The following is a 139,090-nucleotide window of genomic DNA, read 5'->3' on the forward strand; positions in this document are numbered from 1 at the left end:
TAAAAATATAAGTAAAAACTAACTTCAAACAAGGAAACTCACCCTGGAAAACCTGAAACTAAGCTGAATTGAAGTCAAATCCTCAGGTTACCGACTGGAAACTTAGAGTTGTTACTGAGTCACTTCAAAATCTGAGCTCCCCAAAATTTACCCCAAATTTTGATTTATAGGGGCCGTTTTTTCTTTCTTTTTCCAACTTCTGAGAAAATAAGATATATTTTTGCGTTATTAAGTCAAGTTTTTTTTTCAGATATTAACCGAAATTTTTCACTTATGGATGGCAAAATATATATATTTTTGTTAGTGGCTGAAACAAGCTTCCACAAATATTTAACTAACTTGCCAACGTGCACATCTCATTTTATTTTGAAAGTCGACGACCCGGAAGATTGCTTTCTTCTTCTGGTGACCTCCTGGGAAGTCCTCATCATGGCGCAGGCAGTTAAGAAAGTTGTGAATAAAGTTCCCGCATTAGTCGGCGGTAAGTCTTCTCACGCTTCTTTTTATACTAGAACAAAAAGTGAGGTACTTACCATGAATCGTGTAGCAGGGGCAATGTCGCGTTGCTTACAGTTTGTAGCAGTTGCACTGTGACCTCTGGCGTCAAAACATCAAACCCTGCAGCAAATCTTTATAAGTTTGTGAATTTGTATTTGTACTTTATAAAGTGTTTCATGAGAGGCGAAATAACCGTGTTGCGTTTGGCTTTGCTGGCTTTACTGCTCCTTGGCTGACGTGGTCTGTGTGTGACTTTCAGCCGCTCTTACATACTCCAAACCCCGGCTAGCGACCTTCTGGCACTACGCCCGAGTGGAGCTGGTCCCACCGAGCCCAGCTGAGATCCCCAAAGCCATAGAAGCTGTAAAAGGTCTGATCAGGAGCTATCAGACGGGACGCCTGGGACAAACTACAGTGAAAGTAAGTTTGAACTGAGTCGATTAACCTCTGTTGACCTTTTAGATTAACTTGGCTGCACAGAAAGTAGACCTTGAAGGAATGGCCAGCCTGTAATTTGTAATGAACAAATAGTTTGACAGATGTGTGCTTCCATGTTGCTGTGGGAGTTCAGGGCCCTGAGTGATTCGATTTTATATTGGGCACGAGAAAGTACCTATTTTGAATATTTACCAGTAGGTTGTGAATTTTGCTTGAGGGTCATTCCAGATGAGTTCATCAAACACCTCGCACCTATTTTAGGGACTTTAAGCATCCTTCTATGCTAACTTTAGCTACACTTGTGAGAGTCCATATTCATATAGCCATGGCACGAGATATTGCTGTAACATTTGAGGGCAATTTAAGTAGTTTATGTAATTGGGAAAAACAATATATTAGGTTTTTAAAAACCCTACCTTCATCTATTATTCTTTTAAAATAAAATGTAATATCTCACTGTAGGGACCTGAAATCCCCATTAACTTTGCCCTTTTCATGCAAATCTGTGATGGTGAGGTGGGACTTTTTTTTTTTTTTTTAAATTTCATGGCCCAACATTGACCCTTGATACATTGGTCACTCAGTGGATATTGTGCTTTTGAGTTGGAAAACTTAAAACACTAACTGACTAACATCTTTATTAAAGCACATGTGATAGTTATTACTATCCTTTACAAAGTCTGTTTCACTGTCTCAACGTAAACATTGTGGGTCTCTCACAAACACAAACCTTTACAGAACGTGTTAAAGTAAAAATGGGTAAACACACCATCACAAGTGCAGTAACACCAGCTGAATAAAATGTCAACAATTACTTACAAAACCCTCTTTGTGTTACATTATCAGGCCTCGTGCAGGGACTGTTACTGAGTGTGTTATTCTAGAAACATTTAAGGAGTTTTCTTGAGTGACAACTTGTTGTTTCCTTGCAGGATGCCATAAGGAATGGACTGGTGACCACTGAGGTGCTGATGTGGTTCTACATCGGAGAGTGCATTGGCAAAGGAGGCATTGTTGGATATGATGTCTGAAAAATGAACTTTTCTTCCTCCTCTTGCTTTTCCAGTCATTACATTCTCAACAGCCTGCACCAAATTCTTCCAAATAAACAGATGTTTGTATACAGGAGTAGATTTTGTGTCTCGAGTATTAATTTCAAGAGAGAACTGGGTCATATTTTATTCATAAAAGATTTACAAAATGCAAGAAACCAACGCTGAATATGTTCTACACCTATTGTAGAGAATATTAAAGTTTGCATACATGTATAATTTAGAGTGAAAATGTGGTAGTACTGCAGATGGCAACAAAACACATCTTAATTCAGGCCGCATATTTTATAGATGCTACTGCTACGTAATGATGGACATCTCCTCTCGCTCTCGACTCTCCGACATCGCGTTCACGACGTTTCCCAGGTATCTGCAGAAAGCTTGCCTTACATCCTCTGGCTCTTCTTCTAGGTTGGAGTGAATGAGCAGCAGTCTGCTTAGATGTGACGCTGCACAAGAAAATGTGACTGCATTAGCCCAGAGATAATGATTCTCATGACTCTCAGAGGACTGCAGCACAAGTTACCTAAAGGCAGCCGTCTGTCTTCCACTCCACTGCCAGGCTTGTGGTGAGCTATGAGCAGACACTGGCTGTCCTGCAGATCTTGAGAGGAGATGAACATCGAATGCCACGTCTCTATTTCTTTGAGGTGACTTGGAACATCAGGGTTAAAAATGATCACCACACCGCTGGAGTCCTTCATGATTGCAGGCCAGCATGACTCAAATCTGTATGAAAATACATTTTACTACCATCATATTACATCGTAAGTAACAACACTTCTCTTAATTGTCACATAAAGGTAAGGATAACATCTATGCCTCCACTTACTTGAAATCCCCTGAACAGTCCCAAAGTTCAACCTCACACGACTTGTCACTGCTGCCCTCAGGCTGTGATTCAAATTCCAGTATCCTTGAAACAACAGAAAGTAGCTGCACTTTGTATTTTTACACACAAAGACTGATATCTGTCAAGGAAGGCTATGATATTGGTTCAATCTTGTCATTGCGATGACTGATTTTTACACTAAAGTGACACTCGGAGTGGCTTAATGTTGAAAGCAGTAAAGCTCACATAGGATTTGTACCTGACTCCTTGAGTAGGTCTGTATTCACCGCCCACATTTTCTGTTGTGTCTGAGAGAAAATTTGCAAGAACGGTTTTCCCACTCTGAAAAACAGAAAAGCAGATGGCTTTAAGTACGATGGCAAAATAGTAGCACATTACCCAGCCTGACAGACGGGAATTGTTACCTCCGGCAAGGAAGTCGTGTTTTTGGTAGCATTTGCATGCATGACATTCTTTCTGTCTGTAAGCACGATAGTTTGAAAAGTTTTGAATGAATTCTGGTAAAACTTTGTAGGGGTGTAGAGTGGGGCCATGTTTACAAGCTATTAAAATTTGACTTGTATCCAACAGGTCTTTGGGGTCAACTTAATGATTTACTGGTTGAAAATTGACAAAAAAGTGTTAGAACTTAGAAACAGTGATTCTTGTAAGTATTCTGTGCATTTTCAACATATAGAATGTACCATACAAAGATCTGAAATGTCACGTTTGACCTCTGACCACAATATCACACTTTGGATGCACACTAGTTTGCATCCAAATATCATGTCACATTTCATATCTGCCTTTCTTTCACCTTGACCCAAAAATGCATTATATCTTTAAAATAAGTACAGTCAAGAGAAAGAGAATGAGCTGCAAGCTCAAGTTATTCATGAGTGAACTGCCTTGTGGAGGTTTGCACTCTCATGTTTTTAAGTAAATATTAACTTTAAAGTTAACTACCAGTATTACATAAAAAAGTAAAAAGTGGAATATGTCCCTTCTTCTCCTTTCACCTGCTCCCTTTAGGGGTTGCCGCATCAGCCACCTCAGCCCTTTTTGTGTCCTCCTTCACCACATCCATGAACCTCTTCAGTGGTCTTCCTTATTTTCTCATGCCTTGTAGCTTCATTATTAGCATCCTCTGTGCATGTCCAAAACATATCATCCTTGCCTCACCAACTTAGTCTCTAAACTCAACCTGTCCTCATGCATGTCTTCCATCACCCTCACCCTACTCCTGACTTCCTCATCCAGTACCAACCTCCATCATTTCCTTGGTGGCACAAAATAAGCATTCTTGTATGTATGAGCACATTAAAACCAATACACACCCCTCAATTAATATAAACAAGTACAGTAAGTTTTGATATTTATTTATTTTTTAATATTGTGCAAAAGTCTTGAGCTACTTTTTGTCGTTCTTCCAAGGAGCCAGAATTTTTTAAAACTGGTCTCGAGCAATAGTTCTCCAGGCTTTCTGAAGCTCTTTCAAAGTTTTGTCTGCCTTTTCACCTTTTAACTCAAGGGATAAACCAGTGTTGTGTCTACACAGAACAGACAACTCAGCAACAAACCTGTCTTAAATTGTATCTCTAGGCACTTTGTTATTAGTAGCCTGTTACAAACATATAATTTTGGTCCCATGGTTCTGGTTGAACCCCTGTTACAGACTGGCAGGGTGTACCCGGCCCTGTAGCAGTTGGGATAGGTTCCAGACCCCTCCGTGACCTTGATAAGGGTAAGTGGAAGAGAATGGATGGATGGATGGATGCACTGTGGTCACGCCAGCATCGAATCCATCCAAGTTACATGGTTTATTAAAATAATCAAATTACAGCACTTATATTTATGTTAGACTACTTTTAATTAACTGCTTTAGCCCACTTACAAGGAAATTTAAAAAAAAATCTTGTTCATGACCTGTGTAGTATGTTAACACTATTGGAAGTCCCAAACATATTGCCCATGCAGCAAATGCACACACAAATAGTACAACTGAAAAGCACGCATTTTGAACACAACCAGCCATTTATTGGGCTCCCCAGAGCCCAGTTCTCAACAGAACAGAAAAAAGTCGGCCACCATCTAAAGGATGGTTTTGAATGTCCTTCAAAAACCGTAGAGAAATATTCCTGAGGGTACTTAAAGAAATTACACGAAAGCGTGTCTCAAAGAGTTCCGACTTTCGTTGAAAGTTGATCGTACCAAATATCGACTTCCAAACTTGTTATAATGTTACAAACTCAGTTTTTAATTTAATATACTGTGTTTCAATCTATGTTTGCACATTTTTCAATAAATCTCTGCACCCATTTACCTATCAAAATATAAACAAAAACATGAGGGGTGGCTCGAGACTTTTGCATAGTACTTATCACTCCTTTTCCCTTCGTTACGACTGAATTTATACATTACTTTGTTGAGCAGTGACAAATAAACTCGGAGCGTAAATGTAACGGTGAAGGGTATGAATACTTAAGTCCAGTGCTTTCTCTGGTAATATTAGCCAAGGCAAATTTCACTGTTGACGCTTTTCGCTACCTGCTGGAATCTGAAAGGTAAAATAGCAACCGGTGTACAGTCAAATGAGAATTTACTCACCTCATTGGGACCAACAAAGAGTATTTTAGCTTTGAACATTTCCACTCAACTGACGCTGGTTAGCATTAGCTTTTCAGCTAACTTATCTTTACAAAATTCCGGGATAGCGAAGCAGTATCGCAACAGCAAGGTAAATGTAAATCAGCCAAACTTAGCTGCGTACATATCTAAACCACGTCATACTATATTTTTACCTTTACTTAATAATATATATCTCTTTAAATGATCTTCGATGCTTCCCGAGGATGGCGTACTAGCAATCGCGACAGTAAACTTCTTTTCCGTTTCTATGGTTTCAACCAGGCTCTCTGCTTTCTCTTGTTCATTGGCTGTTTACGGGTCTAATCAAATTTGGCCCCGCCCATTCAACCCTTAGGGAACGAATCAACAAAAAGATAGTCAGTTGACGTCGTTACGCTGCCTCACATCTAACCAATCGAGTGAGACTTTCCAAGAGGCGACTCCCCAGAGTGGAGGAGCGTTATTTACAAGAGGTACAAGGCGAAGGAGTAAGTGTTGTTTAAATTTTCAGGCATGCTTTTGTAAGTGGTTACTTGGTTTGGGCGTTATTAAACACGCTAGACTTGAATGGCGATTTACTTGGTATAATTACTAAAGTGCTTGCTACGCTTAGAGTTCCTTAAAGCTTAACAGCCACTTAACCTTGTCTGTTGCTAAGAAGTAGCTTCCTTGGCGATTGGCTTTCTCATGTCCAAGCAGGACTTTTAACCTTCCTCTTGTGTTAGCTGTCTGTAACTATCTCTTATGTTGAAGGGTCGCCTTTGACCAGTGTTCTAAATAACCCAGAAAATACCCTCAAAACAGCGGTTTATCATCCAGTTTGTTTGTAACCAATGGGTTACATTGTTAGGCTTTTTTATGAATTAAAATGATCAATTACAGCACAGGTGTCAAACTCTGGCCCGCGGGCCAAATTTGGCCCGCAGCCTAATTACATTTGGCCCGCGAAGCCATACCAAATTACTATTAGAGCTGGCCTACTGGTATTATACAGCTAATATATATATTGTTTAGTATTAAGCTTTGCTTGTTCCATATTCAGTTTTCCAGCAAAAATTATTTGAGTCCATAAGAAGAGATTCATTCTTAAATCTGGAGGAAGATTTTTTTTTTTTTCAATAAATATTAATGTTAGCCCGCGACTTTGTTCCAGTTTTGAATTTTGGCCCACTGTGTATTTGAGTTTGACACCCCTGAATTACAGCATATCGCTTCTTTTCATTCTAAAAAAAACCCAGATAAACTGAACCTTACGAGAATTTTATGAAGAAATAAAAGGTTGTGGTTCTATTACCTAACTATTACTGAGAAGTATTACAACAAAATGTCTAAAATACATTTCTTCTGATTATTATTATTTTAATATTATTAACTATAGTAACGTTATAGTAAAGTAAAGTTGTATTATTTTATTTTATTTTGTCCACCATGGTAAATTTCCTCCTGAGAAGGTATTGCCCCAGATCATAGATGCTAAAGAAATTGTCACACATGATATTGTGACTCCACAGTCCAGTAGTCATATGAAGGACTACGCGCTTTCCTCGGTTTCACCCAGGGATGCCACTTGGAGGTTTGCCTGTGTAACTCTGTATTTCCCATGCATAGCCGGTTTTTGCGCATAGTATATTTGCACATATCATTTGAGCATATTATATGCACATCTGTTGACAGTAAGAGGCATGTCTCCAGAGGATGACCTTCGAAGTCCCCCCCTTGGTTTCAGCGGTACCAGGGAGGATTTCACAATGAGTCGTGGCGACCTAGACAGCAGTCATGAGCCTGTTGGTAGAACCAGGGCACGCAGCAGTCTCCATACAGGAACCCCAGAGTGTGAGATCAGCTGGTGAGGTCCTACAAGGATGATGCATTTGAATATGCACTTGCCAGCTACCACAACTTTACTGATTCAAAGTGTTTTCTTGCTTTCCTTTTTATTTTAGTCTCAGAGATTTTGGCAATAAAAATAATCCTTTCCTGAAAATGCTAATGGATGCAGAAGCAGCTGCCAATTCTGCAGCAATCCAGCTAGTGTCGTTTAAAGACGCCATCGACGATGAGTATGCTGTAGGTCTGCAGCAATTTTGGATAAAGCTAGCTTTGTGTAAAGCCAAAGGGTTTCCTACATTAAACATATGTTTTTGCAACTGCTGTCCTGCATTTTCTCTAATTTTCTTTTTTTTTAATGTCAATTAAGGATTCAAGACAGTCTGCCAAAGATAAACGCCAAATTGCAAGACAGCGTGGGCTTCTGCTGGAAAAGCTAGAGGACTTTAGACGAATTAATAAGTCAGTGCGACAGAAACTGAAACAGCTCCAAGAGGCAGAGGTTTGTTAAACTGCTACTACACCGTATAAGTCAACTGTATTTAGTCTGAAAATGTGTTTATTTATGTCCTTGCTTTAAATAATTCCGCAAAGGCAAATCGAATTGATGCAGACCAGCAGATTGACACGCTGCTGAAGAAGATCATGCAGGCTGAGAGTGAAAATGAGGTGAGTGTTTTATTACACCTATGCATTGGCACAAAAGAAGGAAGTTTAAGGGAACTAAGCTTTGTGATTAGCTTGTGAAGATTTAGTCAGTGAAACAAAGTGATAAAGGATAAGTTATAGCGGTTAGATAGATGGATTATTAATAATATTTCATTTATTCAAATTCCATTGTCTCGGCTTGTGATCAAATTCTTTATAGATTCCCTCACTGATTAAATTTTTCTGGGGAACAGAAGTAGAAATATAGTTTTCAGTATCAGCTCAACTGTTTTATTACCTTTGAGTGTGACTCAGCTCTAGGAAGTGACTGAAAGAAAGAGATCACAGATAAAAATAGCCGAAATGGGCTTTCTCCAAGCATGGTTGGGCTCTCCTTTATAAATAGGGTGAAGAGCTTGGGCATTTGGGAGGTGTTCAGAGTAGAGCCACTACTCCTTAATATCAAAAGGAGCCAGTTGAAGTGGTTTGGGCATCTGGATGCCTCCTCAGTGAGGTGTTTCAGGCATGTCCTACCAGGAGAAGGCCCTAGGGTGGACCCTTGACACGCTGGAGATTATATCTCTCAGCCTGAGAATGCCTTGGTGTTCCCCCAGATGAGCTGGAGGAAGGGGCTGGGGCAAAGGGGCAGCCTTTGGTGATTAAACTAGTGAGAGCACAGCCACATTGGTTCTGATGTCACAGGACATACTCTAAAGGTGTTAACTTTACAAAAGCGATTTTAATGCACCTAAAGTGAAGATATGGTGATGTGATAATATGCATTGGTTTCCATGTTTTTTCTCGCAGAATTTAAAGAAAGATTTGAGTGAGAGTGAACAGAAGGTCAGGGAGCTGATAGATCTGTGGAGAAAAGAGCAGGTAAGTACAGCAGAGATCATTTGCGGATGAATTAAGTCATTGCCCATGAAATTATATGTTTACGCTGGCTTCAACAGGAGAACGTAAAGAGTGCAGTTCACATGACCAAGTCAGCAGAGGCAACACGTGCTCACCTACAGGGACAGCTACGCAACAAGGAAGCTGAAAACAATCGCCTTACTGTACAATTACGGGTACAGACACCTTTATCAGCTGGCTGCGCTGTAGACTAAACTGCTTTATTAATGTATAAATTAAAACTGCACACTTGTGGGTTCATGGTCTTTGCAGGCTCTGGAGAGACTCATAACCGAGCAGAAGCTGGAGATTGATGATCTGAAGGGGTCTATCACCTCTCTGTCTGCGAAGGCAGCACAGGACAAAGAATCTCTGAAGAAAGCCACCCGAGCTCAGAAACTGAGAGCGGAGAGATTTGAAGCTGCTATTGAGAAATGCTACGCACAGCTGAGGGAAAAGGTACGAGGTCAAATTGGTTCATTATTTTGGCTTCAGAAGCAGTTGAGGATCCCGTTTGATCTTTGTTTGTCTTGTTTGGCAAACAGGATGCTCAGCTGGCCAAAGCCCATTCAGAGAGAGACTCAAGGAGAGGACAGAAGGAGCAGACGACAGATGAGAAAGACAAACTCGTTGCTCATATAGACTTATTGAAAAGGTTGGTTGGTTCTCCTTCCCAGCCATTTGTCATTTCTGAGTACATCAATATTCAGATGATGCATTAACTGTAAGTGTCTGTTTCCATTAAAGCCAAATTGCAGACTTGACAATGAGAGTGCAGAAGGAGAAGGACGAGCTAACTGCAGCAAATGAAACTCTGATGCAAAGGCTCGAAAAACTCAGCTCAGACAACGGAGAACTCGGCATAAATAATGCAACACTCAAGGTACAAGTTACTGAACAGCTTGTATGTGAGAGTCATTACTGTGAAAGGCAAAAAGCACAGACATGTTGCAAGAAGTCCGGTTTCCATATTTAGGAGTTAGGAGGACCTTATTTTACTAAAACTGTTTGGATTTCTCTGCTATCCCAGGAATCTGTAGCTCAGCTGGAGCAGCAGCTCGCTGAGTGCGAGTCTGCCCTCATAGAGGAGAAGATCGTCTCACAGGAGAAGAAGCACCAAGCTGAACAGTGCCATTATCAGGTTTGTGTTTTGATTTAAAACCTTTTACTTTCTCGTGTGCTGCAGCCCTGAAATATTCCAGACATCACCCAGTGACAGTGGGTCAGCTCCGCAGCGCTGTGCCTGTGAGATGTCCGATGCACGCAAGATTAGTACAGGTGACTGTCCAGTGAATTCACAGCAAGGAATTGAGGATCTGGTTTGCTGCCCTCTTCCTTTTTTTGTGCAGGCAGAGCCTCAAAAATCAAACGTATCAAAGTATTTTTTTTTCCAGCAGTGACAAACCAGACCTAGACCATCCCTTGTTCTCTGCAGGGAAACTTTTAATCATGTTTGTAAATGACTGTTATTTTTATAGACCCACTACTTTACTCTGGAGTCAACAAACATCAAAAAATGTGCAATGTTGAAAAAAAAGGCACTCTTTCATCATATTTGATCCTCTTAAAGATCATTTCTGAATAAACACTGACACACAACAAAGAGTGTTTTATGTTCTTAAATCTTTCAAACCTTTTACTTCTCATCTATTAATTTCAAATATTAACCTTTCAGTTCTTGTTTTTTTATTAGTATTTTTCTATCTTTCTATCATGTTTGAAGGTCATTTTTTTCCTGACACAGTTAGGATAAAGTAGTTTCCAAACAGGATTACAAGAAACCTATTATTTACAGATACAGAATGTGGTCTGTAGAAGCCACTGAATGAATGACACTAGTTTTTAATGACAGGGAAGGCCACAGCAGGTTTCATGTTAATGTTCTGTATTTTTTTCACCTCCAGGTTGCACAACTTCAAGCTGAGCTCCATGATTCAAAGATAAAATATACAAGTCTTTTAAGAGAAACAGAGAAGACACGAGATGGAAAAGAGGCAGAAGTTGAGAAGGTACCACCGCCCTTCTCTTTAATTTGCCTTATTTTATTTACGTTACATGCACAGTTTCTGTTAAACTAAAAACTCATTCTAACAGCCCATTACAAGTCTGTCCAGCTCTGTTTCACCTGCTGTTTAATGGACAGTCATTGTGCACTTAGTTTTCTTTTTTCAACTGCATAACCACAGCTGAATGAATCATGTACATCCGTGAGCATCTCTTGGAGAGGTGTGCTGAGTTTTAAAGCATATTACTATGTTTCATTTCCCGAAACCCAACCCTTTTTTTTTGTGCCGTTCCTCCTCTGGAGCCCAGGTGAGGCAGGAGCTGCACGGGCGCGTGGAGGAACTGAACGCTTACCCCGAGTTACTGAATGCAGCTGAGCAGAGTCTCTTTGAGTGCCAGGAAAACCTGCAGCGCTTGGAGAGGAAGTGCTCAGAAAAGTCAGAGTCCATTAGGCAACTGCAGGTTAAGGTGTGCAAAGCCAGCTGCTGTGGTCAATGTAAAATGCAGTCATTTTCCTATTTTTTGACCACTGGGTGGCAGTATAGCCTCAGGTGACCGCTGGTGCATTGTGGTTTCTAATATTGCTGTGAGTTTCGATGTTTGTGATTGCTGTGCAATGTTTAGGTTGAGCCCACTAGCGAGTCTTTTGTGCTCCCCAGTGTGATCTCTGGTAGAACCAGACGACCACGTGTTTCCGTCAGAAATACTGAGTTTTTATCTCGAATCTGCTCGATTTGAGGCTGATAAATGTTCAGCAGATCGTGGAGGTAGTTGTTGTTTTAAAGTAGCATTTGTGCACGTGGTGTGATTAAATGTTTTCTGCACGATTTACTTGTAGCCCGTGGAGGCAACTCTGAATTTTATGTTTTGCACACGCAGATGGAGAGTCAAAGCAAACTGCTGAGATCATCTGCAGAGATGAGGGAGTCCATTCATGAGGCCAACTTACAATTACAAGAAAAACTGATTTCTATCCAAAAGTAAGACCTCAAATATCAAAAACCTGCTCATATTATCGGTATAGAAATTGATGCTTACTCTATGTGTGTGTGTGTGTGTGTGTGTGCGCGCGTGTGTGTGTGCGTGTGTGTGTGTGTGTGTGTAGAGAGACAGACAAACTGCAGCAAGAGAACCTGGAGCTGGTACGGAGGCTCGCAGCTCAGGAGGAAGCTCTCAGCTACAGCAACCGGCAGCTGGATCAGCGCTCATCAGAGTGTCAGGCCATCAGCCGACAGCTGGAGGCAGCTTTAGCAGACGTCAGACAACAGGTACAGGTTAGCTGTTGGAGTGCTGACCAACAGTTCAGCACCTGTTCTTCACTCAGATCATCAAGTAAGACATTACAACCTAACAGTTCAGTCGAGATTTGTTTGAAGCCATGCCGTAAGTAATCCAGCTGGAGCTACATAGTAAACAGGCAAAGCTAGATATGCATGTATCTGTATAAAACAACTTGTGTTACTCCAGTTTGGTGTCAAAGAGAGATTTATCGTGCAGAAAATGGCGCATCACATAATGATATTTCACATTTTCACCCCGTGTAGGTCACTAAGGTGAAAGAAGAGGCTGTTTCCAGGGAAGAGGCTCTTCAAACCAAAATCCTGGAGCTGGGAGCCGAGAAGAGCAGAAGGGAAAGCGAGCTGAGGCTTCTTCGCCAGAGCAAGCTCAACGTAAGGGCCATAGAGAAGACGCACTCACGTTAGATGGAACATTTCTTGGAAGGCAGCGCTGAGCTGTATTATCTGTCTGTGTGTCTCTCAATCTGCAGGCAGAGAAGCAGTATGAGGTACGTCTGAAGGACCTGCAGCTTAGCCTGGACCAATCAGAGAGCCACAAGCGAAGCATTCAGAATTATGTCGATTTCCTCAAAAACTCTTATAAGGCCATGTTTGATGAAGGACTGCAAACATCAACATCTTATTTTCTGAAATGATGGAGGTTTGCATTTTAAATCCTGATTTGTTTTGCACTCTGATATTTATTGGGTCTGTTTAAAAGGGCAACATGGGGGTAACTAAACCCTGATTTTTAATTGGTTTGATCAGTTTCTACTTTTACATTCAGATTTTTGAACTGCATTTCCAGGAATCAAGTAATCTGCTGCTGTTTTTTTAAAATACAGTAATGTTTTCAGATGTTTGTACATCTTGAACTATGATATTTTGGTGCTATTCTGTCCGTATGACAAGGAGCTTGTTGCATAACTGTTACATAAGATTGGCCAAACTCTGAGTTGAGTAACACCTAATAGTACTGTTGCATAAATATTACACATTTGAAGTGTGAATGTAAGATAGCAAAGACTACACTGGACTGCAGGAAACCTCTTTTCAATTTCTCTTATTTTATAAATTTTAATAGATTCATTTATAAAAAACAAAACAAAAGGACTTTCCAGCAGGGTAACACGAAATTGCTAGAAGGACTAGCAATCAGGTTATTTTAGGCACAATGCAGTATGTACTTGATCTGTCTTATGCAAGTGGCTACAGCTGAACAACTTTTTTCCACAGCCTGCAACTGAACACCAACGAAATTATGACAGCAGTTGTTGGCCAATGCAAGTGGTGCTTGAAAACGAAACATTTTATTGGTGCTTACATCCTTTTCAGTAACCTTTGTGTCTTTATAATGCATTCAAACAGTGCACGTGTGCGATGATAAATTACATGTGCAAGTAAAGCAGCAGGCACTCCACTCAAATAATGTTTGATTGTAAGTCAGATACATGTGTGATTAAAATGTGAATTTATGAATTGAATGAATTCAGAGTGAACTGAAAACATGCAAATGTGGTGCACAGCACAGTGCATCACTGGTGGAAGGGTTTCCCAGCTGCCAGTAATGGCTATCTACACTCTGCCATATTAAAGACGTAGCACACTGTGTGTAGTACCTGAAATAAATGCCACCCTCGTGTAACACTATGCCCTCTTCACTTAAACTTGCACATTCAGTGTGTGAATGTGTGTGTGAATGGGTGGATGACTGGATATGTAAAGCGCTTTGGGGTCCTTAGGGACTAGTAAAGCGCTATATAAATACAGGCCATTTACCATTTACATTCTGACAGGGTTGCGATATCTGATAATTGGCAAAATTATAAATTAGCCCCTAAAGGCTGCCAGAATAATATAAATCCCAATTCAAATATAACATTCTTGCTATCAATACGCAATAAGCAGTTTATACATTTAGAAACAGATTTCTGCTCCATCTTCTCCACGGGCTTGATCTTATAACGCTGATAACTGTGGAAGCTTCCACGCCGTCATTCCCACCGTCAGTTCAGCAGAAAGCAAAACTTTTGGATTCACAAAAAAAAAAAAAATCTAATTTTAATTGCAAATGACTTTTTGTTTGGTCACATTTTGTCCCAGCTGTGTTTACCTGCGATAGAATGAATCCATATTTCCAGCTGTGACTTTGCCCATCACCCATAATAAATCTTCTGCTCTGACTAGTGAAGCTGATTCAAAATTCAGCGTCTTTACTTTTAATTTCCCTGTCATCCTCCCGGTGCTGGAAACAGGCGTTTGTTTGTTTGTTGGTAGTGGACATAGCAAAGGTGTGGTGTGCACTGGTTGTGTTTTATATTAGGATTCTCAGCTGGACTGAGAATAATTATGTGTGGCCATTAGCTGTGAAGTCCATGCCTTTAGGTTGCAAATGTAACTGCCCACTTCTATCTCTGTTGTTGGTTTGTCTAATAAAAATCTTATATTAATCTGGCCTGGAGGCAAACACAGTTGCAGCGTGACTTACTGAGATTTACTGAAAAACTGAGCCATAAATGTACTGTGTTTATTTCTTTTGTTCTCTCACTGTTGCTTGTGCTTCCCTGCTGTATCTATGGTAATAAACTACTGTGAGTCCAGACCTCTGAAAGACTGATGTGTTCCTGCATCGGACGTATTCCCTCGAGTGAGCAGGCCTCCTCTCAAGTTCTCAGAGACAAAGCTCTATTGTGCTCTCCTTCGGAGGATGGAATGATTTCATGGCTGCGTGCGTCAGTACTTATGTTTTTTTCCTTTGCTCTTGTGGTCTTGCCTGTTTACGTAATTCTGTCGATCACTTTGGGAATTTGCTTTTTTCTGCTGCTTTCTGCTTACATCTGACTTTCGGCATTTCAGCGCTGAGATGGGCACACCCTGTGCTTATGTGCTTGTTAGGCTCAACAACTTTGATAGCCCTGACGCATAAACCCTTGCAGCTCTGCGTAAACCTGTTGGTTGGGTTAGTAGTTATGTCCCAGCTCAGCTCAGGGGTGGTGGAAAGTGCCATTCAACCAGACAGCCAAACGCAAGATTTATGAATTACAAAAGAGGCAAACTGCATGGATAAATAGGGGTTGGCAAATCAAAGAAAATTTAAAAAAACAGACGGGAGATTTATAGAGTTCAAGAGATTATTAAAGTTCAAAAGAAAATAACTCCCTGCCCAAAACAAAGAGCAGAGCAGCAACACCCTTTTCCCTAATGTAGCTTAACAAAAGAAACGGCTGATGTGTGCACAACCCCAGGCATACACAAGCACCTCAAAAACATCATCACTGCTCCTTATTATCTGCTCATAGCCCTAAAACCGAATCAGCAGAACACATCTTAGTGTGTGCATCACAAACAGCAGTCTTCAATGAGACCTTAACCAGGTGCATCTAGTGAATGCTGGACAGGACCAGCATCTCTCTAATCAGCAGCAGAGACAGAGTGATTGATTGCGACAGAGCCAAGTGATGGCACAGCAGAGCCCACCTTTGACAGAAATACTGAAGAGGACACAAGAGCAATAACAGCCACGGCCGTGCAATTCACAGTCTTATTTCAGTCACATTTGCCTTCTATTCTGCGTATCGTAAATCGCAGTGGAGGGTTTAGATTATCGGTGTAAGCCTATACCACTGCCAGAAAGCAAAAATCTGCAACTTGTGCCCAGCATCTGTGCAGCACCAGGCAAACTGCTGAGAAGTTTACATTACAGACATTCCCAAAACTATTCAGTGACATGTAGGTCAGCCAGATGCTAAAGAGACTGAAAATCGTTGCAGCAAAGACCCCCTGAGAATTTCCAGTTTTTCTCAAGACAAACTCTTAAGTAAGATAGTGGGGAACTGAATTGGTTTTCCTTGAATTTATTGGAGATTATAATCTGCTAACCATGAAATTAACAGTCTGTGTGTCCAGGCTTCAATCATATTTCTGTTTTGCATTGACAACCAATTACAGAGACCAGGACAGTAAACCAAAAGTACAGTTTTCCATGCTTAACATTAACTTTGCATTAAAATGAAAAAAAAGTATGAAACATAACCCTTTAAATAACACGAGTGCAGTGAATCAAAAGAAACAGCCACCGCGTGACGACACATTTAGCAGCTGCCATAACTTTCCACACTGCGATTTAACATGTTTTGTCATTAGAGGCTTAAATATTATTAAGTATGTACAAAGAATAAGCAGGAAAAACATTTTTTAAAATGCAGCATTCACCATTTAAAAGCAGCTTCACAAAGAAGCAAACCACAAGGCTCCAATAATATGAAGCAGAAGTCTTCTTGCGCTTAAATCAAGTCTTTCGGTTAAATTTTCAGTTTGTGGATGTCATCGAGAGGGCTGTAGAGCTCAGGTGTCTTTTTAGCGTTGTTGGAGCAGTTGAGATTACACTTGCACGATTCGATCGTCATCACCATCCTCCTGAAGGTCTCTCCGTTTTTGCACCGAAAATGGAGAGGCATTGTCCGGGTCCTGTGTGGCCTGCAGCATTGTCCGTCTGAGCAGGATCCACAGTACCTGCGCTGCAACTTTTTCAGGCTACGACAACCTGCGTATGACAGGTGAACTGGATGGCTTGCTTTTCCTCTGTGACTGCATTTTTGACCTTTCTGCAAGAGAGAATGTATCTAGGCTTTAGTCTTAACATGGATGGGTTCTCAGCCTCTAATGAAATAATCACTGTATATGTTCATCAGCATATGGTGTACCTTCGAGGTCAACTGTTTGCAGGGACGGATTTCACAGATCCGAGTTTCTTTCACCAGTTTGCACTGTTTGTTGCGGTTGGTCAGCCTCGTGGACACACCAGAGCCGCAGGATTTGGAGCAGGGTGACCAGGCTGTGGTTTGAGGCATGCACTGGACTCCTCTGGCAAACATGTGGTCCACTGAATAACTCCTGAAAGCTGTGCAGATGTTTTTAAGCAGATATTTTTTAAGTTAAAGGTGGGTTAAAATAATGAAAGCAAGCAAGACTTAAATGCAATAAATATCAAGACTGCTCACCAGGCAGAGACTTTGATTCTCCCCACACAGAGGTGAACTCGTTCTTTTTGGAGAGGTCGTCTTCAGTGGTTTTGACTTTGCTGAACTTTCTTCTGTGCTTTTTTATCATAGCGCTCTGTGCCTCTGTTTCCTCAGGGCAGACTAGTTGTTCGCAGCACCCTCCCGGTACCTTGACCCGTCTTAGTTTGGCACAGCCCAACAAGGGCAGCGAGAATTCACGTGGGCAGAGGGAGACACATCCGAGTGCACCGTCGATGCAAGTGCACTGGTGTTTGCAGTTAGGATGGAAGGTTTCCCCACTTTGATAAATCTTGCTGTTGTACTCACATGTTCTCCCGTTTAATTTGGCTGTTAAACAGAAGCAGGGAAAGGCTGATGTGATGAAAAGGGAAAAGGTGACAGTTGAAAAACAAAAAAGATCAGAAAAGGGAAATGAAGTCAGCGTACCTCGACAGACTCCCTTATCCGACCCTCCGAAGTTGCACTCCAGTCCCTTCGCAGCATCGCATGGCTGTGTCTTGCTGCAGTCTTCAAAGAGCTGCCGGGCACAAACCTTACAGCATCCACAGCTGTCCAGCACGAGGCTGACGCTGTCTGCACATGTTGGGACTTCAAGGGGACACTGGCAGTCCTTCGGGCACGAGGCTGACACCTGAGGTTAGACCAAACATCCCACCTTTGTAATCAACATTTCTTTCACCCACAGAATATAACAGCAGGCATAAGACACCTTTTCCTCACCAGCGTAAAGCAGAAGATCTCGACGACAAAGACCTTCCACATCTTCTCCAGCTGAAGCAATCTCTCCTGAGTGAAAAAGAAAAACCAGCCTCCTTAATATCACTCAGCAGACCTGGCAGCGGGATGATGGCTGTTTGTTCTCCCTCTTTGAGAGTCCCCATCCCCTTTTATCCACTTCAAGCAGATCTGACGTAGACTGAAGAGGTGTCCCAAAACTATGAGAGGAATGCTTCTCCACACGTCCTCCCATAAGCCAAGCAGAAGTTTCTCCCTCCCTCCTCTCACACTCGCTGTGCCAAGAACCACCCTGTGCAGCTTCCACTCTGCCAGGGCTTTCTCTCCGGTTTTACTGTGTAATGCTTTCTCATTTCCAAAGAAAGCAGATATTTTTGACCATTAAGATTCTCCAGAAATAAAAGCTTACATAACATGCAAAACAATGGCATGGATAATTCTTTGATTGCAGTGCTGGGAACTGATTTTATTCTGTTTTGTGACACAATGATTGCACTATTCAGTCTATATCACTGTTATGAAGGAGCTCTTTTGCGCCTAACCAAGACTTTACCAGCTGGTGCTGGACCATATATGTATGTATACCTGGCAGCTGAAATGCATGTGAACATGGCTCCTTAAGGGATTTGACACCGGGCCACTGCAAGTTCTGACATAAATATTGAAGGAAGGCCACATATTTCTATGACTGACTGAATTTCTCCCTGAGCTGAAGCTCTGTTTAGACTGTTGCACGTTGTCTGCGAATAATGTTTGTATTTTCCAGCCTTGCTAGTGTTACAGGTTAAATTTCCCTTCAGTCACCCTGTAAGGGCGTGTGGATGGAATTGAGTTTAACTTCAAGATTTCACAATGAGAGATGAGAGCCTCCTGGAAATGTTTGAAACTTGATAATCCTCTGTTTAGTCTAAATCAGAGCAGTCAGAATTAGATGCTAGACAAAAAAAAAAAAAACAAGAATAAAAAGAAAACCCAAGCAATGCCTGAAGCAAAATTCCTCTCAGGATGAGCATTGCAGGTTTCTTTGAAATAGATGCCAGGGTAAAAAGCATCTTCTTCCATCCACATCAAAGAACAAAGGCATTTATAAGGGAGAGAATACCTTTCCTTTCATTATAACCTGTGAGAATAAGAGGCTGAGCAGAGCAGATTGGCACAGCCGCCGTCTTATCTAACTAAGGTTACAAAGGCCGGTCTGAGTCAGCGCCAGCTCCGGCAGATGAAGAGCGAACAAGCGGGAGCTTGGTGTGTTTACCGATGCCTGGAAATCGCTGACTGTTGTGGCTTGGTGTGGAAATTTCCTTCCAAAATTATAATATCAAGAATCTGCACAAACATGTTAGGTAAGAAGAACAGAGGCGGATGTGGAGGGCAAATTGCATGTCCTCTTCCCACAGTTCAGAAAATGAATGTGAAATAAAACAAGTGAGAAATTGAATCTTTCCTCTTTCTTAACATCCTAAAACACTGTTACCCCAACAGTTTGAAAGCCAGGGTGTCAAACACTAGGCCCAGGGGCCAAAATCGGCCTCACGGAGACTCCAGTCCAGCCCACTGGACAGCTTTAGATAAAAATGAAGGAAGGCATGAATCTTGGACTTTTAACTGTGTTTTCATAAGCTTCATTTTTGCATGTAAAGACTTCAGCCATGGTCATTCACGCTACACCAAAGTAACTGGTCTTTTCTAATGGGAAACTAAGCTTCTTTACACTAAGACCGGCCCATGTAAGATCAAAGATCTGCTCCTCGATGAGTTCAAATGAGTTTGACATCCCTGGCTTAAAGGAGTAGTCATCACTTTTTCGAGCAGATATCAGTGATGCTGAATATCTAATATGGCAGCAACTCAGTGCATATAGTAAGCAGAACGATAGTTTAGATATGACTGTTTCTGGAAGCCACTGAAAGTTTATATTTCAAAAAGAAATAATAAATAAAAAAGTGCCACGCTGTATTACAAGCTGAACTGATCACTGTAAGTGAAACCTCCGCCCTGCCTCAAATTTTCACATCGTGCAAAAACAACAATCGATAAAATAAGACACTGACCCACGGGCATAAAATCAGTAGACTAAAAGTAGACAAATTATAAATAAGAAAATCGTATTAGAAAGTTCAATGAAAGATGATCAAATTCAAGGAACATCCTGGGCTTCTTACTACATTTTACAAGATCCAGAGAAGCTTATTCATGTCTTTATGTCTCGCAGGGCTGCCTAATGCGAGGCTCTTTTTATTGTCCTTACTAAAAAGACTGTTAGACGGCTCTGATTCTCAGCTCCCTGCCTTGACTTCCAGTAAGGTACAGATTTCAAACAAACAGCCCTAAATATATATCTGAGATGCTTAATGAATATGAACCCAGTGGGTCTCAAACCTGGTTACAAGAGCAGACAGATGTGAAACTAAAGAGGGCTTTATATACGCGTCTTGCAAAGACGCGTATATAAAGCGTGCATTTTCTCATATCTTGCAATTCACTTAATGAGAGCGACATGTAATTACTTCAAAGTTATTGTGTTAGAGAGACCTTTTATCCTCCCACAGATACTTGATACAAGCCATGGGTGGACGTGCATTGCACAGTACTCTGCAGCGCCCTGTTAAAATTACATATCCCTGATACTTAATGGGATACACTCGAATGAGTAAGGTGGGTGGGCAGGTTATAATAGGCTGTGTGAAAAAAAGCTATAAAAGAAGTAATTTTGCATGGTTCTTCGACTGAAAAGCACAAATACCTCCTCACTTACGCATATTGTAAAACCACAGTGGATGCAAGGTCACGGTGGTGTCTTGGCTGTTACGTGAGAGTGGGTTTTGTGCTGATATGAATGAAAGTCCCGTCGGTGACATCATTTCTATAAATGCCTTCTTTTCTTTTGTGTCTGGCTCTGCACGAAGGGCACTCTGGAGTCAGCACACTGGGTTCATTTGAAACGCACAGCTGGTCATTTCCAGGCTGCTGAGCTCTGCTGTCCAGCATGAATGAAGGGAATTGTGGAGAGGACAAGTGGGCACGCATTGTCTGTTTCTGTTAACGCTCATTCCACGTTTTTGTTTAACATCTGACATTCTCCTGCTGCGATGAAACAGCAGCCAGACAGCTGTGAGGGGCTTTAAATCATTATCGCTGCATGAGTCCTGCGATCTGATTTACAGTTCATATACATTTCTGCTTGCTGATGGTGGTTTCACACAGCACATACAGTACTACACTGCAGAGCATGACAAAACAAGCCTGATAACAATCTCCTCAGGGAGCGCCCGTCCTCTCTTTGTGCTATACTGCGATTAGGGGGAAGTGAAAATCTGCATGCGTTCAGCCATTCTGTGATAGACTTCATGTTTACCAGAGTGTCACATCACTTCTACTGCGCAGCAATTCCCTTTGTATATGTGAACTTTGACCCGGTGTTCTCTCTGAACTGCTGATGATTTTAATGCTATGACCCTTCAGCTTTATTTGTATATAAACTGTTCTGTGACCTAATCGATGATACAGGCTCTGTCTGCTGAAAATTTACATTGTGATCATCGCATTTCAAAGCTCAGTACTACACTTTAAAATGTGTCCAGCTGCATGACTGACAGTAACGGAAATATATTTACTCTAATTCTCCGAGTTACTGTGCAGATTTTCCAAACAAGACCAGCAAACCAACAGTTTACATAAAATCAGCTCCACCACAGCCAACTAACTTATTAAACCCTTAGTTGTTTGTGTAGTAGTAATAACCTTATTATTATAATTATTTTTGCAGATGCTGTTTCAGATAGTTTAGTTTGTGGTGCTGTTGAGCTTGTCTTTGTTGCATTCTGAGCTTTTTCCCAAGGCTCTGTTCATCCAGTTTCTACGGAGGAACTAACACTATTTAACTTCTACGCTGTTTTTCACAAGGAAAATTTATCTGATGGCGACAGCTACTTTGCAGTGACTCCACATACAAAACATGCAAACAGATCGTAAAGCATAGACGTTTTTTGTGAAGCAACTGAAAAGCCCTGCATCACATTAAAAAAGCCTACGTTTCACCTCAGATTTGCGTCATTACAATAAATCAGCAACAAAAATTCAGAAAAAATTATAAATTGAAATTGAAATTAACTGAGAGTTGCTCTGTACTTAAGTTACTTTGTAGATTAGAGAAATATCTTGTGCAGTATAGCCACGCAGTACAGCAGGGATGCCAAACTCAGCTTAGTTAATTGCCCACAAAGAGTAAACTAGTAAAGTAAAAAGCTCATATCCCTCCTGCTTCTTTAAAACCCTGCCAGATTACAAGTGGTAACATTTCACATTATTTTATTTTCTTATTTAATAAGCAACCTTGAGATCACATAAGAAAAATAACTGCAAAACTATGTCTCAGTTTTTCCACATTCATCAGTATTATGGGAGCCTTTAAGAGGGCCACTTCTGTGCCCTGGACCACATGTTTGACACCACTGGCCTATAGTTTACTGGGTGTATTTAGGCAAGTGTAGCACTTACTTTTCTTTGAATGAATGCTGTCAGACTAAACTGTGGGGTATAGCAAAACCTGCCAAACGTGGTGTTTGTATGCGAGAAGGTCCAACAGCGCCACCTAATGGAGTTATCGAGAAGCGCGCGTGGCCATGGTCGGAAGTGCAGAAGCGCAAGAAGTCGCACATCAGAACTCAAAGCGAAGACAGTTGCTCAGTTTGGAGTTGTTCTGGTAAAACAGGAGAAATCTTGAGGTGAACGTGGACTTTTTTATTCACAGTTACCGGTTTAAACCAGCGCTGAGTGTGAAACCGACGTCTCTGCCGTGTGTTGACGTAGTTAAGCCTCGACACAATCAGGAAGTCCGGGGATTTTTTTTCCGTTGTTGAAACAAAAAAAGTTGAATGGATAGTCGACAGACCACCTTTTATCGATTAATAATAAGGTGTCAGCTTATTTAACTTCTATAATTTATTCGCTGTTGTGTTTTAATCCACCACTACGAGATTATTAAAATAATCTTCAGTCGTTACCACCTGGATTTTCACTTTGCGGGGGAGAGGGATGGATGCTCCTCACCTCACTGAAGATGAAATGGCAGAGATAAAGAAAGACGTGAGTATTATACTTCAGGCACGCTCTGGCTTCCTAACAGATGCCAGATCAATCTGATAAGGGGAGCCATGTGGAAACAGATTCACTGCTAAATATATATTTATGCTTTGCTTAGCGCTATAGGCCTATTAAAAGGAGGAAATGCCCCCACCACACCCTCTTTGTGCCCTCACAATTTCCACTTTCTGTAGGATTTAACAGCAGGACAATAAGATGGACGTTTAGGGCACATCTGGACACCCAGCTTACTTTGTATGTGCCACAGAGAGAGCAGATCCAGGCCTGCTGTAGTCTTTGATTTGGGGGAAGGGGGGTGAACCCTGGACTGTGTGTTTCCTGTTCATTGACACCTCACTTTGCTCTCTTTTCATCTGCCCTCCGTGACTTCCTGTGGCTCTCCAGGTGCTGACCAGATTGCGGCACTACCTCTGCGATAAAATCAGAGCAGATCGCCACCTGGACTACCTGCGCTCTCGCAGGATCCTGACACGAGATGATGCAGAAGAGATCAGCTGCAGGACTACGCAGACCAAGAGGATGGCCGTGCTGCTGGACATACTGGCTGAGAACCCCCGCGGCCTGGATGCCTTGATCGACTCGATTCGGGAGATGCGCTCGCAAAATTTTATCATCACAAAAATCACAGACGAGGTGCAGAAGGCCAAAAATGAGAAGATCGAGTCCCTCAGAGGTTAATACGTCCATTTCTAAAATAGTTGTGTGTCTGTGTGTATGTGTGTAATGCAAAAAAGTGCTTAATGCGTTTGTTCTTTATGACTTACAACTGTTCCCCTTTTTTTCCCCCTCTTCTATTACTCAGCGGCAGGAGCTTCCAGTTCCTCATCTGACTCCACTTTCAGCACTCCAACCTCAACCAGCGACCTCCCATCAACATTTTCAAACAACTCCACCTTGCTCTTTCACCCGGACAGCGAGAAAAGCCCTTCCAACTCAGATGTGGGCACCTCACTCGATCTGCTGTCTTCGCAAAAAGCTGGAGACTCCTCCGTGGCTTGCGCCAGCATCGCCACGCCTTCCACGACATCATCCAGCCTCCCGAAGCCCGGAGACCCCGGGGCGCCTCCTCTGCCGGACGAGGTAATGGTCGAGTCCCCCTCCAGCATAGATGCTGGAGCGCCGGGGTGCACTAGCAGTGGAGGCGATCCAAACTTCCAGCCCCTCCGGTCGCGCTCCCTCACGCCAACTTCAACTAGGAGCATCTTTTAGGAGCATATCTCAATAAGACAGTTCTCAACCGGTTAAAAAGCCAACCACAACACTCACTCTCTCTTTTTCAGTGATATTCGTGCTTTCGATGAGGCAGTTGGTGAGAAATTGCTGCACATGGGCATATACTGTATACTACCACTATATTAGCTAACTTTTAGAATGAAAATGGGGGCATTTTCTCATCAGCTAGGCTAACTTTTAAAGATTGTTTTTTTGTTTTTCAAATGGTGCCAATTTGTTACCAAACCAAACCCTAGGGTATGGAGATTGCCTAGTTTAAAATGGAAAATATGACTAAAATGAGACAACGGTGCCATCAAAGAAGAAAGAGGAAATCTGCGCGTGCATCAGATGCATTTCTAACGCGGTTAGATTTCCAGCGTGATGTGTCAGGAGTGAAGAAAATGTGACTCACCCTCTCTAACCTCTCCTACTCCCCTTCTGTGACAGGAGGTGGGATTTTTCTGATGAGCTGTAAAGGCCGAATGCAGTTTCTATGTTGTATACACTTGAACGACTACTTGAGCATATATATATATATATATATATATATATATATATATATATATATATATATATATATATATATGTGTATATATATATATATATATATATATATATATATATATATATATATATATATATATGTATATATGTATATATATATATATATATATATATATATATATATATATATATATATATATATATATCCATGTGTGTGCGTATAAAGAGCCAGTCTTGGAGCAGAACTCCAGCTCATGTTTTTCTGTTGTTTGTTTTCATGTGTGTGCATTAAGTCATCAAGAATTTGCTTCATGTTTTTGTCACTACAATAGTCTTGAATTAGTAAACATAGTTTCAGTGACATCCTATTTCTTTCTTTATTCACTGGTCATGTAATAATAAAACTAAAGGTTGTTCATATATGGACTGCGCTTGTGTTTCTTTTTTCCTTTTTTCATTGTGTGGTTGATTTCCTGTAGTGATTATGAAAAATCTAAATGTTAGAGTGCCGATAATTGTTAAAATAGGGCATCAACTGTCGAGGTCAAAATGAAGTTATTGACAGGCCTCCAACGTCTAAATGTGTCGTCAGCTTCTGGGTGTGCAGACGTACTTTTTTTTACTTCTGGAAAAAACTGGAAAAGCTACAAGTGGCGCAGAGGAATGACAGTCATTGTGGTGACGGCTGCAGTGGTGACTGTATCACCTGGTTTTTCATACACCGCTGAGAAGCCCTGAGTGTTAGACTGGGTGAACTTTGGGTCGCTGGTGCTCGGCGAACGCTAACAGGTATTTAATTTATTATCATAATTATGTGTAGAGTGAAGTTTAACAAATGTAGTTAGCATCTGATTTAAAAATATATATAATTATATAACAACATCCAATATAAGCAGCTAACTTTTATTTATTAAGCAAAAATATGTGTAGTAATTGTTTTCACACACCTCTCAAATCTGTACATTTCTCTGCTCCCTGTTGCAGGAAGCCCTATGAGCTAAAATGGGCCAGTGTGTGGTAACCACACTGTGGCTCAGTGTTGCATAATTAGTATGTATTGAAGTATAACAATTAAACTATAAAGAAGAGAATAGCAGCAGTGTACACAGGCTGGAGAACCAGTTAGATAAACATCAGGCTGACTGGAATGGCCAGATGCTTTCTTTATCTATTAAACATTTCTGATGCAGGTGTCACAAAGCTGCCTTCAGCCTAATGGAGGACTCCAAGCAGCTTTTGGCTGCCAGGTCAGAGGAGAGTCAGCGAAACGGCTGCTGCGGCTTAGATACAAAGACGGTGGAGGATTTCAGACGGAGGCTCAAATACTTCTTCATGAATCCCTGCGAGAAGTACAGAGCCAGGGGTCGAAAACCATGGAAACTGACGATACAAATAATAAAAATTGCAATCACTACTATCCAGGTAATCCTTTAGTTACGTGTGAATGTGTACAGAGGTCGGGAGCTACTTGTTTTTTACCTGTGAGACTTTCTTTCTCCCCCTGTTTCCAAACAGTTGGTGTCTTTTGGACTGAGTAATGAAATGATGGTGACTTTCAAGGATGAAAATTTGATGACATTCAGGAATCTGTTTCTCAAAGGATACAAGGATCACCGGCACGGAAGCCTTTCCCTTTATACCAAAAGAGATGTGAATGAGCACATTCACTACATTATCAACAGGGTACTGAAACCTTTGTTTAATCACGTGGCATCTTCTATTTAATTCTAATTTTACACCATTAAAAGATGTTTTCTGTTTTCTCTTTGTCTGTTTTTTTTCAGTATACCAATCTCCAAAACCTGACTGTAGGTAATCTTGCATATGAGCTCATTAATGGCGACTACACTCCTCTGACTTTGTGTCAAGTGTTTTATAGAAACAGCACCATCGATCCTGAAAACGACACCTTTGATATTGATCCGCATATTGATAAAGGTACAAAAACATGAAGTAGCTGCAACACTGTTTAAGTCAATGCTTAATATTCTGTGCAAGATATATTTATTGAAGCTGATTCATGGCAAGAATGGAAAATAATCACACTGTGCACTTGTGACGTGAAAAGAGGAAGCTTGTTCTACTCTTCACAGGGATTCATGCTTCATCGTTCCTCTGCTAAATAATACAAACTGAAATAACTTCTGAACACATTTTCTCCACCACAGATTGTATTTCCATACACCCTATGCAATCATTGAGCAACGACACTCTGGCAACGCATCCCAACTTCTCTTTGGATTTCAGAAGGTGGCTAAACTAAAAATATTGGTTTCATGTCCAATGATAAGAGTGTTGGCTGCTAATATATGTTTGTGTGTCCAGGCTGCTATCTGTGAACATCTACCTAACTCTGAAAACCATCAATCTGCAGACTGTGCGGCACCACGAGCTACCAGACTGTTATGACTTCCACATAGTGGTTGGTGACACTATCTGAAAAGTGCCACAATCTCAAAGATATATTTTCTATAATATTTTAGGAGATTTTACAAGCTCAGTGACGAACCATCCTTTGTTTTTACACAGATCATTTTTGACAATCGTGCACACAGCGGAAAGATAAAGGTTGATATTGAAAATGATGTTAGAATTTATGAATGCAGTGACTGGAACGTGGAAGGCACATGTGAGTAGAAATAGTACTGAGAGACACCAGGAAGCAAAATATTTGTTAGTGTTAGTCAAACGCCAGCAGGGGGCACAGTAACACTTTTCTGCTTTTCATAATACAGCTGTGTTCAGACTCATAGGCATGAATGTCATGGTCATTTTGTGCTTTTAATGATTTCTTTGAGGTCTTCTTTTTCCAGGGTCGAATGAGAATTGGATACAAAAGGGTTTTTTTGGTCAAAAGTATAATAAGTGGTGCAGAAAGTTTTACATCAGCATGTACTGAGAGGGTGTTGACCAAGAAAGAAGCTACTGTTCCCAAATCAACACCTTTAAGAAAACCCAAATGCATTCTGGAGAAAAGTTTCAGATGTTCAGACCAGATAGACTGACCTATTTGGCCACAGTGGTGAGGGGTAAGTTTAGAGGAATAAAGGTGAGACTTTCAAACCCAAGAACAGTGTACCAACTGTTTTTCCTGCCACTGGTACTGGTACATTGTACAAAATGGGTAGAATAATTATAATGATGGAGAAGCACATCCAAATTCTTCAACGTCACCTCAAATTGACAGGTAGATGGTTGAAACTTGGGCACAGTTAGGTGTTTCAAAAGGACAAACACATCAAACTGGTTTTGGAATGGATAATATAGATCAGCGGTCCCCAACCCCCGAGCCTCGGACCGGTACCGGTCCGTGAGTTGTTTGGTACCGGGCCACGAGAGTTGAGGCTCAGGTGTGAAATGTGTGGTTTTCAGGGTTTTTATCAGTTTTCAGCGTTATTTTGTTATCGTTTTTATTGTTAACTCGATTTTCCTGGGTCTTTTCACGTGTGTTATGAATAAATCTTCTTTTTTTCGATACTGGTACTAGTTTTATTTTGTTATATTTATCCGGGACACCTTAAAGGCCGGTCCGTGAAAATATTGTCGGGCATAAACTGGTCCGTGGCACAAAAAAGGTTGGGGACCGCTGATATAGATGATAATTTCATTTCTCATTAGAAATTTTTGGACTATGCTTGAAAGCTGGGCTCATGTCATGAAACCAACCAATTCAAATGAACCCTACCAATTCTGCAAATATGCTCACATATCCAGCCAGAATTACACAAGAAGCTTGTTGATGGCTAACAGAAGCATTTATTTGAGGTGCAACTCACTGAAGGACATTTAAACAAATATTAGTGGGGGTGTGTGTACATGTTTGAGCTGCTATGTCTAACTTTGACCCTATGTGGATTTGAGAAAATCCAATGTAAATCCAATGTCGTACGCTGTACAATCGTTCCACCCTGGAAAACAAACAGTTCAATCAAATCACTAAAAACCCCAAATTACTATGACATCCATGCCCATATTGAGTGTTCGTAATCTTTTGATTGCAACTGTACCTGCATGATCCAAGAAATGACAAAGGTTATGTCTCAGTTTTATAGAGACAGAGCCCCAAAATATTAACACCTGACCTCAAATGTTCTAGCTGGGAAGAACGATTATCTCCTCTTGTCGTTTGATTCTGTGGTCTTCCTCGCCTGTTTCGCCTCTCTCATCCTCTGCATACGATCTGTCGTCCATGGCATCCAGCTCCAGTTTGTAAGTATCACCACAGAAATACTTTTAGCATCTGGCTCAGTTAAGACACTAAACAGCACCCGAGGCAGCCCATAATTATAGTTGATGAGGTCAATCAAGTAATGTTCTCTATACTTTTGGTGAGGGGCTTTACATACTGGTAACATGATGTCGTTTTTAAGAAGAGCACATATAATTTTGTGAAAAACTCTTGAGCCACCTTTCATTTCTTTATATTTTGCGGGGAAAATGGGACATAGGTGCAGAGATTTATGGAAACATACAAACATGTTGGCATGACCACCTTTATTCTTCTGTCTATCAAGATGATTTGACACTACCACTTATTTTCAGTCCAGTCCTTCTGTAATTTGGCGTAACTCTTGATAGCCATGCTTCCACCTAAGACTGTTTCTGATGAGGCTAGATGCACTTTCAGATATTGTTCTTCAGCTCTAGATAGTGTTAGGCCTGCCACTTCTTTTCTTTTCCCGTTTCCTCAGATTTTTAGGGATACACTGCACACCATAAAGAGATATCCCAAATTATGGCATAATAGCTCTTTAGAAATCACCTTGTTATTGCAAAAATATATTTTATGCCCGTCAAACTGTGTTATCTTTGTCATTTTTTGTAAATTCAACTTATGAAATGGGAACAATTGATGTGTGACATGTTTTAACAGACTGCCAATGTGTGAAGATACAATTTAAAATTTATTCAAAGATGTTTGATATGTGTAGACCCAAAACCATAGTCAGGTGACTCAAGATTTTTGCACAGTATTGCTTTATAGTATTAGCTAATAGACTAAGCATGTTAAAATGTGCCTGTTACTACTGCCTGTAGTAACATCTCATTAGCTGACTTGTTTGACAGTCTGTTTGTTTGATAAATTTCTCATATGTAGGAGTTCAGCATATTTTTCAGTGCCTACTACAATAAAACTGTGTCCTGGTCAGACCGCATGGAGTTTGTGAATGGCTGGTACATCCTCATTATTGTCAGTGACATAATGACCATCACTGGATCAGTGCTGAAAATTGGGATACAAACAAAGGTTTTCTCTTTTTTTCTTTTAGAAATCAGTGAATATTTTCTAAATGGTCTGAAATCAGTATGTAAAAACACTTATACTTGGCCAATAAACACGATTCTGATTCTGATGTAAAGGGTTGCAGAATTATCAAATTTATCAGTAGTATTTTTTTTCTTTTGCAGTTCTTAACAAACTATGACGTCTGCAGTATCTTGCTGGGAACAGCCACGATGCTTGTCTGGGTTGGTGTGATTCGTTACCTGAGTTTCTTCAAGAAGTACAATGTAAGACTTTCCTAACAGTGCCTAATAAAAAATACTTTATACAAATAAAGAGCAAATGCATTTCCAGAGGGACTGGCATTTTTTCTTCTTCTTTTTGTTTTAGATCTTAATCTTAACCTTGAGGGCGGCTTTGCCCAACGTGTTTCGATTCTGCGTCTGTGCAGCCATAATCTACCTCGGGTACTGTTTCTGTGGCTGGATCGTCCTTGGACCTTACCACGACAAAGTATAAACACTTTAATTCATATTACAGTACAAACATTAGGGTGATCTGTTCCGACATGATTTCCAGAAACACGATGTCAGAATGTTAATCGTTATTTAAACATTGTTTTACAGTTCAGAACACTGGCTAAAGTGACAGAGTGCCTCTTCTCTCTCCTCAATGGTGATGATATGTTTTCCACCTTTCTGAGGATGAGAGACAAAACCTACATGGTGTGGCTCTTCAGCAGACTCTACCTCTATTCCTTCATCTCTATCTTCATCTACATGGTGCTCAGTCTGTTCATTGCTCTTATCACTGACACGTACGAAACCATCAAGGTCAGTCCGAGCCACCCTGATATTTGATATCTTGCGGGGATGTAATTTACTGTTGAATTTGAGCATATTTTATTTATTTATGTATTTATGTATTTATTCTTATAATGGTTCTTTTTTTCAGCATCATCAGAAAGACAAGGAGCCAGTGTCCCAGCTTCAGGCCTTCATTGCAGAGTGCATAGATCAGCCTGAGTCTGGACGATACCAGAATACTGACGAGTCGACCTGCTGCATGTTTTCAAGTGGTTGCTTTGGATAACAGGGTGTAGTATCATCTTTTTGCCAATTGTGAGCAACGGGTTGCCCTCATGTGACTGCAAAATGCCCCACAGGGTCCTGAGAGTCTGTATAGAGCCTTTGTTAACACTATTGGGTGATAGTGATGGAATATCTTCCAACTTAAACAGATGTACTTTTACTTGAGTTCTGACTTTTTTAGAACTAGTAAATTAGCAAAGTTCCTATGTTAAGGACATGCTGATATTATATGGCCACATTATAAACCAATGTAACATCAATATCAAGCATTGCCGTATAAATATGTCAAATAATATTCTCTTCTTGCCAGTGTTGCATTCAAACATGGAGGGCAGATGTCTCAGACATTAGTGGAGAAAAACACTAAGAAGAACTTCCTCCTGGCTACACAACAACGATGTAACTTGGCGATCTTTTATATACAAGCACTTAAGGAGAAAATTTAAACATATTTCTATTTTCATAATCATTTATCCAACTTGGAGTCTTCCTACCCTAGCTGACATTGGTTGAACAGTGGGGTTCACCCTGGACAGGTCGCTAGTCCATCACAGGGTCAACACAGAGAGAAAAACAATCATTCACACTCACATTAGCACATATGGCCAATTTAGAATCACCATTAGCCGAACAAGCACATCTTTGGACTGGGAGTAAACTGGAGCACTTGGAGGAAATCCACACAGGGAGAACATGCAAAGTCCAACAGAGGGTACAAACCCAGAACCTTCTCGCTGTGAGGAAACCATGCTAAAAGATGCAACTCTCAAATAAACTTCACAACTTAAATGCAAAGTAAAGTGAAAGTGAATTTCCTGAAACGTAATTGCTTTTCATCTCTTTATTTTGTGCTGAGCACAGTTTTTTTTTGTCATCAATACAGAAGCATATCCTATGACCTGTATAAATTACTTTGTGTATTTTTGCTATACTTGTAGTTTTTCTTTTGCACAAAATGTCAAATTGAGCACCTTATTTAGATAATAAAGTTTGAATTTCAGTACTGAAAGCTTCTTAGGAGTAGTCATGTCCCTTCTGGATATATTTCAGCGCATCTTTAGCCATAACAGTGGCACCTATTTTAAATTTAATCTGACTTTTTTCTCACAAACATGGTCGGCAAAATATCTGAAAATAAAACATTTGTTTCAGCTGAATTAATTTTACCTCACAGCACTTATGACATGTGCCAATGATGTCTCTGAACCAATCATAGCACAGAAGCAGCTCTTATAAAGTCATCAGTGACCTTAAGATCAGCAGATCTTAGCTCTGTTTGATCTCACTGCTGCTTTCAACACTGATGATCAGGACATTTCAACTCAAAGACTTTATGATCCAGTTGATTTAACGGGTTCAGATTCTTAATTGGGTCTCATTGTATTGTACCTAAAGGCTCGGGGTTTTTTTGTTTCAATTATTTGATTTAGATCTGCATAAATGAACATTCAATCAGGAGTTCTACAAGGGTCTGTCCTTGGCCCATTACTCTTTAACCTTTACATGCTCCTGCTTGGTATTACTATAGAGAATAATAATATATCCTATCATTCTTATGCAAATGATACTGATGTGCCTACCTTGTTCCTCTGATGATTTAACCCCTGTACATAACCTAATAAGCTTCTCTGATGACATTAACTACTGGATGTCTACAAACCCTTTGAACAGAGCTGAACAGAGACAAGACAGAAATATTTGTTGTTGGTTCAGAAAGTCAGAGACAGAATTTTTTTTACACTAATCATCTCTTTTGCGAGTAAGTTGGGAATCCTTGCATTATTTTGGACAATGATCTTAGTTTTGATAATCATATTAATAAGGTTATCAGAAGTGCTTTCTGTCACATATCAAAAGTTAGAAAATTCTCAAACTGGCTCAGGGAAATTGGTCCTTATAGTCAAATCAAGAAGTTTAGACTAGTGAAACACACTATTTGCAGGATTATCCAATTTATCAGTTGTACAGTTTCAGCTCGCCCAGAATGCAACAGTTAGAGTCCTGACCTGAAGTGAATTACCTCTATCACTCGCATTTTACTTTTTTGTAAGGTTCTACTGTCTTGTTTTCATTGTCTTGAGGCATTATCTTCTATTTCAAGCACAATGAGTGTAATGACAATTAATTTGGCAGCCGTCAAAACAGGCTTTATGTGTAGTAATACTTCCTGCAGCCACAGGGGGCGCTGCAGTGACATTTATGACACCTGACTGTGGCACCTGACGGCATTTCTCATTTGCATAATGTACACCCAATGCACGGCCCTCATACTGGTTGCCTAACAACGGTGCCACCAATAACAATGCAGTTTGATTGGACGACAGCGGAGGAATAGACTTCAAAAAAAAAAAAAATACAAACGCCGCAGCAGCCAGAGTCTGCCCATTAACCTGTGGAGGTATTTTCTGGGCTGTGTCGGGAGTTTTGATACTTATTGCCGCTGTTGACAGGATGTTGACTGGAGTCTACACTGGAGTTGGAGGTGTTTTCAGGGAAGGAGTGTATTAACCGTGCCAGCAGCAGCACGGAGCTAAACTGTTGGATTTAGTTGACCCGTTTCACGCCCTTGAGTGAGTATCTTTGTAGTGTTGTCATGTTAGCATGGCTATTAATTATCCTGTTGGCTACCTAACATCACGGGGGAGACACGGCATGTGTGAACGTTATTTATGCTTAGCAGCGTTAAGCTTCTAAGGTATTTCTCTATAGCCATGTAGAGGTCTAGCAAACGACACAGCAAAGTAAGCAAGCATGTTTGCTGGACTACGTACGTTTAAGCAGCTCCTGACGTTAAGCATTGAGTGCGTCACGTCGTAGCACGTCTGACTTTATCGCCTCCTCAGTGTATGTATTTCTAGATAAAAGCTGTGTAAGCTCTCTGCTTCATTAGATAAACTGGGAAGAGTTGGCTTGTGAGGCAGCAGGCATTTCCCATGATTGGTGGTTGCGTCCAACCGTTTTTACACGCCCCAGCTTTTCAGTGCACCGTTTTTTCTTTTTATTCATCAACACAATGAAACTGTACCTGAATGCAAGTCACGGCATTAAGGCTGTGGGAGTGGCCCCTTTAGTTTAGTGTGTGGTTCAGCCTGTTTCACCGAGCATGTCAGTGATTAAAGTTAAAAAACAAACGCGTAGAACAAATGAGTCTGCCAGATTTACTCTCTGTAATGGATTCTCTTATTTTTATCTCTGTAATCCTTTGGTTTGAGGCTCAGATCATCTTACAGCCCAGCAGTTTGGATGCCAGTAACCAATAGGAGCACCCTCCTAAAACTCATTCGAATCCCCCTCCAAACCGGCACACATCTGACAGTTAATCCTGTGAGGATGAAGCTTCGGCTCAGATTATCTGTTGCTGGTCTGTCTCATGACTTGATGCTCTGTTGCAGCGCTCTGTTCCAGTGCTGTCCTCTGATTCACAACCCCCGGCTGCTTAATCCATCTCCCTGGTGACAACTTATGACCTCGTGTCCTGATGTGTTGGTGATATGGGAGAGTGGTGGACAACTGAGGCATCAATGGGTAACTTTTGTGTGTGTGTGTGTGTGTGTGTGTGCTAAAACGATGCATTTGATAGAGCACTTCAAGAATAGCAAGTCCCATTAGCTTTTTTTTTTTTTTTTTTTGGAGGGGGGCTCTTTAGAGGTGACCCACATTTTTGTTCTCATTTCTCATCTGCAACCTAATTCAAGCCTCTCTTTAGAGGAAGAGAGCAGTAGATGTAATGTTTCCACAGTTTCAATATTTTTCCCTTTCTTTGTTCTGTGTTTACAGAAAACTATGAGATATCCAGCATATCACATGTTACGATGTCACCCTCGAGACAGAACAACTTTGTGTCATCGTACTCGTTTCCCTTGGCAAAAAGCTTCTACAGTGTAATAAGTGCCTTTTGCACAGAGGATAACATTCTTCAGTGCATTTCATACATCAATCAGGTATGGAAGGCCCTAGGTTTATTATTATTATTATTATTATTATTATTATGATTATGATTATTATTATTATTATTATTATTATTATTATGATTGTTATTATTGATTGTTATTATTACTACTTGAAGTGTTTGGTTTATATGCAAACGTTTTATTGTCTCCAAAAAGATAACCCCTAGACAAGGACATACTTTTAATTTCCATCCCCCCACAGGAGCTCGCCTCACTGGGCCTCTCCTCTACGTATATTGAGGCCACCTCACCAGAGGGGACTGGCCTGAATGCAGTACTGGCTCTGAATGCCATGTATGAGCTGCTACAGATTCACAGGCGAACTATGAGCACTGTAGAAGGGCTTGAGAAAGAGCAGCTAAAGAAATCCAGCACCATGGAGCTTATGCAGACGAGCAATACCAGACTCAAGGCATGTATAACCGCTGATCTTTCTTTTAATGTACTTCCAAGAGAGAAAGTGTCTCTTTCGTTTCTCTGTGGAGCCAACATTTTATTTCTTCGGGCTATAATCTGCGTACAGATGTCTTGGAGTAAAGGTGGAGTAATGCAGTGTCACATTTTTCACCTCTTAGAGATATGAAAACATGGTAGTGTGTAAACACTGTGAATATCCCCACTGAACATTGTCAGTCAAGCAAAGACGGACCTTTTAGAGCTGTGTGCTGGGAGGTCTTGACGTGCTTTCTGTCACTTTGATGGTATCTGGTTGTGATGCATAGTCCCTCTGTTTTGTTTTTTTTGTTTGTTTTGTTTTGTTTTTTTCTAAACATGCTGCTAGAAAAAATAAAGGTCATTTGATTCACATAGAATTTCATTTGATTATTATTTATTTGTAGTGTATTTTTTTTAGTTTATTAGATTATTTAATTTGATTTATAGAAAATCTTCAGACGGCACATAACAGTTACGTCATGTATCATGTGTTTCCTTCCAGGATCAGTTGGAACTGTCAATAAGGGAGAAATCTGGTCTGCATGAAATGGAGAGGCAGCTGCAACTGAAAATTAAGACTTTGCAGAGCTGCTTAAAAACAGAAAAGGATGAGGTAAAGCTTCTTCTTACACTGTGGTTTTGTTACTAATACTAGTTATTTCAGGATGCAAAAACCTGACAGCTTGTAAATAATCAATTATTTCTGGACAGGTCCAGAAGCTCCAAAGTATCATTGCTAGCCGTGCCTCTCAGTACAGTCATGATGCCAAAAGAAAAGAGAGAGAAGCTGCAAAGCTCAGAGAGCGCCTCAGCCAGCTGCTGGTTGACAGAAAGGATAAGAAACTAGGTAAATGTGCTTAACTTAAACAAACAATGATTTGCATAATTTTGTGTCAGTTCTGTTGGATTTTCTGTTTTTCCTCAAATAGCTATCGATGTACTGAATTCCTTGGGACGGTCAGATGGGAAAAGGGGTCACTGGAAGACTGCAAAAGCGACAGCCAGGTATTTTGAAAGTGAAATTCATTTAACCATGTAAACTGAAAAATGTGTAGTATTATTTGCATAAACTGATATGTCATTGATTTCTGCAGCCACGAGGGTGAGATGTACAAGTCTTTGCTCAGTGACTACGAGGCAAGTCAGAAGTCTTTGATGCTGGAGAACGCTGAGCTTAAGAAAGTCCTCCAGCAGATGAAGAAGGAGATGATTCATATCCTGAGTCCACGCAGTTCTTCTGGCCGAGGAGCCACTGCTGATGACAGCCTGGAGCAGGTATTTGAGAGAGACACACACACACACACACACACACCCCTCTGGTAGATGGGTTTGAAAAGATTGATGGTTCTCTTATGGACAGGAAACCATCCAGATGGTGAATCATGAAGCTGTTCAGGGCTTTGTTGTAAATTACTTTAGATCATTAGAGGTGGGAATCAATATGATATTATCACAATATTATTGTGAATTTTTATTTTATTTTTTTAACGCTATACTGTATGTTGCTATCAGTCTGCAGTCGGATAGGGTCAAGTTGGTAATCACATGCAATAAGTTCCTGATGAGACAGAAACTAACTGTGATTGTCAAAAATATCACTTCTAATCCTGTCTATAGAAAGTCACATTTAACTATTACATTTCCATTGGCAGCTGGTTGAGTCAAATTCTCTCGAGTTGTGCTCACTGACAAAGCCTCATTCAAATTGATGGAAGCAAGGTAGCAGTTAGTCTGCATTTAGAAATTAGACGGCATTTATTTGAAGGTTTTCAAATAAATGCCGTCTCTCCTAGAGTGATTTCAGTCAATCAAGTCAGACTGCAACTGTTTGTAGAAAGGTTACCTCGTATAAGTTGAGATGAGCCCCCTTATTCATAGCATTTTCATTTATTTAAAATGTCGATATTTGGTGTCACTGTATCGATACAATATCGCCATAGAAAATATGTTCCTACATACGTACACACATGTGGTAGTGACGAGAATCCCTGAGAGTATCTGGGCAACAACAAGGAATGAGACGCCATCTTGTGGTGTTACTTGGTGTTGAAGTAGAATATTTAACAAAGCAGACCAATACGTTGTCTTACGCAACCTTGACAAATGGACTCAGCCAATACACCAATAGATCATACCTGTAAGCGAAAGTGGTACAATTCTTTAGTCTTGTTACCATATTAAATTGTTGCTTTTGTTTGTTTTTTGCATAGAGATACTTTCAAAATACAAAGAGCACTAAAACTGGTCCATAAATGTTTACCAGAGTATTAGAAATGACATGTCTGAAGTTCAGATCTCCTGATTTCCTCCTTTTAAGCCCACTATATTGTTTTGGCTGATTTGCAGCATCATGATTCAGATGGGGAGGAGAAAACGGGAGACACCAGCAGAGAAACTCTGGATCAGTCCTGTGAACATGCCAGGGAGCAGCTAACAAACAGCATCCGTCAGCAGTGGAGGAAGCTGAGGAACCATGTGGAGAAATTAGACAGCCAAGGTAGATTCGGCGTAGACACAATGGCACAACTTTAAACATTTTTCATCTGCAAAACCTTTCTTATGTAGCTGAATGTGTCATGCCTGGAAAGAAACCAAAATTATCAGCTTATCCATTTGGTTTTTGTTTGTCAAGTCTCTCAAGTGCAGAATCAGCTGGAGTCAAATAAAGAGATGATACCTCTGGAAACCCACGAGGATGAGATGGAGAGGATGAGGTGTGAAGTCCAGCAGTGCAAAGAGTTCATTCATGCACAACAGCAGCTACTTCAGGTCAGCATCTGATGAGAGGCAGTCAGTGTGTTTACAAAGGGGGGGGGGACATGTGTGTGCACGGGTTCTTACTATCTTGGTGGGGACCAAAATCCAGGTCCCCACAGGGTTGGAGGCATTTTTCACACTTAAAATATGGTTTTACTGTCAAGGTTACAATTGGGTTATGGTTAGGTTTAGGCTAAGGGTTAGGGTAAGCGGCTAGGGAAAGCATTATGTCAATGGGATGTCCCCACGAGGATGTTTCTGGCCTGTTAGTCAGTATCAAAAATGATTTAGGAACATTAAGAAATAATGTGCTATCAAAGGAATAACCACTCCTGCTTTTGCAGCAACAACTCAACACCTCGTTTGACGATGAGACTGCCGCTCTCCTTAATGACTGCTACACACTGGAGGAGAAGGAGCGTCTCAAAGAGGAATGGAGGCTCTTTGAAGAACAAAAGAGAAACTTCGAGAGGGAGAGAAAGAACTTCACCGAGGCTGCTATTCGTCTGGGCCGAGAGGTACTGAAGGCTTCTGATTTGGTCCCGTAGTTAAATTGAGCACACATTGTGATGGTGGTGCATTTATTTCTTTGGAATCGTTTTTTTATTTCGACAGAAAAAGGCCTTCGAAGAGGATCGCGCTTCATGGCTCAAGAATCAGTTTTTGAATTTGACTCCCTTTACAGACCGAAGGAGATGCTCCTCATCAGATGGTCACAGTGCCTTATCAGTTAGTAAGTTGGTGCAATTTAAATTAAGGTGCTTTCTGGAGTGGGTGGTTGAATGACGTAGCCTCTCAGTGGTTAAATGTTTTACTTACTAAAATTGGGCACAATTGCAACCCCATTTCTGAAAAAGTTGGGATGCTGTGTAAATGCAAAGAATTTATTTTATTTATTTATTTTTAATTCCAGATTTTTATTCAGGGTAGAAACAACGACACAGAACGCATCAAATGTTTTAAAATGGACAATTGTAAGAAAAATATTCACTCATTTTGAAATTCGATGCCATTAACAGTTTACCACTGAGCAGCATCCCCTCTTCTTTCTATCAATCGTCCATAAAATCTTACAAGAGAACAGTTTTCCGCTTTGCCACAGTCCATTTAAAAGCGTTTTAATCCATAGAAGATGTCAGCATTTCTCGATCGTGTGCAGATATGGTCTCTTCTTTACATGATGGAGCTTCCACCTGTATTTGTGGGAGGCACAGCAAACCATGAGAGATTTCTGGAAGTTTTCCTGAGCCCGTGTCGTTACTTCCATGACAGAATCGTATCTGATTTTCATGCAGTGCTGCCTGAGAACCCAAAGATCAGACATCCAGTGTTTTCAGCCTTGTCCCTAGCACACAGAGATTTCCCCAGATTCCTCCAATCCTTTCAATCTCATTTACTGTAGATGATAACATATTCATGGTCTTTGCAATGTTATTTTAAGGAACACTATTCTGAATTTTGTGAACCCATTTCCATCTTTCCTTTCTAGAAACTCAGCCTCTCTAAGATGCACTTTTTCTTTTCTTTTTTTTAAATGCACTCCATCATATTTCTGTTACTAACTAACCGATTTACTTGCGAAATGTTCCTCCTGCTGTTCTTTAGTACCACCTACTGTTCCAATCTGTTGTGGCCTCTGTCTGAGCTATGAAATGTGTCACTCCCATCAAATTTAAAATGAACCAATATTTCCCCCCCTCAGTTTAAACACTGGATCTGTTTCCTATGTTCTATTGTGAATACAATTTATGAGCTATCCAAATCATTGCACAGCTCCACAATATCACATCGCCAAGTCAGTCTTGTTTATTCAGTACCATCTGCTTGGGGACATCAGTGTGAAAGCTACAAAAACTTGGTGTAAGAGAAAGACTAACAAATAATCATTTTCTAATACTGCATATGAACACCTAATGCATTACCAGTAAACTGTTGTCCTTAAAACACGGTCTGTATTGCAGGAAGTGAGCCAGAGATCAGGTCTTCAGTGAAAGCTCAGCTGGCCAAATCATCTACCTACACGACGTTCTCCACTCCCAGATCTTCACAAAGTGCTGCTGTGCCATCAACTCCTGAACTTTACCGGACACTCCGCTTAATACCAGAAAGCAGGTATTAGTGAGTTACTAGATAACTGTTTTCAGGGACTGCATTTCATTCATGCAGTGAAATGCTCTGCACGATATTAAATGTGAATGTCTTAACAACAGATGCATGAATCAGTGAGGATAAGAGACTCTTACTTATTGTATATATTTTTCTCTTTTTAGTTCCTCCAGACATTCAAATCGAGGACTCTGGCAAGAGTGTAGCACCATTGAAGATGGAGATAATCGGGTCAAGGCAAAAAACGGAGGTCGATGCAGTGACTTGAGTATTTTCTCTATGGGTGAAGATGAGAACAGCCTCAATTAAAGAACTTTTAAGTGCCTTTTTTGTTTTTATCTCTGCAACAAAGTTTAGTTTCAATCTGTGGCTGAAATCCATCAGCTCTGAGCAATCATTTTTCAATGGATGTGCACAGACAATTCACCAAAGCTTGATCACACAAGAAAGCACTTTAAGTCTGCCATAGCTCATTTCTTTACTGACAATTCAGATTTTAAGCTGTTTCAAGGAAGGGTACCAAGCAATGATAAGAGTGTGTTGTAGCCAGAAATTCTTTTCTACCTGTTGATTGTACTGAAATTACCTTTTATGTTTACATAATCTATAAGTATAAATTATGACTTGAAGTATGTATTGCATTAACATTAGATCGATTAGATCTGCTCTCAAGAAGTAATAACAATAAAGATGTTTTTTAATATAATGAAATAAGTTTCCCTTTCATTTGTCGCCCCCTGGTGGATTGAATCGGGAGTTGCAATTAAGTGTGAACAACCGGAATCCGGATATCGTCATCTTTGCTTTTGTCTCAGCAGCAACCAGCGTAGACGTGTTTCCCTCCGCCCAGCGTTTTATTTCAATCACAGAAAAGGCATAAAAATGTCGGGTTCATCCAACCTGGTGACCATGAAAAAGGTGGTACAGCAGCTTCGTTTTGAGGCGAGCATAAACAGAGTTAAGGTAAGTAAAAGTGACTTTTTTCCCCTGACAATTAATGGAAAAATCTGCGAACAGCGCTAGCTGTTGCTGGATGCTAGCACCGTGATGCTAATTTGGCCGAGAGTATCTGTGAAGCAGGGCGTTGTTTGTACCGAGGGGGAAGTGTTGAAGTTTCGCGCTGCTTGTAATCATAAAACAACGCCCGAGCAACATAAGATGACGACAAGATAGCTGTAGTTGGTTACGAATTTAACGAAGCGATTTAAGATCAAATGTTAAAACTCTAGCTTCGCAATACCCCCCCCCCCCCCCAAGTGTAGCTAATGTTTTTACTTGACAAAATAATTATTCAAAGTAAGGTACTAGATGGTAAATTTCTTAAACTTACAGACCAGGGAAACGCCATGTATGAGACGGATGTATTATTTTGTTTTAATTTTTGTAAACTAAGTGTAGTGGGCATTCCTTTTTGAATTCACATTTTATGTTACTAATTATGTTATAAGATTTGAATAGGTAACTTGACATAAGCACATGATTGATGAATAATGAGAATGATCGTTTTTATTAGCTACTTCTGCAAATTCAAACACTGAACGTTTTTTCCAAATACTGTCTATAACGACATTCAAACAACCTAAAAGACTGGATTCAGTCATGGTTGGAGAAGATGTGCCTTGTTTACAGTTCCATGTAAATGAAGAGCGTCTATTTTAAAAGAATTCTTGCATTTCCAGTTGTACCGCAAGCAAAATTGGATACCAAGGCTTCATCTCTGATATTGGTCGGGCTTAAAAAGTGCATTCTACAGTTTCCTTCAGTTGTGCAGTGGAGTATTATTAGCCCTGTTCAGGTCTGCATCTTCAGGGGTGGCTGGTAGAGCAGGTCATCTGCCAATCGGAAGATTGGTGGTTCAGCCCCTAGGTCCTCCAGTCTGTATGGCAAACATTCTTGGGCAAGATGCTAACCCCGATGTTTGATAAACCTTCCAATAATGGCTGAATGAGCCATGTTATATAAAGCACTTTTACTGCTCAGGTAGAGTAGAAAAGCACTATAGAAGATCCAGTCCATTTTCCATTCTTCCCAGCTACAAAAAGCATCATACAGGTGACTGAGCAGTCATTCAAAAATATTGGGATGCACCTGCTCTAAGTGACTTTTTCTTGTCTTCACCAGGTTTCTCAGGCAGCTGCAGATCTACAACAGTTTTGCATACAGAATGCCCTCCAAGACCCCTTGCTCACCGGTGTGTCATCCAGCACCAACCCTTTCAGGCCACAGAAGGTCTGCTCCTTCTTGTGAAACCTCTGTGTCCATTGGTAAGCCAGCCACACTTTTGAATATGCACATACATGTTCTGTTGCTGCGCTACACATGCCGTCTTTACTGTGTATTCAGATTTCTTTCTTGAATTGAAAAACCTCTCAGACTTGACAGTAACATTGACAGTATTTTCTAATAAATTGATCTAACGCTTGTGTGACCTGCAGGTGGATACTAAAAGAGTTGCTTTTTTTTAATACTATGAAACTTTGTTTCAGTTTATACAAATACTGTTGCATTGTAAATCAGTAAAAATAGTCTGAATAAAATCTTCTCATCCTGAGCTGTTTAACCATTTAAAATGATCATCTTTTCTTTTTTCCCTTCCTCTTGTTCTGTAGGCCTTCATTTTGATGCTACAGGGAAAAATTGACCTCAGCACTGCTCCTTATGCCAAGCCATTATACTGCCACGGGAAATCTCAAAAGTAGAACTCGATGGATTTAAAACAGGAAGAAGACTGGCTATTTTTAGATAAGGTAGAAGACAGGAGACGGTATTATTTTCCACGGCACAGTGTGATTTTTGACTCAATTATTGTGCCTTTTCTATTCTATTTTAGTCATCACTGTTCTCAACTTTTTTGTATTTAATGAATAAAATATTCTTTACTACTCAAGTTATTGCCATTATCTTTTTCTTGTTTAAAACAAAATCAGAATTCAGCAAATTGATATAGTTCCATATTATTGTCAAATTCAGCTAATATGAGGGAAATTACTTTCATGTAGCCTTGGAGGCAACAGTTATGGAAACAGCTTGTGTATGAATCATTAAATGGACCAAAGGAAGAGTTTGGGTCAAATTATGCTGCATTATACATGAAATTGGTGATGGGTGAAGTACTTCGATCTGTTTCTTGAGCCAAAATTAAAATGGGCACAGTGTAAAATTTATAGCAACTCTATATTTTCATGCTGTTTTTTATTTTTATTTTATTCTTTTTTTGCAGTGTCCCAGGTCATGATCGGGACTCCAAACTGTGATATTTAAATGTGCATACACAGAGTTTATAGTGCATTAAATTTGACAGGATTTGTTTCCTGTATTCAACTTACTGTACCATACCACCTTTATAAATAAAGCACTTTAAAATAAACCAGGGTCCACAAAGTGGTGTACATATACAAATAGCATAAGCAGAAAATAAATGAAAACATGAATAGAGAATTAGGGGAAAAAAACAGTCAACTTCTTAAAAAGTGCTAAAGGCTTCAGCAAATAAATGTTTTCTGAGTTTTAAACTCAGAAAGAGAAGAGGTCTGCTTAACCTGCAAGGCCAGATCATTCCACAACTTTGGAGCCGCTATAGCAAACGCACGGTCACCTCTAAATTTACGCCTAGTTTCGGCACCTTAAGGAGCTGCTGATTGGAGGACCTAAGGGAGCAGGCAGGCTGTAGTAGCTCAGTAGTTCAGGGACTCTGAAATTAGACCCAAGGGGTAGCAGATATAGGGAGAAAAGAAGGCCTCAACCTGAACCCTGTAGGACTCCACATTGAAGAGAAGCAACAGAGGATACAAACTCACCAAGTTTCACAGAGAAAGTTTCCTCTGCCAAATAAGATCTGAACCACTGCAGTGCAGTACCGCTAACACCCACCAACCGCTCTAAATGAGAAATAGAAATTTTATGATCCACTGTATCAAAGGCAGCAGTTATATCTAAAAGCACAATAATAACACAGTTACCTGAGTCAACTTAGAGTAATATAGTCAACTACATTTATGATACAGGATGTGGAAGAACTTGACAGGAAATGTATATTATAGGAATTTTATGGTATGACATACTGCAAAAAGTCTGCTGCCATATCTTGGGATCTGGAAATGGGAAAGGAGACCAGCACTTTATTGAAATGTATGTAAGCACACATGGAAATCCAGTCTGAACAGTATTGAAACATACGTGGAAATATAATCTATAAGCAAAAACGGTTTGTCCACGTCTAAAGGGTTTGAAAGTCAATATTTGGTGTGATGACTCTTCAAAACCTGAACTCTGAGACAAGCTTTCCAGTAATTTCTTTAAGGAGTCTTCAGGAATAGTTCTCCTGGCTTCTTGAATGACAATCAAAGCTGTTTGGATGTTTGCTGCGTTCTGTTCTGTCAAGTTGTTCCCACACTGATTCAATATTGTTGAGACCTGGGCTCTGGGGAGGTCAATCCACGACTGAAGGTGGCCCACTGTATTTTTCTATCCAACTATGCTTTGACTGTATTGGCAGATCCCTGTCATGATAAAAAATTAAGTTGTTACCCATCGGATGGTTTCCATATAGTACTAACATGGTGGAACAAAATCTAACAGTGGCAATGATGGCTGCGCTTCTATTGAGACCATTTCTTCTGTGAACAGTAGGTGGAAAAACTATGGAAGAGGATTAGGGCCACTGGGGAAAAAAAGGACATGTCTCTCCCTCCCAAATTCTGAGATTAAATTCTGGCTTTTTTCTCAGAATTCCAGAAAAGAAAAGGAAAAAGACGTGCCCAATCTTTTTTTCTCCAGTTGCCCTAATCCTCTTCCATAAAAACTGAAGTCCCAGATGCATTGTTTGCAAAAGCATGTATATGTGTGTGTGTGTGTGTGTATATCTATATATCTATATAATTCCATTGTATGGGTTAGTAACAGGAGTCCTCTTTATTTTAAAAGTTAATATTATTGAATTACAGCAATTATTGATGATAAAATTGCATCTCATCTTTGATTTAAAACCTGGTTACTATCCCAGGACCACCCCAAACAAAAGCAATACAAAGAAATTACCTTCTCAAATCAAATCAAATCACTTTTATTGTCACATCACATGTGCAGGTACATTGGTACAGCACATGTGAGTGAAATTCTTGTGTGCGAGCTTCACAAGCAACAGAGTTGTGCAAAATACAATAATGTAAACAAGCAAAATACAAGAATGGCTACATCTGAAACTAATAAATATATGTACAATATATAATAGTATATGCATTCCTGGATGTGTATACTAAATATTTTTCTGTGTGTGTGTGTGTGTGTGTGTGTACACACATATTTTACAAATTAAATAGAGTAAGCAATAAATAAAATATATAAAAATATACAGAGTTGAGACATGTTCTCTATTCTCTATTCACATTTTTATTATATTTATATACAGAAGGACACTCTTTAGTCTGCTCTGTTGATTTGCAGCTTGCCTTTGTACAAACTGTACAGCATTTTGTATAACAATGTTCTGGGAAAATGATGAACTGGGCATCTTATCTGCTCGCGACTGTTGGTGAGCAGTTGGTTGAACTCTCGCGAGATGTGAACGTACGGAAATCACACCCGTGTTGAGAGTCGTTCCATGTACGCGGGCACTGAACCCAGGTCGGTCTCCATGTCCATCTCCTTGAGCGGTTACATCAGAGCTGTTAAGTCGTAACTGCAGCTCGACCAGCCGAATGAAACCGCTCTCATCAGTGTGAAGAATGAATCATGGGACAGCGTTACTGTGGAAACGACGGTAACTGCTTTTGTTAACCTGACATATTAACTACAGTTAGCTGACAAAGCTAGCCGGCAGAATATATCCGGGTATAGTAGCTAGATTTGCTGCTTGATAGCTTGTCTCATTGTTCGTGGCCGGTTCAGTGAGCTGGAAGAAAATGGATTACGTGATGCTAACGGCTCACCCTAGCTGATGCAACTTTACTCGGTCATTGTCATTATACAATCAGCTCATTTAAACCCGTTAGTTAGCTGGCTCAGTAATCTCATGCAGCTGAATAGCTAGATTGTTGAGCGTATGCATAACCTTAAATCACTACTGCCACGATGATGCTCCAGGATGGCGCTACACAGCTTCTTTGCCTCACAGCCAGCAGCGGGGTCCCTCTTTTCACAAGAGGAGCCTCCAAACAGCTGCCCTTCTCTGTCATAGGCTCTCTAAATGGTGTTCACATGTTCGGAGGTGGTCAGGGGGTAGTGTTGACCTGCTCTGAGACGCAAGGTGGAGGGAAGGTGGTGTGGAGACTTTTCCAGGACAGTGTGATACTCATCGCTGTGAGTGGAGGTGGAGATGGCGGAGTGGGCAGCAGCAAAGAGGAGGAGGCCCGTCTACAACGCCTCCTGGAGAATGTGTGGGGCTGCATGGTGCTGGTGTTAGGGCTGGATGAGCTGGTTAATGTCCGGAATGTTGAGAGGCTTAAAAGGGAACTCAGGTCCTGCTTCAGTCTTATTGATGAGCTACTGGAGGACAAGCAGGAGGGTATTCTGGGAAACCTTACACATTGTGCTGATTCACTGGTGCCCCCAAATCCTGCTCTTTTTCAGGAGGCAGTGGATGGTTTTGCTCAGGCTGCAGAAAGCGAGTTTGGTTGCCTCGTTGTTCATGGGCGAATCGCTACAGCAACTGAAAAGTGGTGGCGCCTCGCTCCGCAGGAAGTTGTCCTGCTTTCTGCTTTGATACGCTCACACTCAGCCTCTGGATCTGCTTCTTGTGATTACCCAATTTTCCTTCCTCATGGCAGCCCCACTGTAGCCCACCGTCTTCTCCGCTTCCAGCTGCTGCCCGGAGCAGACGTATGTGTGCTGTGCGGTCCAACCCCATCCCTGCATGGAGCTGAGACTGGGCTGGTGGGTCGTTTCTGGTCTCCTTTGGTCGAGACCCTGAGAGAGTGCCTGGCTGTTGGAGAACGCTGCCTACCAGGGTCTGTATCCGTTCGGCCTGATGTGCTGGCACTTCTTCTCATCAACCGTGAAACACGTCGCGCAGTCTCCTGTGTACGGACTTCCAATTACCATTACGATGATCCATTACTCTCCAGAGCCCGCTGCTGGGAGCTGCTGAAACTCTTTTATATCTTCAGCACATCACGGTACTTCACCCAGGAAGAGCCTTTATGTGTCTCCACAGAAGAAAAGGCTCAAAGAAGCAACACTGAAGACTTTCCTCTTGGATTCTCCCACCAGCCCCAACAATGTTATCTAGTTACAGAGGAATGCAAAAGCTATGGACTTCAAACACCACAGCACCAGCTGTTTCTGCTCATCTTACCATCTGTGCCCACGTTTGCACTGCGTACACTGGCTACACAGACTCTGTCTGATATAGTAGCAGCCACAGGGTTCTAATTGAATTTGCTGTTTAATACCTTTTTTTTTTTTTTAAATCACAGGTGAATATCTATAACATTAATGTGAATTTACATTTTCTTTACTGATTTACGCAAGCATATTATATGCTCACACACAAATCTCACATCATAAAGATAAGCTACTATTTTTGTAAAGACAGTTATTAACTGTGCACTGGTAAAATCTATGGTAGAAACAATGAAACACTACTCAAGCTCTTACAGTTTCTACTACGCTGCCTCTAATGCTGGCAAAATATAAAAACACATTGAAATGTTACACCAAAGTGCTTTGAGTTTTGTTTTGCATCACTGTTTTACAACTGCCCTGCCTCTCTATAAGCTGGTTATTACGTTAGAGGGCAGCACTGTTACAATGTGTATTAAAATATACTGGAGAATAATGTGAAGATTTAACACTGGATTTAAAATTGCCTGCTGTATTTTGTCTAAATATAGTTGGTTAATTTCTCTGGGTCTTGATTTCACTGAGTCAGTCATTCACGTGTTTTCTCATGTTGATGGGTCTGCCCACTACTGGCTGAGAGATTCATTGCAAAACTCAATAGCTGTAGAACAAAAAGTACAACGTCTAAACCACTTCCTAAATGAAACTAAATGTTTTCAATATTATTTAAGTCAGTCAAAGCTGAGTAATCAAAGTGGTCAAAACTGAACGTTTCCACCTCAGCATTCTTTGAATCAGCTGCTATTTTTGTGCAGTAACTTTAGTGTATTTAATAAAGCCGAGAGTATGAACGTTTTGAGTTACAAGCCCTCGAAGTATATGTCTGGGGCCCAAATGTGGCTGAGGAGACACAAGTACAGGAACTAACTACATGAAATTTTGAAGTCTGAAAAGTACATTTAAGCTGTGTTTTAAAAACTGCAACCAGATCAATTTTATATCCAGCTGTACAACAGAAAGTACAACCTCAAAACCACTTCCTAAATGAAACAAAATGTTGTCAGTAGTATTGGAGTCTGTCAAAGCTAAGTCCTAAAGTTTAAATTAAATTACAGGCCCTCGAAGTATATGTTTGAGGCCCAAATGTTGCAGAGGAGACACAGAAATGTTGAAGTCTGAAAAGTACATGTAATCTGTGTTTTAAAAATTGCAACCAGTCCAATTTTATATCCACTCAAGTCTTGTTTGTGTGCAGAATGTATAGTTTCGGTAGCAAGACTGCACCAGTTTTATTGTCCATTATATAAAGTCACAGAAACAAGGACTAGCTACACTTTTTATTTGAGCTCAAATGTGTGTTTAAGATCATTTCTGTCTTCCAGCATGAAGAAATAATTAGAGTATAAAATGCTGAGAAAATTAAGCATTTCGAAAGTCCATAACCATAAAAATGTTCATAGTATGAGGGTAAAACTTTGCAGGGTTTCATTAAATATGCTTAAGTATTTATGTATTATAACCCAGCTAGTAGCAGGTGTAGAAAAATTTTCACATTTCTAGAAAGCCGTGAGACAACTTACATGCAAGGGGGGGAAAAAGATCATCTTTGCGTTACAAAAAAATTATTTTACAGGACTTGATGGTGTAATAACAGCTGTGATTACTGATGAAACACACCATTGCTGAATGAGCACTTCTGGTGGTGATGAATAAATGACAGTGTTTTTGCATTTCTCTACAACTGCAGCGATAAATTGAGGAACCCAATTGCACTCTCACGTTTCAGTGTGAAGACTCAGCTTTACTGAAAATCACTGAGGATCAGTAGCATGTAAGTGCTTTCTAGTCCTCGCTTCTCATCAGATGCACTGCACTCCATACTCATTCTGCATTTAGTAGAAGTTGCTGTGAGCCAGGAGACACAATCCTAGACAAAGACCACCCCATTCTGAAGTACCAGTGTTACCAGGCCAGACCTTATTCCTTATGTTTGACCCTTACTCCCAATGGCCTGGAAACACTGCTGAGCATGAGAAACGGTAATGCCTCCTTCTAATCCAGGAACAGTGTACGTTTTGTGCAGATTTTTACATAAACTGCAGCGTGGTTCGGCTTATTCCTGTGATACAAGGAAATGGAGATTTCTCACATTCTTTTGCATTAATCCACGGGGATTGGGACGTGAGTGAAGTTTAACAAAGCTGCAGTCCACGCAGGAGGGGCTTTGATAACTATTTAGTTCACTTCTGTCTCCACCCAGGCCGCGTGGGCATCTCGGGACAAAGAGAAAAGCGCGGTGAAGTTAACAGTCAGCAGCCGATTAGCTTATTTTCCGGCGTGGAGCAGTTTAGCCCGAGTAACCGGAGAACCGTCGCTGATTGACAGCATCACGGAGCGGCGGGTAACGGAGGAGAGCGGGTGGGATATAGATGGTTACACAAAAAGGGGAGGGGTACGCTCGCTGGCGGCCGTGTTGTTAAATATGCACCGCCTAAGAAAAAAGTTCCAGTGAAAACTTTGTGTAGACACAGTCGTATTTTGTCACCACCCTCAGATTCTGACGCAATATATTTTTTTTTTGGTCGAAACCTCCTTTTAACTTCAGCGCGTGCTAAAGGTTCGACTGTGCACGCGCGGAGTCGTTTTTAGGATCCCGGCGGTCACTCCTCTTGCTCAACTTTATTTTCACTCCTCTTTCTCCGGTGAAGCAACCGGCGCGGTACAGCTCGCTGTGCCCGCAGAAGTGTTTTCTAAAGTCGCTCGGCTGTTTTGAAAGAGTCTGGTAACATGTCAGCCGCTCGGATGCAGGTGCTCTCCTCCAGAAACGTCCGGCTTTTAAGCCGCGGGCGGAACGAGGTGTTTGCCGGTAGAAGCGGAGCGCAGCGGCCCGGCGGAGACCCCAGGACCCGCTCACTGACTTGTCCCCCTCTGTCATCCTCCTCTTCTCCCGGCAGAGCCCTATCGAGTTTGAGTGCGACGCGGCGTGGACTTCCCAAAGAGAAAATGTCCGAGAATGGGATCATGTCCCGGGCCAAGGTGCTGACCATCGACACCATGAACCCCACGGTGAAGAAGGTGGAGTACGCCGTGCGGGGACCCATCGTACAGCGCGCCGTGGAGCTAGAGAGGGAGCTCTCAGAGGTTTGTACAAGGGCGCCTAGAGTCCTACTTGAACACTACTTTGTGTCTCACTAGACAATAAAGACTAACTTCTGATGTGGCCATGTAAGATGAATGTATTGTGTGTGTGGGTGTATGTGTGCTACTTTGAAAGTTATTGCAAAGCTGTGAACCAATCAAATGCCACTCACCTCTCGTGCCTATTTTAATCTCATGGGACTTTAAATGTTACTTTGTTCTCAAGTCCTACAAAATGATAGATATGATTCCGTGAAAGAGTTTCAGTGTGTCAACAAGTTAGTGTATGTACTTACTTGGCTTGAATTGAAGATCAGCAGGTTAACTAGTGTTCTAATGTCTACGCACAAACTACTGTTGCCAAATAAAAGTCTTTGTTTACATTTGGTTAACTCCTCTACACGCCCTTATCAAAGTCCGTCAGAAGGCTACGTTTTGTCTCTCTGTGATGCACCTGGTTAATTTCTAACTTGTTTTTCAGCTGGTCTTATTGACTCCTTGTTTCTAAACGATGACTGCTTATGTAAAAATACAAACTGACCTCACAGCGAAAGTCCATAGTCTAATTTTTTCTGCATTCCAGCAAAAACTGTTGTCATTATGGTGAATTGAATTACTAAGAGAGATTTGCTCTCTTCTCCTAAAAATGAACTCTCAGCTCTTATATAACCACATTGAAATTAAGTAAATAATAGAAAAGTTTCTTTGCACTTTATTGGCACCAAATAAGAACCTGTTGCTAATTTCTCACTCTCTCTCTCTGCTCTGCTCAATCCCTTCTTCACAAGCTGTCTATGGTGATGTGGCAACCAGCTGTTAGTGTGCTGAGTGCAGTCTGGTGTGAAAACTGTCCTCTCTTGAGTGGTTTGCTTAGTTAAAGGATGAGTATGTGAGCGGGTTCTCGCTCAGGTCAAATGCACGGTAACATCGGGCAACAGGGTCTCTAATGACGGTGGTAGCCCTTTACCCAGATGGTTCAATTACTCCAAACATATTATGTTCTGTTTACTTTGACTGATGCTCATCCACAGATGAGCACTCTCTCTACATATGGGATTTTCTTCTCAGCTACAACAGTTATATCAGGTGCTAATTGATGTTTAGGTGCTCAAAAAGCAGACACAATTGTAGCTGGATTCAGTTGGTAGAAGCACAGTTAAGGTTTAAAGGTACAGGAGAATTTTCACAAGTGAAACAACTTTTTACAGCTGTTGGTAAACTGTAATAAACTTTACTACTAACTAAAACTAGTTCTCTAATTGCATACTGTTGCACAGCCAGAAGGGAGAAATGTATCTCAGTTAGGCTTACTCTCAGCTTCTCCATTTTTTCTGAAGCACTCACCAAATGTTGCCAATTATGCTTGGAATTGTTCGTAGTTATTGCAGCACGCCTTACTCTTTTGTGGACAGCTGCTTGTTCAAACAGGTTTGGTTAGTCTTAGATCACTTTGGGAAATGAGTCAGAAAAATATTCTCTCTTTTGTCTGGGCATTAACCTCCTAAGACCCGAACTCTCCCACGGCATGCATTTTTGATTTCTCTTTGATATTTGGGCATATTGGGGTTCAATGAATGTAAAATCAAAGAATTACCAGATTTTTTTTTTGATTTTTTTTACCTGATTTTTGTTTCTAAGAAAAATGAGAGCCACATATGAGGATATTCATTTAAAATTTCGGTAGAACAGTAGCAGTATAATGTCCTCGTAAGTGGATATCAGGCCCTTGTAGAGCAATGTTGAGTATTTTGGTCTAAATAACCCAAAATGTGATGTCCACATATGTGGACGCCAGGTCCTAGGAGGTTAAGCATGTACGCGCACACAAGAAGGCACGCTGTGTCCCCTGTTCTGTAAATTTTGTTTGCTTTTTGGATGAGGACCAGTATTGCATTGTGCCTTCTAGCATATACAAAGTATGTGTTGTTCAAAGAGCACAGAAACAAGACAAACTGCAACAACCTACTGTACCAGTATGCATATGCAGTGATAAATATCACACTGTCGTTGTTGTTTAGTTTTAATGAGCGGCTATCTGATAGTGAATGGGGCTGTTTGAATGAGCTGCCAGATATTTTAATTCTGCTGGAGCACTGTTAGCTGAACAAACCAAAGAAACAGACACATAAGAGTGCAAAGTGAATTTTTATAACAGACTTTTTGCTGCAAAATCGAAACTGTTGAAAGCCCCTCAGTAGAAAGAAACACTGCCTCTCCTGCTGGACCTTCAGTATTGTTTTTTTCTCCTGTTTTATAAGTGATGAACAAAAAGCACAGGCCAGGAGCAGAGGTCAGCCTTTTTTTTCTAAAAGATCAACATCATGAATGGATGCTTCTTTGACCCAGGGGTGTTATGCACACTGTCTAATGTTATTGGCTCAGCCTGAGAGACGCCTCTTGTGTGTGACCAATGGGAGAGCGAGGGAATCATGTTTCCTAAAATCTGAACTGGACTGGACAAAGCAAATGTGTTGTTTGGATTTCTGCAGGGTGTCAGCGTGTAGTTTCACTGGTGGATTTTCTGCACTGTCACACTGTGTCTTAACATCTGGTGTTAGCAGCATGTGTTTACGTGCATGTTTCTCTGTGTGGTTCACTGTATTGCTGTTTATCCTCCGTCAGAGGTCTCAGCTGGTCAGGAGATTATCTTTCAGACCTTGGAGTATTATATTATTTGCCTGGGAGACCATAAACAAATAGCTCTTATATAGATAATATTCATGGCTAATTATTTCAAACATTTAGCTTACTGTTGCTTCATGTAATCCATGCTGTTTTTATTTTTAAAGGTTGCACAAAAGAGATTGAAAGCTTTTTGTGTAATGTTAGTCTGTTTGTTTCACAAGGTTAATAGAAGTGATGTGATAAGCTGGTTTGCTCAGGTAGAAACTGTGTCTGCACATTTGACCTCCATCAAAGCTGTTCTAGACTCACTAAACTACTTTTCCAAGTGGTCTGCGTCTCCTCCTGAATAAACACAGCTTACACAAATGCTGTGCATGCATATCTGTCTTATCTGGAGTTTATATTTTACTTAAATGACCGGGTTCGTAGAATTTAATCATAAGCCTTGAGACTTTGTTTTATTAACTGTCTGTAAGAGTTTTGTTTTTTTGCTCCTTTTTTGAGGGGGTGGGGTGGGGGTCGTTATTTGTTTACATCAGCTTTTGTTGCTTATCAGCCATGCCTTTCTTTGGCTTTGTTGATGCATTACTGAACAAACAAACGACCCCCCCAACTTCCACCCAGAAAACTTGCCTGACTGAAAAAAAATTAGAAAGAATTTGCATTTTTCTATAAAGCTGCTAAAACTTTCCCCAGTGTTTTTGTTCAGGATAATATCTGGGACATGACATTCAGTAAAGCAAACTAGGGATGCACAAATTGTGAATTTCTGGGTCGATTACTATTTTGCAGATAACCAGTGCTGATTTGACATTTAGAACAGCCAATAAATGTAAAAAGCGAAGAAAAAAACACAATGTTCAACCATGAGTGTTGATGTTGCATGTTTGACACTGTAGCTTCCCTGTTGTGGTGGAGGGAGGAGTCAGCTGATATACTGAAATATCAGATTTCTAACTCTCCACATATCACATCGGTCCTTAAAAATCGTCAGTCAGACTCTCGTACCTTCATTGTTTTCTGTTTTCTTCTTTTCTATTTTAGTTCTTTCTCTGACTGTCTTTCCACATTTAGCTAGCAGTAAACTGATATGACTCAGCAGATACAAATTAAAGTCACTGCCATGTGTAAATATCATACTATTTGTTGATAGGTGATTATCAATCATATCAGTGTCTGCCAACATGTTACTGGATCCCTAAAGCAACTTTTTAATTTTTCTGCATAACTTGCAGCTGCATAAAGTCTCATGTCCAGTAAACCAGTGTGGGGTCCGTGTGTATGGAACAGTTATGTATGTGTTTAAAAGAGTGCAGGCATAGTGTTAAGGTTATTTAGGTGCAGCTGATGGTCTTTGTCTATTTTTAAAAGCTTTTTGATGTATCAAAGTAGTTGTTGTTGTGTACAAAATGTATAGTTAAACTGCTGCTAATTGTGTTTATGTTTGACAGGGAATGAAGAAGCCCTTTGCAGAGGTCATTAAGGCCAACATTGGTGACGCGCACGCTATGGGCCAGCAGCCAATCACTTTCTTCCGACAGGTCTGCTCCTAAACCCTTCCCTTTACTTCTATCTAAATATAACAACTCTTTTCATGTTTGTTAATGTACTTCACACTAACGCTGACTCTTCATATACGTCATTGTCAGTGTGCCCGTTTTATGTAGTAATGCATGCAGATAATACACCCTTATGCTTACTCAATCTTGTTGTTTAAAGGTCCTGGCGCTCTGCTCCTACCCTGAACTGCTGAGTGACAGCACATTCCCAGAGGATGCTAAAAGTAGAGCATGCCGCATTCTGCAGTCTTGTGGCGGGAACAGTATGGGTGTGTATGAGGTCTAGGGGTTTTTTGTGTTAGTAATTATCACCCTTAGTCCTTTCATACACCTACTGAGTGATATATAGCCACTGCGGTGATTCTAGAGCTTGTGTTACTATAGCAGCTTGCATCGTCTCCATATGAATCTCCTTCAGGTTCCTACAGTGCCAGTCAAGGCATAGACTCTGTGCGTCAGGACGTGGCCCGTTACATTGAACGACGGGATGGCGGTGTGGCCTGTGACCCAGATAACATTTATCTCACCACAGGAGCCAGCGACGGCATTGTGGTACTGTGATTTATGTCTCCATTTTAGTTTTAATTATGCACATTTGTCTTGTAGCAACAGTGAAGGAAGTAGCTCGATTTTGATTTTGAACACTGAACTACAAAAACAGGCTTGTGAAATTAAAGCCTCAGCAGTGAGCCTGCTTTTAAAGGATGCATTGTACATGCAACAATTAGCAGGGAAATAAATACGTGTGAGAACAAATCTATTGAATGTCAGCCAATCAAAGAAAGGCTGAAACTGGATCACTGATGCATGAGCATTTTGGCTAGCTAGATGGGTATTACCTTCTCATGACCCCTTTCATGGGTTGTCTGGGCTGTTTAACTCTTTTGTTCTCCAAGAGAAATGACCTAAAACGATAGCATCTCTATCTGGCAGTAATGTTAGCTGGGTTTTTACTCAAATATAATATTTATTTTTCGTAGAATGCTCACAAAGAACTAATTTCTTGTGCATTTTTGTCGTACGTGTATATATTTGTTATATATTGCATTCAGGTTAAGCAAGATGCAGCCAAACTACTACGTAATTCGAAAATCTGATTATATGTACCGGTACATGCAGATGAGGGCACAATTATTAGCCCCAAAGTTTTTGTCAAAAATTTTCCAAGTGCTTTTTTAACAGAGCATGAGGTTTTAACATAGCATTTTTAAACATCCTAGTTTCTCTTAGAAAGCTTAAATTATTTCTATTTGCACACAATAACCTAATTATTTTTAGAAAACAACATCATAACCCTGCGGGGCCAGTGGGCAACGTGCAGATGTAGGTTTGCAAGAATTCGAGAACAAGGTAACATAGGAGTTTGAAATTGATACCATAGAGGTATCTGTAAAAGTTTAAGACTAATTTGAATCTCAGTGACTTCATCGTAAAGGTCAGAGGTCAAGTTTTTTGAAAAACTTGTAAATGCAATAAAGAACAAAGCAACGTAGGATTTTGAAATTGATACCAAAGGTGCATCTACTAGGAGGATGAGAGTTAGCACTGGCAGCCACCAGTATTTAAAAAAAAAAGAAGTAATTTTCATAGTGCAGTCAGCATTATAACTGAAGCATCACAAATCTTTTCCGACCTGTTCTTCAGACAATGCTGAAGCTGCTGGTGTGTGGCGAAGGTACAACCCGTACCGGTGTTATGATACCCATACCTCAGTATCCCCTGTATTCAGCTGCACTGGCCGAACTGGGCGCTGTGCAGATCAACTATTTCCTTAATGAGGAAAAGTGCTGGAGCCTGGACATCACTGAGCTGCAGCGTGCTGTAAATGAGGCCAGGCAGTACTGCAACCCCCGAGCCTTATGCATCATCAACCCTGGAAACCCCACAGGTAAGTTCTTATTCCTTCCTATTGCATATGTCAAAGTCAATTAATCAAGTAGTTATTATAGAGAATTATCAGAATTATCATCATTTAATCTAGTTATGTGATTAATTTGTGCATCCTTGTTGTTTTAGCATTACATTTGCATCTTTTTTGTTGTATTCATATATATATATATATATATATATATATATACACTCAACAAAAATATAAACACCTTTGTTACTGCTCCCATTCCCCATGGGATGGACGTAGAGACCTAAAATTCATTCCAGATACACAATATAACCATCCCTCCCAAACAGTGGTCACAAATCAGTCCAAATGTGTGGTAGTGGGCACATCTGCTATATTGAGATAATCCATCCCACCTCACAGGTGTGTCACATCAGGATGCTCTTCTGACATCATGAGTAGTGCACAGGTGTACCTCAGACTGCCCACAACAAAAGGCCACCCTGGAATGTGCAGTTTTGTCTCACAGCAAAATGCCACAGATGCCACAAGCAATGAGGGAGCGTGCAATTGGCATGCTGACAGCAGGAATGTCAACCAGATCTGTCGCCCGTGCATTGAATGTTCATTTCTCAACCATAAGCCGTCTCCACAGGCGTTTCAGAGAATATGGCAGCACATCCAACCGGCCTCACAACCGCAGACCTCGTGTAACCACACCAGCCCAGGACCTCCACATCCAGCAGGTTCACCTCCAAGATCGTCTGAGACCAGCCACCCAGACAGCTGCTGGAACAATTGGTTTGCACAACCAAACAATTTCTGCACAAACTGTCAGAAATCGTCTCAGGGACGCTCAACTGCATGCCCGTCGTCCTCATCGGGGTCTTGACCTGACTCCAGCTCGTCGCCATAACAGACTTGTGTGGGCAAATGCTCACATTCGATGGCGTCTGGCATGTTGGAGAGGTGTGCGCTTCACGGATGAATCATGGTTCACATTGTTCAGGGCAGATGGCAGCTGAGAATGTCCCAGTTCTTGCATGGCCAGCATACTCACCGGACATGTCACCCATTGAGCATGTTCGGGATGTGCTTGACCGGCGTATACGACAGCGTGTACCAGTTCCCACGAATATCCAACAACCTCGCACAGCCATTGAAGTGGAGTGGACCAACATTCCACAGGCCACAATTGACAATCTGATAGACTCCATGCGACGATGTGTTGCACTGCATGAGGCAAATGGTGGTCACACCAGATACTGACCGGTTCTGGGTCCCCAGACCCCCAATAGCGCAAAAAAGTGCACATTCCAGGGTGGCCTTTTGTTGTGGGCAGTCTGAGGTACACCTGTGCACTACTCATGATGTCAGATCAGCATCCTGATGTGGCACACCTGTGAGGTGGGATGGATTATCTCAATATAGCAGATGTGCCCACTACCACACATTTGGACTGATTTGTGACCACTGTTTGGGAGGGATGGTTATATTGTGTATCTGGAATGAATTTTAGGTCTCTACGTCCATCCCATGGGGAATGGGAGCAAAAACAAAAGTGTTGCGTTTATATTTTTGTTGAGTGTGTGTGTGTATATATATATATATATATATATATATATATATATATATATATATATATATATATATACACATACATACATACATACATACATACATACATACATATATATATATTAGGGGTGCAACGATACACAAAATTCACGGTTCGGTTCGGTTCGATACTTTGGTGTCACGGTTCGATATTTTTTCGATACAAAAAAAATGTTCATGCCTTTTTAATTTGTCATTTATTAAAATTATAAATATATATTTTAACTCAAAAGTACAGTTTTTAAATTTAACCCTCACCCTTGTGCGTGTTTTTTATTTTGACAGCGAATGCGCACCTGCGGACCACTTATGTGCAGCCCTGGTTATTTAGCTCGTCATATTGCAGCCACAGAAATTCTTTTGTCCATGAAACCATAAAGCTGCACTTTCTTTTTGCCTTATAGTCTGATTTGTCATAACTTCTCCTGCTGCTTTTACACGCGCACTCACATAAGCTCAGCGATTCTCTGCACGATCAACCTCTCACATGTTTAAGCTTGCTGCAGGAGATTTCACTTGTCATGTTTGCATAGTAAGCTAACGATTAATAAGACAATGTCAGAGGAATTGGTGCACAAATTATCATCACTCACCAATCAGTACTGTCGCTCTCTATACACAGTTCGCACGATTGCAAAGTGAAAGCAAAAAAACAAGCGCAAATTCAAACGCGACTTCAATATGTCACATATTGACAGTGGCTCACCGATGCCAATGACATAATTACCCAGCTACATTTCTGAAAGAATGCAAAAGCATTGACATATATTTTTCCTACAATAGCCCGACGGGCAGGGAAGAGATAGATTTTGGTAGCCGGACTGAAAAAATCGCTAGCTCCGGGACGTCGGGCTAGCGATATTGCAAGCCCTGTATCTGATTGAGGAATCACTCATCTTTGGAAAAGAGAGTTTATTACAGAGAAATGGCTCTTTCCAAAATAAAAGCTATACTATCCGCTTCTTCTGGGCTATATTCTCAGCAGCATAAGGAGAATCATGTGCTAACAGCTGTCTAAATGACTCTGCTAAAGTTAGTAGCATGCTTGTTGTTTTTGTCTTTGCACTAGGATGATGTCGGTGTAAATGTGCAGTCATATTCGTTGTGTTCCCACTAGTGCTTTCAGGTTAATCTCGTTGAAATGACCTTAACGCCACAACACGGCAAATCTCCGTTAACGAGCTACCGCCGATCGCTCCGTGCATGGGGCTAGACGGCCAACACGTTAACGAGCTAACTGCGCTAACACACTAGTTCACACCAATGTAATTGAGCATTGCATGGCACATCCAACATACTGTTTTACTTTAGTCCATGACTCGCTTACCTTCAGGGTCATACGTCACATGAAAACCAAAATAATTCCAAACGCCAGATCTGAATGAGAGTGGGGGAGGTCCATGTTGCTGAGAGCTTAACTTCTGTCTGGCTAGCTTGCCCTGTGCTCTTCCTCCTGACTATGCTGTCTGTGTGGAGCGCTCAGTGGATCTGCGCTCGACAGTGCAGCCTAGGCGGAGTAGTCGAACACAGATTCACTGAGCGCTCAACACAGACAGCATCGTCAGAAGGAAAATTGATAAAATAAATTACAAATGTTGTATTGTTCGATACATATGCGTACCGAACCGAAAGCACTGTATCGAACGGTTCAATATCGATACGAATATCGTTGCACCCCTAATATATATATATATATATATATATATATATATATATATATATATATATATATATATATATATATATATATATATATATATATATATATATATATATCCTAATAGACAAGCTAAACACCATAACACACTGATATTAAATTATCCATCCACCCAATTTCTTCAGCTTATCCAATTCAGAGTTGTGGGGGAGACTGGAGCTGGATTAAATCTTTTCTGCAAGAAAAGACTGTCCTGTCTCCTAACCAGGCCCAACACACATTTCCATGTATTTTGGATGAGCCACTAGATGGCAGCAAAGCTAAAGTCACTGCCCTATCATGAGCCTCTTAATTTTTACAGGTCAGGTTCAGAGCAGACAGTGCATTGAGGATGTAATTCGATTCGCTGCAAAGGAACGTCTCTTTCTCATGGCTGATGAGGTAATCTCTCTGAATGTCTTAAGACATCTGTCTGATGTATAATCTTCTTCACCTTGTTAATATCTATCCTATTGTCCTCATCTCCCAGGTGTACCAGGATAATGTGTATGCTGAGGGATGCCAGTTCCACTCTTTTAAGAAGGTCCTGTTTGAGATGGGGCCCGAGTACGCAGAAACAGTGGAACTGGCGTCTTTCCACTCAACCTCTAAGTGTTACATGGGAGAGTAAGTTGTTTTTTTTCCCCTCTTATTTGTGCTGGGGATAAAATAGCTATGAAAAAATAGTTATTTGAAGGGGAGGTTTTACAACAATTAGCTCCTATAGCTAATTGAAGCTATATATTGAAGTAAGGCTGCAATATATAGCTTGCGTTTCTCTCTTTCTTTGTGTTTTGTGTTTGCTGTAATTCTCACATTATAATCTGCCTTGTAGGTGCGGTTTTCGTGGGGGCTACATGGAAATCATCAACATGGACGATGAAGTGAAGGACCAGCTCACCAAGCTGCTGTCAGTTCGTCTGTGCCCTCCTGTTCCTGGTCAGGCTCTAATGGACCTGGTGGTTAACCCTCCACAGCCTGGGGAACCTTCTTATGGCAGCTTTATCAAGGTACACAGTCTACCATCATGGGCTGTATATAAATAAAATGATGACACTGAAGCTTAAATATCATAAACCTACATTCTTTATCACAGCTAGCAAGCAGTGACCCCTGTGGTTGCATAAAAGCTGTCAATGATCCGTAAACTCTCTTCTAATGATGACTTACAGCCCCAGTCACTAGTTTGAAGTCCTTTTGAATACAAACTATTGATTATGGATTTTACTTAACTTGCTGACATACCAGAATACGTTAAGCTCTAGACATCCAGCCCATCGAGGGTTAAGCGAGGGTTTCGCTAAAAAGGTAAATTTTCAAAAGACAAACTTCCTGTTAGTGCCGTCAGGTAGGGCTGCATGAACACAAAAAATCAGCAGGGTACAGCTTCCACTTTCTTCTACTTCCCTGAGATGTCCATTTCTTACTGTGTTTATTAGGTGCACTTTTTTGGCCAGCTGTAGTGCGATTGCATTGGTGGTTTCAGTGCGCTTCTGTGAGGCGGATGGCGGCGCTGGCATGCTGTACAGCTTCGCTTTTATCAACATCTGAGCTGATGTTGGATGATTGACGTTAGAAACCACTGCACTGCTTTTCTTGGCCTTCATGCATTCATCATTACTGCACTTTGCGGTGTCTTTTCAGGCGGCTGAATAAGTTAGTTGTATTGCTGTTCATTACAGACACACAGCACTCTTTGCAAATGATTTCTTTTTGGAAGTATTTTCAAATAACGGCTAATGATCGGCTTTCAGGGACAAGCCGTTCATCTTCTGCTCTGCCAGACATTTTGTTCTATATCTGTTTTTAACACAGTGTCACTCGTCCAGATTAATCCAGGTAAATTCATGCCTTGCGATGGAGGGAACACCTGTGATTGGCTCATGCAAGCACGCCATCAGGAGCTGATTTATGGACCACTTGATTTTTGTTTGCTTTGCATTTTAAATATCGCTCAGTCATAATCATTTTATTGTTTTGCAGCCCTACCTTCACGTATCACTGTAGTTCATCCAGAAGAACACAAAAGATGTTTCATGGTTTGCTTATAACAAAGCTTAAAATCAAAAGCTCTTGAGCTCAGCATTATCCTGCTCATGTTGTTTACTTCTGGTCATGTGTGATGTAAATCTAAGCAGTAAACTGTTCAAGTGCACCTCAAAGTCATTTAGGCAGGGATGAGATAAAAACCCTTTGCTGAATTTGAAACTTTTTTTTGGAGCTTACAGCACAGAGGATTGCAACATGCAGATAAAGTACTCCAATCAAGTGAATCCCAGCATCATAAATGTATATATGTTGGATCTAATGTTGCCCCCGCCCCAATATCTCTTTCCCACATCCAGGAACGCACAGCCACATTAAGTGCCTTAGCAGAAAAGGCCAAACTTACAGAGCAAGTTCTCAACACGGTCCAAGGCATCAGCTGCAACCCTGTGCAGGGTGCTATGTACTCCTTTCCTCGCATAACCATCCCTGAAAAGGCTGTCAAAGAGGCCACGGTCAGTCCTGAACCTTCTTTTATAAATAATTCACCATTTCTGTTTCAGGGTGATGACATTGGGGATGATCGTGGCTCAAGAGTTGGGAGTTCGCCTTGTAATCGGAAGGTTGCCGGTTCGAGCCCCGGCTTGGACAGTCTCGGTCGTTGTGTCCTTGGGCAAGACACTTCACCCGTTGCCTACTGGTGGTGGTCAGAGGGCCCGGTGGCGCCAGTGTCCGGCAGCCTCGCCTCTGTCAGTGCGCCCCAGGGCAGCTGTGGCTACAATGTAGCTTGCCATCACCAGTGTGTGAATGTGTGTGTGAATGGGTGGATGACTGGATATGTAAAGCGCTTTGGGGTCCTTAGGGACTAGAAAAGCGCTATATAAATACAGGCCATTTACCATTGGTCACAAGCAACAAAAGAAGAGAGACATTGCAGTTATGCAAGAATTTCTATAGAACATTCTCTCTAATCTCCAATCGCTCATGTTTGCAGTTCTGCTATTATTGTTTTAAAAATGTCTCTCTGTGACCTTCACGGCCTTAACTGCACTCATGTCACACTACACACAAGCCACATTAGAAATGGCCATTAAATACAACATGCAGACCGGTGGTGGATGTGCAACGTGCCAAAGAAGCTGAGCTCGTTGCCAACGCGCCACCTTGCTGTCTTAGAAGAACAAATGATTTCCAATGGCTCAGGGTTTCAGTTCTGTCCCACGGGCAATTGTTCTGTAGGAATTTCACGGAGAGCGGATGAATCAAAGCACCGAGAATCTGATCAGCCTTAGAGAGGGTAACGTCACATTGACCCACTGACATGTGGTCAGCTCCTGTGACTGACCACAAAGGAGTAGCATTATCCCAAAAACACACACATACCTGCATTATCACAGATCTGCTGTTAATCCTCTTTAACTTGCCTTGTGGCCTGAGATTTAAAAAAAACAACCCAAAAAATATCTTTTTAGAAAACACAACTTTAACGTTGTCCAAAAGTCACAGACAGCGTTTCTTTTTTGTTTTTTTATGTCATATATCTTCTATCAGCTGTTCATTATCAGATAAATTAAAATTCACTAAATAAATTAAAATCATATGGATTTTTTTCCTTTCAAAATTCAAACATCATGTTTTCTTTTTAGTTGTATTTTGTACCTGAGGGTCACCATAGTGAAGACATTTAAAATATCTTAAACTTCTCATCCAACCTCAAGTCATGTTGTACAGCTTAATGTGGTACTTTATTTTATTTTATTGTGGTATTTGTTTTATTGAGCTTTTTCTGTTGTAATTTGTTCCAGTTGAGCTTTTAATTGATTTGTTTTGTTTATTTGAACTGAAAATACTATTTACTGTTATTTAAGTTAAATTAAGCATATATCCTCACAGTTTTCTGTTATAAGTATAGCTTTTAGTTAAAGAGCCCCATGCCACCAAATTATCAAGATTTGTACATATAATATTTCCTTTCCTCTCTCTCAGGAAACGGGACAGCAGCCAGACATGTTTTATTGCATGAAGATGTTGGAGGAAACGGGAATCTGCCTCGTACCTGGCAGTGGCTTTGGCCAAAAAGATGGGACCTACCATTTCAGGTACACAGCAAATGTGCAACCTACAGTCAGAAAATCAAGATATTCAGTTATTCAGTAGGTGCACTTTTATAAAACAACAATCACCTTCATAAATGTTGGTTTTAGTGCAGTCCTGTTGCTTTAGAGTGGCTTTGAACAAGTGGCTCAAAACATTTTTTATGTCATTTTTTAAAAAATATCTTAAATATTATCCCTGTCAGAACCTCTAAATTAATTCTTCTGGGATTCTGGAAGTCCAAAGAACTCTCAGCTGGGCCATCTGCTGTTTTCTACATCACTATGGTTAATTTGTGTTTTCATTTTCTTTGCTCCTCTTGCCCAGAATGACCATCTTGCCACCGACCGACAAGCTGAAGATCCTCCTCAATAAAGTCAAAGAGTTCCACCAGAGATTCACCCAGCAATATTCTTAAATTCCCGCATTTTTCCCGCTCCATTCACAAAAGGAGGAGCTTGCCAAACACAACAAAAAGTATCAGCCGACCAGAATTTTATCTGTTAATATTAAGTGCCTTCTCTACAGTGGCTCTGGTAGTCTCTGTGATGACGCACTCCAACCTCTATAGCTGTCACATTTGGACATTTGCAGAATTTTGTCTTAAGGCGCTGTTTGTGCCAAAAAAAAAAAAAAAAAAAAAAAAAAAAAAAAAGAAGAAGAGGTACAAAATTAAATTAAATCAGAGACCTGTGTCCTTTTCTTTTTTTTGGTGCAACATGGCTTAATCTATTATCTGTGTCGTTTTTAAAAGATGTATATACTCCAGGTCTGTAACTTTCGTTTTGCTAAATGGCTTGACTCTGCGTCTTGAGTTATAAAGAAGGTGCAACGAAGAATGAAGAAAAGAGTGATGCTGCTTAGAAACTGAGAATGTGCAAAACAAAATGGTTAAAATATTCCACTTCTGTAGGCTTTGCTCAACTGGAAGAATATGCTGAAAAAGCTTCTTTTGCATGATGGTTCGGTAGTAAGTAATTTGGTAGTGTCAAAATAAATGTAATGCTCTGATGTTTTGCCTCATTATTTTGGAGAGTGTGTTTAAAAACAAGAGCCTCCTTTCTCTTTTCCTTTGACCTTGAATTCTATGGCAGCGATCTTATTTCCTTGGTTCAACATGCTTCTGTTGTTCACTGAAGGTGTTTTATGTCACATACCACAAACTGAAAAAGTAGCATTGTCTTTACTTGACATCTGTTTGTCTGAGTCTGGTGACCCTCTTTAACCTCAGTCTTCTTCCTTGAGACAAATGATAAAATCAGCACATTGTGTGTAATTTTAGCAGCCTTAGCCTTTCAGTTCAGCTTTATGTATAGAGCACCATTCACAACAACAGTCACCTCAAACTTTATAGCTTCTTCTTTTCTTATAACATTCGACGTTAACGAGAAAACCCCAGCAGTCAGACATTCACCTAAGAGCAAGCACATGGCAACAGTGAGGAGCAAGAACTCCCTTTTAACAGAACTAGACTAAGGGAGGAACAGTCAGTCTAACCAGTTTGGGGGGGGAGCACAGAATATAAACTATTAGAAAGAGAAGACATACTGTTGTCAGCTGGACTTCATCTCTTGCTTCCTCCTCCGTAATGGTAGTTCAGAAGGCTGGGTGAAAGCTGAAGAAAGAAAACATTTCACAATCACACACACTTTTAAATCTGACACCTAAAATATGGTAAAGTTACATAACTAACTGTAGGGCTTATATTTAAAAAAATAGAAGAAAATTAAGTAGCTTTTATTTTGAAATTGTCAGTTTTAGGAAGACAGTGAATTGGATATATATTATGAAAATAAAAACAGAAGGATGTAAGTAACATTAAAAAAAACACTAAAATATTATGCAACAGTAATTTGTGTTATGTGCAAATGGTTATAATATACAGTAAAATACACTAAAAGGCAGACCATTGATGATTTCCATTAAGTAAATGGAGGATTTTATTTAAGTTTAAAGAATCATGATCCTATAACTGTCTTGGGTCTTTTATTTTGAAAGTTGCATATTGTTGCCATAAATAAAAACCTCTGTGTGTAACTGGTAGCTCTTCTCAATAATCTTATTGCACACATTTTAAAACATACTGGTCTCCCAAGAAGAAAGTGAAGGGTTTTATTTTGAAAATACAACACATACTATACTGTACTATGAACAAAGTTTACCCCAGTATATGTCTATTATTTGGTTTCAGTTACCCTGTCATTACCAAGCAGGATAAGGGATCATGCAAAGCTGAATATTAACTCGCTGAGTTAACTCCACATTTACTCGTGCATTCACAAGAAAGGTGTTGGCAGCATCTGACCAATCTGACAAACACAGATAAGTGTACTGATCTGTGAGCTTCAGCATGCAGCAAGAAGAAATGGAAGTGAGGCAAAACATTTTTTTGAGCAGGCAATTTATTGAAAACAACGCTTAAACTGAAGCAGGCTGTTTTACAGCTGATCAAAAGTTTAAGACCACACCTCTGAAAAAAAAACCCGTAAATCCTCCCAATACAAAAGTTCCAAACATGAATTAATGAGTAGCTCTACCATTATTGTTGATCACTTCAAAAATTCGTTGCGGCATGCTTAATGCAAGCGTTTACATGAGGTTCGTGGGAGCATTTCTCCAAGTGGTGAAGACGGCCGGATGAAGGGCATCTACTGTCTGGAACTGTTGTCCATTTTTTTAAAATTTCCCTTGCCATCCATCCCCAAAGGTTCTCAGTTGGATTTAGATCAGGGGAACATGCAGGATGGTCCAAAAAAGTGATGTTATTCTCCCAGAAGAAGTCCCTTGTCCTGCTGGCATTGTGTACTGTAGCATTGTCCTGTTGAAAAACCCAGTCGTTACCACACAGAGGAGGGCCTCAGTCATGAGGGATGCTCTCTGCAACATCTGGACATAGCCAGTGGCCGTTTGACACCCCTGCACTTCCTGAAGCTCCATTGTTCCCCTGATGAGAACTTTGAAGACATTTTTTGTTTTTGAAGCCCTTCAGTCTCGGATGAAGGGCCTGATATTTATGGGGCTGCAGTCGGCACCAGTGACAGCCTTAATTTCTTAAGGTCCAACCATGCAAAATATGATTTTTTGCGATTTTTCAAGTGGTCTTAAACTTGCAATCGCAACTGTATGTTATATTAAGCCCCAATAAACACAAAACAAGGAGGAATCTTCAAAAAAAGAAAGGACTGAAACATATAAGAGAATAGAGAATAAGAAGAAGAATGACCTGGCAGCAGCAGGTCACAGGTCAATTTTTGACCTGCTGCTCAAGATTTTTCTTAAAACATCTGTGACGGTGGAGTTATCTTCATTGTGACCCTGCGTCATTTCAGTGGATTCCTTTTGTCCTCTTCCCTCTCTGTTTGATATGTGAAACACAAGCTGCAGCATTTTTTCCCCATCTTTATTTCAAGAAGTTGCTCTACCTGCAACACTCAGAGACAGGTGGATCATTAGGTTTAAACAGCGTAAACCTAAAGTGTGTAATGTTCATTTCAAGCAGAGCAGAATAATAATTTTCTCTGAGAGAAAAAGGTATTGTAATGTGAACGCGCATGACAGGTCAAACCACACGGAGAGAGATTAGAGTCAAACAAACCAATCAGACGGCAATATTCAAATGAATCAACTGTCAGTTAGTGACACTGTGTCAGTGAAGCAGTGAAAGTTACCATGGCGATGCCATTCCGCGTGACTGACAGTGAAATCTATGTGAAGTTTTGCTCAGCACCACGAGAAGCGGCTGATAGAATCAGAAGTCGTACTGACGTGGTTTAAAAACCGTGAACTTCCTGATGAGCTGCTCTACAGATCCTTTTTTTGTTGTTGTTTTCTGTTCCTGGTTTTAAACCACTGGTAGTTTCTGCTTTACTTCAGAAATCCTTGAAAAAAATATATAAATACTTTCTGTAGGGAAGTTAGATGGCACATTCAGATGCCTGCAGATTAAAAAGTGTATGTCTGTTGGCTTTGATTAAGACATTGTTTGAAAGAAGCCAGATTTTTCCAGGTTTTGGTAGTAAAATGATTTCTGTAGAGATAAATTTGGTACCACATGATCATTTTTTTTAATTGTCAGCTTCTTCCTCTCATGTACTTAAATGGTGAGAGATTTTTGGGAAGGAAATAATAAATTGTAATATGTCCTTCCAACCACTTTGTTTATTGCTTATCACAAGTCACACCCTGAACTGATCAGTCTATTCCAGAGAAACGATGACTATTCACACTCAAAATCACACTTATACTCAATTAAGAATTAGTCTAATGTGAATGTCTGGGAATCCAGAGTACCCAGAGAGAGCCCACACACTATGGTTAATTACGGAGTTCCACAGGGCTCTATGCTAGGACCAACTCTGTTTACATTAAACATGCTTCCCTTGATACCCATCTTTATTTATCCGTGAAGGCAGTTGATAGACACCGAAAGCCCTTGAACATTTTGACCCTAAAGCAAAAGTAGCGTCACTTTATGAATTAAGTCTTAACTATGTAGCACTTTTAAAGGCTCAACTTGAAGATGAACAGCATCTCTAAAATATTAAAATAATCTCTAACACAAACAGGAAACCAGTGGAGAGAAACTATGATTAAAGTGATATTGCAGGATGCGTAAATGCCATGCTCAACAGGTTGGAAGTGAGAAAACGTTTCATTTCAGTATGATCAGAGGGAGTTTGTCCCTCTAATCCGTAGCTACTGAATTTCCCCCGTGGTATCAGATAGGATTCTGAACAGGCTCCATATAGCAAGGTAGTGTAAGGGAGTAAACAGAGCAGTGCAAACTACCTCTTTCTGTCACTTTGATCCATTGCTCATATAAAAATATCGAGCAGAGCAGCTTTGAAATACAGAAGTATTCAGTGGCATCTTTAATCAAACCAGTTCAATATAGGAAGATGTCCTTGTAATAACAAAACGGAACAGTTAAATAGACAAGCGATGTAGAAATATTCCATTGCAGCAATAAAGACTGAAGTCGAGATGGTGAAGTGTGAGCTGTCTGCTCACTCCTGAAGCTGTCTCCTCTAATCACGTTGTTCAGATGTTTCTGGCTCAAGAGGATGTACATGCAGATACCACAACTACTTTTACTGTCTTATTTAATCTTTCATCTATTTTATTGCCTAGCATGCAGTTTTGGAGCAAGTAGGGGTGATGGATGGTGATACAGGTTTGTGTGTGTCAAAGTGTGTATGAGAGGCAGAAAGAGTGAAAGACCATGTAGAGTATGTGTTAAAAGTGAAGCTTGTAGTTTGAAGGGGTTTTCTGCTCTCTTCCCTTCTGCTCCACAGTGGCTGTCAGCTTTAATTATCTTTGACAAAGGGCCTCCTGAATCCTAATTACACTGAGCTTTGTCTTTTCCTGGAGCCCTTCACTATTCACTCCAGCTGCTTGACGCACTCACACGTTCCAGTCCTCTTCACCCAAAATTAATTGGGTGCGTTTGCAGTTTTTCTCCCGTCTCCTGACATCTTTTGGGAATCAAAGGTCATCATTAGTTCGGGTGAGGATGTAGGGCGACAGAGGGACAGTCATGCATCAGACATCAGGGCCGTCATGTGGCTGTCCTGGTTTTGACAATGACCAGTCTTTATTCACTGTGTACAGTCTTATACGAGATTTATTTGACTGACTGGAAGATCTTACTGAGCCTCAGCTGTGTTTGTGGACAGTGTTAAGGTTCACAATTGAGGAGGGAGAGTACAAACCACCCATGGTCCAGAAGGTCTTGGTCAAACAATGATTTTAATGAACACACGTGTGGGAAGATACTCTGTACGCCGACAGCAAGTGATCTCCAACTTAATCAAAGCATGAACAGATATTTTATAGCATCAGGGTTTGATTTACTGACGCCCCTTCATGCGTCACAGATACATTTTATACATAGATCAGATCAACACCACAATGGCTTTTAACCCAGAAGATCATCTTCTATTTTCATGGCTGGTACTTTCCGTTCTTGTCTTAAAGTAAATTGTTCCTCTTTCTTGCCGAGACAACAAGGACGGTTCCTCTTTTACCGAGACACTTTTGCAGTTACAACCAGACATGACTAATCTCTCCTCTAAATAAATCTAACTAATGTGTGTGTATGTGTTGACCTCACATGCTCTTTGTGTCACCTCTTCACCTCCAACCTGCTGTGTCTCGTCCTCAAATGCTCTTTCTCAATTCACCTGTTGCACTTCTGACCTTTCACCAGACCAGAGGCTCACTGAGACTATGTGTATGTCTTCTACTAAATAAATGTTTTAACCAAGAACTTCTACTTAAAAGCTTAATATAAAATGATCTGATATATAAGTGTTTTGTAAGCATGTATTGCAATTCCTTCTATGGCTCCAAGTCACTTGCACAATAGATTGTCCGAACATCGCGCCGAACAAAGCTTCCGACCCCCAATTAATTGACCGAGCTCCAACTCTTTAATAAGCACAGATATGCATTGTGTATAAAATAGTCATAACTGCTTAAGACCTTCTTAAAGCTATCTGTTACATTGTTAAAGCCTCGTCTTAGCCTGCTGCTCAAAATAACTTTCACTTCTGCAAAACTCTCCAAGCCTGTTTCCTGTCCTGTTACTTTTAGCCTTTCTGAAAGACACACACTGTTCAACCCCTGAATGCAATATAAACTCCAGATTATATTATTAATGCAATGGTAATGATGACAATTATTTAACAATAGCAGTAAAATAATTTCCCTGCTCCACAACAGACAATTCTTCATTATATTGTATGCGTGGACACTGATGATAACCAGTTTGGTCAAAATTGTAACGCTGTGAAGTGACTTAACATAAAATCTCATGTGAACCTTATATGAAAGGTGCTTTAATTTGTAATTAGTTCATTTAATTATTGGGAAAAAAACATCAAAACAATATTTAACTGTGAGTTTTAACTGAGAAAGGGTTGCAGCCAGCTATTGTCTTATTTTATTTTTATTGGATTAAGCTTATTATTATTTATATTATAATAGCTTAGTGAAACTGTCCAAGCTAAAAATAAAAATAAAAATCTATTATGGACGTGACAAAACTGCAGTTCTTTAAATGTCCACTTAGAGCTGACTCCAAGAAATCTCCACAAATTGCCAGGGGAAAATGCCAAAACTTAGACCACAAATTAACATATTTAGATTGCATTACCCTACAGAGCTTCTGAGGGCCACATCATGATCTGAAAAGATATGATGATGCAGACAGAAAGGGGTCTGAAATTTAGAAGCCATCAGCGTTGAGTAAAGACAGAATCTATTTTTGCCCAAGTAATTGCTGATGTCCTCACCTGGATGGAAACCTAATGCTGGTTATTTCTTTGTTATCTTGTACGTTTACACAAGATACTTTACAATTCCATTTTATTTGTATAGTGCCAAATCACAACAACTGTTGCCTTGAGGAATTATTAACTGCATGGTGAAGACCCTACAATAATAGAGGGAAAAAACAATCCAGCAACCGGCTTAAGCAAGCACTTGGCAACAGTGGGAAGGAAAAACTCAACAATCAACAAAAACAAGATAGTAATCCATAAGGCCAAAATATATGCTTCAAAACAAAGCTTAAAAAAATCAGTAGTTAATATTATTGTGGCTAAGTCCAGTTTTTACATGCAGTATATGGGTACTAATCACACTTTAGCTGCTCCAGGCTACAGCGTAGCTGCTGACTTTAGCTGTTTGGTATGAATGCAAAGTAGCTGCATGTAATTTTTGTCTTCTTATTAGAAAAACATTAAATAACTTGGTTAAAATTTATTATTGTTCATTTCCAATGATAAAAAAAAAATGGACACTTGACTGTGACAGGTACGATAACTAAGCTATGCAGTCACACTTGTTTTGTGGAGCCTTACAGGGTTGGACTGTATAAAAAGACAAGTCAACAAAGAAGGTAAAATACTCCAAAATACAAAGTTATTTTGGTCTACTTCTTTTATCATCCTATGCTGTCATCATACTCAAAGTAAAATGTTCTGAAAATTAAACTGATGCACTGTAGGAGGTGGAAATGAGTGAAACAAACACTCCTCATTTCCAATCAACCACTGCATTGTTTCCTTGAAGACGTATGTGGCTGCTACTTAAGGTTAAACTTAAACTTAGCTGTTACAATCACTGTTTTGAACATAATGATTTACAAGTAGGTGTGGTGTAATCAAAGAAGGAGATTTTCTGCTTCCACATTCAGGTGCTCCGTTGCCGTTTTCTTTCTCAGTTTTCTGACTGTGAGCATAATTTTAATCCGGCTGAAAAAAGAGACGTTCTTTCATTTTCATATAAGAGCCACTTTCCCCCTGCCAGAGTCACCATGAACTCAAAAACTGTAACAGTACTAGTGAACTGCCTTATTTATTCATGGCACAGATTCAGCAAGGTGATGGGAAGATTCCTCTGTGATTCTGGTTGATATTGACTTGACAGCATCGCACAGTTGCTTAAGATTTGCTGACAACACAGCCATGACATGAATCTCCTGTTCCACCACATCCTAAAGATGCTCTACTGGGTTGAGATCTGGAGACTGTAGAGGCAACTCATTGTCATGTTCAAGAAACCAGTTTGAGATGGATACAGGGTCCTCATGAGGGCATGGACATGGTCAGCAATAATGCTGAGGTAGGCTGGGGCTTTTCGTCATTTTGGTGAGCCCACGCTGACAAAAGTGTGGTCTTCTGCTGCTGTAGCCCATCTGCTTCAATGTTTGGCTGTTTGTGCACTCGGGATGCTCTTCTGCATACTTTGGCTGAAGCAGAGCTGACGGGTTATTTGAGTTAGTGTTGCTGCTCGAAGCAGTCTAGCCATTCTCCTCTGAACTCTGGCATCAACAAGGCATTTTACACTCCACGAACTGCCGCTCATGGGATGTTTCCTCTTTTTCAGACCATTTGCTGTAATCCCCAGAGATAGTCATGTGTGAAAATCCCAGCAGATCAGCAGGTTATGAAATGCTCAGACCAGCCTGTCTGGTACGAACAAACACGCCATTATCAAAAGACACTTAAATAACCTTTCTTCATGATTCTGATGTTCAGTGTGAACTTCAGTAGGTCACCATATCATTAGACAGAAGGGCGTACCTAACAGATTTCCCAGAAGTGTATTTTGATTATTTCTTTTAATCGTGCACCCAAATGAAGGTGTACGTAGCATATTAGGATTTCAGTAGAATTTTTAATAACAACATTGACTATTCTGGATGTTATCAGAAGGTCTCTCCATTCATGAACATCCATTGCAAGTTCATTGCAAAATATCTCGGAACAGCTTTATATCCTTATGTTTATCATTCTATGACCTTACTCTAACCTAACTGATTTTTTTTTACGTATTCTAAATGGGGTCAAAAATATTAAAGAGCCATTCAGACTTTTACGAAACACACTCAGCTCTGTAAATTAAGAAGGCCAGATTGGGAAAAGTATGAAAAGAGAAAACAGTAAGAGGGGTGGAGTGATGATACCGAGATTGGGTGATAAATCTTGTTCTGATCAGGTTTCTCTGGTGCCCTCACACCTCAGTCTCTTTCTTGGGGTAATTAATCAATCCCAGACTGGAGCCATTGATCGGCCTCTTGTAGCCCTCGGTATGTTTACACTCCTCGATTGTATTTGCCACTAAGCCCCTCGCTGCCGCTCAATCTCATCGGCAGAAAATGTGACACTCCGCCCTCTGATGCCTTCAGCAAAACAGAGCATCGATTGACATCTCGATGAAAATCAATCTACCTTTTTTTTTTTGCATGGGGGATTAAGTTTTGTCATAATCCTTTGTTGTAAATCTGTTTTTCGGGTTGCAATGCATTAAGTTTATTGTGAGCACACAAGTGTGTGTAACTTGTGTGTAACTTCTCATGGAAGTTAGCTGTTGTTCATAAAATATATATATAATAAAGAATATTTTAATTACTTTTATCAAATACAATGTAATCAAATGTAATAGAGAACACTGAATATGATTTTCAGATTCATGTGCATAATACAGACATTAGAGTTACTATAGGTACAGGTATTTATTAAAAGTGCCACCACATAACTTCTAAATGTAATCACATTTATTTACATAGCGCCAGTTCACAACAAGAGTTCCCTTAAGGCGCTTTATATTGTAAGTTAAATCTTACAAAACATCAGAGGGAAACTCCAACTCCAGGATGATACCCTAAGAGCAAGAACTTGGCGACAGTGGGAAGGAAGAACTCAAGTATCTGTTACTTAAAACCTTTTAGACTCTTAAGTAAAAACCACCGTTAGTGGAGTAAAGAATACACCGTTTTATTCTGAATAATAAATCACTGGAAATAATTTGCAAATGAACATAACAGTAAAAAACCTGAATGCACTTTTGACAAACTGCATTAAAGTTCATTTTTTCATTTTCAAATATTTTTTTCTTGTTCCTCCACTGTCTGCCTTACATGTTTATGTTTATTTAAAAGGGTCAGTGCATATAATGCTGCACTCCAGCTACCTCGGAAATCAGATGTCGCAGCTCGGGAATGACAGAGAAGAAAATAACTGATGTTATGTTGTGTAGCCCAAAGAGCTTCTAACTTGATATCATACATCTCAGATTCTGTCCTGCATTGCTTACATTCCCAGAAAGAATTAAAGCAACAAGCAATGCTTTCCTTGTACATATGGGTGGTCTGTGTGGCTGTTATGAAAGAAAATCTCATGTTTTGCGCTTGTTCTTATATGTTGTAGAGAAATTTAAATATATTTTTAATACCTGCAAGAACTGCTGTTTTGAACTAAAGCTCCTCTCAGCTTCCACATTTCATCCCTGGATCTCTGATTGCCTCCCCCAACAGTGAAGTGGAATGAAATAACAATTCCACCTGATTATCAAGCCGTTAAATCTCAAGTGAGTCATCTGGACTAAGTAGTTATGTTGCACTTCTAAAAAAATGTTAAAAAGCAAAGCATTCATATAACTTTTCTAATTATCTTCTTACTGAGTCTCTAACAGGCAGCAGCTCATGATTCAACATCTTATTCAGAGACTGTTTGTGAGATGACAGCTTTGTGCTGCTGCTGCTGGAGGACAGGAGGATGCCGCAGAGAAGGCAACATGATTAGGAAATTAGTTACAAGAAATGGTACCCCAGTCATTAATGCTATTAAATAAGAAGCAATTTGAAGCACTGTTATTAAAGGTGTTCTTAGATAATTTTTTTTTGGCACTTTTAATATTTAAGAAAACTTTGTATCAAAAAGCCTCATTATTGGCTGACGTCAGGCTCTCTTTGATCACTTGGTTTGACACAAATAAAAATACAACAATGACCCGTTGACAGCGCCAAAAGCCACTAACATACTTTATGTCTGATTTAATGTTTGAAACAAGGTGATTTTCAATGACTCTCAAATTACTGAGATATTGTTTTTTTTTCTCTAAAATTTAGGAAAACACTGAAAGGGGGGAACGGTGGATTTCTGTTTATGCATTTGTTTTCTAAGATTTCTCGTAAAGATATTTACTCAGCCCGTTTCTGTTTGTTCTCTTCTGGTCAGTTTGGATTTCAGTGAGATTTTTGACATTTTGATCTTCTCGGATTACAGGGAGACGTATGGAAACTTGCATCAGCCAATTAAAAAAAAAAATTACATTCAATATTATGTTATGATTATGCCAATATTATATTCTCAAACTTGAGTCACATTCTCTGAAGTTTAAGTCTGTAACTCAAAATTTTGAGATAATTCTCTTAAATTCCGATGCGCTTCTATAGAAACATGAGGAAACTTGGTAATTTACATGTGAAAGTTTATACAGTTCAGAAACTGGCCTGTAGAAGGTGCTAAAATATCTATAGCTGAAAGAAGTTCCAACGTGTGTGTGTATACTATTCTATATTTATGAACTGATCCAGGACTTGTTTTTCTCTGCACATGAGTCAAAATGTGCTTGAAGCTCTGAATAGGTTGCTCTTTTTTAAAAACTTTTTTATTCATCTTTCACTTTTAGGAATTATAAGCTTGCTTAATGCTTTTGCATGTTAACAAATCTAAATTCAGTTTCTTCTTTTAAACTCTCACGAGGTTACTATCTGAGCTCAACAAGGAGCTTTTTTAAAGCTTTTAATGAAGACATATACTCCAAGGACAGCGGTGCAAGGACATGAACACATATCAAAAAGGCTTTAAGTGCAGCTGTTTTCTGGGTAACTGGAATGAAGTGAAGAAATCAAAGAAAACAATCGCAGCCAATCACGCCCTGATTTTCACTTGAATGAAAAGCCCTGCTCTCCAGTCCCACCCAGGACATTTGTGATTACTTCTCCTTCTTAAATACAGTAAAAGACCAGCTTTGAGTGGGTTGTGTGGTAACGCACGCTGCTTCCCCCCCCGTGGTGCTGAACTGTTGAGACCAGCCTTTTTTTCCCTTTTTTTCTTCTTCTTTTTTTTTTAAAACTGGCTTTCAGTGGAAAGAAAAATAAACAACCAAATTCTGAAAGAGCAGCATGTGAAAAGTACATGCATCTCCTCACAGATACCCAGCACACATGGTGTTTTATCAGTTGATAAACACTCTGCCGTCAGCGGTCACATAATATTTCTCTTTATATTCCTGACTGCTTATGAGAGGTCCATTCACTTTCCTTCCCATTCACCACATAAATTCCTTGACAAACCTGTCTCGGCTTTGATTGTCATAACCACAATTGAACCCTGCTTAGCCAATCAGGTCAGGCTACCTAAAGGTCATACATATTTCATGCGGCATCGCATTTATCTGACAAAGTTTTTTTTTTATTTTTCCTTGTTGAATTGAAATCACGCCTCATATTTCATTAGACACTCGGAAAGCCGCCGATCTGTGGTCAGATGGGCTGTATGTTTTATTCATGTCCTCTGAACATCTGCTTGTCCGGGTGTCAAAAATCATCAGATTCCCAGAGGACTCCTGCCTGACTGGTTGTAAATGAACTCCGAAGCTGAGACTCAAAACAACCTGTCAGATCTCCTCACCGCCAGAGGAATCTCTCCGCACAGCTGCAGAGGTGGGCTGCTGAGTAAAGATTCATTAAAGTCAGCTTTGGACACATGCAAGTTGTCTCTTTCTCTCTTTTTCTTTTCTTTTCTTTTTTTTTTTTTTGAAGTAAAACATAATATTTAGACTCTGATTCATGATACTGTGAAAAGCTTTTAATACAAGTTGTGCCTTCTTCCCACAGCTTTTGGTAAATTTTGACACTGCTGTTCACTCTGGCTCTTGGTCGACAAGTCTCCCTGAGTCACTGGAGGTTTGTGCCAACTGGAGGGAAAGAGCCTGACCACTAACAAGTGCTCACTGACTCAGAGCCGCCACAGTATGTCCCACTGTGTTGGTGCATGTGTGACTGTGCATGTGCGTTTTATATACTAATCAATTATATACCATTCTATTTATCACTTTGCACCCATCCCACAGAAAATGTGTTCTTTTAGAAATGTTCATGTATTTTAGCTCACACACGGTGCCCTTAAGAACCACGGCTTATCAGCAACAACACCTAATTGATAAAATGAAAGGATATAAGAGTAAAAATAGATCCCAATTCAACCGTAAAGAGAGTCTTTACAATAACTTTTCACACAACCTATGATCTACGGTATAATTTTGCTTCTTTGAATCAGCTGCTTAAATTAGATATTGTGAAACATAACATAACAAAACATACTGGAAAAAAGGTAGCAATTTTAATATCTGGAGAATTAAGGCATTATTTTAACGAGTACTTGCGAGCACATTACTGGGTCACAAATAGATACTGAGAACAGTAAATGAGAAGAAAAATTCCCTGTTAATTTTACATTTATACACACATTTTTCTTACTGCACAGTTAAAGGAAAAGAAATCTTAAAGATTAGTTCTAGATGTAGTAGATTACTTTTTTAGTTACACTCTTAACTAGGGCTGCCACGATTAGTCGACTAGTCACGATTACGTCGACTATCAAAATCGTCGACGACTGATTTAATAGTCGACGCGTCGTTTGAAGCTTTGTAAGATCACAAAAGACGCAGGAATAAGTAGCAGGATTTAAGAGTGTAATAACGGACTGAAACAGAAGATGGCAGCATTGCATGTACAAGGATGCCAGCTGCCGTTAAACCCCCGAAGAAGAAGAAGAAGAAGAAGCTGTGTCCCAGAATTCATAGCGCAGCCCAGTTCAGTTTCCAACAATGGCGGCAGCTAGTTAGTTTTAATATTACTCTTATTATTCTTTCTGGGTTACAAAATAAACGTTTAACATATTTTCAGGTGAGAATGTAGCTGTGTAAACCTCAAATATCTGCTCAGTTTATCAAGACACCACATATTTTCAAAAGCGCTCCGACGCTTTCGGAGACGTCTGTTACCCACTAGCTGATAGCTAGCCGGGAGCTAGGCTCACTAGCGCCGTGAGAACACTCCCGGCAGATCGTTTTCAAACCCACCGCCATCTTTCACTACTCAGGTTAAACATGATATATAAGTCACTTAGATAACTTAAAAATGTTATTGTTTGGCTTTTTTCAGTATTTTATTTGTTCCTGAGTAATTCGGCTGAGTTTATTAAACTTCACCAAAACAATCTGCACATTTAATTAAAATTTAATAAACTACCATCTTGTCTTTATTTTTAGTTAGCAGAGACCTTAAACACTTAAAGCTGTAAGCTAATGATAGTTATATAAGAGCAGATGCTGCTGGTGCAATAAGCTGTCGTTTTACGTCCAGTGGATGATGATCTGATTAGTCGACTAATCGCAAAAATAATCGGTGACTAGTCGACTATCAAAATAATCGTTTGTGGCAGCCCTACTCTTAACAAACCTCTCAACCTATCACTCTACCCTTTACAACCTGCTTTATCAAATTTCCAAAAGCTTGGAAATGTCCTTTGATTCATTCTTCTTTGTATATTTAAGTATAAAACATGAATTCATGTGAAAAAGAAAGTTTTCATAGGACTCTGTGCAGCCCTTTGAAAAACTCAGCTCAGTAGCAGGAATTTGAAGTGATTGTTTTCTGGCTTTATCGGCCTCTCTGATCATTGTGGGGGAATTTTGGCCCCCTCTTCTTTATAATGCTGCGTCACTTCATTCAGATCTGTGAGCATTTGTTTATGCACCGCTCTCTCAAGATCCCACCACAGCATTTCAATGAGGTTGACGTCTGGACTTCAGTGTTGGTGTCATTACTCAAAAAAAAAAAAAAAAAATAATAATAATATTTTGTACATTACTCATTACTTTTCTTAAAAGTAATGCAGTATATTACTTAATTACTCATTTGGAGAAAGCACTTTGTTACACTACTCGTTACATTGATTCCTTATCACGCTTTAAAATGACCTGAAGCACATTGTCACATAATTATCAGTTAACAATACAAACCTTAGGCTACACCCCCACACACCAGCACAAATCCCTATTCTATATTTTTTCTTTTTGTTCTTAGTTAAGAAAAGAAAGCCAGCAACACAAAGACAAGAAGAAAACCAGCACAAACAGACAGCGATCGCCACAGTGATTCTACTTTAGAACCACGAACAGGTAGAAATAAAGTTAGCTTAGCGTTAGCATACAGTCTGTGCAGATGCTTGCACTCTCGTCCTTTTGTGCTATAAAAATGAAAGTAATGTCCATGTCTCCAACCCTATTGACAGTCCACTGTTTTCCATAAACTGAAATCAGCTGATTGTAGCAGAAATGCACATAAAGAAGAAAGTATTTTTGTTAGATTTTTTATTTTTTCATTTTATCCGCCTCTGCTATGCATTGCGATCATTGTCCCGTTGCATGACTAAATTTCTTTCGCTTTTCTGATAAACGGGCTAATACTTAACTCTAGAATATTTTGGCATACAGAAGACCTGATGGCTCATATGACTGCAAGGTGCCCAGAATCCTGTGGCCTGTATGGCCTCCCTGCATTGTCAAATACCACTGATATGTGTACCAGTGACATCTGACCCTCCAATTTGGCTAGAGAGTCAGCAACACCAAATTTTTACTTTCTCCCAGAAAGATGATGTCCTCTAGTCCAAATTTACAATAACCCATAAAAAACTATTTTAATGGTTCTACTAATGGAAGAAGACCAAGACAAGGCTGCATGCCCAAACATGAACATTGCATGAAAATGATGCTAGGCTACATCATCTAAAATCATGATTAGGGAAGTTGCACCTCTCATAAATTGTTTTTATGTGGACTAAATTATGACATCAGCACACAAAGCAACCAGCACATATTGTGGGCGAATGTGCTGCTGATGTTTGAAATGAATTTTTCAAAGTAACAAAAACAAACATAAAACTGATGTCATGTTTTATGGCCTTTAAATAAAGAATACCAGCAAATTCTAAGCTTCATATATTTCTTTTCCCCATCAACACTGTGTTCAGGTAGTTCAGCTCTGTGAGTGATCTCAGGACAATATGAGTAAAGGAAACTATAGACTAGAATCGATTTATAGAACAGAATACTGATAGGAGATTCATCTTGAATATCAAAAATGCGTCATTGTTAGCTGGTTGATTATTCCTCAGTTGGAGGACTTTGTCTCCCTCTTTCATAGAGAGGAGGCCTTGATGCATTGTCAGTCTAAGAAATTGATTCATTTTTAAATGAATCATTTAAACCACATCTAAAGCCTGGTTTCCCTTTATCGTTCACTGGCCTGAGACAGACAGAGGTGGAGAGCCTTCATGGCCAAGCTACATGCCAGCCGGTATTCTGGACATTAACTCGCTCACTTTTCAAACTGACTGTGAATGCCCTTCAGAGCCAGACACTGGCTTAAATGCCACTACATGCGGCTTTCTCTGATTGTGAATGTATGCAGGCTTTATTTCCATTTCCATTATTCCCCTTAAATCTGTTATAAAACAAACAAACAAACAAATCCTTGCAAAAATGCTCACACGTGTAGTTTTTCACACATAGGGATCTGAGGTGCTGCGGTTATCATTGCGGTTGTTGCTTTGAAATGAAATAAATGTGGAAAGAAAAGTATTGATTAGCCTTTGGGAATACGTAAAAAGCCAGATGGACTCTGTGAAACCCTTGATCTGAGGTGGTTTTATATAAACACATAGCATAAATATATAACCTTTGAACTGTTTAGTTGATAGGTTTGATGACCTAAGTTTGTAAAGTAACACCATTTTCATTGTGAAATGTTACACCATTTAAACAGCATATACTTTTAGCACTGCCAGCAGCTTTCTTCTGGCAACTTTTGAGTCGACAATCCCACAAACACACTTTGCATTTTGACTTCCATAAAATTTGTAATCAAAGTTTTCCTCCTCCAAAACAAGCCGGACCATCCGTGTTTTTTCTTCCTCTGTGATCCATCTTTCCCACCTGGCAGCGAGGTGCCATCGACAAAGTGACATCCTCTGCATTCATGAGCACATCATCATCTGCTCTCCTCACCAGGAATTAGCCCTTCATCACTCAAATCTCACAGAAGCTTTAGAAGTGCTTAACTTTTATCTGCATGGGGCACTGAGAAATGGCTGGGGCCATTTGAATCGGGTTAATAGGACAATATTACAACATTTTTCTTAAACTAATGGATGCAAATGGTAAATTCCCACTGGCAATTAATAAGTAACTTCAGCCTATTTCCCATCGAATTGCCTCAGCATTCATTTCATGACTATATCTGTGCAAAGTCATCCTTCACTGCCAGCTCCTAGTGACTCTCCTCTTTCTATCAGTGGCTGTATGGATTTTTTCCAAATGATAAATTGGACACAGGGAGCCGCTGAGGTGTGACCAGGTGTCAAAGGGGTATAGCTTTTTTGTCTTAAATGGTCCTAATTATGCTGAGGACCTTTAGAGCTGTTCCAATAGGCGCTGATAAAATGTTGTGGGATGTAACGCTACAATAATCAATGAAAGTAATGCAAAGCCCTCTGCATTAAATGTTTGTATTTTTTAAAGTAAAGTTGCTCCCTTATTTCAAAATCGACTGCATAAAATAAAATAGTCACGTTTCAGTGCTTCAGAGTTGCATCAGTGTTTGTCTGTCGTTCACCTTCTCTCTTTTGACTGAAGAAACGCACCGATTGTATTCCATCCATCACTTCCATCCATCCCTCCTCCCACTCTTCAAACCCAGAATCGAGTAACGGTTAATTTCTTATCCACTCTCTCCTTTGGCACCGTGGAAGGCAGAAACTTTGCACCGCATAACGCAGACTGGCATCTTCCTCCAAGCGATTCCAAACGACTGATGCTCTTTCACGCGTTGAGAAAGTGGAGATGAACCAGTTCGACGCTTAAAGAGAGGCATTAAAAAAAGTTGTGGATGGTTACTTTCGCGCACAAATATTTAAAGGACTATTTTGTCTCCATAAGTTGCAGGGCTGTGCAGGAGCAGGTCAAATTCTTCCCTCAGCAAACCTATCCTCCGCAGGCAGGCTGGAAGACCATCCACCCGGGAGATCACAGCGAATCCGAAGAGCGCAGATGATCGCATCTGGTGTTTGTGGCGTCGCGCTGGTGCTGGGGTTGGTGGTTCTGATTCCGGTGGTGGTGAACTCCGCCGGAACTCCTGCCCGCTATGAGATGCTCGGATCCTGTCAAATGGTGTGCGACTCCCACGGGACCGCAGCTACGGCTACAGCCAAGGCAACCAACCCGATCAAAGACAACCGCCTGGTTCAGTCCCTTCCCACGTTCATTCAGGGTCCTCAAGGAGAGCCGGGACGCGTCGGGAGGATGGGTCCCAGGGGTCCGATGGGCGAACCCGGGCCACCTGGACCTGCCGGTCCGCCCGGGGAGAGGGGGCCACCTGGCCCTCCGGGTCTACCGGGGGCACCGGGAGCGAACGGGCCAAACGGTGCCATCAGTGCAGCCACTTACAACACCGTCCCCAAGATAGCCTTTTACGCAGGACTGAAGAAGCAGCACGAGGGATATGAAATACTGAAATTTGACGATGTTGTTACAAACCTTGGAAACCACTATGATCCCTCTAGCGGGAAATTCACCTGTTCGATACCGGGGATTTACTTCTTTGTTTACCATGTGCTGATGAGAGGCGGGGATGGAACAAGCATGTGGGCTGACCTCTGTAAAAACAACCAGGTAGGACAACTCACGATTGCTTTATAAAAAAAAAAAAGATAAAAAAGCTTGATTATTTTGATATTAGTTTGCTTGCAAAAAAGTAGACTTTTTGAGATTTTTACGCACAAGTCGCAGAGCGACACTTCCTGGGTATTGTGAAACAAACAAAGTTACGTGAGGGATTTTTAAAGCTTCAAATCAAGATAAGACGTGGAGCTGTCCGCGGTTCTGATTTCGAAACGAAGCCGTTTCACAAACTGTCACATTTGCCTTTCAGGTGAGAGCCAGCGCCATCGCCCAAGACGCCGACCAGAACTACGACTACGCCAGCAACAGTGTGGTTCTTCACCTGGAGCCCGGGGACGAGATTTATATTAAGCTGGACGGCGGAAAGGCGCACGGGGGCAACAATAACAAGTACAGCACCTTCTCCGGCTTCATGTTGTACGCTGATTGAAACACGGACAGATCTGCTGAAGAGACGAGAAAGAGAGAGAGAGAGACTGGGAGGATAAAAGAGCTTCTCTGCATATAGCTTGCTTCACCGCTCGTGCTCAGTTCAATGTCAGCTGGATTATTAGAGGCAGAGCTCACCGTTTCTATAACTCAAACAGAATCAGCAGTGATGTGGAGGAGGTCATGCAAAAACAGAAAACTGTGCTGGGCAATAGCGACGAGCTGACAGTGTAATTACAAAACCAAAATAACAGTTTTAATTTGTACAGCACCCACTTGTACCCTTGTCACATTGATTAGTGTTGCTCGTGCTCCCTGAATGAAATGTCGTGCTTTATGAATTAAGTTTGCAGACGGTAGCTCGTGTGGTTACACATGTCCCTGTAGATGGAAAGTTTATAATGTGATGACTCACCTATAGGTGCAAATATGATATTATATATACATATATATTCACATGACCGCTTACAGTGCTGTTAAATCATTTGTGTGCTTTATTTAAAGGCAAAAAAAGAGTCACAGTGGGTGAAATTTGGATGAAAATGTTGAAAAGCTGTAGTTATGCATGTTTAATCAAAATGACGTTTTAACACTGTGCAACATTAGGAGACTTGACAAGAAAAAACTGTAAAGGGCCATTCGTACTGATGCACGAATTCATCAGTGTAACTCGTTTTTCTTGCGTGTGTCAACATGGCATCTGGTTGAGACAACATGGTGGTCTGGTGGTTAGTCACAAAACTGGACAGCCACCGCTGACAGAAATGTTATATAACGCTCATCAATCTGCTTGCTGATTATTAAACTCCTCCAGAGTCGACTGTCAATTCAGATGTAAAATGTAGTGCGGTATTAAATTCTCACGCTCACTTTGTAATCCTCCCCAGAAGATTAATCAAAGTTAGATAGTTGTTCACGCCGCACAGTCAGCTGTGGCGATCGCACCATTGATCATGTGGCGAAGTCACCCTGCGAGGCCACCTGTTCCCAGATGAGAGGAGAACATGTCCTTCATCCGGGCCTGCCAGCCAGTCAGCCTCCCATAGACACGCAGACACCCACCGAGGGGCAACAGGACAACTCATCTAACACAGCCACATTGTGTCAAGAGCAGAGCAGCATACTGATTAGTAATGCGCTCATTATTTCCCTTCCATATAACGTGTTTGCATAAGTGTCGCCTACGAATACAAAGAGAGCAGCTATGACATTGAAATTACAAATAACAATAAAAAAAATTGAAAAAAATCAATTAGCACCGTGTTTGTGAGCACCTGGAAATATTTATCTTGGATTGCAATCACACTTCTACTGACGAGCAAAAGATTTTCTCGTGCCATAACAGGCACCGTGACCCTGCAAGGCCTCCTTTATTAATTTGCTTACAAAGTGAATCATGTATAATCACAAATATTTAAACAAAGAGAACATGTTTTGCACTAAAAGAGCCTCTATAAAAATCCAAAAGCCTGTAATTATTTTCCTTTGAAATATAATGGACGTTTTGTTTTGCTGAAAACTGTGAAATTAAAGAAAAATTTACATACAACGGTGGCAAGCCCGTTGCTATATGAGCCCAAGAACACATTAATGCATGACTCCGGATCGTGATCAGTATTCATTACGAGTCGTCATCAGAAGACGAATAATAGCCGGGTGAATTCGCCCTCCTCGCGCCTCTATTTTTTAATTATTTGAAGGTCAACCAGCATTTAGGATTGTCGATAAGGATCTTGTCCACCTGGTGCTGCGATATGCCCCTCGTCAGCATCTTTGGCACGATGTTCTTCAGGATGTGAGAGTAGCCGTGGCCGCCGTACTTGGTCAGGCGGTTCTTGGTGTGGATGTCATGAGCGATCACGATCTTGTCCTCATAGCCCTCCTTCACCAGAAACGCCAGGCTGAACACGAGAAAACAGTGGGGTGAAAAATGAGGGGCCTCGGTCTTTTAGCCTTCATTCATATATAGGAACAACATATATACATGAGCATAACTTATTCAGCTCTCTTAACGTTATGGGAAATTTGTGTTACTTTAAAAAACAACTACACGATGAGCTCTTCTTTATAGTGAAAGTAAAAGATTTAAGGTGGAGTTAAGCTCCAAACACAAGGATTTCTATTACTGGACTGGACACGGATTCCTGGAGGTTTCAAAATAGTGAACAACACGCACACACAGAAGAAATCCTTACTCACGCTTTCACTCTCTGGCTGTCGCTGGGCATGTCCACGTCCAGGTTGTACGGATAGTTCAGCATCTCAGTTCCAAACAGATCATACTCCAGGTAACTCCCCAACTTAGCAAACTCCAGCAGCTCACCTTCATCCAATATCGTCCTTTTAAAAAGGCCAAAATAAAGCTGATAGTTATGATGCTTTGTTTGGAAAAACGAAGCTGTTGCAAAGTTGCTTTCCAGATAATGATGCATGGGGGATCAGAAAAAAGATGGCGCTTTTTGAAATTTGAATTATCAATCCATGAAACCTGTTACCACTGATATTCATTCCTATTCTTCTGTAATTTGGCACACCTCAATCACTTTCTCCTCATTTCCCTTCCCTAATGAAAAGGCTTCTTGTAAGGCTGCTCAATTAATCGAATTTTAATCACGATTACGATCTGGGCTTTCAACGATCATTAAAAATGACTGAGCCGATTATTAGCCCCTCCCTCATGCTTTACTCTCGCGCTGCTCCATGTGGCAAATCAAGCGCACTGCTCTGCATTTCGAACACGCGTCACAACAATTAAGAGGACCCGAGGGAAGCTCGGAAAGCTAAGCAGAAGTTATTTGGAGAGGAGTGGACTGCCGTTGGTTGAAAAGAGAGGTAAAAAAAAAAAACTTAAGTGGTGTGGAAACATTATGGCTTCGCGGAGTCAGACGTGGATCAAGTAGACACAGTGTGTAAACTTTGCTATGGTGTCGTAGCTGCACCACAGAGCAACACTGCAAAGTTCACATTTTTCATTTATTTCTTATATTGCAAACATTTGCACTGTTATCAGTATTTGCACACTATTTTATATTATTTTTTAAAGTCATTATTCAATACATTGTTATTGTTAAACCTTTAAAGCCGGTCAGAGCAGCATGCTCGTTTTGTGTAACTATTTTTAAATCCCTGTAGAACCTGAACGCTAAGCTAGCACAATAAATTTTTTTCCATATGAAACCAGAGGAGTTACATCTTATGCCATCAGCTTGTCCTCGGTCACGGTTTCCTTCCACATATAGCTTTGCAAAAATTGCATAAAAAGAGCTTGCAGGAACAAAAACATAATATTCCAGAAACACGCTTTGCCGATCCGATCAGCTGTTCTTAACACTTCCCACATTGAAAAAGACGTCAACGTGAACTATCGCAAGTGACGTCATTTTTGCGGAAAATGTAGTTTTTTACTTGTAGGCCTTAGAACTCGAATTGCACTGCTGGAAATAGTTTATTTTGATGCACATGCACATTCTTTGCAAATTTGCATCATAGGATTGTTTTTTTGTTTTTCCTGCAGTATATAAAAATTGCGGTATCTCCAAAAATAAAACTATGAAGACACTCAAAATAAATTTCCTGTTGTTGTAAACTATTTTTTGCAACTTTTTTGTATTTAAAGTTTTGAGGGATAAACCTCTTAAATTTCTCCAAGTAGAAATATATGTAAAAACAAAAACGATTTTCAATTTTTTTGTAGTTTATTGCACTTTTTTGCAATTAATGTAGTTACTAAGGACTTAATGCATACATATTATTAAAATATGGGCTATAACAGTTGTATTGATGTATAGCAACTTGAAATGCTCCCACAAATGGCACTACAGCATGTAAAAAAATAATATAAGCTCTGGCGGACGAAATAAATATCGTCAAATAATCGTGATCTCAATTTCAGTGAAAATAATCGTGATTATCATTTTTGCCATAATCGAGCAGCCCTAGCTTCTTGACATGCTCCCCTCCACTGAAACCATTTCTGATGAGGCTTCAGTGAACAGAAGGACCAGATGCATCTCTGAGGTCCTGTGTCAGACTTTTGTTCGATTTTTTATTATGTCTTAAGTTCATGACTTTCACATCTTGTTCATCTGCTGTACATAGCACTTCCACTTCTTCAGTTTCCTAAAGATTTTTTAAGATTCACTGCACATCATGCTGAGATATTCAAAAAGCTATCAGTTTTAGGCTAAGAGCAACCTTGTTTGTGTAAAAATAATACATTGTGCCTATCAAACTGTTTTATTTTTGACATTTTCATAGGTTCAACTAAAAAAGTTGGAACAAATTATGTGTTTTTGGCGGCTCACAACAAATCCTAAAGATACAATTTAAAACTGGATCTTTGCTAAGTTGCATGTTATACACATACAACACTGATTCATCCCTTAATTTAGATGGGCCCGTGTTAAGTAGTTAAAAAAGCATTCCTCTAAATATGGTCAGGTATACATATAAAAAGGTATAAAATTACTGAAATAGCAGCCAAAGAAAAAGAAATGAGGGGTGTCTCAGGACTTTTTGGCCAGCTGTAACTCAAGTCTGAGAACCAGAAAGCCTTCAGCAGCTAAAAATTAGGAAATATGGAGCAAACAGCATCATTTCAAGCAGTCACTGGCAACACAGTCTCACGAGCCTGACCAAGGACACCAAGGTCCAGGCTTTTTCCCCTTCCATCTGCTAAATCACTAAAATGTATTAAGATACTGAAATAAAAAATGTTTCAAATTAAATGTCAGAGAGGGCACGTGTCACAGGAAATTGTGTGTTTGACAGGAAAACGGCGCCCTAATTTTCGCTGTATCTTAATGACTTTATTTTAGTGACATCTCACCTGTCTAGGTGAGACATAACAGTTTTGCTGATGTCACCCCCGGCCTCCTGGAGTATCCGAACGATCTCAGCTGGAGCGGCGTGATCCCGGCCAGGATGGATGATAACAGGACAGCCCAGCTGAGCCTGAGCGTGCGCCGAGGCTCGCAGCACCTTAGTCTCGCTCTCCGTGATGGGCCAGCTGGTGCCGATCTCACCGATCACACCGCAACGGATGTCTGTGCCGTCAGCGCCGTGAAGGACCTCACTGATGATGATGTCTGTAAGCTGAAGGTCAGGAAATGAGGAGCTGGCGTGTGTTCATTTATTGAGAATACGTTTTCTAATTTCCCTCTTTCCCTTTACTAAGGATTGAAGGAGATGATGAAAGCATAGTTATAGTGTGTCTAAATATCGCTGAGTACGGTATTCTCAGGGTCATTCTCAGGTGTAGCTACCAAAAGACTAGACAACGTTGTCAGAAATCCATTCAAATCAATCAAAAGGCATGAAAAAAAAATCCTCACATACTGAAACAAGCATGCTTAAAACTTTCTAACAAAGGTGTGTGAGCTCCAAACCCCACCACAAACTGGGACGCACCTTCTCCACACTCATTCCTTTGGTGGCCTCAGAGTGGGTGCAGTCCACGTAGTACCCTGCACCTGCAATGATGTGGACCCCGGTGTCCTTGGCCAGCTGTCGGAGGGTGGGAAGGTCCCGTTCGATTCCAGTGGTGGTGTTCTCCACTATCGTTCCCCCGCCGGCTCTCCTGTAGGCCAGCAGCTCGTCCCGCACAGCGGCGGTCTCCTGCTTCAGGAGCAGGTTCTCGGGGGAGCTGTACGGGTTTTGCCTGAGCCAGAACATGTGCTGCATCTGAAACGGGTTCTCTGCCACTGCCTCGTCTCCTGGGGGAGGGGGCGAGAAGCAGCACTCGAAGCTCATGGTCAGGTGCTCGTGGGTCATAGTACGGCCAAGCTGGTCTGGATCTACTAAACCCAGCACGGTCTGGACCCTCCCGCTCAACTCAGACATGATGCTATGAGGAGTGTTCAAGATTTCCCACAGCCTGAAAAGACATACAGTATCATTTTTTATTTATTTTTTACATCTATTTATTTTTTACATCTCTCAGACAAATATTTCAGTTTTTATAGAAAGATCATTGAGATAATTGAGGAATTTGGTCATCCCATGACTGTAAAGCAGAGCTGCTCCTTCTTAAAAATGACATTAGCTACAGTTTCATGTCTGCACCCACGAGGCTTCTTTTCAACATAAAATAGCAACTCATTTAAAAGAATCTCAAACTAGTTTTTACCTCGATATGACGACGCTGTACATGCCTTGCAGATGTAGCCATGATTTACACAGGGGGAAACAATTATCTGATCCCCAGCTGAATTTGAAAGTTTGCTCACTTCCAAAGAAATGGGAGTTTCCCCTCAATGACCTCAATGTGCTTGGTGGTATGTTTTGGGTCATTTTTATGCTGGATGACCCATCTTCAGTGTTCTTGCTGGGAAAAGGAGGTTTTAGTCCAAGATATTATGGTGCATGGCCCCGTCCACTGACGTCCAAATTAATTTATAATTTATAATGCGATGTGATCTTTTTCTAGATCTTTGGTTGACATTCTGTCTTGCTCTATTAAAATGAAGCTTCCATTTAAATTAGAGACTGTTCATTTCTTTGTAAGTAAACAAACTTATACATTTCTGAGGGTCACTGACGTTGCTCAGCTTGTGAACACAAACAGCAGGCATCTTTCATTCCCGCCTTTGGCTGCAGCCGGTCTGCTTCTTTCAGCTTCTGTTATCGACTCAATTCCTCATATTTATTTAGGATTACTCATAGACTGTATATAAGAGGATTACCCACGACCCTTTACATAAAACATGATTTAAACCAGCACTGAGTAACAAATGGGCCCCTGTAGACCTGTCAATGTTTGCCACTGTCATCTGTTAGCAACTCCACCCTCTGAATGTGCACGCGCGGAAGACCTGAGCTGACCCTGAGAGCTGTTGTAGGCTTGACAGTCGCCGTCACGTGACCGCTGAGCCTGGTTACCGATCAGTGAAGCCAAATAACAACATCCATCCTTTGTTTTATAGTTCCCGTGTAAAGTTTCGGCCGTGCCGTGCAGCACTGTTACACATCAGACACATGTGTGAGTGCGTGTGTGTTGGCAAAAAGACAACGCATTCGCTCACTCTGCTGACTTTACAGTGCATACCAGAGCGGGACCTTTGGACTGCCAAGTACAAGCCCCGAGCCACACTTTGAAAAGTTGCATTTACTTACTCAAATCTTTGCTGTATGCTCGATGAAAAAAACCCTTCAGACCAGCACTGTACGCGTTAAGTTGTTGCTCTACTGGAACAAAGTAAAACTGCTTCTCTTTAAATAATGTGCAGCGGAGTCAGACCTGCAGCAGTATATTTAGGGGATTTAAACTTTCACCGAGCTTTAGAATAAACTGTAAGACAAACAGTCTGCTAGACCTTGTTTCTGCTCACTTCAGCCCACCTCCTCCTTCAGCCGAGTACGGATAGCTGCTTTGACAGGTTAGCTGAACGCCTTCGGTGATCATCGCGAGACATCGCGAGAATACGCTTCTTGTAGCATATAACAGGGAGAGCAACAAAGTTTGTTGAAATATAACGCCAAATCACAACAGCGGTAACCTCGGTGCGCTTTATTTTGTAAGGTAGATCCTTCAATAATACAGAGAACACCCCCAACAATCAAGCAACACCCTGGAGCAATTAATTTATTGTAATTTTTTGTATTGAAGCAGCTATCTTCTATTTTTATTTTATTTTATTTTTTACATCCATCCAACTTTTATCTGATCAGGTAAGGTTAACTCAGAGGTTCCCAAAGTGTGGGGCCCGCCCCCTAGGGGGCGCAGTATGAAAAGGAAAAAAAAAACACTTGGACACTGCTAGCATAATGGACAGAACTTTTGACGGGGCTCCCACACAAACGCAAAGCAGGAGATGAAGCATAGCCAAATATGTTTTCAAACAAACTTCCTTCTAAGCCAAAGACTAGAAAATATGGTGAAGCATATCTTCCCTTTGGCTTCACCTGCACAAGTGCCAAGGTAGGTCTCCCCTGCAGAATTAGTTTTCTCTGTCGGGAGCACGCATTGGGTTCTCCAAATCATGGACAAACAGTATCCCACATTCTTGATTTTTAGTTCACAAACACTTCTCGTAACCACTAACTACTCTTGACATTTTGGAGATGTTAGCTCTTTATATAATAATGTTACAGTGGGATACAAATATTATCAGACTGATCCTGCTGTAATTTGTTCCCCCGGTTCAAATCACAGACAAACAGCATCCCATCCCACAGTTGTTCATGTTTTTAAACCCATTTTGGACAGAGAGGCATTTTTTAAAAAATGTATTGATAGCAATGTTGAATATTATTACACAGGAAAAAATCAACTACACGTAAAATAATTACACCGTGACACCTCTGCCTTTCTAAATGGAGGGACAGTAACTGCGTGTGTATATGTAAGCGTGTAAAAACTGCAGATAGTCAGATTAACAGTATTTTGTCTCTATCTGCCATTCTGCAATTCATCTCATGTAAACAATAACGTGGCAACATGTTACCAATTTCAATGGAATTTGGAAACAAAATATGGGTGTGTGTGTTGTTGGAGGGTGTGTTTTTTTTTTTGGGGGGGGGGGGGGGGGGGGTTACAACATTTTTCTTGTAAAACAAAGGGGGGCCCAGCAAAAAAAAGTTTGGGAACCACTGGGGTAACTAAAGCTCATCCCAGCTGATTGTGAGCTGGACCTTAAAAAGACTAATCAAAAGTGTTATTAAAACACTTTATAAACCTCTTATAGATGGCGATTAATGAAATGTTAACACCAGTTTATTTTGAAAGCATGAGCAATTTAACAGATTTATTCACGTAACCACATCAAATGGGAGGACATATGAAGATGATGCAGGCTTCGGCAGACAGACTGTGACTCTTTCTGTTTGCTCTTCACTCAGCAGATGGTCTCCACAGCAGCATTTGGTCTGCTGGTGCAGGGAACTGCCCTGTGAGCACTCACCATAGCTCTGGCCGTCCCTGCAAATGGTTTGGCTAAATCACATGATGCAGGGGCCCGTGGCATCCATTTGTCAACAAGATGACTCCATAGATCAGAATGATAACATATGGGACTGGGTTCAGTTTTCATGTTCAGAGTGAATAAATGGCCATATGGCTGTGGTGGGTTTTTTGTGTTTATTTTTTCATTTATTTATTTTTTAAGCCCCACGGCAGACTGGCAACCTGTCCAGGGTGTATCCTGCCTCTCGCCCTAAGACAGCTGGGATAGGCTCTCCGCTGCGACCCTGACAAGGATAAGCGGAAAAGGATGGATGGATGTTTATTTTTTTGTCTTGCTCTAACCCAACTGTGGTTCAAACAGGATTGTTTAGGTTTTATTTCATCACCTCTAGATCTTTGTTCCACTTGAAGTTGAAGTTGTGTCCTTTGGACTAAAAATTGTGGAAACCCCACTTATTTTTATCTATTTCTATCACGTTTTATTTCTCTATCTTCCTTAGTTTACTCTGTTGTCTATTCATTAGCATTTAATGAAATAAAAACTCTTAACAATAAATAAAGGAGAAACATTTTGACTCAGTTTTACTCCCCAAAACAGGCACTCAAAATGAGACCAAAATACACGACAAATCGCAGAAATATACAAAAATGAACCTTACACAAAAAAGCACTTATATATATATATATTTAAAGAAAATCAACCAATATTACTTATAGTAAGCTGAGAAACAAAATCAATGCTGCCAGCCACCGTGACAGCAACTACATAAGCACATAAAATAATCAGGCAAACTAGCAGGAATACAGAATAAAGGTAGTGAGTCAAAATATAAGGATTTTTCCAGTGCTGTTACTCATGAGCCCATACCATACCACTGCAGGGTTCCTCATTACAAGAGAAGATGTCACCTCCCGTTCATCTGCATGGATGACATATTTCTGAGGGTCATAACCAGAGGGAGATTCTCTGGCATGAGTAAAACCATCTCTCATGTGGACTTATACTTCCCGAGGCCCAGCTCAGCCTTTAACAAGCATTTAAAATAGATATATAGTTTGATTTTATGGAGATAATGTTCTTTTTGGGCAGTTGTTCAGTCCTGATCAGAACCATCAGATTTGAAAAGTAGAGTGCAGACTGTTCTTTTTCCAGTTTGGAATGATTGTACAGCATACATCTTTAATCACATGAATTGGTTTGAATTTGTTTAGGATTTTCTCTAATCCACACAGGGTCCAGACCATACACCTCCACTAATATTTGGTCAAATGTCCCTTAGCAAGTTACAACTTGAAAAGACGCTTCAGGCATAACTGTGGCTCGATATTTGACAATTCTTCTTGGCAGAATTGGTAGAGTTTAAATCAGTTTGAGGCAGATTTTAAGGATAACCTACACATTTTCAATAGGATTGCACTCTGGGTTTTGGAAAAGCAATTCCATCAGCTTAATGTTTGGCTGCTTTATCCATTACAAAACCAGTTTTGATGCATTTTCATGCAGTGCTTTATTTTTTTGGTCAGCATCCCCTCAGTCCATGGTGAAAACTCTCCTCACTGTGGACAGTGACAATGGTGTTCCAGCAGTTTCCAGTTCATGGCAGGCTTGAGTCTTGGTGGCTCTTTGGTTATTCCTGAACATCCTAACAAATTTCTGCTCATCTGAGGGTGACAGTTTGGATCTTCTTCCAGACCATGGCAAAGTGATGACAGATCCAAATCACTTCTACTTATGTAAAACAGTTTGAAAAAATGATCCTGGAATCTGCAGTTGTTTAGAAAATGCTCAAAGAGACCTTCCTAACTTTAAATCTACAGTTATCCTTCTGACGCTTTCACCAAGTTCCTTGGACTTTCCAATTGTTATGGGTAATTGGTCAATCCAGTGAGTGCTGTCAACATCACATATTAAAATATTAATGTGATTTTTACCCGGTGTGGATAAAAGAAAATCCAAAATAAATTCAAATTTGTGCCCCCAGTTCTTCTTTGTTTTTGTTTTTAAGTCATTAAAGATGCATGCTGTATAATATTTCCATCCTGGAAAAGGTTTTTTTTTTTAAAAAATCACTGAAAGCCCAAACTTACCACTGCGTTCGCGCCACTGAATAGTGTATGGAAATGTATTCCCTATCTTATTTTCATTTCTCCTTTTTTCACTGTAATTTAGATATAAATTCAAGATATGATTGCGCATAACCTAAAATCATTACTGTGACTGCTAAAAACCCTCTGAGACTGGACTTCAGGCAGCACGTCGAGCAGAAAATAGAGCAAACGTTGTGCTCTGGCGCCCTCTGGAGGCAAATTAAGCAAACATCAATTGTAGTTTTATGTGAAAGGCAAAAGATAAAATGCTTTAATCGTTTTAAATACCCGCTGTTGTCCACTGATGTAAGTGAATATACACATAGCTGTACTCTTGTCTGAGGGGGGGACTGTGGTTCTTTCAGTCAATAACTCTGATGTGAATGACAATAAAAGCTGTGGCCGCCTGATTGTTGTTTCTGGTCTGTGTCACATTTTCAGGCTGGTTAGGCTGACCAGTGCTTCAGGCTCTGTGAATCAATAAATTAGTGTCAAGAAATAAAAGTGAGACAATGCATTATGAGGACAATGAACTGTGATGTACCGCAAAACTCACCCTCAAGTAGCTACAAAATTCAGGCAGAGGCAGAGATTTCTTGATGGTCCACAGACAAGAAAATGTGACTGAACACTGACCTTCCATTCAGGTTTTATTCATTAAGACTGTTCTATCATTTAAAAGACACATCCTCATTATGCCTTTCTTCATGCCTGGTTTGATTTAATGGCAGGAAATACATAAATCCAACTAAAGTAGAAGAGAAAGTACATCTATAAAGATTCACCATACAGCATCTGAAACACTGGATATCAGTTGAGTATCAGCTACAGCTTACGCATTAATAAGTCACTGTAACAGTCACCACTCATTTGTGAAGGCTTTCCACAAGATCTTGATCTCTAGCTGCAGGGCTTTTTATCCATTACATCATCAGACGCATCAGTGAGCTCAGTCTGATGTTGGCTTGTTAAAGCATGGCTCGCAGTGTACTTTATATTTAAGTGTATTGTGGTAGATGTGCATGCCTCAGGGTTGTGTGCATGCTCTTGGTTCTTTGTTTGCCAAAGAAAGTCAACTCTTTTTTTTTGAAACGAACCGCTTTTGTGTGCAGGAACACTTGAAACAGGAGATGTTAAAGCTCAGTTTGAGATCTTTTTCAGCCAGAGGGCCCAAAAAAAGAAAAAAAGAGATAACTGAAGTGAAATATAGTACCGAGTTATGTTAAATTTCCTGAATCTGATAAACACGACAGACTGTTTAAAAAAAAAACCAAAAAAAAAAAACGGCTGTGTGCCCACACAGACGGTCAGAGAGAGTCCATGTTTCAAAAAAGTTTCTGTTGGAATCCAATTAAATATGAGTCCAGACTGGAGATTCAACATAATGCTGCTTTTACTGATTTTAGGGGTTTTGTTTTCTTTTAGGGATAAAGAGATTTAAACTTGAAACACAATATTGTGTAAAATATTAATACAAGCAATCATTTTAAATCATCATGATGCACCGACTGTTTCTTCTTGCACTGTGCGATGGGACGCTGATTAGAGGTTTCTAAACTCCATGAAAATGTACTTTCTTACTATAAATCCCAATCGATTTCTATGGGCCATGAATTTTGCATAAAGCATCATGCTAATCCTTTCATCACAGGTCGACATGACAAGTTGATGGTCTTCAAGTTGCTTCTTATCATGTGATCTCCAATATAAAAACCAACTGGGTAAACATCCTTCCAGTTCAGCTTCTGGAGCAAAAAAAAAACTTCATAATGGCTCCGAAAGCTTTGGTTGTGGTTTGTGCTCTGTTTATGGGAATGTGCATCATCACAACAGGAAGACCTGCAGTTGCAGCACACGCCTTCTGCAAGATTATCTGGTAAGAGTTAATTTATCCATGACTAGAAAGACTTCAGATTTCCTTCTTTTAGCCAACAGTGATTGATAGATAGATTACATGATAGACTTTTTCTTTTTTTTATTCTGTGCCCAGGTTATTTGGAGTCCTGTGTGATAAAGTTAGCCTCACCATTGTGACACAGATTAAAGCCATGGGTTCATACAAGGTCAGAAGACTGCTAAAGTATTGTGTTCTTTTTGTAGGGTGAAATAAATATTTATAAATAAAAAAACATTTGACTGAATTTCCATTCCAGCTGGGCCCTGTGACTCCATTCCTAATCCAGGCCACACTTCTGCACTCGGTCAGGTCGAGAGCGTTAACTTCACCATGATCTCCACATCTATGAGCCTGGGCTGCCATGTAGAGGTAAAAGATGTTTTCCTCCACCTGATCAACACCTGATCAACACAAGATGATCTCTGACTTAACTCTGGTGCAAAATGTGCTAAACATGCTTGTTTTGATTACTGATCAGGGTTCATCTGTGTCTGCATTTTGGTACAGCTTGTTTGACAATGGCACTAATTACTGCAATCTGCACAATGGAATACAAGGCACGTTTTCACACACTCTGACTGGATTCATTCTTACGCTAATATTAAGCTCTAATGTTTCTTATACGCAAAGAAAACCTTCCACACAAAGAAAATCCAGTTAGAATCCAAACCTATGATGTGTAAATGAGTTCGGTAACTGTCTGTCTTACCTTTTTGTCTCCTATCTGGATAGGAAGTGGACTTACCAAAGCTCCAGGCTTTATTGAGTTCACTAATGAGTGGTTCTGCCTCAGATTTGGAGTCTCTGCCTGCAAATAATCAGGAGATTTAAAGTGATCTGTCACCGTAACTGGAATTTCTGACAATATTTCAAACAATAAGAAGAGGTTCACTGAAATCAAAGCCACCGTTTCTGCGTTAGCAAGGGAACTTCTTCTCTGAATGGTTTGGTTTTGAGTAATCTGTCTCAGCTCATTTTTGCATTTTCTGCTGCAAATATGTGTGATTTTATTTTTAAAAGTTTCATCTTATCCATCTATATTATACTTATTTTTCACTGAAAGATGACAAATGTTCCAAAAATAAGAATTCAAATGTGCCAGCATGAACTTACTTGGAGCACAAATCAGAAGCATGATAACACAAGACCTCTTTATCACATTCATAAAAAGAGGTAATAATAGACTAACTGCCTTAAGTGGCAAACAAACACCTTACTGACAATAAACAATAATCCTTTATTCTATATTTTCATTCAGTTTTAATTTAAGGCATATAAAATCCAGAGCGTTGGTCATTTTGAATATATTAAAAACCTTAAATGTTGTAAATAAATAATAGTAAAAAACAAACACAAGACCATTAAATGGTTGTTAAAAAAACTAACCAAAGTAGAAGACAACTGTTTAGTGGAAAGTATTCGACATTCTAGAGATTCTCAGGCATAATAACTTCTTTCATAATTTTAACAAGGACAGGTAGAAAACGTTCATATTTAGTGAAAGATATTTATTAACATTATCCAATGAGAGTTACTGAATGTCTGTAGGCAGTGAGATCTTGGTGGTTGATGAGGCGACAGAATGTCATCTATGTTTTGTTTTAAATTCAGTTTCAATGCTGAATCTAAGAAACAACAGACTGCAGAGGGAGACTTTAATAGAGGCTTACTAACTCTTACTATCATATACGTTGTGGAAAAATCTGTCTTTATTTAGCATAATATATTTGTTATAAGCACTAAATATGTTTTATGATTAACTGATGAACACTAACGTACCAAGCTGAAAATTCTGCTCACCAGTCAGCAGCTTATATTCACAAAAAACGGATAAATCTGCGATCCATGCAACTCTAACCAGCAGAGGTGGGACCAAGTCATTGTTTTGCAAGTCTCAAGTAAGTCTCAAGTCTTTATCCTCAAGTCTCAAGTCAAGTCTCAAGTAATGTCAGGCAAGTCACAGTCGAGTCTCAAGTCACTGGTGTAAAAGTCCAAGTAAAGTCACAAGTCTGAAATTTTGAATTTCAAGTCCTTTCGAGTATTTAAAAAAAAAACGAAAAAAGAATGTTGCAGTTATGCTAAATGTAAATATTAGACCATGTAATTTTTAAATCTGTGTTTTTCTCAACACATGACAAAATAGTGAACTTAGAAAATATACACAAATTGTGAAATTGCACCTCTTTAAAATGCAGCTCAATTAAACCTAGCTCCAAGAATAATTTTCACCGACAGTTCTGAGATAAGCTGCATGTTATTCTTGGATGCGGTTGTAGGACCGGCTTTAAAATCGCATGACAAAAATATCATACACATTAAAAAAAACTGCATCACCAACGTAGCCTGGACAACATTTGCTAGTTAGATGAAGTCAGCTATCTCATTGTAGCATATTTATATGCATATTTATAATCATACGCTTCTTGGAGTGAGTGCATACACTCATGAAGTTTAGTAACTTCAGGTCACTGCAACAAGCCCAGGTACAGTTTACCGACGGATGGGTACAGGACCTTGAAATGCACCGTGTAGAACGAAAGACCATCGTACCTATCATAAGTTTACCAGTCTCACAAATCGTCATCATAAACACACATTCGTTAACCGTTTATTAATATAACCTTTGAGCTCAACGGTAATTAATTAGTAGTGGAAATAATTTCTGGTACGCGTTACAGAAATGTAGCAGTGACAATAATATTGTATGCTGTAATCGTACTGGGCAATTAGTGATACAAAACAACTGTTTTATCCTGTGAATAAAAGTATGTTTTTGTCAATGCACCATAATAACAGAAGCGAAACACAATATTGTGTCAGGACAATTCACTATTTATGCACAATAAATAAAGGAGCATAGCGCGACAATTTCTGTTCAGCGCCAGACTTGCTTGTAACCTATATCACCAATTATGTTATGAAAATGACGCATTAACTACTACAGCAGACTGACCTTTGTGGAAATGCTTGGAGCAGACTAACCTGTGAGCTGGAGTGTTCTGGGACGTTATATTTGGTCTTTGAATGGCTGCGATCCAGGCCATCCGTCGCCTCTTTGTTACTTCGGAAACATGGCTCGAACAATTTCTCTTCAACCACGTAATCCGATAACAACCGATTTCTCTACCTGTCGGCTTCCCGTGGCTGTCATGTGACCGGCCATTGCAGTTAATAATACAACAGCTTCTTGCCATTTTTTGTGTTTCTTTTTATCGCTGTATAACTGATTTCAATTAAAAGCCTGCGTGCGCTAGTACCTCTTGCCACGAGTTCCCAGAATCCTTTGTGGTTCTACCCCAGAATGACATCACATTTTCAATCTCTATATAATATGCATGTTACATTTTATATTTGGGGTGAAATATCAAGTCTTTTCAAGTAAACCGGTTCAAGTCCAATTCAAGTCCCAGGTCATTGGTGTAAAAGTCCAAGTCAAGTCACAAGTCTTACAACATTTTTTCAAGTCAAGTCTAAAGTCATAAAATTAATGACTCGAGTCTGACTCGAGTCCAAGTCATGTGACTCGAGTCCACACCTCTGATAGAAGCCACTAGAAACAAACTATTCCAGCCTAATTGATGACATTTATGGCATTTGTTTTCTGTGCTGACTGATATGCTGCTCAGTGCTTTGCTGCCTGCTTTTAAATCAGGTGTCACTCTGAACATAAACACAAGCTACATGTGATGTCTCTGATGTGTATCTGTTTCTACCCGTGCTGATGCTAGCATGACTAAAGCTAGCCAAGCAGCAGTAAATATGTGAAGTAAGGCAGAAGGATATACTCATCAAACAAACAGGATCATAAGAATATAAAACCACGAGCACTACAAATGTAACAGAAATATGTTGACATAAAATGGCATGTTATTTGAAATCTACACGAAACAATGACACAACTACTTTTTTTCAATTTTTTCAATTTATTTATTTTTTACCAATTGTCCAAATTAGTCTGTGATTGGCCTTAGTGTGACAGAAATCATATTTATATACAACTAAATATGACTCAGCAAACATGTTTTAAATGGATGATTCCTCACTTGATGACGAATGATCCATTTCCATATTTGCTGAGTCTTAAATTTGATGTCAGTGAACTTTTCAGTGGTTGGTGTTAAAAAAAAAGCCCCCAAATCCCCTATGAGCAAGCACTTGGCGACAGTGGAGAGGAAAAACTCCCTCTTAATAGGGAGAAACCTCTGACAGAACCGGGCTCAGGAAGGGGTGGCCTTCTGTCTTGACCGAGAGGGGTTCAAATGTTCACTGACAATTTAGTTGTATATAAATATGATTTTTAGGACTTGATGTTGACACCAATTATGTGAAATTGGGGACGCGCACAGTTCCGCTTCTTCTTGTTCTTCTTCTTCCTTGGCGGAATCTCTGGCAGGCTCTTAACTTCAGTCTTGAGTTCAGCCACCTTGACACTGAGCATTTTCTGTTTGTCTTGTAGACTTTGCAAAGATTCCTGTACAGAAAATGCAGCTGACTCTTCTTTTTCTATCTTCTGTTGTTCTGTGGTGTCTTTTTCTTTCTGAGGCTCCTGCAGAGACCTTGCAGTGGATGGCCGTGAGTCCTCTTTTTCCATCTTCTCCTGTTCTCCAGTCTCGTTTTCTTTCGGAAGCTCAAATTTGTGCATTTCATTTGCAGCAGTGGAATTTTGTTCTTTGTGCTGCTGTGGGATTTTAAGTGAGGAAGCTTTGGCCCCTTTCAGCTCTCGCTCCAGAGACTCTAGCTTCAAATCATGAAGGGCCTTGTTGGGGCAGAGCTGGGATTTCAGGTCACTGATTTCCAGGTTGAGTGTCTCCTGCTCCTGCCTATGTTTAACGGCCTGCTCTTCAAGCTGATTTTGAGCTGCTAGGAGCTGTTTCTGGAGCATCTCAATCTGCTCTTGCTGAATCCTACATTTGAGCTCAAATTCAGCCTCCTTAGAGGACTTCAGTCCTACAGAGTCAGTGTGTGAAGCCTCTGTGGTTGGAGTGGCAGACTCCACACACTGCTCTGTGGTAGGGTGGCTGATTTGGTCCTGCAGGGTAGCAATCACCTCATCCAATATGACCATAGCTTCATTGTCACTTGCGAGAGTGTCTGTCTCACTGATGTCATTGGGCTTATTACTAGAAGCCTCTTCCAGCTGCTCTATGAGGCCTTTAATCGTTTCCTCGTGATTTCGCTCGTTCTCGTGAATTTCTTCACGAAGTTTGTTCACCTGAAACTGGTGATAAGAGGCCCTCTTGTTTGCACCTACCATTTTACAGTAAAGGTCGTTCTGATGGTATTGGGAGGCTTCCAGTTGGTGTCTGAGAGCAGCAATCTCGTGCCAGGGATTAAACGGGGTCCCTCCATTAGGCACAGGGTTTGGTCTGCTGGGGTTCTTCCCATTTCTCTCTCTCTCCATGTCCTCCTTTGCATTTGAAATGGGGAGGGATTCAGCCTTTTCTTTTTCAGGAGTGGCTCCAGTGTTTTTTTGCATTTCTTCATTTTTCGGGTTTGCTCCATCACCCGTGCTGCTTTGAGCTTCAAGAAGAGCCCGGGCATATGCCCGAGTAATTGGTCTTTTTGGTTCTTCAGCCACTCTTTTCTGTTTTTGCTTTTTTTGTTTCTTTGGTTTCACAACCGTTTCCTTTGGTGGTTGTGCCACAGGAGACTTTTTAGTATTTGGTTGTGCGGCTTTATCAACCTCAGGTTTTGGTGTGATGACCATTTCTATTTTTGCTTCTGCCATTGTAGATGCGTCAGCGTGTGCGTGTGCGTTTCTCTGCGTCCGCCTTGTCTTTGTTTTAACAACCAGGTTGCTTTGTGTTTCTGCCATCCGAGATCCACTAAAGTTGGTTGAACGTCTCCCCTATTTATAGGGTTTTCCAGTAGAATGTGCACTGTGACATCACAGGCTGTTCCTGTGATGCGCTGTTCCTTTGAAGTGCCATGATTGGAACAATTCAAAATAAAATGCCCACAAACCTAATGTAAAGGAAAGGCTTTTATTTTGTAGCACATACTGAATTAACACTATAAAAGCTACTCTACAGGAATTGCAGTAAAAAATAAAACAAAAGCAAAATATGTTTTTTAACAGACTTTTTTCCCCCCCACCTACAGCATGCTGTGCTCTGACTCTCACAGGCTTCGGGTCATGCTGAGCAGATTTATTGGATTTTCTTTAAGAACAGCTCAGTTATTAGCCTCACAGAGTTGGGGTTCACAATTATTAAGAATTATTGACAACTCGTAGTTGAATTTCAGTAAACACTGTTATCATTTGCTTGATTTTGCAAGTCTTGGCTTCATCGTCTGTGTTTTCTCAGCGGCGTTGTTTTTCTTTTTTTGCTTTTTTTCTGTTAATCTGATAGCAATCAAGCATCAAATCAAACGTGCTGGCCTGCAAAAGCCACCTGGTCAAAAGTCAGAACAGCAATCTTAGTTGGTCACAGCATGTAATATTCTCATCTCTTATCTTCTCTTCACTTCACTAAACTGTGAACGGGTTCGACGAGAGGTCGCCCGACAGCGACTATAAAGTGATTATACACATAAAAGCGTAGGAGCGCAACACTCTGACTTTGTCATGCAAGCCACAAGATTCTTGAGCAGTAGGAAAACAACCGGTCATGGTCGGTTTCATTTGTTTTCCTTATCAGAAGAATTCTCCTCTGCCTTCTGGCTGAACACAATCAGGAGGCAGTTAGTCAATCTGATTGGTGTATTATTGTTGCGAGATCAGGTTTTAAGGAGGAGGTAATATGTTGTTACAGGCTCGTAGATCTTCACTGCAGTGTCAGTGTCTTCATTTATCCAGGCAACCAGAAAGCAGCCAGCACTCCAAACCTGAAATGATTAGCTGATCAATGAGGTAGAAATTTGGAGAAAAAAAAATCAGTGCGAGTTTTTTCTTCAGTTGGTTAAAAGTGCTGTCAAAAAAGGTTGGGATCAGCTTGTCCTTTATGTGGAAGAAAGCTGAATTACCCCGTTTATAATCCAACCATGTGTAAAAGTATACTCCGTGTTCCACTCCTTTTGACCTTTTGACAAAACTTTTCCCCCCATTTTGAAATAACGATCTTGAGAAATGTACAAGAAATAAAATTCACTTGGGTTCGATGTTTATGAGCACTATTGACTTGAACTGGAACAGAAAAGTCAAATTCTCAGCCCAGAGGATATTTGGGCTTTCTGGTGATTTATTGGTTTGAGATTGTGGTTTAAGGGGCATAAAATCTGATGTTTTACTGATATTTTCATTACTAGTACATCCCTACTGTACAATGCAGTTCGGTCTGTTTGTGCTGTGGGCAAACTGATATACTTAATCACTTAGAAAGGGGAATAAATACAGGTGGTGCAACTTGTTTAAATAGATATGATGTGTATAAACACTGTATTTTTATATACATCAAAACGCATTTGCATTTACGTATGACTGAGAAACCACATATGCAACCATAGTGAAAGTTATGGTTGTATATTGTATGTCCACTGAACAAGTGGATGAGAAAGAAGTGGCAGGCCAAAAAAACAACAACAACAACAACAACAAAAAACAAACCCACTGCAGTGGTTGAGCTTTATTTGAAAGTCACGTGCTTAAGAAATAGGCCCTGAGTGAAGTGCTTTAATGGACCCTTCAGTTGGATCAACTGAAGGGTCCATTAGAGCACTTCACTCTCATACTGCAGGCTTACTTATTGTTCCTAGAGTATTTAAAAGCAGAATGGGAGGGAGAGCCTTCAGTTTTCAGGCCCCTCTTTTGTGGAGGGGTATTGAGTGTTCCTTCTTGAGTCACTTGTCTCACTGTCTATGTGTTAATAGACCTCCCTCTAATGAATCATACTTGTTATTAAGCTCAGTCTCTCTCCCACAGCATGTCTTTTGTCCTGTCTACCTCCTCTCACCCCAACCAGTAGCAGCAGATGGCCCCGCCCCTCCCTGAGCCTGGTTCTGCTGGAGGTTTCTTCCTGTTAAAAGAGAGTTTTTCCTTCCCACTGTCACCTTGCTAATAGGGGCTCATACGATTGTGAGGCTTTCTCTGTATGTATTATTGTAGGGTTTGCCTTACAATATAAAGCACCTCGAGGCGATTGTTGTTGTGATTTGGAGCTGTATAAATAAAATTGAATTTAACTGATTTGGACTATTTACTACAGAAATGTTCTCAGTAGAAAGGAGACTGTTTCATTAAGGAAAGGTAACAGGAGGAAAATACTGAGGTATGACAAGTTACACCTTAAACATCATACATTTGACAAAATGAGTCAGGTTTACAGAGCATAGCTACGGATCCAGATCTCACATCAGCGCAGATTTTAAAATTGCACTTTTTTAAAAAAAAAAGTGCAATGCTCTCATCATAAGTAAATGAGGCTTCTTACTAAAATCAAATCAATGTTTATGGAAATTATTTTTCCATACTGTAATACTTTCATGATGGTTCCCAGTTGATTTTGTGGCTCAGGAGGTCTATTAAGAAGGTCAGCAGTTCAATCGCTGCTTCCCAGTCAGCATGCTGAAGTGTCTTTGGGCAATGTACCAAACTCCAAATTGCCTCTGATGCTTCTATCAGTGTGTGAGTGTGTGTCTGAAAGATAAAGTGTGTATGCATGAAAGCAGTGTGCAAATATGAGCAGCAGTATGCACATTCACATAAGTCATTCCTGTTTTATAAAAGATACTCACCTGTCAGCCAGTTTTAGAGGCTGCGGTGGTTGGGGCCACTGGATATGAGAATACGAGAGAAGCAGGATGACCCTGTATAGGAAGAAGGTTAAAATAATAATGTTTTATGTCCTATTTACTTGATTTAAAGGACTGACTTATAAAAACACTGCCACCACCTGTTTTTTACAGTTTATCTGATCATTGCATTGTCTGACCTTTGGGTGAACTTACTGGGATGTCCACTCATAAGAAGATTGGCAGCAGTCTGGAATGTTTTCCACATGTGAATAATCCTTCTCAGTGTATAATAAAGAACTTCAAAATGTGTTGGAAATGACCTTATGACCCTTTCCAGATTGCTGGGTAAAAACAGTTGCTTAATGTCTTTCCTCCTTGGCATTGTGTTACTCTCCTCCTCTCCTTTCAGACCAGCCAAATGCCAAAACTTCTGCTTTTATATAAGCTGCTGATGTCCTGGCTGTTACTTACCCTCTTAACGCCATTGGAAGCTGTAATGGTATGTTTAATTTTTGACACTCTGCTTCTGAATTCTGGCTTCATGTTTGTTGAATAAATATTGATGTAATGTAATTTTTCCTGTGTTCTGAGGATGTATTTAAATTTTAAGATGAGATTATTTTTATGCCATTTTATGTAAAACCTTTGAACTTTTTTACCATGACTGTACAGCGATTCACCTGGAAAAAACAAACAAACAAAACAGGACTGTAAATCACAACTAATCATAAATGGTTGTTGCTATGTCATGTGATTACTGAATCGCTCACAATTAAATGTGTCACGTTCAGACGTCCTGTTTGAGAGAAGTAAGGCAGTGGCTGTCTGAGCCTCACGGGTACTGCTCCACTTTAACTGCATGATGAAATCATGTCCTCTCCTGTCCTCAGCACTATCAGCCATCGCCGCAGCTTAAACGTGGCCTAAGAGTAAATTTAATCAGGATATTCTCATTTGCCCAAGTCAAACCACAGCCGACAGTGACTAATGTGAAAACCCAGTTCTACTATCCTGTATTAATCCACACTGTGAGGATCAGAAGAGGGCAGTGACAGTCTGCTTTTGTAAAGATGTAAAGAGATTTACAGAAATCTCTTTACATTGAAGAGATTTTATCGGTTATTTAAGTCAATTTAAATACTTAATGCTCAACCTGTAGAGCCTCATTGAAAATAAACAAAAGAAGATTAGACCAAGTAATTTCTTCTCTGTACTTTATCAGGCTTTTCAGGTGGCAAGTTTGTATCCCAGGCAAAACCAGTAGTTGGTTAATGCCATGAAGTCCAATGCAGAGGTGAGTTCACTTACTAGAATCAAAATGAATTATTTAGGATGTTTTACCTTCTTCCAAATAATCAAATAGTATGTGTTTATTCAAAAAGACCCTGGCTAGTACTGACAGCAGGTTGGGCACGTTGCTGTAACTTTGGCTGTTATTAAGAATGCTGCTGAATCCATAAGAAGTAGACTGGGCTTGGAAAGTCATTCAAGTACATAAACAGATCAATACAGAACTCGTACGCATTCGCATATCATAGAGGCAAATTAGAGCTTCCTGGTAGGTGGAGTTAATTATTACAACTGGGAGCACCTGGCCAGTCTCCCTGGGCATCTAAAAGTTTGTTTGGTTGGCTGCGGCCTGGTTATTTTAGGTTTTCCTCACACATAACACTCTGCACCTAACACTCACTCACTCCTCCAACTGCTGACACACTGGTGAAACTGACGAACGCATGTTATGAACTTCATTATGATTTATGATTAATAAAGGGAATCTCCCAATATTTGTTTAGGAAAAAACTGACATATAACCAACACCAACCAAACACACAGATACTCAGCTCAAAGAAATTGTTAATCTGTTTCAGCTGCTTTGGTGTTAATGGAATAAAAGCAGGTGCACTAGAGGGGCAACAATGAGAAAACCCCCTAAACAGGAACAGTTTTGTCTTTTCCGACTGTTTTTTTCACTAATTTTTCATATGACTAGGCTCAGTATCACTTCTACTATATAGCATGAGGTGATACCTGGACCTTGCTGAGGTTGCACACATCGTCTAACTCCTCCATCAAAATGTACCATCGCCAGAAACATGGAGTTCCTTTTGGTGAGCTGCACAAGGCTGTAGAGGGTCTGGTATCTGCTCCTTTGTGCAAGGAGGAACAGGATGAGCACTTCCAGAGACAGATACAGACTTCATGAGGTTGGCCTGAGGACCTGATGTCCTCTAGTTAGGCCCTATGCTCACTGCCTGGCATTGTGAAGCCCAATTAGCATTTGCCGTAGCAGATTTTCAGGACCACCGCTGGTGCCCTATGGTTTTTACAAATGAGAGCAGCCATGACAGGCATTATGTTATGTGTTATGTTATGTGATGGTCTTGGAGACATATCCATGGAGGGATGCATACTAAGCAACAGGATCCTGACTGCCATTAGGTATCAGGATGAAAGCCTTGGGTTCCAGCTGGTGCCCAGCTATGCCCGTACTCATGGCGAGAGTATGCAGGCAGTTCCTGAAGGATGAAAGAACTGATCCCATTGATTAGCCCCACGCTCGCCTGACTTAAGTCTAATAGAACACCCCTGGGACATTATGTTTCAGTCTGTCCGACGCTGCCACGTTGCACCAGCGAGCCCTGGTCCAGATCTGGAAGGAGATCCTCCAGGATACCATCTGTCGTTTCATTTCCAAACATTGTCAGGCAGGAATTCAGACAGAGAGATATCCTTTTTTTTTTTTTAAATTTTCCTAACATGCTACCCAGTATCTATGTCTGTAATGATATCCAACATGCCTTCTGTTCTCAATGAGGTCTGATGTGTTTTTAAAATGTTTCTTTATTTTTTTTAACATCACTACAACATCAACAGAGAAATCATCATTTAGACAGACTGGTTCGTTCGTGGGGTGGTTTTGCAGTTACAGGCACCTCCTCTCATTTATGTCTTTCTGCCATCACTTTGCATTTTCAGGCATGACCTAAAAACAAACAAGCCTAACAGCAAAATTTGTGCATGAGCAGCTTTTGCATCTTAAAGTTTTCCTCAGTATTTTGAACACATTTTTGTCATTTTATTTTACTGAGGCGGAGCAGTTTCCCATTTCCATGGTATTATCACAGAAAGAGCAAATTTATCATGCCAAAGACATGCTACTAAAATTAGCTCTACACATAAAAATACAATTATTTGCTCCCTTTTTTCTTTAATAATCTGGATGTGTAAGGCATGAGAAGTGTAAAGGATCTATTGCTCAGGTGAAACTCACTTTGCACTGTTGCATTTAAAAAGAATGGGTTGTCAGACTGTGTGTGTTTAAAAAAAGATCCCATCCCAACTGATTTACAGGCTCTGGGTCTGTGTTGTAATGAAAGGTGGCCCTGCTCTGTCATCCTTGTGTAGCAAGTGACACAAATATTGCTTTTTCTAATTAGACGTCTTAAACATCTTTGATAAGGGAAAACGACATGCAGGTGACTGGCGTAATTTTTTAAAGCTCAACAGTTACACACAGCTCTCACAGCCATGTTACTGTTATTAAGACCGATGTGTTAATAAAAGCTTCAGTGTAATGAACAAAATTAGAGCCATAACTATCTCTGAAGGCTACATAGCAACGTGGTAGAAATTTGGCTGCAGAATTCAACCCTCAGTATGTTGTAGTGCTTGGAGTAAATGTTTCCAGCCTCAAAAAGTCTGGTGAGTCCAAGAGAAACAGACTGTGCCAAATTAAAATGCAATTAAAATGCAAGTAAACAGGATTTCTAAAGGATACATGCTGCTGAGTTTTATATAACTCTTTTACTAATGATCATACCTACAAGCAATTAAAAGAAAAGGTAAATCAGGAAATGATCTGGGGTGGAATCAAACCCGAGTTACCTGCCCTGCCAAGTGCCCTGCCATTAACTTATTTTGACCTTTAATGACCATTAATGTCTATTAATGTAATAATCCATCCACCTTCTTCCTGTTCACCTGGAGCATGGGATAAACTATCACTTGTTATACAGTATCAAGTATAAACATGTCTCCCTGGACTGCTGAATCACAAGATGTAACGCTAAGGGAAATCATGTTATTTGCCAGTAACTACTGTCCGACTGTGAAATCGAATAATCGTGTGATTTCACACAACATAGCCATGACAGGCCATGGTTATTACAGCCACACACATCTCCAAATACCAGCACTCACACTTACATGCAAACTCATAAACAGTCTCCCACTAGAGAAAGTGAAACCAGGTCATGCAGTATTTGTTTATTCTCTTTAAAGAATTACACCTGCAGCACTGATGTAAGCGATACTCAGATGCAAACAGGCCCAAATGTAATAAAACCTTGAGAGGTACTGTGTCTTGCTGATTTGCTTGAAGGCTGCTTGTTTTATTCGGGGCTGACATGTTTACTTCCTCCACAGCTGTCTTGTTGTGTTAGAGGGGTTTTGTATGTCCTTGCAGTGCCCCTGCAGCACACTATGAGCAATACGGAAGCACTAATTAATCAGCTTAAAAATGTGCAGAGTGTCCACTGGAAAGTGGGGCACCTTCTGGCAGAGGTGAGCATCTGGGGGCAGAGCCCACACCCATGGGCTTCGACTTGGACAGACTAAGTTCCCTGTCCCAGAGAACTGGCTCTGGAACAGTCCAAAGACCAGAGAGTCACCTCCAAGCACACCCAAGGTACAGGAAGGAAGTCTGTCTGTTGGGAAGGAAATGGCAATTGAGGCTGTTTAGGTGGTTTGAGAATTTAGTGAGGGGTATAGGAGACGGTGTGATTAGGGGACTTCACAGTTATAAAGTTGCACAATAGAAGGGAGTGGCTTGTTTCATAGCTCCTGTGATCTGTGCTACATTTAAGCTGTTGACATTAATTACACTCCTATATGGTTTAAAGAAGAATAATTATTATTTTATTTTATTTAATAATAATTTATAATAATTTGAAGTATTCACCCAGCAAAATAGTTGTGAAAAGCGTAAAATGTACTACCTTGCAGCTTGTGTGTTGTAATTGCTGTCTGAACTATAGGCAGGAATTACTGTTCTCTGTAAATGTCAAGCATTCAGGGAAAGTTTGTGTATTTTGGTCAGCAATTATTTTCCTTCACGTATAAGCTTTGCTGAGTTTTACAGTTCAGAGGTTCTTCATCTGCTTTGAAAGGGTAAAAAATTTCTATGCTCACTTCTAAACTCTGTTTAAAATAAGTACAATTTCTAATGTCAAAGGTATTAGTGTTCCAACAGTCAACATACACAAATATGAGCTGGGTCTTTCAGTAATAAATATGACTTTTTTTTATTTTGGCCAAACCTTTAGAAAAAGAAAATCACTTCTGGATTCTTGAATAAGGATTTCTAACCAGGAATTTAAACTTTTTATTTAAAAAAAAAAAAAAAAAGAATGTTATTATTGTTAAAGGTTAAACCTTTCAGTTATCTATTGAAGCAAACTATGGTGAAGTGCTTTCATTTCTGTAAGTCAGCTGGTAAGGTCGTGATTTAAAAGAGACAATAATTGAGCCATGTAAAGAGGCACTGCAGTCGTTTGAATCACATTTGTCTAATAGACAGATGGAGTCTTCACCACACACAGAGGTTAATTAGATATGGAGTTCTGCAGGGTTCCTTGGTAGGACCAGTTCTGTTTACACGACATGCTTCCATTACGTTTTTGTTATTAGAAGGTATAGCATGCATTTTCATTGCTATGTAGATGATACCCAGGTCTATCTGTCAGTGAAGCCAGAAGACAAACACCAGTTACTTAAACTGGAATATTTTGAAAACATAAACATAAAGACCTGTTTCTAAATTTAGATAAAACTGAGGTAATTGTAGTCTACCCTAAAAATCTTAGAAATATGGTATCTAACCAGATGCTTAGTCTTACACAGTGTTACTGGACGGCATTTCCCCTGGCCTCTAATAACAATGTGAAGAATCTTAGAGTAATATTTTACCAGTATATGTCCTTCAAAGCATAATGCATATTAAATTAGGGCTGATTTCTTCTGTTTGTCCAGTATCTCTAAAATGAGAAGCATCCTGACTCAGAGTGATGCTGAAAAACTAGCTCATGCATTCTAGGATGGACTTTTGTAATTTATTCTTGTCAGGTTGCCTTAAAAGCTCCCTGAAAATTCTTCAGTTGATCCAGTGAGAGTAGTGACAGGGAGAGAGAAGGTATTAGCTATATTGTCTTCGCTTCATTGGGTCCCTGTAAAATCCAGAATCAAGTTTAAAAGACTTATTCTCACATACAAGGACTTGAATAATCAGGCCCCATCTTATTTTAAACACCTCACATACTCTATTATCCCAGTAGAGCACTGCAGGTTTACTTTTGGTTCCTAGAGTATTTAAAAGTAGAATGGGAGGGAGAGCCTTCAGCTTTCAGGGCCCTCTTCTGCGGAACAAGGTCCCAGTTTGAATTCTGGAGACAGGCACCCTCTCGACTTTTACGATTAGACTTAAAACTTTTCTTTTTGACAAAGCATATAGTTAGGGCTGGATTAGGTGACCCTGAATCCTCCCTTAGTTACACTGCAATAGACTTAGGGTGCTGGGGGTATTCCCATGATACACTGAGTGTTTCTTCTTTACTCACCTTTTTTCCACTCACTATGTTTTTATACACCTCTCTGCATTTAATCAGTAGTTATGATTCATTTCTTTCTCTGTACCACAGCACGCTTTTGTCTTGTCTTCATTCCCCTCACCCACAGTTGGTCATGGCAGACAGCTGCCCTTACCTGAGTCTGGTTCTGCTGGAGGTTTCTTACTCATAAAATTGAGTTTTTCCTTCCCACTGTCGCCAAGTGTTTCTCATCGGGGGTCATGTGGTTGTTGGTGTTTTCTCTCTATTATTGTAGGGTCTTTACCTTAGAATCCAAAGTGCATTGAGGCTACTGTTGTTGTAATTTGGTTTTATATTAATAAAACTTTCTTTTACTTCTGTTTTTCTCAGTCTATAGACATGGTAGTGTATTCACAGTATTTATTAGGTTATTACGACATGTTTAGTAAGACTCTTGACATCTAAAACATTGTGCGTCAACTGCTTTCAGTAGTTGTGTTTTGATTGTGGTACCTGTACTGATTTTACTAAATCTTGCCTCTATGCAATAATACTTAAAATGACTAAACACTGAAACTAATGAAAATTAAAATAAAAAAAAACAAACCCTAAAACACACAAACTAATTAGAAAACACAAAACTATAATGACTCTCATTCAAACCATCAATTCTTCCTCGGAAGTGATGATGCTAACCATCACACGAATCACTACTGCATATATCGGAGACAGACATGTTTTATTATGAAAATCATACCTTTGTTGTCCACCTATTCTAACACTGGAGTTTGTTCATCTTTACCAGTGGTGAGACCATAACCCAGTACAGCAGCTCAGGTCAGTCCATTTCCTAAAATCAGGAAATGGATACAAACAAGGTATTTCCACACTTGAAACTCAGAGAAAATAAGCACCTACCTTCTTTAACATTTAATTCTAACATGTGGAAAATTTGAACCAGAACATTTTCTGCACTTTTCTATTGTAACTCTGAAAGAAAGCGGAGAGTCCCACACAAAAGGCTACATGTTGAGTAGGCTTCCTTATCCTGCATGTGCCATCGTCAGTGATTTAATAATAGCTTTAATAATGTGATTTTTTTAATCTTCTCAAAATCAAGGCCTAAAAGCTTGGAACATTGAGTCTTCTTGATTGCTTTTGTCACTGTTCATTTCAGACATGCTAAATGTATCTTGTGCAAAACTGAATCCCAGTTTCTTAAATAAATTATCTTTTAATGCTGCATATAAATGTGCCTTTGCATGCTGTCGCTGTAATGGAGAGACGGGTTATGTTTGTGTGAGAGCGTGATAACAGGACACGTTCATTATGCACTTGTTTTATTTACAACACACAGCATGTTCTTTATCCATGAAATGGATGGATTAAAAACAGAACTGCCTGAAGGAAACAGTATACAGTCTGGCTTATATATATATATATATATACATATTATGCCAAATGTTTACTTCTTATACACTGTGCCTTGGAGTATATATGGCATGTACTGCATCTGGCTATCACATCTAGACTGCAGTGACTGCAGAATGCTCCTCGTCTCTTGCCTCTCTGGTGTAATGACTGCTGTCTAATCAGCCTCATCCACTTCCTTTAATGACACTCTAAATTAGCCCTAATGCTTAGCAGCATGTGTCAAGGCAGACCTTAAAAAAAGCACTCAGGAGTCTGGGGACAACCAAGGACATGTTGACGCGCTGTGACCTTCTGCTTTTCACATATCTAAAAAAAAGTCCAGCGGTTCGTTCACTTGATGCATGACAAAGTTCACTGAAGAGTTTTTAACCTTTAAACATTTGGTCTCCCTCTCAAAGACGGAAAACCATATGCCACATGAAATGGTTTGTTGCTTAGGCAGTAACAGAAGGACAAGGATTACTTAGTAGCTGTGAGACTAGAAAAAATATTGCATTTCACTCCCATTTTATTGACAATTTCTTGCCCTCAGTACAATGCAATGCGAGAGTTGAGGTTCTGAGCACACAGGAATAAATACGGCAATAAATACAGTACTGACCTGCCTCACTTCACACGCTCTGGCGCCACCAGATCCTCACCACAAACACACAAACTGATAAGACATCATACACGACACTGAGCCAAAGGCTTTTGCTTCAACCTGATCATGGATCGACAGGGACTGATGTGCACAGCGATTTAGCACTGCTTCGGGAAAGCAAAGCTGCTCCTGTCTTTACATTTTCTTTCATTACTGTTGACTGTTGCATGAAAACTAGAACAGCAAGGACAGAGAAGGAAGCTAGCCATTTTTACATGGATCATATAGCATGACTGCCAATGCTTTGAGCAGAAAAAATCCAAGTCTGACCAACCACTTCATCTAAATACCGAGGGAAAGACTGGTACGAGGATGACCCACGGGCAACGGCTATGAAAGAATGACATCTTAGTTTAAACACGGCATGCATTGCCCTTATTTAAGATTTAATTTGTATCTGTTACAAATTATGTATAATAAAGGTTTTAACCCATCAATCACAGCTCCATACATGTACCTTTCAGTAGATCATTCAAAGATAAGAACATTTTAAATCTAAAATTCCCTATCTGATATGTTATAAAATGGCATTGCCTCAATATCAGCGGAGGGTTATGTAAGATATCCTGTACAGTTGGTGCCGAGGACCATTTCAAGTAAAAGAGTAGCAAAAAGAACTGAAATCACATCATGAATGGAGATGGATCATCTGGCATACTCTGAGAAATGCTACGCCGCACAACCCCGTCGTTACATATATGGCAGACCGACATATTAATTAGGATCCAGGCTGTATTGCATTTATAACACATTATATGGTGACAGAAAAGCTTTTGCTCAGTTTGGCTCCATCTCACCTCGGAGAGAGCCTGTCTTTTTATGTTGTTTTGTTTTCCTAAATTCATAAGATTTATATATGTACAATGCATATATTAAATGACACATATTATACTGTATATGAGAAATATTTTAGATTAAATTTAGCTGTTTTTGTTTTTCAAATAATCCTGTTAATTCCATTTTTTATTAGTTCTATAAACTGGGATTAGTAAATTGTTAATGTAACATAGTGTTTGTATAGTGGTTAGTCAAGAGTTAGATTGCATAAAACAGCCTGAGTTTTAAAAACACAGACAAACCTGGTTAAGAGTTTTTTCAAATATCAAAATAAGTTAGTGTCTTTATTTCTGCTTTTTAATTCCTCTGCATGTTTAGACATATTTTCTTGATTACAGCAGTGCTGTGCATCAAAACCTTGTTGCACAAAGTAGTGAGACGATGGAGCAATCTGGGCAACAGCACTGGCCACTGATACGTGTTGTGCTTGTGGTAAGTAGAGATTGTTTGCTTCTATTAAGAAATATGTTGTCTTCAAAAAAACAGGTGGATCAAGTTATTTTGTTCGATATGAAATATTATGTAAACTTACAAACCTTGTACCAAAAAAACATGGATTTGTAAAGCTTTTTAAAATATATGGATTAACGCTGTTTGGAGTACTGTTGTCCAAACCGGGCAGGTAAAAAGGATGCAGGTTGTTGGTTGTTCAATATAATAGTTCAATAATAGTACAGTACATCTATAATGTGGGTATCCACCCCTCTTTTCCCTCAAACATACACTGTAAAAAAAATAGTAGAAATGCAGTACAATGTACGGTTTTAAAATGAATTAATTTTCCATATTTATATTTTACTCATGGTTTGTTTTTTTAATGACCTTTCGATTTTACCACTTACCGTTCATGGAAACTTCTGTAAAACCAAAAACAACAACAACAACGAAAACAGGTAATGCACAATGTAAATTACCCGCACATTTGTGCCTTTTTGTTTGTTTGTTTGTTTTTTACAGTGTACAACAAACGCCCTCCTCTCTCATACCCTCAGGTGATGGAGTAAATGAAAGCTGATAGCCTACTTTCCACCAGGCACAGCTTAGCACACTTCAAGAACAATAAACCTCCTCAAATACTGCTTTAACGTCTGGGCAGTAAGGAATTCACTCAGCATCTTCAACTCTCTGGACCAGAGAAAAGGAGAAAGAGAGCAAAGGGAACTTTAAGCAATGTGTGGTTAAGGCAGTCTCATGAATATTGCAGAGAGGTTTTTTTGGCCCCTGTTTTGGAGATAGACTCCACAACAGTCTTGAATTCCTACCTCTAACGGCTGCGTCTTATCCCAACAGATTAGCGAGCAGACGGGTGGATATGAATAGACATGGCAAAAGAAAATCAGTATGGTCCACGAAGTTTGATCCACGCAGGGGAAAAAAAAAAATCCCATCAAAAACAACACATCAAGCAGTAATCCTCTTTGGAAGAAAAAGGTCATATTTGGTTCGTGTGTGAATCCGCAGCACAATGAATAATCTTTTACAGGGGACCCTAAATTAAGGAAAGCACAGCTCAGGGCAATTTAATTAAGAAATGAAAGCAAAGTAGAAGCCTATATCTAATTTGTCCACTGAAGTTAGTGCTTGGGGCTTTTTAAGTGGCGTGCAGAGATGGGGATAGACAAAGGTCCCACTTACACAAGCTTAACTCTGTCTCACTTAATTGAGTTCATTCCAAGATACAGAAAAAGTCAAAGCTGATACATACATATTAGTTAGACATAGGTGTGGCTCCAGCACCGTCCTCGTTTGAGTTCTGCTGATCGTTTCACTTCTTTGCAGTTTGCATGTCACGAGTTCGAGCAGTTCTGAAATCTGCCTACATGGCAAACCTCATCTGCTGTACCCTTTACAGCGCTCCCAATTACTGTACTTAGGGCTTGGAGCAATAACTAGACCTTTATCAGAGCTTTACAACCCTTTCTATACAGTGCAGCGACAATCCCTCAGACCCACTCCTGCATGGAGCGTTTGCAGTACAGTATGTGGCGCTGCGTGCTCTTCCTCCTGAACTGGAAAACAGTGTAGAGGAGGACCATCATGCACAGCGCCAGAACGCAGGGGATAGCAATGGCCACCGCTTTCTCCGTACCTCCAGTGCTGTCTAGTTTGATAACAACGTCTGCATCACCGTTGTCATAGTGGCGCTCCTCTACCACCGTGGGGCTCCAGTCCCAATCGGGGTCGGCGGGTAGGCTGTCGCAGCCCATGAAGTCCCTCAGAATGGACCTCGGGTAGTTAGGCTCCACGCGAAGCAGCTGGTTGTTGAATTTCCAGTACTCCTTTCCTTTGTAAAAGTAGGTGAAACCTGGGGATTTAGGGATATAGGCAGTCTTTTAAAGACTTTTTGGGGATATTTTGAATTTGTTAAACAGTGTAGAGACAGCTGGAAAACAAAGTAATGGATTGCAAGATGCACCAAAGGTCTCCAGCTGGAATCAACATGTCTTATTCAGCTGCCCCCGCCGCCCACTCAAAACACATTACTTACTCTAAATGTATTTCACAGCTGGTTGCACTACTTTATAGTACTACATACTAGTCAAAAACAAACTGGATATTGCCACATAAACTTATCAACTTCCTGTTTTTGTGTTTGTTTTTATTACCTTTTACAGGCATCTGGTATCACATTGTTATTTCTTACAGATTTTACAGTCAGTAATGCAAACATACCGTTGGCCTTGTCCACAAAAGCCCCTTGTGGAGAGTCAGGGATGCCCTTCCAGATGGTGATGGGTTTTGGGTAACCCGGGTCCATGGTTCTCATATCCTCGTTGTACCTCCAGTATCTACAACAGGACAGGCAAATATATCAAAAAAGAGTCAATACAGAGGTTCAGGGACACCTGTTAGTTAGTGCAGTAGTCATAATAAGTATTAAAAAATGTTAGCACACTTGTGTTACCATCACTTAGTCACTTAAAATGGAAACAATAGATGTATTTGTCATTTTAACAACCCTGTAGCCTTGAACATCACAGGCATTAATATCATACAAGGAGTTAGGACTACTTTCCTCAAAACACACTTAAATATTTTTTTAAAAAATTGTCGCTAAGTTTTTCTTTTACTCGACAGCTCCCTTAATCGGGACTTCACAAAGGCGTTGGGTGGCAGTGATTTGTAAAGAACTGCTGGCCAGGACCTCAATAATGACATTGACGTTTTAGCTAATTGGAGATATTAATACTGATGGCGACAGATGTTTTGAAACACTCTTCACACATGAGCAGGGATCATGCACATACAAGCAGCCATCAGTGGATCAGTGGATAAGACATAATAATCAGACGCAGCATTAAAAGGAGAAGTTGGGATAACAGTGGGTTGCAAAAGCAGCTGACAGACAGGATTATGCTGAGCTTGACATCATGGCCTGCCTGAATTTATGCTACAGCTCTGTTTATTTGTGTAAGATATAAATTATGCAATGTAGAACAAAACCACTTGGGAGACAAAGTCTATGTTTAGCTTGAGATAATCAGGACTCACCAACATGTCTGCAACACTGAAAATAGGTCTACTGCTCAGTAGGTCAACCAGTTCAACACAGAACAGGCCTTCATTTCAAGTTGATCTGCTTAAAAGTCGCACTAAGCCCAGAAAGCAATAACTGTAGTTCAGCATTTACCTTCAGGAAAACAAAGACATCATAGCCTGGGATGACGAGAGCACTGCACTGGATTTCTGCTTACTGTCACAAACTCATATCTATAACTTGCAATCAAATGTCGTTTTTTTCCATGTGACTATTTAACGATCAGCAACAGACTTCAAGTATTTCACATGACCACAGAAAGTGGTAAATCAATCATCCATGCTCTGTGTGTATCTGCCACATAGATCTGTTTCACTAGTAGCTGTGATTGATGTGCTTCTCATACACTCGTGCTCACGCACATAAATCTCGCTGCAAACTGTCATTTCTTTGAATTAGAACAAACACCTCCCTGTCATACACGCGGGGAGAGAGAGAGATAAAATCACACTCAAGACAAAATGTCTTGTTTGTCAAAATGTGGCAACTTGTGGTTTGGGATGATAGTATCATGACAAAGCATTTTGTCAGCTCCCATCACAGCGTCCTATGACCTCTTAGGATATGATTTAACTTGACAGCTTAACATGTGAGTCACTCTGGCATAAACTCAAACTTTAGGACTTGCAACACACTCAGATAAACACCAGATTCTCATATTTGGTGTCTTGGAATGAATCCTTGGATTCAATTCAGTTCAAACTGCAGGTACCCAATTATACTCTGCATGAATCCATGCACAGGATAACAAACAGTCCAGATGCAAAGCTTTTAAGATCAAAGAAGGTAGTAATCTCCATCGTTCCCAAATCAAAGAAATCTCAAATCCCCAGCGGGTTCCTTGATCTGACCAAACAGATCAAACTCAGTAATCTGCTAACTAAGAACCAAGTGGTTACTTTGAATCAAACCATTCCTCATGAGGGCCACCAGGCATTTGCCAAAAGGTACCTTAACAACTCCAGAGAAGCAACATTTTACAGACTGAAGACTGAAGTATATCACCATGATTCTAGGCTGGAAACCGCCCACTGAGCACCACCTCCACAAACCCATCTGCACAGTCAAACAGCGGTGGCAACCTGATGCTGTCAGGAGGCTTTTCAGCAACAGGGACTGGACACCTTTTCCAAAGTGGTCCAGCTTAGGCAAAAGCTCACGTCTTGAATTCTGGACCCAAAACAGCATTTCTGGAGAGACTAGAAAAATGGGAGCTCACTGACAATCCTGATCGAGCTTAAACTGTTCTGCCAAGATGGATGAGAGATAATGTTTTTAAAAGAGAAGATGTGCCAAGCTTGACGGACACTTGTAGGAGACTTCAGGCCATCAATGCTGCAAAAGGTGTCCAAACCAAGCATAGCCAAAAACCTTCCCCTTATATCGCAGTGGAGGAAGAGGAAAGCACAAAAGATGCTTTCTTTTGTCTTTAGGATCTGCTGCGTAACATAAAGGTTAAAACATTTAAATTGAATTCAACTTTATTTGTATAGTTGTGAATCACAACAACAGTCTTTATATAGTAAGGTAAAGACAATAATAGAAAAAGAAAACTCTAACAAACAGACGACCCCCTATGAGCAGGGACTTGGCAACAGCGGGAAGGAAAAACTCCCTTTAACAGGAATAAACCTCCAGCAGAACCAGGCTCAGGGAGGGACAGCCATCTGCTGTGAACGGCTTGGGGTGAGGGAAGGGAGACAGGACAAAAGGCACACTGTGGATGTGATGTAATCAATATATGAGTGTATAATAGATATATAATCTAATAATCATATGCTATCTATAATAGAATATGTTAAAAAACATTCTATCCTTCAAATGTCCCCATGGTGCATGGTGTTTTTACTCTGAGCAGTTTCAGTTCTGTCCAAATCTTTACACGACTAATAATCTACACAGACCTGTCTCCTTTGAAGAAGTAGGTTTTGGCGACATCCTCCCACCAGACAGCTGTCTCAATACTCTGTGTGGGCATGCTACTCCCGAACAGCGAGATGTCCTGAGGGTACGAAGGCTGGAGAGTTGTGTCCTTGAAGACCCAGAAACGGTTTCCTAAAATACACGGGCAAAGTTAGATTGCACTGGGACAAAGCAAATAACTAAATATGAGTTCAAAAAAAGCACCACGGGCTTTCAGCTCATTCAACTCTTTTGTGTTGTTGCTTTTCTTTCTTTTCATTGAGGCTTTTTTCCCCTGCTCATGTAATTTCAAGAGTCAGAAGATGTCACCTTGTTTTAAGAATATGTGTTCAGCAGGAAAATCTATGCAGTGTCATCTACAGTACAATACAATAAACAGCAAGCTGATGCTCTGAAGACAACTCTACTGAGACTTGTTGTGTTGAGCTTTATTGAAGCTATTGTTGCATTTAATTCAGTTTGATCATAAATGCCTCAGGCAGAGCAAAGAAGGGCTGCTGTGCAGTAAGTAGCTCGACGCTCACATGCACAAACCCACCAATACACACACACACAGTTAAGTCCCTATGAGTGAATAAATAAAGCATGAGGCACTCTGATCCCACAGAGTGACAGATGTCATGTTAATCTGCCTGGTGGACGGACGGCTCCACTGGACCTGCACTCGTTCTCCTACCAGACAGAAAGCAAAACAACCTCACTGTCGCCTGTTACAGTAAAAAAAAAGAAAGATATGTACTGTAAAGCTTGCCCTGCTCCCCAGATTTTCACATTCCTTTGTATTTTGTGCCTTAATGCTTTGTTTCAGTTCCTGTTTGCTCCCATTAGTATTCTGCTTATGCTTTATTTTCTGCAATCTCTCGTTCTGTCCTTTGTGTCCTTCTGTGTCAAGCTTAAGTCTTGTTGCGGTTTCTTGAGTAACTTCCTGTTTTATTTTGATAGTCTGTTGTCACTCATGTAGTGCTATTAGTTTTACCATGTTAACCCTCAGTGTGGTCCTAGTATAAATAGCTGTGTGTTTTAATTTGTGCTCTGTTGTGTTGCCTGTCACCTGCATGTCTGTTTCTTTATGCGTTTAGTTGTGGTTTGGACTCACTGGCCTTCATCTTGGATTAATCTTTGGACTAATAAACGTTTTCTCTGCGCTTTGAATATCAGGTCTTTACACACACATATACATACCAACACAACATGCCCTTTCCAGTGTTCTTGAAGTGATGGTATGCAATAAAATATTATTTTAATTAACCAGAATATGAAATTTCTGCAGAAATTGTGGTGGGATTGCTTATCCTGCCTAATTTGGTCTGTGGCTCGCTGCTAATAAAAAATTGGATATAAACAGCTTGGCTACAAACACAGAAGGAAGATAGATGTTAACATTTAAAAGCCTAAAAACTTGAAAAAAATAGTTGGGTTGTATTTTTAAAATGTGGAAAGAGGTAGGCTGTTAGAGACTATTAGCATATTTGGACTTTTGTGCATGTGTGTGTGAGAAAGAGGCAAACAGGAGCAGCTTTACTAGTGTCTCTGAATTTCTCATTCTGTATGGGAGCACACCCATGGATTAACTCTCACCCAGGTGTGCTCTGGGATGCCTAAGAACTCATAAATGACTAAAAAATACTGGCGTGTTTGTTTATCCCATGTTATATTCCCATAGTCAAAATCGCAGACATTATTAGATACACATATGTAGCCGGTGTGTACCCAGGATACTTAATAAAAGCACATTTTGTCCATTTTTTTATTGGTAGGAACATTTCTTTAGTTTAACTTTTAGTGGCAAACTGTTCGCTACATATATTGTAGTTAAGGATAAAGAAGATTTGTTGTATAAATTTGTGTTTTTTACACTAAAATGTTTTTTTTAGTAAAGCCTGGCAAATATGAATGCATTTCCTTGCCCCAAAAGCATATGTAATTTTAAACGTAGCATTGTTTTTACATTTATTGTCATATTGGAGCAATAGCTTCAATTTTGGCATGTGTGGATCAACCAATCAATCACACCTCTGGTGCCTCCAATAAACAGGAAATGGCACACGCGCACAAAAGCTGTCACTTCGTCTAATTTGCTTTCCTCTAAATAGGCTCAGTTCACGCTAAACTGTGGTAATTCTGGTAATTCTGGCCCTTTTGATTGCAAAGTATAATATGATTAGGTCCGCCACTGACGCTATAATAAACAGCCATCGGTAGCGATGAGTGCAAAGGCTGATGCTGATTTTCTTACATTTTCTTAATTCTTCTTTTTATTGAAATTAATGACCTAATCATCTCAGAGAATATTTGATGTCTCGTTCTAAAATGGTAAAATTGCGAGAAATTTATTAGAGGTTGTTTGTGCAGTATCACACATTGCCCCCCTGCTCTTTATGGCTTAGTTTTTTCTTTACCTACCTTGACTAAAATACACCGTCATATTTACATTCATGTTTAGAAACCTACATTATTTTTTGGTCCTGCAGTCATTAGACTGTTTGGTGCCCTAATGCCATGAACAGATCATTTAGGACCAGTTAACGTAAAGGGGGTGTTAACTACCAGTAGCTGAACTACAGTCACACCCACACACACACACAAAAAATAAAGAGCGGTTGCTGTTATTACCTTTGAAAAAAACAAATTTCCCTTCGCTGTTTTCATACACGGCATCAATTTTGGGAGGTAAGCCATTCCAGAAGTAGCTTATCTGCATGGGGTAGCCAGGAACTACTGAATTGTCTCGTACCCTCCAGAACCACTGGTCCTGTAAAAACGGACAAGGTCAAATCATCACTGCTCTTTATCGCCACCGATGAAATCCCAGAATGCTCTGATGTGATGACCGATTTTACCTTGAACACAAAGAGCTCATTTCGGAGAATGGCCAGAGTGTTGAAGCCTCCATCACAGATGTTAGGTTTGGAGTTTGGGCTGGAGGGTTTGGCACTCAGTGGAGGCCGATGGGGTCTGGCATGGCGATCGTGTTTACGTGGGTCGGAAGGAGGGTGAAAGCGAGGAGGTGGGACTGTGGGTGGAGGCCGGGTGGGCTGTGGGGCTCTATCCGGTGGACCTAAAAAACCCAAAATAGAACGTATTTTATCTGCATTCCTTTATATTCCTCTTTTTCAAAACTTTCATCAAGATTTAAGTCGGTGTCCAGTGAGTTTACAGCTTTTTGGCCATTGCGCCTTTTATTTTGGCACGGAAACTGTATCCTTTTTTTGGCTGAGCATTAGTGGACTCACGTTGTTTTGAAAGCATAGATTGGCTGCCCTCTTTAACAGCTGACAAATGCTGCTTACTGGCATCGAACCCAATATGACTGACGCAGCAGCATTTGAATAAGCAAGTGACTAAGCTTCAGCGCTTGTCTATTTATGTTGTTTTGCTATACAGCTTCAGTGAAGTGTTGGAACAAAACAAGACGTAAGAGTCTTGATTACGTGCTCTTTCAGACTTTCAGCTCGTGCTCTGAAGAGAAATTCACTTGGGAAAGTTACCGTAGATTTTCTGGATGCCCTGTAGGTCATCGTGAGGTAGTTTGAAGTCCTCAGTGTCCATGTACTGATAGAAAGGAGCCATGATAGCAGTGGGGTCATTGGAATGCTCCAGACCGAGGGCGTGGCCCAGCTCATGAACCGCAACCAAGAATAGGTCGTTACCTGGAGAGAGGAAGAGGATGGCATGAGTTAGAATCCAAAAGTTCAAAAACATAAAAAATAAAGAGAGATTACACATTATGATAAAACAGAACAGGCAAATATTAACAGTATTAACACTCATGATGGTATGATGACCCTGATTCTTGACCTTTTCAATTAAAATCTGTTTGCTCTTGAGTCCAGGTGAACCTGTAAACACAGGTCTCCATCCACAGCTATCACCAGTGCAAAAGCTTAACAAGTGAAAAGTACAGAGACACCCTGCAAACTAGATTCACAAAAAAGAAAAAAATACTGTGTGAAAAAAAGTTTTTATGATTACCTAGCATCAATATGTAACCTGCTCTGTGCAGACAAATCCAATAATTGTTTAACCATTTATCGAGCCCAAAATGCCAAACAAGTACTACTCACAGGATTTTAAATGTGAAAATTTGATTCTTTTTATTGTTTTGTTATTTAAAATCCTGCTTCTTTTGGATTACTGTTGATTAAAAATCACAAAGTATTTTCAAGGCTTTGCATTCTCCAGGTGCAGCTTTCACAGTTTTTCTTTTCTTTTCTTTCTTTCTTTTTTTTTTTTTTACAGACTAACCATTCAGTGCATAATAGTTAATTTATCAGCAGCGAAAATCATAATTACTCACTGCCATCTGCTCCAGTTGTACCTCCACTGAGCTAATGTGGTGCAAAAAGTTACAAGGAAAGCGAACTGGAGGTAAAATATGAAACAGGTGCACTTTTTCTCTTTTAGTACTTAAAGGAAGATAAGCCACATGAGAGCATCAGCGAGCGGGGAGGGACACACTCACATTGCTGCCCAGGGCATCGGGCAAGAAGCGCTCATTTATTGCACCTGAACCCATATGAATGTTGGCGCAAACAAACATTGTGAGTCTACGTCCCATTGCATGCAAGCGCGCGCGCACACACGCACACAAATGAAAAAATAAAAATGTCACAGTTGGTACATATGGCCAGCGTTCAGCTCATAGTGTCAACCTGATTTAGAGAGAAGTACACCATTTAAGTACAGCTTGTGACTGAAGCTGTCCCCAGGAGATTGTTGCCCTTTACAACATGATATCCCCCTCTGCCAGGAGCGCTGCACAGACCAGCGACTGACCGTCACCCAGCAGCTAAAAGGTTACCCACCCCCACCACCATTTATCTAACACTACCAGCCTCTTCCACCTAACCCAAATTGTCCCATAAGGACTCCCAGGAGACAAGCCCGAGCTACCATTAGCGCACATGTCAACATGCAACATTTACAATTACACCGCTGTGAAAGCCCATTAAAGGCTGCAAAGCTTTCCAGACACATAAGCTGAGACGGGTGCTTTTCAAAATCAGCCCCAGCACTCCAAATGGATAACCATGGGATGCTGCACAAGGGTGAACGTGAATTCAACTCAGGAGCCTGAGACAGTTACCATTAGGGCATGAGAAGAAAGGGAGAGGAGCTGATGGGTGGCAAACAGGTTACCAGAACAAACACAAAGTGAACTGTAACTCCTCCCCTGCCTCCCCTCAACCCCAATAAACCGGATGGGATGGGAGAATGCAAGCACTTAGCATATGGATATTAGCAAAGTAGCCTAATATCATTAATATTAAATTATATAATGGTACAAATACCAGTGGGCTACATCAAATTCAATAAAACTGAATAAGCCAGCAACCACTATCTTAAAATAGTAGGGCCTTCTATCCTCTCGTGTGAAGAGCTTATTACACCACAAAAAAACATCAAAATCCTGACAGATGGAGTGATGCGTCTTTACAGAGCACGGGCGGATCAAAGACATCTCTGCATTCTTAGTTTTTTGGTTAAGCATCCCTCACACTCATGCCCTGTGATACCATCTCTGTCATATTGCCCTCCTGCCGAGCCATCTTTATTTAGATGGTTTTCCTTCAGTCAGTCCTCATTTACCTCTTTTTTTTTTATTTCTCTGTGCTTTCCTCACATCTTCCATGCAGTTTTTGTTTATATACCTTCCTGCCAACATTCAGCATTTAAAACCCTTCTTTTTTTAATTATCTTAAAATCCCCCCTGCCCACCTCCCTCCCCATCCTTGCTGTAGCTTCTCCTTTCTTGTGCTTTGCTTGCTCCATTGTTGCCGGTCTTAGTCACCTTGTCTCATCCCTCACGTCAGCTTTCCCTTTCACTCACCATCATGGTTGGGGTTCCCAAGCGTCCAAGGCTCATCGGAGTCAAAGTGTGTATCTCCTCCTATGCCTGGGCCCGGAAAATAGGCGTGGGCGAGGAATCCTCCCTCCCCATCGAAGGGTGAGCTGTCACCGTGAAAACCAGAAGCGAAGATGATAGTGATGTCTACGTCACGCCTGCCAGTCTCCAGGGCGCTGTACGGAACGGCCTCGAAGCGTAGGGGAGTCACACCCTGCCACACGTCAAACGCCCGCCGGATGGCATCGTGAGTCTCACGGGCGCCCACCTTCGGGGTAACATTTTTTATGCTGCGGGAAACCGAACAAGCATACCAAGTGAAAAGATTGCTGAAGAGGTGGTCGAGGAACTCGCTCTAAAAATACTCTGCAAAGTCCGAGTTTAGATAAAGACACAAATCGCATATAATTCCAAACTTCAGGGAGGAAAATAAAACACATCCTGCTTCATTGTCCTGTTAATTTGTCTGATCACCCTCCCCCCCACACACACACTTTTCAGAATGAGAAGAAGATCCTTAAAAAAAGTTGCACTTGACAACTATTTCAAGCCCGGCAGCTTTTTACTGAACTTTTAACACAGCAGTCGTTATCAGTGTCTGGCAGGCAGAGAGGAATGGGAAATCTTCTCCTCGCTCCCCGTTCATTTTCACGAATAAAGTGCAGTCAGCAGCGGCAGCACTGGCTCAGCACTGATTGACATTCCATTAGGAGAGGTGGCTCATCAATTCAAATTCAGGCAAGAAGGGAGGATTTGAATAAATTGCCAGTGTTATCGTCTATTACTGCAGAAACCTGTCAATTTGCAGTTGTGCCAAAGACCCGTTTATCGGTTCTTCTCAGAACCTATTAAAAGCGTGGGCTTAATCGGGCCTGATAAGATGAGTGTTTAAATATTTCTGCTGAGATTATGGATAATTTACACTGTGAATTTTCAAACAATTTAATATCGGGGAGCGAAAAGCCCCCATTTCATAAAACAAAACGAGCCGTTTTGTTTTATGAAAATGATCGAGCAAAACAAAAAACAGGAGAAAAAAAAGCAAAACAAAACAGCCTGATCTTGTTTTGTTTTTTTGTTTTTTTGGTTTCGCCACCAAGTTATTTATAACTGTGGAGCAAACATACTCACAGCACACATGGGTACATTTATGTGTTAATTTATGTGTTTCTGGATGTGTGATTATCACTGTATTTTTGTGCGCGAGCCCCCCACACACACGTGACGTACTTGCTCGGTCTCTATGACAACACGGAGCATGTGATCCCAGGTGGTTAAAGAGGAGGAGATGAGAGACAGAGGAGAGCTGAGGAAATTAACACTAGCAGATCTGAATCCGTAACCTCCCTATGACAACATGCCTCAGCCGTCTGTCACCTGTAGGTTATGTGTGTTCGCTGCCACTTCTGTCCCGTCAGAGCGTATCTCCGCCTCCGTGACCTTGACGTGCTTCTGAATTTGTCCGGAACACCGCAGCGTGGCTTTTGCATCCAGCTTAAAAAGTGAGAAGAGAAGAGAAGAGAAGAGAAGAGAAGAGAAGAGAAGAGAAGAGAAGAGAAGAGAAGAGAAGAGAAGGTGACTTAAGTTTGCTGACTAAAAAACTTTGGATCTCAGTTTTGCGTCACAAGACAACAGGAATCATTGAAGTGAACTCAGCAGTTCTCTTCCTGACAGGTGCCAGAGAATCACAGAACCAAAATAAGGAATGCAGAACAGCGCTAAACTACTCCAAACTACAGCCCTTCATGTTTCTCATTCATACCCACATCACAACTACAAAACAAACACAATACATAGGCAAAACTTTAATTCTCACCTCAGGGTGATATCACTGCATCATCATGCAAAATGAGAAGAGGGAGAAGCGTTAAAACCTTCAACTGAGGTTGTGTGAGGCGAGGTGACGCGAGGTGAAACAAACATCTCTGTCTCTTTACTAATTCTTTGCAATACTGATAGTCCGTCCTTCTGCATTTTAAATGAACGAGTGGAGCATAATGCATTAACATGACATTAATGGCCTAGTGGAAGTGCATGTGCTGCTCAGCTGTTTGTGTTTGCGCAAGTACGTCCACCACACATGTATACACTCACTCCTTGGTTTTCTCATCCAGTGTCCCTGTGACATTGAGCCCGTAGACACGCTGCATGGCAGCAAGAGCTGAGTGCATGGTTTGGGCCGATCGCAGGACAGACATGCCTGGTTCTGTGCGGGGAAGGTAGCCATACCTCTGTAGCCATCCCTGCAAGGGGTGAAGAAGGAGAAAGATTTGAGCCATCATATTTTGTTTTGGTTTAAGACCAAAGCTCAGATCTGAGAGAGGAAAACAGGAAAGATTACACTACAGTGTTGCACATTTTGCAAGTTTGGGAATATTACAAAAGGCATATGATTCACCACACAACACACATATCCACCAAACTCTTGTGATGTATACAATACATTAAAAGTGGGAGTATAATAATAATATGAAAGTGCATCATTCATTGTGCATCTCACAAGAGACAGTGACTAACCTTTGGCTACAGTACTACTGAATATTAAATAAAATAACAGAATGAGCTGCAGCAGTGTTTTATTTAACATCACAGTATGCCTGAGAGTATCAAAAGCTAATTTTGAGAAAAACACACATATACAATAATTTATAGTCAGTTATTTAGTTAAATTGTCTATCAAGCACATTTTTTTGGGTTTAAAGGGTTGCTTGTGTGGACAGCACTGCTAAAACAAAAGCAGCTGAATCCCTGCTGCTGACCTTAGTCAGTGTTCGTGTCTTGCGGCTCTCGGTCAGTGTTCATGAGCAGGACTGTGGCCCTGCCTCCTCCTGCCCTAAAAAGCCAGAGTGTGATTTGATGCAAACAAGTGAGGTGAAGCTGAGAATCATTCAGGGGCACCGGCAGGTTCAGTCCTGAAAGTGAGCTTGGCACCCACACTATCCACAGCTGTCCACACACCAACCAGGTGCCTCCCTATCACCACACAGCCAATGAGATATGTTCCAGCTAGCTAATCTGACTAACTGTCTCCTCTGCCCATCCCTCCCTTCTGCCTCTGTCCCTTACTCAGCTTTGCTAAACGCCTTTTTTTATCCCTCTTATTTTTCCCGGTTTCTCCCGTGGTGTGTTTCCTGTATGAGTTGTGTTTGTTCAAAGGCACAGATTTCAGAGAGATATCAGGCAAGATTTCATTGAGCCATTAAATTGAATAATGGTGTGTGTGTGTTACTGTCAGCTTCAGCATTTAATTTCTTCCGAGTGGTGGGAGGGGAGCCTGTGGTGAGGATGGAAATGACATCAATTAATAAGGTAGAAAAAAGAAGCAAATCCTATTATGCAACTTGTGTCATTAGATGTTTTATCTCCTCCAACACTGTGATGCTGCCAGAGCACATCTCACTTCATGATGACCTGTCAAAAAAGTAGCTTCTCTAGCAATACAACAGACGCGCTGAGGCATTTTTGGGTTCATTGTACTTTAAATAGACGGATCTCAGTGCATTCATATGTGCACATTTTGGATCAGTGGGCTGGATCACCTCACTTCATGAACCGCAATGTAATAACCTGAAATGAGCATCCTTCTGTTTCATTGCACCCAACAAATGAGGGGTATTTTTTTCCAGTGCGTGAGCTGTCCTGACAGGCTTGGAATGTCTCCATGTTATGCTTTATCGCATGTGCCCACGGATAGCGTGGGTAACTCAACATACATGTTCTGTTCTGTTTTTGTTTTGTTTGTTTTTTTGTTTTTTCCACGCTGAGGCAGACGATGTGGAGGAGAGAGCACGGTCATTTATGATTCTCAGAGTCGGGGGGAGGTGGTGGTGGTAGGGGGTAGGAGGCCATTTATCTTACCTCAACGCTGAACTGATGATCCCCCTCTCCGGACACGGCACACGAAATCCAAAGCAAAAGATGCAAGCAGAATGCTGCCGCGTAAAAACAATCCGATGGTTTTCTTTTACTGGAGGATACTAAGGTCATAATGACCCGTTTTTCCCAAGTGTTTATTAGAAGAAGCCGCCCGTCTGCTTTGTGTCAAATGAAAACCATCGGGCGAGCTGTCAAGACAGATTCAGATGAAAAAAACGGACCCCGCGTTTTTCTTTCTTTCTTCTTAAATATAATCCCGATGGTGTGATGTTCCGATGTCAAGCAGAGATAACTCGGCGTGTCAGACCCGCTGCCCTCGCCATTCTTATTTACATCGGGGGCTACATCTATCCAGCAGCATCAATGGCCATGTACAGTATCCAGCCTGCGCAAGATAGGCTCCCTCCCGACTCGACGCCTGCGCTTTGATTTCTCACACAGCGCAGCGCTGCTTGGCAGCATCATAAGAGCTGCCCTACAGAGTGCATACGAGATAAAAACGCAATTTCTCAGCACTGCCTGCACATCTGACGTTTACATTGCAAAGGCGACGGCTCTGTGCAGTTTGAAGCGCACACGTAGCCGTATGTTTTGATCTTAAATGCCGAAAAACAAAGGCCGCAAAGCCAGATTTTAAACTGTGTGGCTTGCATTTTCGCTCTGATAAAGCAGGTAACTGCCTTTATGCGCTAGACAAACTGCTAAATAGTCCCGTGCCACGAATAACCATCAAATACAGTGTATCAGGACAGATGCTGATCAATTGCATGATCGTTTATCTTTAAATGTTGGTCCTGCACTTATCCCACTATGTGCCCTCAATCTTGAGGACCCAGAATAGAAGACCTGATCGACATTTTTAGCTCAAACGGCACCAAAAACCTGCCTGAAGCATAACGAGCCACCAGATGGCAGCATTTCGTTGAAGAAAGAGCCACTAGCTGCTTTTTTTTTTTTTTGCCAGGACACTGAAGACAGGACAAACTGAGACAGGAATCCACCCCATATAAACTAATGAGGCGAGAAATTAATCCGACATTCATTTGATATGGCACACAGAAAGGCCCTAGGCCTGTGGGAAGGAGTGCAGTAGGAGCTCATGACAAAAATCAAATCAGACTTTAGAGTTTTTTAAAAATATTATTTTATTATTACCATCATTATTAATGTTTGCACACAGTTTGCACCCAGGAGGGAGGCAGGTGTGATTTATTTGCCAGCAGACATGAAAAATAATTCAGGGACTGAATAAAAAGATCGTATGGAGACATCAGGGAAAGCTGAGTGGCCTAGTTAACGTTTAAGCCTCCCAGCGTGTCCTATCCTGCGCTCTTCTGTCTGACCTATGGACAATTTCAAAAGGAATTCTTGTTTTTCAAAGTGTCTGAATCTGATGTTCAAGTGGAAAGAATGAGGCTACCTGCAGAGAAATGTGAGCTGATTAAATCTACGCTGCATTTCTGATCTGTCACTTGCACAATACAAGGTTGGATTAAATATCACCTGCATTGTGCATTGCTGCAGCCAGTCAATCACTCACGAATGACTCAAAGTTTCCTGTAGTCACGCACACTGAATGACAGATTTGAAGAAATATGATGGCATGGGCACGGAAGCGATCAGTGTCACCAGATTTAGGAAAGTAACCCTCTACCCAGCTGTGATGCTGAGAAATGAAAGCCTATTAAGGAGCACACACATAAGTGAAAATGTCATCTTAGATTCTAACCATTTATTATGACTATTATGCATATTTAGATGTTTATAAGAGTAAATGGTAAATGGCTTGTATTTGTATAGCGCTTTACTAGTCCCTAAGGACCCCAAAGCGCTTTACACAACCAGTCATCCACCCATTCACACACTGGTGATGGCAAGCTACATTGTAGCCACAGCCACCCTGGGGCGCACTGGCGAGGCTGCCGGACACTGGCGCCACCGGGCCCTCTGACCACCACCAGTAGGCAACGGGTAAAGCGTCTTGCCCAAGGACACAACGACCGAGACTGTCTAAGCCGGGGCTCGAACCGGCAACCTTCCGATTACAAGGCGAACTTGTAATTGGAAGGCTCAACTCTTGAGCCACTCTTGAGCCATGAGTAAGACTAAATATACTCAAAACATCAAAAATGAACATATTCTTAGTGAATCTGATCTTTTAATCATAAAAGACTCCATGTCAGACTGTCAGACTCCTGAACTCTGTCTCCTGACATCTGACCCACATTTAACTCATGGACTGAACACACACACACACACACACACACACACACAACCACCTATAACTGAACACACACACAATGGACAAAAACAAACATGGACTGAACCACCACTCACAACCACTTGCACTTTATATACCCACTATAGAAATTAGCCACATATCACTAATCTAAACTGCACTACTGTAAATGCTGTATAGACAATCATTCTGTACAAAACAATAATTATAGTTCTACAACTTTTTACAACTGTTTATAACTTATATAGTTAATATTTCATATTTCTGTATAGTTTTCATATTTGTATCCTGTTCATAGCCTGTACATACTTATAGTTATAGCATATTCATAACAAACCTTCATACCGTGTACATTGTAACATACCTATAATAGACCCTTTTTTGTAATATATCTATATTATTGCTAAAGCACTTTCTGGATGGATGCAAACTGCATTTCGTTGCCTTGTACTTGTGACATGTGCAATAACAATAAAGTTGAATTTTATTCTATTGTATTCTAACATATGTGTATTACTTTGTTGGTGTATGCGTTTACTACACACACTTATATATTTTGTAAAGTGCTACTACCAGTATGGCTTCTTCATCTTAGCTGCACACATCACAATACTAGAGCTACACAGCTAAATTACCTGTGAAGCCTGAGCACACACAACCTTCAGGAGATTATTGCCATTACTCATAACTGTGAACAAGCTGTTCCATGTTTTGAAACAGGATGTGACTGGTTGAGAAGTTGAGAAAGGGACGGTCATTGGTTTAAAACCGTTCATTCATTTACTTTGAGGTGTTTACTGTGTAACGCACTGAGATGTCATGGAGACCACATGCTCCGACAAGTTGAACGTGGCTCAGGGCCAAAGACCAGGGGCCTCATCAGGAGAGGTAAACCATAATGCAATAAGACGAGCATGCACGAGCACACGCGCGTGTGTTTGTTTTTGCGTGTGCACGTGAACTCGGTATTACAAAACAAACAATTCCTAAAATCAAATATTTGCCTTTTACTATTTTATTTACTAAGTTTAGCTTAAGGAGACTCGCCTTGAGGGGGGCCAGATGGTGCGATACAAGGTAATCTCACTGGCTTCTCTAATTAAACCCAATTAATTGGTGGCTGACAGTTTGCTGTGAATGCCTGGGGCTTTTCAACCATACCACTGCAGACAGGATTTATCATGCTATTATTAAAGCTTTTAGGGATTCACTCACATCTAATCTCAGCCTTGCAGTATCTCACATGTCATGAATATGGCAGCCATGACAGTCCAAACTAGAGCAGTGAGATTCACAGGAAGGAGTCAAAGAGTTAATGCTATACACTCAAAGCAGATTAATCTGCATTATGAAGATGCTGAAACAAAATTTGATGGTTCCGCTCATCATTTTCCAGGAGAAGCACCTAATGTACAATAATGCTTTCTACAAAAAGGTAATCGTGAGTTCTCAAATAAATGATCTACTTATTGTTGTGCCTTATATCTAATTTAGGGGGGGGAAAGGTGTCTCACATTTAAATGCAAAACAGTAGAGCTTTCCCAGGGTTTTATTCCAGCTTAATTAAAATGCATCCTTTTGTGAGGACAATGTAAAAACACAGTATCATTTCTGACAGCCCATTGTAAATTACTTTTTCCCCACTCAAACAATAGGCCAAAACATAGTTTGTTTTGTGTTAATCTATCACACGAGCAAAAGAAAGCATTAAACTTCCCGTCTGAGAAGCTGGAACCAGCTAAAGTTTGTAGAAGATCAAAAACTGCTGCTATGCTACTAAACTGCTTCATTTGTGTTGGTTATCTGCATCCTCCTTCTTTGGATCATAACTAGGGATGCTATGGCTCCGAGTGACAGCTGATCCTGTATGATCCCGTATTTTTTAATCCTCTTTTTTGCTTCTTCAGCGCAGTCTCAACCCTGCCATGTACAAGAAACAGCACAGCGACATAACAACAGCAGCAGCGGCGGCAGTGGGGATTGTTATTTTGTTGCACTTGTTTTAAAACTATATATATTTTGGGATGTTGCCAGCCCACCTGGGCTTTGTCATGCTTATCAGATATAAGACCTTAGGGATAAAGGGGTAATCTCCATCAAAAACATGGTCACATACTGTACCAGTTCTGCCTCGTTGAACCACTTAATAAGAGTCCTTGTATAAACATTAGTCAAAGAAATGTTTTTAGAGGTTGAGGATTATTTATACTGCTCAACTTTTACTGCACTTCAAAGACCTCAAGCTGCGAATATGAGCTTGATTAATTAACTCGTACTGCTAATCTATAATCTTACTTGAGGAACAAATACCGCAACACGCAGCGCTTATTTAGCATGAGAGATGGAAAATGTGAGACTATTACAAGGTAGCACATGCAATTATTTTACCAGCCGTAGCTGTCATCTCTCATCCTCTGAACACGTCCGCCTCTCTCTTTCTTTATCTTACTCTGTTTTGATTTCCTGGTTCTGGCCATTATTCTTGTTTGTTCAGTGTTTCTGCTTTGTCAGCTCTCCAAGACACACAGAGCCTCAGAGCAGAATGTGGATGGCGACTGCAACGCCTTTCTTTCAGACTGTGAAACATTTCATAATTGAAATATTGGCCACTGGTGTAGAAATTGGTCTCTGGAAAGAAGCCGAGGTGATTTCTCTCCCCCTTTTTTTCCTCTCTGCCTCAACTGTGGCTGAGTGTGAGACAAACCTTATGATGCATGCTCAATCATCCAGGTAAGTAAATCTCCAAAAGTTGATTCTGTTCATCTGGACGTAGCGTTTTGTGGGAGAAACGTTTTGTCACTTCTTCAGTCTCAGCTGACTGCCAGTTTCCCCAATCATATAAACAGTACATTTGCATAATGACTGAAACCAGCCCACTGAAGAACAATTGGCTGGGAGGTCAGTTCCTTAATCTTAATTATGCAAATTCTCATGACCATTGATCAACAACCACTGACCAAAACCCACTGATCAATGGCCATGAGTACCATTCACAGACAGTTGGGGAATGGCTGCAATCTCAGCATTGTAAGATGGCGAAAGATGTACCCTTAGGCCCCCTCCTCGATTCAGAGATGGTCTTTACCTTTTCACGTAAATTGCCTCCTTGACTCCGCACTCAAACCAGCGTTCCTCTGAATCTTTTAGTGAAATTTATTTCACTGAAAGTACAACAGGAATATTTTACCTCCCTGGTAAAATCGCTCGCTTTATGAACTTTGTACCAATTTATATCTTCATTGTGTTTCCTTAGTTTACAATATTGGTCTTATTGGTATCTTATCTTATTCGTATATATGTATGATTTCTATACATTGTACATCAGATGACCACTTTGGTTGTAAGATTCTGAATATTATGTATTAAAAGCTAGATATTTTAAATGAGAATAAGAAAGAAAATTATTTCTTTGTGCCCCTCTTTCCCTGTTAATGTCCTGCCTGCCCCCCTGTCAAAATTTTGCTAGATCCTCCTCTGCACAGTTACCAGCTGTCAGCTACTTAGAAAAGTATCCTGGGGTTATTTGTCTCTCAGAAACAGTTCACCACTTCCCTTCAACTCATTCATGTCACCTAAAAGGTAAACCTGTTTCTCCATCACCTGTTCAGCTCTACTGATTAAGTAAGGACATCTCCTGGTTTCATCTTCACATTTCCCTCTCAACAGATATCCAAACCGACATCATGACCAGCAGCTTTTACCGATGTGGCTCCAGCAAACATCAGCTGATACTAGAAATTAATATTAAATAAATTCTAACAACAGCGTATCAAGCTTAAACGTACTGCTGTTGTTTCACGCGACATCCGCTGATTTCCTCGTTCTGGCGCAAAATGGGCAATAAACAAACAAGAGAGACGAGGCTAGTGGTGACAGAAAAGCCGATCAGCTGATCACTGATCAGTTTCATGATTGAAGTAGCAACAGGAGAGAGAGGGGGAGAGGATGAGAGAAGAAGAGGCAGCAGCATAAAGACAAAGAATAACTCCAGCTTTGTGTTTTTTTTTTCATTCTAACTGAAGAAAGGGACAAATCGCGTTCCTTTTCACCTCAATACCAGGTGGTCGGTTGCATGTGTGCAAACCTGGTGACATCTATAAGAAACGTGTTCCTGCTGTGTTTGTCAACAAAGGTTTCTCAACAAAGAACTAAGTCAGGTTTTGCTTGTGGATCAAATGCTCATAAACAACAAGGGCCACTGACTTTTTTTTTTTTTTTTAGCAATCACAATACGAAGAACAGTCAAATTGACAGTTGCACTATGACTATAGCACAGGGAACAAAAGCTCACTGTGCCGTCTCAAGTGAAACGTTAGCCTCGCATTAGGTAATTTCTCCTCGAGGAGAATGGTTATAATTTCACCAGACACAATAACCTCTTCCTCCAACAGTACGAGCAAAGACGCTTTGCTGTGCCATTAGGCTGCGATAATGAAATAAACACCAGTGTGAAAAATGATTTCCATCACTCCTGTCCCCATAGAGTCTGATATACAACAACAAACACATCTGAGCAGCTTGACGTCCAATTAGGCTCAGCTCTCATAAGACAGACACTCTGTCAGCACTCTCAAGACATTTTGTACATTCAACCCCTGCTTGACACTGATTCTGACGACCGTCTTTCATACATCGCCAAATGAATACGGATAACATCGAAACAGGATGTCAAAACTTACTGTTGGCTTTGTTTTTATGGGCACATTCAGTGAGGCCTCTAAAAGTTATAGGCCTTGGTATCCTGGATGAGTCATCATCATACTAGCTTTTTCTGCCTAGGTGTTTACTTAAAATAGATCCAGGTCTTCTGCAAAGTGACAAAAATCCACCAGTAAGGAGGCGTTTGGCTGTAAAACAATGCTGTACGTACATATTTGTCTCTCTATAGTCCAGTTGCAGCCACTTGGGTCAGTGTTATTACATAAAAAACACCAAAGGATTGAAATCACACCAAAAACAGACAGAACCAGTCTCTGTTAAAGCCGCATTAGAAAACTGAGCCAAGGAATGTGGCCACCTTTCAGTAAATATTGGCTTAACCAGCAGGAAGTACTGGAAAACCAGTCAATGTTTAACCATTTTGTACTATCCTTATTTGCAATTCAGAAAATATTTATTTGTTTTTTAAAGTGAATATGTATTTGATTTTGATTAGATATCATCAATTACTATATAAACTAATAAATATCAGTCTGATTTTAATGCAGCTATACATTTTTGTAGTTTTCAGTATGATTGCACTCACTGGGCACCTTATCAGGTAAATCTGCTCAACTGATTGTTGATCCAAATATCTAATCTGCTAATCACATGGCAGCAACTCAGTGTACACATGATCAAGACAACATGCTGAAGTACAAATTGAGTATCAGACTGGGGCAGAAATGTGATTTAGGTGTTGAGGTCAGCCGAGTTGGTCTGAGTATTTCAGAATCTGCTGGTCTGCTGAGATTTTCCCACAAAGCCATCTCCAGGGTCTTTTTCTGGTCTGGAAAAGAGAAATAAAAAAATCCAGTGAGTAGCAGTTTTCTGCACAAAAATGCCTCGTTCACGCCACAGGTCAGAGGACAATGGCCAGACTGCTATAAGCTGAGTGGAAGGAAAAATTGAAATGAACACTTATTACAACCAAAGTGTGCAGAAGAGCATCTCTGAATGCACAACACAGCAGCAGAAGACCACAACGTGTCATACCTGTCAGTAAAGAACAAGAAACTGAGGCTCATCACAACTGAATTCAATTCAATTTTATTTATATAGCACCAAATCACAACAACAGTCGCCTCAATGCGCTTCATATTGTACAGTAGATCGTACAATAATAGATACAGAGAAAAACCCAACAATCATATGACCCCCTATGAGCAAGCACTTTGGTGACAGTGGGAAGGAAAAACTCCCTTTTAACAGGAAGAACCCTCCGGCAGAACCAGGCTCAGGGAGGGGCGGGGCCATCTGCTGCGACTGGTTGGGGTGAGAGAAGGAAAACAGGATAAAGACATGCTGTGAAGAGAGACAGAAATTAATAACAGGTGCGATTCAATGCAGAGAGGTCTCTTAACACATAGTGAGTGAGAAAGGTGACTGGAAAGGAAAAACTCAATGCATCATGGGAATCTCCCAGCAGCCTACGTCTATTGCAGCATAACTAAGGGAGGATTCAGGGTCACCTGGTCCAGCCCTAACTATATGCTTTAGCAAAAAGGAAAGTTATAAACCTAATTTTAAAAGTAGAGATAGTGTCTGTCTCCCGAATCCAAACTGGAAGCTGGTTCCACAGAAGAGGGGCCTGAAAACTGAAGGCTCTCCCTCCCATTCTACTTTTAAATACTCTAGGAACAACAAGTAAGCCTGCAGTGCGAGAGCGAAGTGCTCTAATAGGGTGATATGTTACTATAAGGTCATTAAGATAAGATGGGGCCTGATTATTTAAGACCTTGTATGTGAGGAGCAGGATTTTGAATTGAACTGAGCATCCTTCAAAAGCCACAGCCTACCTGAGGATCGTTGCTGACCATGTCCATCTTATTATGGCTTCTTACAACCATCAGACAGCTCAGATTTTCTCAAACTGATTGCTTGAACATAACAATATGTCCTCTGTACTTATACAGCCTCCAGTTACCAGATTCCAGTCCAATAGAGGACTTTTGGAATGTGATGGAACAGGAACTTCGGATATGCAGCCGACAAATCTGCAGCGATTGTGTCATGCTTAATATGGACAAAAATCTTTGGGGAATGTTTCCAGCGGATTGCTGAATCTATGCTACAAACAATTAAGGTGGTTATGAAGGCAAATGCGGTCCAACGCGGTGTAACTGTTTTGTGTCAAAAAGCAGTGTTTCTATTTTCTATGTGTAATGGCAAATGCTGACCATAGTCAAGAAGATTTTTTAGGGAGACATATATAAAATAAAGAAATAGCCTGTTTTCCAAGTGTCTTCATGACTCTGATGTGTTATTTGCTTCAATTTCCACTGGTCTCATCTGTTGATGAAGACATTTTTAA

General features: G+C 40.4%; 13 protein-coding genes across 22 annotated transcripts; 9 read left to right on the forward strand and 4 right to left on the reverse strand.

The window, feature by feature from the left end:
* The first annotated feature begins 373 nt into the window (after window positions 1-373).
* LOC146553459 (ATP synthase F(0) complex subunit g, mitochondrial-like) lies at window positions 374-2,064 on the forward strand. The gene is made up of 3 exons (XM_085254965.1): window positions 374-481; window positions 758-918; window positions 1,869-2,064. The coding sequence occupies exons 1-3, from the start codon at window positions 430-432 to the stop codon at window positions 1,965-1,967; spliced, it is 312 nt and encodes a 103-aa protein (XP_085111091.1). The 5' UTR covers window positions 374-429; the 3' UTR covers window positions 1,968-2,064.
* A 21-nt stretch (window positions 2,065-2,085) lies between these two features.
* ift22 (intraflagellar transport 22 homolog (Chlamydomonas)) lies at window positions 2,086-5,738 on the reverse strand. The gene is made up of 5 exons (XM_085254963.1): window positions 5,428-5,738; window positions 3,080-3,162; window positions 2,821-2,904; window positions 2,515-2,717; window positions 2,086-2,437 (listed from the first exon to the last, which is right to left on the reverse strand). The coding sequence occupies exons 1-5, from the start codon at window positions 5,464-5,466 to the stop codon at window positions 2,289-2,291; spliced, it is 558 nt and encodes a 185-aa protein (XP_085111089.1). The 5' UTR covers window positions 5,467-5,738; the 3' UTR covers window positions 2,086-2,288.
* A 116-nt stretch (window positions 5,739-5,854) lies between these two features.
* On the forward strand, window positions 5,855-17,930 carry LOC146553461 (outer dense fiber protein 2-like). Of its 4 annotated transcripts, XM_085254957.1 has the most exons (18): window positions 5,855-5,936; window positions 7,123-7,294; window positions 7,392-7,515; window positions 7,646-7,777; window positions 7,870-7,944; window positions 8,731-8,802; window positions 8,880-8,996; window positions 9,094-9,279; window positions 9,366-9,475; window positions 9,568-9,703; window positions 9,851-9,961; window positions 10,725-10,829; window positions 11,134-11,292; window positions 11,704-11,804; window positions 11,930-12,098; window positions 12,369-12,494; window positions 12,593-12,610; window positions 17,808-17,930. In XM_085254957.1, the coding sequence occupies exons 2-18, from the start codon at window positions 7,131-7,133 to the stop codon at window positions 17,895-17,897; spliced, it is 1,995 nt and encodes a 664-aa protein (XP_085111083.1). In that variant the 5' UTR covers window positions 5,855-5,936; window positions 7,123-7,130; the 3' UTR covers window positions 17,898-17,930. The 4 variants fall into 4 exon arrangements, with proteins under 4 accessions (XP_085111083.1, XP_085111080.1, XP_085111082.1 ...); XM_085254954.1 differs by lacking the exon at window positions 17,808-17,930 and having other exon boundaries at window positions 12,593-14,696; XM_085254956.1 differs by lacking the exon at window positions 17,808-17,930 and having other exon boundaries at window positions 11,930-12,092; window positions 12,593-14,696.
* On the reverse strand, window positions 15,946-18,041 carry LOC146553462 (CCN family member 1-like). The gene is made up of 5 exons (XM_085254961.1): window positions 17,843-18,041; window positions 17,549-17,753; window positions 17,102-17,449; window positions 16,805-17,001; window positions 15,946-16,705 (listed from the first exon to the last, which is right to left on the reverse strand). Exons 1-5 carry the CDS (start codon window positions 17,882-17,884, stop codon window positions 16,403-16,405), a joined length of 1,095 nt encoding a protein of 364 aa, XP_085111087.1. The 5' UTR covers window positions 17,885-18,041; the 3' UTR covers window positions 15,946-16,402.
* Window positions 18,042-22,458: 4,417 nt separating this feature from the next.
* Window positions 22,459-24,695, forward strand: bcl10 (BCL10 immune signaling adaptor). The gene is made up of 3 exons (XM_085254962.1): window positions 22,459-22,942; window positions 23,345-23,633; window positions 23,763-24,695. The coding sequence occupies exons 1-3, from the start codon at window positions 22,892-22,894 to the stop codon at window positions 24,167-24,169; spliced, it is 747 nt and encodes a 248-aa protein (XP_085111088.1). The 5' UTR covers window positions 22,459-22,891; the 3' UTR covers window positions 24,170-24,695.
* A 690-nt stretch (window positions 24,696-25,385) lies between these two features.
* On the forward strand, window positions 25,386-31,976 carry mcoln3a (mucolipin TRP cation channel 3a). The gene is made up of 13 exons (XM_085254960.1): window positions 25,386-25,468; window positions 25,870-26,101; window positions 26,195-26,362; window positions 26,464-26,617; window positions 26,848-26,929; window positions 27,005-27,101; window positions 27,209-27,308; window positions 28,776-28,888; window positions 29,778-29,927; window positions 30,089-30,190; window positions 30,294-30,416; window positions 30,530-30,736; window positions 30,858-31,976. Exons 2-13 carry the CDS (start codon window positions 25,895-25,897, stop codon window positions 30,993-30,995), a joined length of 1,641 nt encoding a protein of 546 aa, XP_085111086.1. The 5' UTR covers window positions 25,386-25,468; window positions 25,870-25,894; the 3' UTR covers window positions 30,996-31,976.
* Window positions 31,977-33,246: 1,270 nt separating this feature from the next.
* On the forward strand, window positions 33,247-40,956 carry ssx2ipa (synovial sarcoma, X breakpoint 2 interacting protein a). The gene is made up of 14 exons (XM_085254959.1): window positions 33,247-33,564; window positions 34,387-34,519; window positions 34,772-34,935; window positions 35,147-35,356; window positions 35,882-35,992; window positions 36,091-36,226; window positions 36,309-36,384; window positions 36,474-36,654; window positions 37,726-37,876; window positions 38,012-38,148; window positions 38,481-38,654; window positions 38,752-38,869; window positions 40,098-40,248; window positions 40,407-40,956. Exons 2-14 carry the CDS (start codon window positions 34,486-34,488, stop codon window positions 40,549-40,551), a joined length of 1,788 nt encoding a protein of 595 aa, XP_085111085.1. The 5' UTR covers window positions 33,247-33,564; window positions 34,387-34,485; the 3' UTR covers window positions 40,552-40,956.
* A 78-nt stretch (window positions 40,957-41,034) lies between these two features.
* Window positions 41,035-43,129, forward strand: LOC146553466 (guanine nucleotide-binding protein G(I)/G(S)/G(O) subunit gamma-5-like). The gene is made up of 3 exons (XM_085254966.1): window positions 41,035-41,205; window positions 42,364-42,506; window positions 42,852-43,129. The coding sequence occupies exons 1-2, from the start codon at window positions 41,125-41,127 to the stop codon at window positions 42,487-42,489; spliced, it is 207 nt and encodes a 68-aa protein (XP_085111092.1). The 5' UTR covers window positions 41,035-41,124; the 3' UTR covers window positions 42,490-42,506; window positions 42,852-43,129.
* Window positions 43,130-45,822: 2,693 nt separating this feature from the next.
* gpt (glutamic--pyruvic transaminase) lies at window positions 45,823-66,110 on the forward strand. 4 transcript variants are annotated; one of them, XM_085253278.1, is made up of 13 exons: window positions 45,835-46,000; window positions 49,268-49,351; window positions 50,475-50,661; window positions 54,735-54,824; window positions 55,003-55,111; window positions 55,261-55,394; window positions 56,487-56,730; window positions 60,315-60,394; window positions 60,483-60,619; window positions 60,828-61,002; window positions 62,338-62,493; window positions 63,965-64,077; window positions 64,400-66,110. In XM_085253278.1, the coding sequence occupies exons 3-13, from the start codon at window positions 50,524-50,526 to the stop codon at window positions 64,488-64,490; spliced, it is 1,467 nt and encodes a 488-aa protein (XP_085109404.1). In that variant the 5' UTR covers window positions 45,835-46,000; window positions 49,268-49,351; window positions 50,475-50,523; the 3' UTR covers window positions 64,491-66,110. The 4 variants fall into 4 exon arrangements, with proteins under 4 accessions (XP_085109402.1, XP_085109404.1, XP_085109403.1 ...); XM_085253276.1 differs by lacking the exon at window positions 49,268-49,351 and having other exon boundaries at window positions 45,823-46,000; XM_085253275.1 differs by lacking the exons at window positions 45,835-46,000; window positions 49,268-49,351 and having other exon boundaries at window positions 49,844-50,661.
* Window positions 46,007-48,089, forward strand: fuz (fuzzy planar cell polarity protein). Its single transcript, XM_085253280.1, has one exon. It carries the CDS (start codon window positions 46,312-46,314, stop codon window positions 47,608-47,610), a length of 1,299 nt encoding a protein of 432 aa, XP_085109406.1. The 5' UTR covers window positions 46,007-46,311; the 3' UTR covers window positions 47,611-48,089.
* A 16,024-nt stretch (window positions 66,111-82,134) lies between the features above and the next one.
* Window positions 82,135-85,148, forward strand: c1ql3b (complement component 1, q subcomponent-like 3b). The gene is made up of 2 exons (XM_085254022.1): window positions 82,135-83,161; window positions 83,421-85,148. The coding sequence occupies exons 1-2, from the start codon at window positions 82,541-82,543 to the stop codon at window positions 83,598-83,600; spliced, it is 801 nt and encodes a 266-aa protein (XP_085110148.1). The 5' UTR covers window positions 82,135-82,540; the 3' UTR covers window positions 83,601-85,148.
* Window positions 84,131-90,995, reverse strand: pter (phosphotriesterase related). 3 transcript variants are annotated; one of them, XM_085254019.1, is made up of 5 exons: window positions 89,727-89,860; window positions 89,009-89,474; window positions 88,428-88,693; window positions 85,799-85,939; window positions 84,131-85,500 (listed from the first exon to the last, which is right to left on the reverse strand). In XM_085254019.1, exons 1-5 carry the CDS (start codon window positions 89,747-89,749, stop codon window positions 85,290-85,292), a joined length of 1,107 nt encoding a protein of 368 aa, XP_085110145.1. In that variant the 5' UTR covers window positions 89,750-89,860; the 3' UTR covers window positions 84,131-85,289. The 3 variants fall into 3 exon arrangements, with proteins under 3 accessions (XP_085110145.1, XP_085110147.1, XP_085110146.1); XM_085254021.1 differs by lacking the exon at window positions 89,727-89,860 and adding an exon at window positions 90,913-90,995 and having other exon boundaries at window positions 84,132-85,500; XM_085254020.1 differs by lacking the exon at window positions 89,727-89,860 and adding an exon at window positions 90,713-90,981 and having other exon boundaries at window positions 84,133-85,500.
* Window positions 90,996-113,646: 22,651 nt separating this feature from the next.
* mmp16b (matrix metallopeptidase 16b (membrane-inserted)) lies at window positions 113,647-130,338 on the reverse strand. Of its 2 annotated transcripts, XM_085253607.1 has the most exons (11): window positions 129,822-130,338; window positions 128,058-128,206; window positions 127,780-127,794; window positions 127,341-127,457; window positions 125,949-126,253; window positions 123,607-123,768; window positions 122,959-123,176; window positions 122,732-122,870; window positions 120,100-120,250; window positions 117,331-117,446; window positions 113,647-116,962 (listed from the first exon to the last, which is right to left on the reverse strand). In XM_085253607.1, the coding sequence occupies exons 1-11, from the start codon at window positions 129,948-129,950 to the stop codon at window positions 116,601-116,603; spliced, it is 1,863 nt and encodes a 620-aa protein (XP_085109733.1). In that variant the 5' UTR covers window positions 129,951-130,338; the 3' UTR covers window positions 113,647-116,600. The 2 variants fall into 2 exon arrangements, with proteins under 2 accessions (XP_085109733.1, XP_085109735.1); XM_085253609.1 differs by lacking the exon at window positions 127,780-127,794 and having other exon boundaries at window positions 129,822-130,314.
* Window positions 130,339-139,090: the final 8,752 nt, after the last annotated feature.

The sequence above is a fragment of the Mchenga conophoros genome, linkage group LG18, assembly GCF_057382185.1.
Source record: "Mchenga conophoros isolate Kocher_MC1m ecotype Shallow Benthic linkage group LG18, M_conophoros_male_GT1.1, whole genome shotgun sequence".
Lineage (NCBI taxonomy): Eukaryota > Metazoa > Chordata > Actinopteri > Cichliformes > Cichlidae > Mchenga > Mchenga conophoros.

Coding starts and splice junctions, on each gene's coding strand:
- LOC146553459 (XM_085254965.1), top strand. CDS start 430: ATGGCGCAGGCAGTTAAGAAAGTTGTGAATAAAGTTCCCGCATTAGTC. Junction 482..757: donor AGTTCCCGCATTAGTCGGCG/GTAAGTCTTCTC, acceptor TGTGACTTTCAG/CCGCTCTTACATACTCCAAA. Junction 919..1,868: donor TGGGACAAACTACAGTGAAA/GTAAGTTTGAAC, acceptor GTTTCCTTGCAG/GATGCCATAAGGAATGGACT.
- ift22 (XM_085254963.1), bottom strand. CDS start 5,466: ATGTTCAAAGCTAAAATACTCTTTGTTGGTCCCAATGAG. Junction 3,163..5,427: donor TCTTTGTTGGTCCCAATGAG/GTGAGTAAATTC, acceptor TCTGTTTTTCAG/AGTGGGAAAACCGTTCTTGC. Junction 2,438..2,514: donor AGACAGACGGCTGCCTTTAG/GTAACTTGTGCT, acceptor TTTCTTGTGCAG/CGTCACATCTAAGCAGACTG.
- LOC146553461 (XM_085254954.1), top strand. CDS start 7,131: ATGTCTCCAGAGGATGACCTTCGAAGTCCCCCCCTTGGTTTCAGCGGT. Junction 7,516..7,645: donor CCATCGACGATGAGTATGCT/GTAGGTCTGCAG, acceptor ATGTCAATTAAG/GATTCAAGACAGTCTGCCAA. Junction 7,778..7,869: donor AACAGCTCCAAGAGGCAGAG/GTTTGTTAAACT, acceptor AATTCCGCAAAG/GCAAATCGAATTGATGCAGA.
- LOC146553462 (XM_085254961.1), bottom strand. CDS start 17,884: ATGTGGAAGGTCTTTGTCGTCGAGATCTTCTGCTTTACGCTG. Junction 17,450..17,548: donor GGATAAGGGAGTCTGTCGAG/GTACGCTGACTT, acceptor TCTGTTTAACAG/CCAAATTAAACGGGAGAACA. Junction 16,706..16,804: donor GCAAACAGTTGACCTCGAAG/GTACACCATATG, acceptor TCTCTCTTGCAG/AAAGGTCAAAAATGCAGTCA.
- bcl10 (XM_085254962.1), top strand. CDS start 22,892: ATGGATGCTCCTCACCTCACTGAAGATGAAATGGCAGAGATAAAGAAA. Junction 22,943..23,344: donor TGGCAGAGATAAAGAAAGAC/GTGAGTATTATA, acceptor GTGGCTCTCCAG/GTGCTGACCAGATTGCGGCA. Junction 23,634..23,762: donor GAAGATCGAGTCCCTCAGAG/GTTAATACGTCC, acceptor TCTATTACTCAG/CGGCAGGAGCTTCCAGTTCC.
- mcoln3a (XM_085254960.1), top strand. CDS start 25,895: ATGGAGGACTCCAAGCAGCTTTTGGCTGCCAGGTCAGAGGAGAGTCAG. Junction 26,618..26,847: donor TGATCCGCATATTGATAAAG/GTACAAAAACAT, acceptor TCTCCACCACAG/ATTGTATTTCCATACACCCT. Junction 26,930..27,004: donor TTCTCTTTGGATTTCAGAAG/GTGGCTAAACTA, acceptor TTGTGTGTCCAG/GCTGCTATCTGTGAACATCT.
- ssx2ipa (XM_085254959.1), top strand. CDS start 34,486: ATGGGAGAGTGGTGGACAACTGAGGCATCAATGG. Junction 38,149..38,480: donor CACAACAGCAGCTACTTCAG/GTCAGCATCTGA, acceptor CTGCTTTTGCAG/CAACAACTCAACACCTCGTT. Junction 40,249..40,406: donor CGCTTAATACCAGAAAGCAG/GTATTAGTGAGT, acceptor TTCTCTTTTTAG/TTCCTCCAGACATTCAAATC.
- LOC146553466 (XM_085254966.1), top strand. CDS start 41,125: ATGTCGGGTTCATCCAACCTGGTGACCATGAAAAAGGTGGTACAGCAG. Junction 41,206..42,363: donor CGAGCATAAACAGAGTTAAG/GTAAGTAAAAGT, acceptor TGTCTTCACCAG/GTTTCTCAGGCAGCTGCAGA.
- fuz (XM_085253280.1), top strand. CDS start 46,312: ATGATGCTCCAGGATGGCGCTACACAGCTTCTTTGCCTCACAGCCAGC.
- gpt (XM_085253275.1), top strand. CDS start 50,308: ATGTCAGCCGCTCGGATGCAGGTGCTCTCCTCCAGAAACGTCCGGCTT. Junction 55,395..56,486: donor GAGCCAGCGACGGCATTGTG/GTACTGTGATTT, acceptor CCTGTTCTTCAG/ACAATGCTGAAGCTGCTGGT. Junction 56,731..60,314: donor CAACCCTGGAAACCCCACAG/GTAAGTTCTTAT, acceptor TAATTTTTACAG/GTCAGGTTCAGAGCAGACAG.
- c1ql3b (XM_085254022.1), top strand. CDS start 82,541: ATGATCGCATCTGGTGTTTGTGGCGTCGCGCTGGTGCTGGGGTTGGTG. Junction 83,162..83,420: donor ACCTCTGTAAAAACAACCAG/GTAGGACAACTC, acceptor TTTGCCTTTCAG/GTGAGAGCCAGCGCCATCGC.
- pter (XM_085254019.1), bottom strand. CDS start 89,749: ATGTACAGCGTCGTCATATCGAG. Junction 89,475..89,726: donor TACAGCGTCGTCATATCGAG/GTAAAAACTAGT, acceptor ATGTCTTTTCAG/GCTGTGGGAAATCTTGAACA. Junction 85,940..88,427: donor GTTATGTCTCACCTAGACAG/GTGAGATGTCAC, acceptor CCTTTTTAAAAG/GACGATATTGGATGAAGGTG.
- mmp16b (XM_085253607.1), bottom strand. CDS start 129,950: ATGACCTTAGTATCCTCCAGTAAAAGAAAACCATCGGATTGTTTTTAC. Junction 123,177..123,606: donor GGGCATCCAGAAAATCTACG/GTAACTTTCCCA, acceptor TGGGTTTTTTAG/GTCCACCGGATAGAGCCCCA. Junction 122,871..122,958: donor ATGAGCTCTTTGTGTTCAAG/GTAAAATCGGTC, acceptor CCGTTTTTACAG/GACCAGTGGTTCTGGAGGGT.